Raw genomic sequence first — 144,179 nt, 5'->3', positions numbered from 1 at the left:
AATCAGATGTGTCAAAGCTCGTCTCCGCGAGTTAGGGGTTAGTCTGTCAAGATCGAATCTGAAAACTTTTCGAGGCTCTCAAACTGTTCCATACTATTTTTCAGACAAGTAATTAAATCAAAATATTATATATAATGAATTTGTGCAAATGGTTTATGCTAGGATCTGAATTCCATGTGGCAAATTATGTGTAAATTAATTCTGCGGACAATATTCGCAGTATGTTCGTAATGGGAGTTTAGGTCCAAAACCGTGCTTACAACTTGGTGTCGGGGTGCGAGGGAAAACACAGCTGTGTGTGCAGTGCCCTGGTAAACGTTATATGGAACTGAAGCGTCATTATGATTAAAAAGATAATGACAGTGACAGAGCTATAAAGCGTGGAGGAGATTATCTAAATAGATTTTCAGACAAATTAGAATTTAGAAAAATACATTATATATAAATGGAGCAAGATGGATTTGTCGGACATCTCACCATTAAAAATTAAGAATCGTTTTGTGATGGCGTTGCTAGACACTATCAGAGGAAAATACCAGTTGGTGTTGTTAGTAATTCTGGTTATCTTATGTTTAACGTTAAGAATATAGGAGTGTGTTACAATCACAGGTTTGTATTTGAATGTTTCTTTGGAGAGATCAAAGATGGTCTTGTGATCGATCATATTGACGGAAATAAATTTGATAATAATTTATCTAACCTACAAGCTATCACACAACGCGAGAATGTTGCACGTGGAAATGCTGGGGGAGCAGAAAGCCTAAGGCGGTTCAATCTTATATTTCCAAAGACATATTAAAACTAGAAAGAATATTGTCAATCGACCGGCAAGTAGGGCCTAACCGGAAATCGCCTCAGACATTCGCCTCGGCCGAACATCCCGTTTTTCGGTACTATTCGGAAGTGTTGCATATAAAATAATCAAATTATCGTTTTCATACCGGTTTGGAAGCTGGATTTTGTTCTATTATGTATATACAGATAACGGAGATTACTCTGCCGCAATTGTTTAAAAGTCAATGATGGAATCCCCTCTCCTTGAGATTTCGCAACCCACGTCATTACCTTTTACAGGTAATATATTATCCAGAAAATAAATAAATTTCGAGTTGTATTATTTTTTTGCAATCAAAAACTTCTGGAACAGGGTTTTGTGGCGGACCGTCTATTGTATACACACTACAAGCCACAGTGTGTGAAGGTATACAATTCTCTGTGTTACCTGTAATATTAACACGGAGGCATACGATTACTTCCCGTAGATTTTATCAAGGACTGTCAGTACAGGTAGGTGTAATCCTTTATTTACGTTAAATAATATTTTTTTCACAGACAATATGCTTGTTTTATTAAATTCGTTTGGTTTCTTGGTTCGTCCGTATTTTTTCTGCTGCGGTAATTAATAAAACCAAAATAAAAAAACGAGTGTTTACACGGCTTCCCGAATTATTTTTGGGTATATATATTATCCAATCTGATTTATTGGGTACAAACTTGAATTTGTGTATTCAGAAATAAAATTCAGAATTAAAATTCAGCTGGGAGCTCAAAACGAAAATTCAGCTACAAATTGTTAACTATCTGTAAACGGTTAATTATATAATAATTTTTAAATCCGGTATCATTATATTGGAATGTTTCGCATTGGTAGAGCGGCTGATTATCGTTCTGAAGTCAGTTGTTCGAATCTCGTAATAGGCATATTGTCGATGATACCGATAGTAGGATTTTTCTATATAATTGGTGGCGCCAGCAAGCCCAAAGTCATTTCATGTACGTCTCTCATCACATCACTCCCAAAATAAACCGTAGCGTGGATGTATAAGCTCTAAATCACCTGGGTATTCCACAGAAAAAACATTAAGAAAGAATGTGGCCAAAAGAAACGGTCATCTGATGCCGAGAAGATCAAATGAAAGGTCTCAAATAAAGACTAAGTCTCAAACAAACAAAGGATCCCATTGAAAGACTCACGTGTTAGTGAAGAAATAATCTGTGAATGATAACCGCTCATCATACTACTGTTTATTTTTGGTCTCTTTGCTGTTTGTATAATAGTTTGATTAGTGGTCTCCATGTCAGGTACAATCTGATAAATATGTCACAAAAAAACATTTCCTGTTTGTTTATTCGACCAATATTTCGGTTTATTTAAACACCCAATCAATCCATTCATCACGGCCTACACCTTTAACATGTTCGGTTTTATAAAACCTGCTTTTGAATTATAACTTTTAGCAGCAAACATACCAAACTCGATTATTTCATTAGGTTTCATCGGCTGAATTCTTTTTATTATTTATATACCTTTTTCAGTAAATTTATCCCTAAAATCAGTTTCTATTCTTTTTTACCAACAGCACCTTCAAGTATATTTTCGCCTTCATCTTCAAATTAGGCTGAGCCGCAGCTATTGTTCAGCAGTCTTATTTAGCACTTGAAGAAGAATCCCTTTTTCTTTATCCGGCTCTTTTTTCAGGTCCCTTACTAGCAGTTAAGTCTTTTCCAGTAACCGCAATGACGGGTTTAAATAACTGTTCCGTTTCCGCTGCGTACTCAACTTCCACTTCCTGTCGCGCTTGTAATTTTTTTCTAAATTCGTCTAATACAGGAACAAATGTTTTTATTGCTTCTAGTCGCTCTCTAGCTAATCTAGCTGTGTAAGATTCCGGATGTACCATATTATCATATAATAATTTTTAATTAATAGAAGCAGAGAGGGTGGACTCTCAACTTGGCACCGACACAATTTGAGATTTTTGTCGCTGGTCGCGATAACCATTAAGTCAAGTTGGAGTCTATTAGTTCGGTCAACATGTCAAAAAGAGAAAATATCGAAATTTGTTTTTGAATTTTTCAGGAAGGCTTATTTTTATAATCTGAAGTCGAACCATTTAGAGCTTTTCCACCCTCTCTGCTATTTTGTGATACATTAATGAGCAGCAGAGAGGGCAGGCTTTTAACTTGGGACCGACGCGATCGCTTATTTTCCTGAGATTATTTTCGCTGGTAATCGCGATAAACAGTAAGTCAAGTTGGAGTCTATTAAGTTCAGTGAATAGGGCTGTCTCATGTCGGATATTGAGAAAAAATCGCAAGTTTTTGCTCTTCCCCAGGAAGGCTTATTTTGCGAAATGAACCATTTAGAGCTTGTCCACCCTCTCCGCTGCTCACAAAATCTATTGCTTTCTAGGTCAATTGAAATTCATATGTAAAGAGGCTAGGTGAATCAATATTCTTTCTAGTTTTAATATGTCATTGGAAATATATGAACAGAGGTTATAGTTTGTTCAGATATAATTTCAGATCGATCATTAATTATACTATTCATTGGAATTACAAAGTGCTCATTGCCTTTCGGGACTAAACCACTAATTTGGAATTCTATTGAACTAATTCAAAGATATTTTGGATTTTATCATTGATACTTCAAGACTTTCAAGACTACTGGAATTCATTTTGAATATTTCATTTTTTGGATTTGAGATATAAATGTTAGGATTAGTTGGCATTTAATTCACAATAGTGTAAGTACGTTTCAGATTTTCACTTTGCAACTTAAAATAATTAATTATTTGTTGCGTTTTCTATGCTTGGTGTTGCTTCTTTTTGTTACAGAGTGTAAGAACATAGTGTCACAATTTAGATAGATAGATATAAGGATATATAGATATATAAATAAATTGATATACACTAACAACATATATATGATTTCGCACCAGTCCATGTAATCGAATATATCCATGAACTTCTCTTCTTTTTCAGGCTTACGTTCGGTCTGAACAGAAAGCTGATGTCAGTAAAGACATTATTGTGGAAGACGGAAAGAAGATTTATGCCGACATGATATTTGATTCAAACAAAAAGCACCTGTATGCACTTACGGATACAAAGGTGAATATTATGTGTATGATGCGTTGAATTGATGTTGAGAATATATTTGTAGCTGGGGGTCAATAAGTAATAAGGTTGATCTCTATACTTATCTTGAATTAGCATTTGCAAGTTGGCATACATTGCCACATGAGCTTGACTGGAGTCTAAGATAAGGACGCCAAATATTTACACCTGCGACAAGTATTACATTTCGCAGTGCAGTACAATGTTATGAACGCTTAGGACGCTACTTGACGCTATTATAATTTGCAGTGCAGTAGACTGTAATCTATGCAATACAGGCTGTGTAAGAAATGGTAAATTTCACATACCCATATTTCCACAATGACGTTAATGACATTAGTATTAATTCTGATACCAGGATATAATGTATGGGGCTTTTAATCCATTGTTGTCAGCATATCCAATTAAAAGGTAAATTATGACCTTCATTCCTGATGATTGTTCTTTACAAAGTTTACTGTAGCAAGAAAATTATATGTCAGTATTGGGGTGGGGTTATTAATATATATTCAGTCCTTTATAAAGACTGTACAAATAAATGTTTCTATTAGTTGCGCTATAAAACGTGTTGCTACCTCCATTCAGAATGAAACATGAATAAACATTTATATATATATATATATATATATATATATATATATATATATATATATATATACTTACTCCTGTGCTTCCAAATAGTCCTAGCGATGCAATATTAAGGAAACTGAAAAAATGGAATTGATAAAGGTTATATTTGACTCATTTACATATATCTATTTGCGGAAGTCATTGACAGCATGAAAACATGAATCAGATACAAATGTTTTTTTTGCAGCATTTCAGGATAATATTTTGATAGAATTTTGCTTATTTATTGCATGATATTTATATCGAAAATTCATTCGACAGTTCTGAATGAAACTGGATGGAGACCACAAGCAGGAACTACATCTAAATAATTCTGAGGTCAGAATAAGCACAGTCATTCACTTATTTGTAAGGCAATATCGTTCAATAAAGATGCTGGTCAGTCTGATGACTAAAGTGTAAGTCAATATCGTATAATAAAGATACTGGACAGTTTGATGACTAATGTGAAAGGTGATATCATATAATACAGATGCTGGACAGTCTGATGACTAATGTGTAAGGGAATATCGTATAATAGAGATGCTGGACAGTTTGATGATTAATGTGTGAAAGGTGATATGGTATGATACAGATTCTAGACAGGTTGGTGTCTAATATGTATATTGTATAATAAATATGTTGGAAAGCTTGATGTCCAATGTGTAAGGTAATATCGCATGATAATTTAAAGACCGGAATTACAAATGCATTAATAAATGATTATATTAAGAATAGGGTGGACAAATTTACAGACCGGAATTACAAATTCATTAATAATGTATAAAGTATATCAGGAATTATGGTACTGAGACAATAAAAAACTTGTGACTGGACCGTTTTTCATAAATCAAGCTGATTATGCAAGTGTGTTCAGGTTATTTACTTTTGTCAACTTCAGATATATAGATGGCATTCAAGCTGGTTAAAATAGTGCGTTCAGATTATTTGCTTGTGTATAATGCTTATGCAACTGTGACAGTGAAAACCCGATATTAATTATATTTCATTTTGGAGTGTTCAGTTTATGTTACTCCATTTACCTGCCTTAAATACTACACGTATATCTGCAGTTCATTGGCTAGCTGCAAAAGTTCACTATCTTAAGTGTAGCTCATTTGCTATTGCACGCGCACAATTAATGCCACTTTTGTAACTCTCTAGAAAGTTATACCTTGATTGGTATATGCAGCTCCATAGCTAGTTGCACTGGTGCAGATACGTAGCCAATTGCACCATATTTACTGTACTTTCCTTAGTCCATTTGCATCTTGCATTTTCGCTCTTTGTTTACAGGTTTGCATATTACACTGGTCAACAGTGAAATCATTACTGACTTGAAAAGGCCCTAATCTGTAGTATTTTGGTGTGCCGAACACGAATATAACCGTGAAAAATTTGTATTGGCTCTCGTTTTGAAGATATTCATATACCTCATTTTCTATGTTTCACTGTGTAAATTTCTCCAGTAGGACTGCAGCAACATCCGGAATAATGATGTAACATTGCATAATACCATCATGCTCACATCATCCACAGTTGATTGCATCATTTTCTGATGCAATGCAATACTAATGCCATGCGGCTGCTGAAGTAAGTTGACGTCAGCAGTGTACTATACATGTGTAGGCCTATTATACTAATGCCAGGCGGCTGCTGAAGCTGACGTAAGCAGTGTACTATATAAAGCCCAATCAGATAGGTTCAGCATTTAAAATATTTTAGACGTTGTGCGAGACAGTTCAAGCTACTGTTACATAAAACTTATTATTTTATCCATTTACGTACAATAAAGAACAGTAATGCCTCGAAAGTGTGTTAATACCGCGGACAATTTTTGCTATATTTGTGGGGAAGTGACATTTGCCAACCAGAAGAAAAGTATCAATTCTCAAGTGAAGAAGGCATATCATCTTTACTTCGGATGCAAGGTTGGTGACCAAGACAAGCCTTGGGCTCCGCATATATGCTGTGCTACATGTACAACACAGCTTTCACAGTGGTTGAATTGCAAAAGGTCATCAATGCCGTTTGCAGTCCCAATGGTGTGGAGAGAGCCAAGCAACCACTTAAATGACTGTTACTTCTGCTTGGTTCCTCCTCTTTCCGGCGGAATAACGAAGCGAAAGAAGTCGAGAATAGTCCACCCAAACATTCCGTCTGCATTGAGACCAGTTCCACATGGTGAGGGACTTCCTATTCCAGAACCTCCAGCAGAATATTCTCTTGATTCATCTGACGAAGACAAAGGTGAGTCGACCTGTTCTTCTCCTGGTCCATCAGCATGCAGTGATCCAGATTTTCACTGTGGTGCATCATCAACCCCACACAGAATAACACAGGAAGAACTAAATGACCTGATTCGTGATTTGGACTTATCAAAGAACAAGGCAGAATTGCTAGGATCAAGACTCCAACAATGGAATCTTCTAGAAGAAGATGTCACAATTACTGCATATCGAAAGCGCCACCAGCAATTGGAGCCTTTCTTCAGAAAGGAAAGTAATCTGATATTCTGTTCCGATATTGAGGACCTCATGGATGCTTTAAAAATCACTCATGACCCACAAGAATGGAGACTATTTGTGGACTCTTCGAAACTGAGTCTCAAGGCTGTGCTTTTGCACAATGGAAACATTCTTCCATCTATTCCAGTAGCGTATGCTGTCCACATGAAAGAGACATACGATAACTTAAGGCAGCTACTGAATTCCATTGAGTATAACAAGTACAGCTGACACCTCTGTGGTGATTTGAAGGTAGTTGCCCTTTTAATGGGACTGCAGCAAGGATATACAAAATACATGTGTTTCTTATGCGAGTGGGATAGCCGAGCAAGGGAAATGCACTACATGAGGAAGGAATGGACTCACAGGCAGAATGTAGCCATTGGAGAGAAGAATATCCAACACCCAGCTCTGGTTGAGGCTCAGAAAATCTTGCTACCACCCCTTCACATCAAACTAGGTTTGATGAAGAACTTCGTGAAAGCCATTGACCGGACTTTGCCAGCATTCCGATACCTGCATGAAAAATTCCCTCGACTCAGCGAAGCAAAGATTAAAGAGGGAGTTTTTGTGGGTCCTCAGATTCGAGAGCTTTTCAAAGATGACCGGTTCAACAACTTGCTGGAAGGTGACGCGAAACAAGCATGGAATGCTTTTCGCCTAGTTTCTACAAACTTCCTCGGAAATGTTAGGGCAGAAAACTATAAGGAACTAGTAGAAGACATGTTGATGAAGTATAAGAAACTTGGCTGCAATATGTCTCTAAAGATTCACTTCCTTCATTCCCATTTGGATTTCTTTCCTAGCAACTGTGGCATTGTTAGTGATGAACACGGCGAACGTTTTCATCAAGATATCGCAACAATGGAACAAAGATACCAGGGAAAATGGTCCACTACAATGCTGGCTGACTACTGCTGCACACTCCTCAGAGATGCTCCCGAACAGCTGTACAACAGACAGGCGAAGAAATCTAAGATGTAGTCAATGACTTGATTTTTTATAGGTAGGCTATTACAGTTGACCTTTTACTATTGGAATGCATTTCGTTATGTAAACATTAATTTCTTGCAGATTACAAAAAAACTAGAGCCAATTTTGCAATTTGACTGTCATATTCGTGTTCAGCACATAAAAATTGATAAGAATTGACTAATTTTATTTCAGCAACATGACTTTTGTAAAAATGTGTTGTCCAGTGTTATATGCTTCTAATTTGCTGATTGTGTTCCACAGAGTTGCCCCCAACAGTTGCCAGAGTTGCAAATAAGATGTAATTATTATTATTATATCTGAATAAATATAAAGTTTAGCTTTCATTTCTTTGCATTGTGCATTGTCCACAATTAATAAAAATGGTAAATATTTGTATCATCATCGTCATCGTCAATCCTTTAACCGAAGAGGTCGTTGAGACACCACTGATGACAACCAGTTTTCTCAATATCTCCCTGTTCTCTACTGCCCTCTGAGAATCCTCAAATTCCATGACTGTCCACTCCTTAATGTTGTCTTCCCACCGCTTTTCTCTGTATGCCTCTTCTTCTGCACCCTCGCACTGTGCCTTGCAAGATTGTTTTTTGCCAGTCCAGATGATCTTGAGACATGACGGTATCACTTCAATTTGAGTTTTTTATCTGTGGTCCAGAGGTCTTAGTAGGGTCCGATGCCTCGTTGGGTCCTTTTGTGAACCTCATTGTTGTTTGTATGGTCAATGTCTGAGTTACCCAAAATCTTGCGGTAGCATCTCATTTCGATGGTTTGAATCATTCTTGGTAGATCTGATGTGGGTGTCCATGTTTCACTAGCACGTAGAAAAATGGATTTGACAATCAAGCGCATCAGCCTTGATTTGGTGCCAATCTTGGTATCTTTCCATAGTGGTCTCAACCTTGTTATTGCAGCTGTTGTGTGGGCAATCCTGCAAAGTAGTTCTGGTTTGGAGCCCTCATCTGTGATAGTTGATCCCAAGTACTTGAAGCTTGTGATTTGTTCCAGTTTCTGTCCACTGACCTTTATTTCTGTACTGATGCCATTGGAGTTATTTGTCATCAGTGTGGTTATTTCGGTGTTAATCTCTATCCCGTATGCTGTGGAGGTTGTGTCGAGGCGCTCAACCATGTTAGCCTGGCAATAACTGAAGATCATGAAATATGCCTACTTCTTTTGTCCTTTAGTATCCACAGTTCATTGGTTGTTATTAACATAATTTTAACTTTTACTTGTGAATATATTACCGCTATAAATTCGCTTTTATTTTTGTTACAGAAGAATTGTGTGGCGTTTTCTCTGCCATATTCTATATGGATTAAGCAATACAAATATTTTGTGCCAAATATATTACATCTTAATCCTATCAAACAGGTAAAAATAATGTTTGTCTACATTTTTCTCATTTTTCTTTCAGATTTTCAAAATAAATGTTGAAATATGCAAACATTACACCACATGTGCGTCTTGTATGGCTGATCCTGACTGTTGGTGGAAGGATTCTAGAAGACCGTGAGTATCATTCCAAATTTGTTCAAATTCAGGTGTAATTTTAGATCAAGTGGTCGTCGACTACAAGAGCATGTGGGTGGCCTATGTCATTCATCCATCATCCTACCGTTCGTCTGTTAGTACAGGTTGTTATTGACACTCCGTCTAAACTACTTGGAGAATTGTCGTAAATATTTACAAGCACATTCATCCCAAGGTCTAGGTGGTCTCCAAGGAAAAGACGAATGCCAGTTTTAGTTTATCCTAAATTTGTTTTCTTTATTTTCTCTCAATGTTTGATTCGATAATTAGTAGTTTTATTTATCTATCATATATTATCATGTAGGGCTAATTTAATTACAATATTGTAAGATTCAGTCAAATTTGAGTACAACAACCATTCAGAGAACTACACATAAACAGTCGTTTGAAGAGGTTATTGTACAATTCTATTCTAAAGTTAAACTGCCCAGTCTGTATAGGGAATGTGATTTTCGACCTAATCAAGCTAATCCTGAGAGTCGTTTAATATAGCCCTCGCAATATAAGGACACCAACAGCAGGCTGCTGCAGATTGAGACGTTTTATGTATATCTCGACCTGACTGAAGAAGATACCTCTACGAGATGGGCAAATGAACCCGGAAGCACACACTCTAGTTCACGGCCAACAGCAAGATTGGAGAAGAGTTTAAAGATCGATGCTCCGGCCAGACAACTTATTAATTTGCTGACCTCTGCTCCAAGATGTTAAGCATTATGAAGACTGACAGTTTGGAGATTGGCAAGGCCACAAGCATTTCGTGGATGTTACTAAAAGCCGACCTCTGATGACGACCAAGCAACCGCATAGTGAGGTACTCAGCAAGCAGGGCAGAGCATTGATCTTGACATGTGTCCTCTTTCGAGGCCACGTTTATTAAATATATCTGGTACAAGATGTAGTTTGCGTCATTGATTACGATGGCGTTAAGACTTGCACCGTCAACTACTATTGCAACCCCATTCGTGACGATATTAGCAGGAACAATTCCTTGCTTAACTAACATGACTTGTGTCCAAAGGATTTCTGCTGTGATGGCAACTGCCTTCGCTGCGTCCCCAAACTTGAGACTTTCGAGGTTGGCAGGTTTCATTCTGAACAAGCGTGTGTCAAAGTTCAAGTAATACGGAAGTGAGGTGTTTGCCTCATTCGATACCCTTTGGGTCCCCTGACACCAGTTCTCGTTGCTAACCTCTACGACAAGTTGTCCTCCTCGCGATCTATAAATATCTGGTTACCTCTTTGTCAAGGGCCGCTCGATATGTAAACACGCACGTGAGGCAAGTGTGTCAGTCGTCGGGGTTAGATACTTTCGCAGCTGACCGGTTGCCCATAGCGTATCGAATAAGGTCAATCAGCACGTACATACTACTCTAGTCTGCAGTGATTCTTGAAAGGAAAACAGCGCACAGAGAGAGAGAGAGGTGGAGAGAGAGAGAGAATGAGAGAGAGAATGAGAGAGAGAGAGAAAGATTTACTAAAACAGGCAAGCCTATGGTAGCGATATATATGCACTGGATGAATATTGTGTTTTTGTTAGAATTTTCCTGTCTGTTAGTCGTCAACCACACGATTTCTTATGTATGCTTGTAGCTGTCTGTGATCTTCCATTTCTGCCAGCATAGCTTCGATTTTGTCATGACGGTAGGACTGAAGGTCTGTAATAATTCTTATATTATTAATACAATCACCTATTTTATTTGAAAGACAGACAGATCTTGTTCGGTCTCATCATCACGTCAGGTGCAATATGTAGGCTCAGTTCTAGGCAGTTATTCTATTTGACTGACATAATGGTCATACAGTTATCAAAATCCTCAGCCTTGGGAATAATTAATTCTCTGGCATTTGTACCTTCTGATAGATTTTCACCCTTTTCATACAAAAACGCAACGATTACGCCAGCACCTTTGTCATCGTACGATCATATTTTCCCAATATCTGTCACTCGACCAAGTGCGTCCTTATTGCATAACATACGAGACCTTTCTTTTCTTTTCTCCGTTGAGTCAAAGTTATTTATAATATTCAGTGTTATGGTTGATACATCGGTGAATGCTACTTCGCAAATGTAAAAACAATCCTTGTGTGATTTTGCATCTGGTGCTTGAGTTAATTCTTCGGCGTTCGCACGTGCACGTGCAATTTATTCCAAGCTGGCCTCGATTTGCTTGTGGTACATCAGCGTGATTACAAATGGCAATTTCTACTTGACCCTTGACAAAATTATTTGACAATTCATACGAGGGTTTGGTATCACCATCCTCAAACTCACCATTCTGAAGCAGATATTTGCCGAGAAATGGAGCAGAATTGTTATCGTTGGGTTAGCATCCGCTGCCAGCTAGTTCAGAACCTCGTCAGTAAATCCAGCAAGTTCATCATCACAGTCTGAATGAATTACTAATACATACGGATACAATCTAATCTTGACCACAAACACCAACGACGATTAAGAGCCTCTCAGCATAGGCTTTGAGTGCTTCAGACTGAATTTCATCTCCTGTGACCAGTGATGCAGGCAACTCAACTTTCCAAAACTTGATAAACTTACTGTCCGGCATGATAATTCGTGATGCTAATAGTGCATGATCAAAACCAAGATACTGTTTATCATATGTCAGTATCCCTATTCCAACCCAACCATCATCACTTTCAGTTATGATAAACAAATATGATCCAGACTAGCGCACCTGCACTTTCAGTAAGAGAAGTTAAAATAAGTCGGCCATTTGCTAAGGCTACGGTATGTATTCTTCTCCTTCATTGACTAACAGTCCTGCAATTGCGCTCCATGAAATTACTATACGTGGTGGTGTGCACGTGAGCGATTTATTTTTGCATGTACTGACATATTGCAATATTGTATATGTCAACATAGATTTTGGTAGGTACAACCGACACGCCCATGTCTCTGATTCCACCGATGTCAGTAAACTCAACCAGATACTTTGCCACAAAGTCTCCTTTCAAGTTGACATTAATATCTTGAGTGTCCATGGTTGTTGTATTCAGTTTGCCATATTGATCTTCAAAAATCACAAGTTCACCTGGATCAACACCAACAACAACACCTGTTCTCGTCACAAGATGTGGACTAATGTAGAATCGTCCACCCTCGTATCGCCCATGCTGTTCAACCCGGACTATCCCATGTGTGTTAAATCATCATGGGCTATCACCCACATCACGGATACGGCCCTTTGTTTACGAAGAATGTATGTGGAGAGACAATGCTCTCTGAAGAGAGTCTTAATCTAGGGTCCAGAGGTCAGACGAAGTTTAAGGAAGAGAAGATGATCCGTGCGATACCCTCTTTGTTAACTGATTGTTGTTAACAAAAAAGGCCCTTTTCAGGGCCACCACATTGTTAATTTTATTTTGTGTGATAGATTTTGTTCATAAATCTATGATTTTTTGGGTGATAGATTTATGTTCATAAATCTATGATTTTTTGGGTGATAGAGTTATGTTCATAAATAAATGTTTGTGTAATATATCTATGTCTCTGTTTATGTCTAAACCTGACTTTAACCACGTCTTTAAGCATATATTCTCTATTGTGCCTAGTGTAACGAGTAGTCAGGTCAGCCCCTTACAATACTCTTCCGTTCGAATGAGGTCAGCCCCTTGCAACATTCTTGCCATTATTTCCCCAGTGTCCAGTAACGTGGTCACCCCCTGTTCAATGTTTGTTTGTATGCATGTGTGCGCGCGTACATTTGTGTGTGTATATGTATGTGTGCGCAGGTACTTTTGTATGTGTGTGTTTGTGTGTGTGTGTGTTTGTATGTGTGCGCACCTACGTTTGTGTGTGGATGTATTTGTTTTTTCCTTAACAAATAAATCTTATCACTAACCTCAAAAATAGTGTTTGTGTATGTGTGCATGTGCGCGCGCGTACGCTTAAGTGTTAATGTGTATGTGTGAGCACGTACGTTTGTGTGTGCATGTGTATGTGTGTGTATTTGTATGTGTGCGCGTGAACGTTTGTGCATGTATTTGTGTTTTCCCTTAGCAAAAAAACACTTATCACTGAACACAAAATGTTGGTTTTAGCGTGTTGGTTTGTGGAAATTTTATTTTTGGTTAGCTCACGTCTCAATGGGGATGTTGGATATATGATATGGGTAATTGGTGAGAGTCATGTTTTCCTTCACGTCCGTGTTTGAGGTATATAAAGTATATCGTTCTTCATTCGTGTCATGGGGGAGGCGGCACTTTACGTCGCCCTAGGGAAAATTAAAAAGCGAGCTGTGGTGGCATTACCCAGTGGTAAATGTCCAACTGGACGCACATCACTCACCTATTCTTACTGCTAACCTCATCATACTGGGTGCCCCGAGTGGACGAGTCTTCTACAGCGCTCTCCGTTACGGATCACTGTCATCTCACCTGTGTCTGCGTGGGTTCGAGTCTAGGATTCGGCCAATGCGGGTATGTGACAAAGCTTGCCAGTAGCTTCTCGTGGGTCGGTGGTTCCTCCCGGGGTTTTACCGGGCTCTTCCTCCACCATTAATACTGGCCGCCATGTATAGCCTATCGTGTGCTGAAACATGACGCTAAACCCAACAACAACAACAACAACAACAACAACAACAACTCGTCTCCACTTCCGGTGCACCCCAATTCATCGTCTTCGTAGTTTCCGTCATGTTCTAACTCTGTCGCATTTATTCACTGCGTACATAAGTTAACTCCCCTATATAGTGAATGTGACGGCACAGGTAGCTCTGTTCGAATTGGAAGACAAACTCCGCACTGTGACTGAATTTTATAACGCGTGTTATGATTGGTGAAAGAAAATCTGTTTCGATCCGCTCTTCCACTGAAATAACCGCGGTTCACTTCATTCCATTCACCTGTTCTCGTCACAAGATGTGGACTAACGTATAATCGTCCATCCTCGTATCATCGATGATGTTCAACACAGAATATCCCGTGTGTGTTAAATCGTCATGGGCTTTCACCCAGATCACGGATACGGCCCTTTGGAAACGAAGAATCTATATGAAAGACAATGCTGTCTAAAGAGAGTCTTCATCTAGGGTCCAGAGGTCAGACGAAGTTTGAAGAAGAGATGATCCGAGCGATGCTCTCTATCTTAACTGATTGGTGTTAACAAAAAGGGCCCTTTTCAGGGCCACTCCATTGTCGATTTTTGTGCGTGATAGATTTATGTTAATAAATCTATGATTTTTTGTGTCATAGATTTATGTTCATAAATCGATGATGTTTTGTGTGATAGATTTATGTTGATAAATCTATTTTTGTGCAATATGTCTACGTCTTTAACCCTGTCTTTAAGTCTATACCTCTATTGTGCCTAGAGTAACAAGTAGTCAGGTCAGCTCCTTACCCTACTCTTCCGTTCGATTGAGGTCGGCCACTTGCAACAGTCTTGCATTATTTCCCCAGTGTCCAGTAACGTGATGTCACCCCCTGTTCAATGTTTGTTTGTAAGTATGTGCGCGCGTACGTTTGTCTGTGTATATGCATGTGTGCGCACGTACGTGTGTATGTGTGCGTGTTTGTGTGTTTGCATGTGTGCGCACCTACGTTTGTGTGTGTATGTATTTGATTTTTCTTTTACAAAAAAATCTTATCACTAACCACATAAAAAGTATTTGTGTGTGTAGGGGCGCGCGCGTACGCTTGTGTATGTATTTGTGTTTTCCCTTAACACTTATCCCTAAACACAAAATGCTGGTTTTAGTGTATTGGTTTGCAGAAATTAACTTAGGTTAGTTCACATCAATGTGGGGATGTTGGATATGTGATATGGGTAATTGGCGAGAGGGGATGTTTTCATGCACGTCCGTGTTTGAGGTATATAAAGTGTATCGTTCTTCATTCGTTTCATTTAACACTGAATAAATGAAGATGGCTTGTAACCATATTGATAAAATGAATACACTGGAAGGGGTAGTGGATGACCAGGACATAGTCGAGGAGATGATTGTGAACTTGGGCTATGGTGCCTCTAGCCCTCACCGTATAAAAATGGAGATAAATAATTTGAAGAAGGATAAGGAAAAGATGAGAGAGCCCATTAAACAGGATATGAGGAGAAGGAGGACAAAGAGGACAAAGAGCAAGTGAAAACGTGGAATGAGAAAATGATGAAAGAAGAGGAAATGAGAAAAGGAAAAAAGAGAAGTAAGTGGAAAAGGAGGAGAAAGAGAAGAAAATGAAGTTGGTGGAGGAGAAGAGGAGAGGATAGAAAATAGAAGAACAATAAGAAGAAGAAACCCAAATGCTCTTTTCAGGCTCATTCCAGTGCCTCCAAAATATATGTATTCTGTCTTTGCCATATTGATGTATTTGTGTGATATCTCTATGTATATGTCTCAAACCTGTCTATATAGCTATGTCTCTATTGGCTCTGGAGTAACACATATTCAGGTCATCCCCTTGCCACACTGTTCCGCCCGATTGAGATCAGCCCCTTGCAACATTGTTGCCAGTGTCCAGTATTATTACCTTACCCCTGTTCAATTCCTATTTCTCTAGACAGTCCTAATCCACTGTCCATAGACAGTCCCAATACATTGTCCATAGACAGTCCCAACCTATGTTCAATTTCCCTTGTCCCGATATAGCCCCAGCCTATGTTAAACTTTTCCTTGGCCCTTATAGTCCCATCCATGTTAAATATCCCCATGTTAAATTCCTATATTGCCCTATTGTGATATCCCGATTTTCCTCATATTAACCATAATGCCCTATTCTATCCCCACTCAATACTGCCGAAATAAAAGTCGTGACTGGTGATTAGTTCTTTAGTGTTAAATATATGCATGCAAGTCGGCATAAATATTTGTATGCACGTGCTTATTGTGTCGGTATTTATCCATATATAGTGCGAGACCGATTCGGCGTCATTCGTTTCACTTAGCCGCAAAAAGTCAATTAGGGTTCGGTCATTGTGTACATACTGGCAGTGGAAACATTTCCTATACCCTTTTATACAGAGTTAATCTTCTCTTTTCCATTTGTAGACACCCCAGATGTCTGCATCGTTAATGCAAGTCAGTCAATATCCTTCAAGATTTATATTACGGTGCAACTAAAAATGTTGCGATCGTGTGGTTGGCGTCTGCCCTTTCAACTGCCACTCCTTTAAAGCAATTATGAATGCCAACTTAGCTGTGCCTGGCACAATGACGTCGTTTTCGTTGGGCTTTCTGATTTGCTGGTCTCTGATGTTTAACAAATTAGTTAACACAACGGTTATGATGATTCCCTTTACACCAAGCACGCACTGGAAGGAACGCAATGAGTAGATTATATTCATATATTGGGTGACACCCAGTCTTTAATATTGGGGCATAGCTACATCACTGTTCCTATAGACTGCTCTGATATTGATATTGGCGAGTTTAGACATAATGAATACAATCTATCCGATGGAGAATAAACAGATTTAGATAGCCTTGCATATGTTATCATCAACAAATACTGGTATTGGAAACGGCCTGGAAAACCTTCGTGTCGACGACCAGCTGTCAGCTCAAATAGAACGCACAATAAAAAGGTGTATGCCTTCTTTAACACCAATGACATTAAAGACAGTTTTGTCTAAGCTGATTATGTTGTTGAAAATGTGCTAAGAGTAACAAATATAGCATAATATCATGAATGCACAGGGGGAGATGGTGTTAGGCCATACAATATTTTCCATCTGGGACGTAAACATAGAAAAAGCATATACTACAAATTATAAATACAACAACCACCACAAATAAGCGAAAATACATTTCAAACATTGTTAAATGTACAAAACGAAGTCAAATCTGAAACTACTTTTGGCGCGCTTACAGATCATGAGCTACTCGTTATAGAGTAATCACAGGACACACCGCTCTAGGATGCTGCAGTACGCGATCCTTACAGACTGCCAATATGAAGGATAATTGGTACCAAATCATTTATATCTAAAATATTTAGCGATTTAATAAATAATGTATCAAAACATTCAGAGCTCGACAATCACATCATTGTTGGCAAAATAGCTGACACAGATGGAAATGACGAGAACGAATACAACGAAGAACTAGACGGTAAACCAGTAGATGCTTGATCGCTTTTAAAACCGCAATCTCAATAAAGAATCTTGTCGTTAATAATTAAGGTATAGCATCAAGAGAATAGCCTAAAAGAATGCAAACCTAGTCCAGAGGCTGAAAACACTATCCGCGAACAGGACCCTACAGCCTCAATTCGCAGCGTGCTTCGGTTCATCTAGTTTCAGCATCTGAACCAGAATCTGACGGCACAAAACAATGGATAAATAATGCACTTACAAATAGCTTGCTGGGATGATGAAAACGCTGGCAGTACAAGTAGCAGCATTTCTGTCCAGAATTGTCGGGCCAATAGTATAGTGCCTACTGATGATCGCCTGCAAATCTAGCGAAGCTTGTTATCATGATAGCTGTAGCATTATTTGTTGTTCTGGGTGTAGCATGAAGTGACTGTCAGGAGAGTCTTTCTGAGTCCCTAATACTCCAGAGAACCTGCAAATACTGACAACCATTCATTATGAAGAACAAGGTGTCAGTCAAAGACCTAAGACAGACCTTAGAAAGTGCCACAAATGAAATCAACATGTGCGTGTACATATACTCTCACATCTCCTGCATCCATATGCCTTGATGGAATGGAATGTATAGACCAAACGAAATACTGAACTGTTATCAAAAGAGTTCAGGTACAATGATTTGTCAACATGCACATCTGATGATGACGAATAAGATCTGTACCAAGTTTCACAGCAACCCAATACAACTTGCACATGTAGTTGCATTCATACAAATCTGTCATACACTATATTCAGCTTGAAATCCAAAAAGGTCACCAATTTGCATAAAAACTTGATAGAGAATAACAATTCATTTATGCTCATCTTTTGACAGTGACCATAATATGTACAAGTTTGGAACATAATCGTAAAAAATACTTGCTGCAAACCACTAATAAAATTGTGTCACACAATGTTGGCAGACAACAACAAAAAAATGGCTAGCAACTCCCACAAAAATTACGGGAGCAACGTCACGTGTTTTTTGAAGGATTCCAATATAAGCCCATTTATTGTTTCATCTGTCTCTATAATGTAGCTAAGTTTCATTTAAACATTAATTATACCAAGGGGAGGCATTTGATTAAAAATATGTTCATAATATTTTTATAATAAACTTCTAAATTGCATCTATGAGTTAGTACCCCACACTAGATGTGCTTTCCCTAGGTCCCATGTATGTTTTACAGGAACAGCACTAATGACTGAGTATTGTAATTATATCTGATGTTGTTAACAAAGTGCAACATACCAAATTTGGTGATCTAAATGTTTTCTGATAATTCCAAGTTTACATGTTCAAATTTAAACCTGTAAGTGAAGAACAAAATTCTTTGATCATTAAACTTCTGATGCATAAATGTAAGGATATAACACCTTGGTTCAATCCTTTCATTAAGCACCAACCAAACACCACAAAAAGTATTACTAAAACCAAAGTTTCAACAGGATCAGCTATTCTTGAAAAGCAGAGATAAAATGAATTTCAAGATGGCCAACATAACATCCCTTCTGCATTTCCAATGGGCACCATTTTCATTTCAAATCAAAAATATATAATAAGAAGTATTTCAGTGAGAAAAAAGACCACATGTTGATGTGGGAATCCATTAATGAGGAAATACAATTTTTTTAGGATGAACACTATGCCAGCTGGAATATTTATAGTATTCCCTATTGATGAGATGGTGGCATTTACTCTTGATTTGTGCCTTTGACCGCCTCTGTAGGTATTTTTTCTTATCCTGCAGGCTCTCTATTTGGCGGAAGAAGTCCTTTCATGAGCAGGTGGCAAAATGCTGTTTTTATAATGGATACTTCTTCTTCAGTTCATTTAATTTTTCCTGAAACAGATTGTTGTATAACTGCATTTTGAAATTTCAATGTGCAATAACTTTCATCTGCTGTCTCTTAAGTCCTAGAATACGATAAAGATATGATATGTACATATTTAGTTATTATCTCTGAAGTTCACATATGACGATAACAGTGTTAATACAAATTTTTCAGCCTTTTTTGGTATAAAAGGAAAGAGTAAGTCACCTTCTTTCCTCAAGAAAAAATTGGGGTGTGGAGGGGATGGGGTTTTGGGGTTCTTCTACAGGCATTATATTCCTGGAATATCATGAATATAAATGGCCAGTTGTGTGAAGGGAGGTTCATATTGAATTAAGATTGATATGATTTGCTTCTACACCCATGTGGAACTGAAGGTGAATACTTGAATATGTCTACTACCAGCCAAATAGAGAAAGATTTTTAGTTATACATATGTATCATGAATATACAATATACATGATGTGAATTTGGCAAAATAATGACAGTTGTTTAACTGGAAATAGGATTCTTGCTTTATGCATCTTCTTGCAAATTACTCTTAAGTTCAGTAATTTTACTTCAGTACTTTGAATACCTATTATAGGTGCAATTCAGCAATTTGTATAAAATTTTCATTCATAAATTGTTACCAATGTCTGTTTCGTGGGACTAGTGGCTAGAGAGTCCTCCTTGGATGTGGGAGGTTGTGGGTTCGATCCCCGGCCAGGTCAAATCAAAGACTTATACAAATGGTACTAACAGTAGCCTCGCTTCGCGCTTGGCACTAAGAGGTTAATGTTAGGACTGGTCGGCCTGGTGTCAGGATAATGTGACTGGGTGGGACATCATGATACATGTTTGCGACATGATGCCCCAGTGCTAGACATCACTATAAACTGCTACACTGCAAACATTGTAGCGATATAACTGAAAAAAAGTGTTAAAGCTACGTTCAAAATCCAAATCACACACACACGCACACACACATTCAGTCTACCTCTAATAGCTAGCTTATTCAAGTTGAATACGTTTGGAAACGGTTCGTTATTGTTGATATACAATTTTCCACAGCTCATATGGATTGTCTCAAAATATCTCTGATCCCAAATACAAACCTTTACTAACACTAGCTCTGCAAACTGTTCACTGTCATCAATCAGTGTTTTGCTGACTCCTGTTCTAGGGTTATTATCTGTTCCATAGATGATAGTACTGTATTAGGGTTTCAAGTCCATCACTGCCATTGCTATATTGTCCAGACTGAAGCATTTACATCAAATAAAATATCCTTTCGTTTTCATTTAATTTAGATTTAGATTTTTACTTATTCAACGTATCTTAACCCTTCGAGTACTTTATACAGTTTTGTAGGAAGATGCCCGAATGCTGAATTGTTTCAGAACAAGAGACCATTCTACAATTTGAAATTGCTTGTATCTTAATCAGGCTTGTTAATCTGCATTTTTAAATTTGATTTGAAATTACCGCTGATTGGCATGCCGTCTGATTCTGTCCAATTTTCAAGAACATCATAATTGCAGCTAACACCACTTAAAATCACCGACATTATCAGTAAACTATTTTCAGCTCCCACATTCTGATATACTTAAAAATGGTTATATATCAACAACTTGCATTTCCTGAATGAAATCATCTGAAAATGAACCATGTTAGGATTCATCCATTTTTGGTTTTCTGCACAACACATATTTTAAACCTGCTTTTGTAAAACATCCTTGATAAATGCAATGTTATGACTACCACAGAATGAGGGCATAATGTGTCAATCAAATTTACTTTCACAACCATTTATGTCAAGACAATGACCTCAGTCCTGTAAACAGTTGCCTACTTAAAGAAAGATGCAGGTCAATACATGTGCTATAAGACCTCTACCAGTAGTATAATTTTCGTCGTGACAAACACTTTAGTTAAATAGAAATGTTATAGTGCAAAAAGAACATTATGCATGACTTGAACTAATTTGCACATGTCCTTATGCACAGCTGCTCTCCAAGCCATAATATTCATTAAAAACAAACCATGATTCAAGCCTTCATGCACCCTGCCAGAATCCTAGAAAGATATTTATGTTTTAGACTGAAAGTTTACTGAAGCTTCCGAAAATAATTTTTTATACATTTATTGTAGTAGCAAATACACACAAAAATCGTAGGCACTCTGTTCCACGTCACAGACACCACAACATACCTGACTCTGTTTTGGGCATGTATGGATTTTTTAATTGACTTTCAACATAGAATCTTAAAAAATGTTGGTATATTAGGACTAGTCTGGAAAAAGTAGGAAAAGAAAGGGACTCTGATCATAAAGGATGAAAAACTAGGGCTGCTTGAATTACATCATGAATGCCCACCTCAGATTAAATACATATTTTCAAGACACTTCATACCCTTATCTAGATTTTGTACAACTTACTTCTTTCACATGTTCTCCTCTGTGTCGGTGATTCTGTGTCCGAATCTGCAAGAAGAATAAAAACTATTAGCAAAGGTTAAAGACATCTTCCATGATGGGTTTTGGCCCTATTCGACAACATAATTCACTTGAAGGATAATTTAATATTTGTCACTAAAATGTGCTGCCCTTATATTTGCACAATTATCTGTGGAAAAGTAATACACAAACCCGTTATATACCCATGTCATAGGTTATTTTACGTGCAAAAAATAAATTAGGAATTTCCCTAGTATGGCAACTACAGATGTATTCCAAGAATACAAATGCTCCACCACAGAACAAGGAACTGAATTTCCTCCCACAAACTATTTTGACAGGTGCAACTGTAATATTCTCTTTGAGATGTAGTAGGTACAATGCTGGGCTTGCCACTCAAATCCGCCTTGATCTTCCTTTTCTTGTCCATTTATTTCTTTGCAAAAGTACGAGATATGCTCACTAAAAGTCATGTTTAATTTGATACAGTGATGCAATGCTTTTGTCAGTTAGGCCTACCTTATCATGCTCATGAATCATATGTGAAACATTCGCACTACACTGATTTATATGATCATGTTACATAATTAGTGTATGTGTGATTTGGATTTTGAACGTAGCTTTAACAATGTTTCAGTCATATCGCTGTCTGCCGTGTGACAGTTTATAGTGATGTCTGGCACTGGGGCATCATGCCGCATATATGTAGCACAATTTCCCACCCTATCATATTATTCTGATACGAGGCCAACCAATCATAACACTAACCTATAAATGCTGAGCACCAAGCAAGGTATCTGTTACCACGATTTTGTGTAAGTCTTTGGTATGTCTCGGCCAGCGATTGAACCCACTACCTCCCGCATCCATTTTGGATGCTCTAACCACTAGGCTACCGAAGCGGTCTACATAATTAGTACATATTTTATTGTTTTAGCTTGATTGAAACATACTTTTCACCCTATTATTTAAATCTTGTATTGCATGGCACATCTGCCAGCTCTGAGGAGTCAGTCTCAGTAAGGCAGTTGATTTTTTCCGTAAGTTTGACCAGTTTTTAGTAATGTGTAACAACATAACATAAACTCGTGCTGACACTGGCACTTCACTTTTCCGGTGTTTTGCACATTTACAGTTTGTTTTAAGGGCACTCTCACCCATAGCCGCGATGTCTATAACTTTGTTGCACACACAACACGAAGCTTTATGTCTGTCCTGGGTCTCCTTACCCACTTATATGAGCCTTTCCATTCACAATTAAAAACACACTTCCCTAGCAGCATTTCCATGTAGAAACCAAGACCACGATGTGCAATGTAAGAAATAGAAAGCTGCCATATTGACATTCCCACAACGCTGCTAAACGGAAATCTCGAGTAATATCCCGTTCCTTAGCTACCAACCAAGTCACAGAAAGTAAGAGGCATATAGTTGATTGGACTTTGTCTGCAATTTTTCCGAGGTTTCTTTTTTTTAAATAAAAAATTTGGTCTTTTATTTTCTTAAAATTCAAGCACGTTTGAAGGATTTTTGCTCATTTTCAAGTAGGTTTAATGCTCTTTTTCCAGTGACATTAAAATGAGCTCTTTGCTAGAGCTTTTCAAAAATAAGCACTTTTCATCCAGCAGTTGAAAATTCAAGTACATGTGAACCCTGTATTATTTGTTGTTTATGAAAGACAGCCAGGTCAAATAGAATTGAACTGATTTTCTGAAAAATGTCAAATCCAGTAAATAAAGTTCAATAAAATAGCAGGTAATTGAATTTATTTATTTTTTAAATTGATATGTGCATAAAGAATATAAGCAACAGGTCAAATACAATTTGCAAATAATTGAACATTATTTCTGAAATAAAACTTTGTTGTATAATTCCTCACTTTAATTTCACATGCAGAACGTACTTTTCTCATCAACCATTGAATCATAATGACAGCATAAAAAAACTGTTGACCATTTTATTGTTTAGTGCTTGAAGCCAAGAATCATTCTCTTTATATCGAGTATCAAACACTGGCGCAATAATTCCCTTCTAAATCTACGATCACAAAATTCTGAAGCATGCATCATTCAGACACTTTTGGAATTGCACGATTATTCAACAATAACCATGTTATTGTCAAGCACTCTGAGTCACTGCATATACTCTGAATAATTATTTTGGTTGTTAAACAATAAATGCAAAATATTCTTGATCAGCTAGGCCCAGGTGAAGACACTATTTCAAGAGGTTTTGTGGCTCGTAGTCTAAGTTCACTTCTATTGTCAAAATTTCATTTATTTTATGATGTTCACTCTTATTATGAGTTTCAAACAACGCTTTAACTTTTGAATGTAACTGAGGTTACTAAAGCTCCACAAGCAAAGTAAATGCTTTGGTTTATTACTACAATGAAGACTTCATCTTTTCTCATATGCCTTAGTACTGGTGAGGTCAGTGACGCTTGAAGGTTGAATGAATGTAGAGTCTTTTAGCTGGTCCACCTAATAACAAATGTCTCGATTTTGCCAATACAGATGACCTTGCATTTATATATTTCTCTTCTTCTGTAGAATACTGATGTTTTATCGAAAGAACGGCTTAAAAGTTATAAAAAGAAAAAGGCAAGTATTCATCGTATCTGGAAGAATGTGTAAATCTTCTTATCACTATCAGCTTTGCTTACCACTGTTCAAGCACTTCAATATTATGTTTGAAGTTTCCCTTATGTTTTATGATCTGAAATCCTTTATTTTGTTCTATGTTACTGCATGCAAGAAGGGATGCAACTTCCTCCTCCTCTGAGTTGCTAGGTGATTTTTGAGACGATGCTTTAGCAGTTTTCCACAATAAAGGCAAACGAATTCCTTATTATATATCCTCTATCCGTCATCTTTGTTATTAACTCCTGGTACAAACACTGAAATGAAAAAAACAATGTTGAATACAGCTGCACTGAGCATTATGACTTGAAATTTACAGTAAAATCCAGTTAAGTAAAAACATTAACAAAGACTTGCCACAAGAGAGGAATGCTGGATGCTAAAAATTAGGCGCAATACACAAACGTGTGGCCCAAGTAGGCATGATACTATTTGTGTGACTTACATACCTAAACACATGGTTTGTAAAACCTTTATAAAGGACTTTTGAACATGTTTCCAAGGATTGCCTTAAGTTTTCAAGGTATATTTTTTTCTCATGGAAATTATTTGCTGTCTTTATCAATGTTGACAGACCACATGTAAAAGTAAAACAAAAATGTATAGCTATTTAGTATGCTATTAAAATAAAGACCACAACCACATCTGATAACTATGTCTCGTGTCATTCGATCCATCCAAATGTACCAAAATGTATGCATCTTTTTATACTTTTTTGCACAATAATTACACATTTTGATATAGAAAGTGATGTATGGAGTTTTCGAGGCAAGCCCCGTATTCAAGGATTCCTCAAAGTTGAATGAATCATGTAAACAGATGACATTTTCAATCAGCAGGTTTGTGTGGTATTTTAAGAACAATTACCCTAGAAAGTAACTCCGAAACTTTAAATAGTTTATTTTACAAAATAAACTATATTTTGTCAAAACATAAAGTTATAATTAATATCAACAGTATCTTCCTCATAATCTAAGTCATTCAATATCAACATACAAACTCTTTCACAACGTTTGGTATAAATTGAAAACGAAACTGTTCTATTACTATCGAATCACTAAGGATAGTTTCCTTGATATTTTTTCAAAATGGTTGCATGTCACAATTTTGATATTAGATGATAAATTACAATTTATCAAATCACAATTTATCTATCTGGCATTTTGCGCAGGCATCTCACTGCTGTGTTCACTTTGTCACTCTTCACTTTGTACTGTCTGTAGGCAACATGACTGCATGGTGAAATTTCAAAATTGCTCTCTAGGCAATTTATCCTTTATTTCTAATTCATTTATTCAGGCTGACAGTCAGTGTCTCTTACTTATTTTACTCCTATATTTTATTGGCATGGAAATCTATCTTGATAAATTGTCACGAGATCCTAGTGGCTATTTCTCAGGTAAAATGTTTTTAAAAAAGAACATGACTAAAGAGTACATCACACATCACATTCTACACCAGACTTTCTCTAATAATGACCTTGACCTATACCTTACATACCTGAGTATGTTACATGAAAACTGTCATGTAGTGGTGTATATTTGGATAACACTTGCCAAAAAATACTTATGGATTAAAGTGATATCATCTATGTGGAAACAGATCACAAGAGACACATTTTCCCTCCGTTACCTTAACCTTAGACATAAATACCTGGTTACGGTACATGATAAACATGTTGGTACATTTTCAACAAAATATAACCAATGATTGCACAATTATGGGCCTGACAATAACAATGTCATAGATGAACTGAGAGACAGATGCACAGTCAATGCCACAATATAATACAAGAATCTAGAGATGTACTATATCCAAATCAATCTTTTATCTTAAAACGCAAGATGATAGTATATAATGCAAATGCCCCCAAAAAGATTATAATTTTAATATGGAAAATTTAATATTTAACTTTCAACGTGGATCACAAAATCTGTTCTTGAATTACATTACTTGTCACTTGCCTTATATATATGAAGCCATGTGATGTAAACCCCATGAACTTTAGAAACCCCCACAAATAAGAAAGATTACCTAAATATATGGGTTGTTTGTATGTAGAGTTTATCTTTTCATGTACCGATGCAGAGCTCACCGATGCTACCTTCAAAGTTTTTTTGCCATCAGTATTGCTGCGAAATGCTCTGATTAATGCTGAGAACATATATACTGTACGAATTCAGGTTTCTTTTTAGACTTTTGAATGATTTGCAGTTTGAAAACTACTCCCTGCTTCCTTGTAGATTACATACCTGGCCAACCTGCCTATTTTTCAACATTATAGGGCTATTGAAGACAACTTTGGCAATATAAAAATTGTAAAGCAATGATACAATAATGTAAGCGTATATAATTATTTACTGATAGTTTTCTAGACAGACATAATTACCATTCTTCAAAAATATGCAAACAGAACAACCAGACTCTTCGTAGGATGTACTTCAGCAATTTTTTTTTAATCCATTTAATTATTATTTTTGGTGAAGACACGCAGGAAAAACCTGGAATATGTAATGACTAAAGATAAAAACATGTATGCATAAAACAGGACATTTTGAAAGTAAATAATGTTTCTCCGAGAATACTTACCCAATCACATTACTATAAGGGATGTTTGTCTACAACGTCATGAATGCAGCCTAACTTGAAAGATGAAAATGTTTCGCCTTTCTGAAAATAGCTGAGCAAAAGGGATACAACCCCATAGCTAGTTATCTATAGCTATTTATCTCCCCTTCCCCACCCACCAGGATATCGCATGAATGTTCGCATACCTGGGAGGATGGGGCGGTCTCATTGTGATGTGATTGGGTAAGTATTCTCTGAGAAACATAATTCACTTAGAAAATGTGCTTTCTCCTTTGAATACATTCCCCAATCACATTACTATATGGACGTAAGAGGTGGTGGGAATGCTGAGCATCTGCTCCCCCCCCCCCCCATTGATTATCCATCTAGGGAAAGATGATTTCTCTCCCTTTGCGAATGATCTCTTGATCTCCCAAAAGCGTAATCAACACAACATAATGTCATAAATATGACATGTATGAGGCATATACCAACATAATAGCATGAACTCTTTGTATTCCAAAATGTTATCGGGAGCGTCCAGCGAGGCATGTGTTCTGTTGATTACTTGAACTATGTTGGTCTAGTAGCCATTTGTGCAGCTGCTATCAGACCAACCATATTTATAAGTTTTGTATCTGCAGAGAAAGGTCACTGAGATAAAAGTGGGAAAAAGTCGATTTTGCATGCCAGCCCACAGCTTGAATAATGTCTCGTAGCAATCTATTGCATTAAAAGGCCAGTCTGATCTCAATAACTCTGATCTCATGGGCACGTATAACCCATTTTAGCAAGGATGCTAGGGCTTGAGCTGTAATATCTTCTCGTCCATCCCGCAATGGTAGGAAGAGTCTTTTACGGTTGCCTCTAATCGGTTTCGTACGACTCAGATAAAGTCTGAGAGCACGAACCTGATCTTGTTTATCGTTGCTGATGACTTATTGATAGCTGTTAGCGATCTTATAAGAATACATTGGTTACCCACTTAGGGCAACCTAATTTTGGTGATGAAACCAGATTAGTTTTTAGAGAGAATAAAACATTTAGTCTGTTAAGTTAGACTGGATTAATTATGTAGTGGGCAAACATCCCCTAGAACAATGTGATTGGGGAAATGCATTCAAAGGAGACTGATGAAATTTCTTAAGAGTTCACAAAAAAGTATGGACTGCTGCGTGGCACGATGATCCATTGTCTCTCTTTATCTGAACATAAACTGTAGCATGCAATATTGATCCAATCATCACATTAAATATTATATAAAGTATGCAGGCAATAAAAAGCAGTTACATTTCATGACCCATTTACATGGCAAATGCAAATATATTTTAAGGACCTCTGATATAAAAGAAATTTGGAAATATCAATCCAAAAATCTGGAAATATTACATAACTCTCTCGAATACCAAACTGGAATGAAAGAAAATACATCTTCTTTAACTTTATGATGCTACCATGCACAGAATTTGTCAATATATGTACAGAAAGTACCTTTTAGGAAACATTAAACATTTCTTTGTAACATTGTATGTGATGAAGGCATCAAACTAAACTAAAATGAGAAACACATATTAACTAGAGCCTTACTTGGACCTCAAACACTTCTAACATATTGAAATCTGAAGAGGCATACAAAATATCAGTACTCTGCACCAGCTTATGTATAATGTCTGAAAATAAAAACACAATATATAATGAACTAACCAAAAAGCAGCCTATCAGCAATTGTTGTCGTACAAAAATGCATCAAGCTAACAGGACCTTGATATCTGGACCACTAATATAAATGAACTTTCACCGAGGTAGACTTCATGTACACATTCAATTAACTCTAGACATAATGTGAAGGAAAATTTCTGTTCTTCTTTCTTCAAAATAAAAATACATTCAAGTCCAAGCTCCAAGCTGAAATTTAGGTTTCACTAAGATACCTTTCTGATATGGATGTAGTACCCCTGGATATGTACTCACGTTTACGGTTAATGAAAAGCATATGAGAAATGGCCATAAATCCTCAAATTCAACTGATATGACCCAATGGTCTCAATCTGAGTAACAGAACAAATACCCAACCACTTTAAGTAAAATTCAAGTAAGTTTTTTTTCCCAAGAGTACATAATGAAAATTTAAAAGAAACTTCACATTGTTAAGTCACTAATAGTCCTAAAAATGCTATCGTTATTCCAAACATATAGTGTTGTGAACAAATTCCTGTATTTAGTGTGCTGATGTGCCAAACAGTCTTGGACAAGTTCATGTGCCAACAGTCTTGATGTCTACCTTCATTATGCTTCACAACTCTTCATGTAATGGTATGAAGTCATATTCTTTCCAGAAACATATTAGAATATGCCTAATTGTTCCCCCACCCATACCCATGCACATAAACTATTACAAATGTAAAATGGATGTAATTCGTGACCTTGGCGTTTGATCTCTATTGAAAAATGTACAGACACTCCCTTTCATAAATGTAATACAACAATGAAGTTTATCAAAATTAAATTTTCTTGGTTTGAGCTAAATACATTTGTCATCATGTGCATTCAAGTTCGTTTAAGGTGACTATGATCTCTGACCAGTCCACTGTTTAATGAATATGTAAGGATGAATCGGGGGGGGGGGGAGAAAATTCCCACTAAATTTCCACTTGTAGAAAAAATCCAGAGACAGCGGATACATTTTAAATTTTATTATAATATTTAGAAAATGCTTGCCCTATGAACAAGGCAGAAATGATAACGTAACAAAATATTCATGAAATATTTTAACAAGTAGAGAACACTCAAGATTCATGACATGCAAATCAAACTACGCAAATTACAAATATCTTGACATTTCTCTTTTCCAACATCGGCACTCTCTGAGACACATTTCCTTTCCTTGTCCATGTATAAACAAGCAACGCTTTTCATTACACATTATTTGCAATTAGGAGAAATTAATCCTCCAGTGTTATATAGATTGAAATATGTTTCACCTTCTTGGCAAAATTTAATTTTCAGTTGTACAAAAGATCCACGACTACAGGAAGACTGTTAGCTTTACTTCGAAGTTGAAAAACTTAACAGGTGGAGCAGACTCGCGAGTCATGGCATGTAGTACATCATTACATCTCTTACCTAGAGATGTATGCTCCATCAGTAGGGAAGATGATGCAGAAAAATCCTGTAATCTGCTGTTGGAAGGTGTGTGGTCATTGGTGCACATATAGTCTCACGAGCAGGTTGTGCAGAGAGAGAGATGCAGGTTCTGTACTGCGAATTTACTATTGTGCTGGGGTCTTTTGTTGGCGACAATGAAAAATCATGATAAGTTATAGTCCAGGCGGGAGAGTACACTAAAAATCGTGAATATCAAGCCTGAATCGGATGGGTTGGCTGCTCTATCATTCCCATTCAACTAATTAGTATGGTGACTTTAATTTGCGTGGTTTTGATGCTTAATAACTCTTCAGATCAGATTTGGATGTAAAACGTCTGGTTTGTAACGAAGTGTATAATTACAATAATTTCTGATATGTGGTTATTGTCTTTCTGTGAAATTGAACAAGCAATGGCCACGAATCATAACTGAATGCAACATATTTCACTGCATAAAACCTTAACCGTAATATTCAATACAACAACACTAGATGTGAAGAAACGTTGAAACTTCACATAAAATGGTTATTAACTAACCAGTAAAGGAATGAAATCATATATAGGAAACAAATTTTGAATGTCATCTTTATTCTGATATGTTGTCAGTGGCTGATCATGGAGATGGAATAAAATAAGCAGCATGAAATTGGCGAGGGGGTTGGGGCAGATTTAAAAGCATGTTACTCACCTTGCATTTGCTAATTTGGAGAAGTCGAGAGGGTCCTTGCAATTATTGGTTCTTCATAGTGACACCTGCTACCAATGGCTGTCTGATATGATATCTCAGTTCAAAGAATAAAAGGTCTAATGACAAATATTAGTCATGACTGCTGAAGATTGTAGCAACTTGTATAGAGCAAGTAGAGAATCTTCATATCTTAATCAATATCGAAAACTATGGACATATCGATACATGGATTATTCGGTTAATCCCAAGTTATAAATATGAAGAAAAAAAAAGTCGATCAATAAACGTAACAAAATATAACAAGAAAGCATTTATATATGCAAATGATCGGCACCTCTTGAACACTTTAATATGTTCAATTTGTTGAGGACGAGGGTGACACAATAGTAATCTTCAGATTTAACATTTTGAATATGGCAAATAATACAGCACCAAATATAAGGAATATGCTTGTCTTTCAAGATGAATTTGATTTTGCATTATTTTTTTAGTTTTGCACCCTCGCCTAATTTAAAACAGCTTTATCACATCCAGAAATATATTTGCATATATAATTCAGGAAAAACTTCAAATACTTCACAACTCTGTCAACAGCTCACACAGTATATCATAAACGTCATATATCAATGTTTTTGAATGTCGTCTTAGTGTCTTGTCAAAACGTTTCCCCCATGTAAGGTGTCACTCTATTGGCTTTAGTCTTTTTTAGGTCCGAACATGGCATCGTGTAATTGATTCCTATTCAAATCCAGCATTAACATGGTACATAAATCTTTTTTGAAGCAAAACCAACAACTCTCATTGCTATAACAACTAGCATATGCAACTTGCAGTCACTGTACTTTTTTTTCTTTTTATAATTTACTTCAAAAGTGATTTTATTTAGGTGTCCGTCTCTCCAGTAATATCTGACCTAGTTGTTACAGAATCATTGCTTTGTATCCTTGTCAGTAGTGTATAGGAGTATATGCTGCACGTATGTACAGGAGGGATCATTTCAATGGTAGGCAGGGATACTTCAAACAGTTACATAGTCATGTGTTTATGATAGTCTGATGCAGTAAATTCACTTTCTTGTACAAGTTCAAACTTTGCAGTGTTGACAGCAAGACTCATCACATCTGGGACAATGTAAAAAATGATGAATTGCAAACTTTAATGACATTCAAAAGGAAAAGGAAATGTATTGTGCGCAGATACTTACACATATAATATCAACCAAACTGGTACTAGACCTTGGATACACTAAATGGATTGTCTGAAGATAATGGGATATGAGAGGAATCAACCAGACTATGTATTTAAATGAACAATGAAACAAAATCCTTCTTACCTACTAACACATTGGTTTCAATGACATTTACTTGCTTTAAAATGGCCATATTTTTTAAAAACAAAAATATCACATTAAGTCATTTTGCACTTTCAAGTAAATCTTACACTAAAGACAGGAATATAAAATGATGCACAATACACGGTACAAGTAAAGAATTACACCACTCAGTCAAATGAATTGATACTCTACAAGCAGGAGCCTCAAACACGTGGCCCATTACGTTATTTGGAGAACAATGCCTGATTATGGCTCTGGAATTTTTCACATGTCTGACGATAAATGAAACATAATAAATAATTAGAAAATTACCTTGTTTATTTGTTCCTCCTGGATTGCTAACCGAACCCGGTGAATCCTACAAATCAAAAAAAGTTTAAAGATATATAAACAGGTCATAATACAATCAAAATAAATAGTAGGATTCCAAAACAAGTATGTTTGTTTCTGCTTAATTATAACTAAGCAACATCAGTATGTTAACAGTGATAATAATGAGAATGGAATTATTTTGTACTGAATTCCCAAGAAATGTGTCAAAAGCACTAGTGCTACTATTAGTACATGGAATAAATGGTATTGGGTATTTCCTTCATAGCATTAAAATTGGGTGAAATTATATTACTTTTAAGTTTCAAGTGAAGATTACTGTAAATTGAAAAATACATATCAAATTTTGTTTATGTTCTAAAACAAGATCAAGATCTTCACATTCATATTATCCTTCAGGACTCTTTCTCTCTCTTTCTTTCTCTCTCTCTCTCTCTCTCTCTTTGCCAAGCACGTCTGTACACTTGACGTACCTGCATTCACCAGCCCTAATATATTTCACCTTGCATCTGGTAGTATGCATACATCTCATCCTTCTTTGCTTTATCACTTACATAAATTACTTCGAATCATCTCCACATATTACATTTTTTACTGTCATTGAATGGAAGAAAACCTTACAGTTGTTGAATAGTAAAACAGACTTTGAGGCTTGGCAGATTATCTCCTCCGTTTCCATACATTTTAGTGACAGTATGGTAGAATATAAAGGCTTGATTTTATGCAAGAAACAGACATAGCACCATGTAAATTGCACAAAGAAATGTGACTGGTTTAGCATGCTTTTGTACATTCTACACATATGCTAGTTTAGTTTTGCTTAGCAAAAGTGCAAGTGGCACATACAATAATATCAGACCGGATGGTAAAATTGGGTGCCTGTTTACATAAATAGATGCACTGAAACATTGATCTTTCAAGTGAAAAAAAAAGATGCTTTAAGAAAAGTAAATGGTTATTTAACTATTTTAATTTAGTGGAATATGTGGATGGAGCATAAGTGCAGAATGAAAACGATACATATAATAATATATTTAATTTGCCACAAATAGGTACTTTACATATTTTATCATTCAAAGAAACCATCTTGAGAGATCTTGACTTTTCTTCTTCTCAGATCTACCCCCACAAATTCCCCTTTTTCCAAGTAATCCCTTTCCTTTCCTTGGGCCCACATTGGTGTCCAATGGGTGGGAAGAGGCACTCTGTGACATTCTTCTCATTTTTGTTGAAAAAAATATTTCTTGAGATATACAAATGAAGCTAGCATACACTGAATAATCTACAACTAAAAATACTTTCATGATAGTCATACACACAAACACATCAACACATCTTATAGTACAGAATACTTTGGCCGTTTGGGAGATTAACATGGAAGGGGGTGAAGTGGACAAGCATGTCCACTAATCATAATTAAGAGCATTGGATAACAATGGAAATTAAAACATTCAATGTTTGTGCTAGATGTCCCAGCTGCATTTTAAAGTCAGTCACAGTTGATATTATTAAGCACCTTTCAGGTTAAAGTTACACCTATCCCTAATCCCTTTTCTCCCCGGTTGCCTTAAGAAAAACGGAAATGGCATTCATCCACAGGCACTATCTTTTATGCAATCAAATATCCTTTCATTTCAAAAGACAATTCATTCATACAAAATGGGTATTTATTTATAAATAAACGGTGGTTCTTTTCGCATAATCGTCCCTAATTTGTCATTCTTGAGAAGCTGAAAAAAGCATAGTTGAAGTAGATTTAATCAATTAGACTTGGAATAGATAATAAACTTGTGAAAGAGAATGCAAGCTTGTCATATCAAATATTTCCCAGTATCAAATTATGTCAAAAGAGAAAATTACATTACACATGATCCAATTTTTATCTTCAATGTAAATAAAACAACACGTGTTTACTTCATCTAATATGTAAAAAAGATAACCATTCAATGTTACATGTCAATTATTTCTAGGCCTGGATTATGACATTTTGAACAAGACATGATAAAAAAAATTGCCTGCTTCTTACTTCCGTCAAGGAAAATCAAATTATTCTCCTTTATTAGACAAGGGTAAAAATATTTTCCCCACTTTCCAAATGCCATCCGAAGATGAAATTACAAAATACAGCTTTTTTAGTCTTTCTTTTTAAAGACTGCAGCACAGTATATGTAGAATACATCCAAAACGTCCCGAAAATCTCTTCCTAACATTCCACTTGGTAAGGTCATTACAAACTTGAATGAGAAATTAATGAAACAGAAAAGAGCTCTCCTCAACAGTCCATACCCTATGCAAATATGGAAAACAATTTTCTGACATGGAAATAGCCATGGAGCTAAAGGTGAAGAACAGTATTAACCTCCATATTAATTATAAGAATAGATGCAGGCAATAGACTTTACTCTGTCTGTTGATAAAGTCTTGAGAGACTTGATTAAGCTAGGCAAAGTTTTAATTGCAGTAAATTAATTTCCATTCTTGCTGATGAAAGTATGGATGCTATCATATGATGATTTAAGCACAAAGTAGAACAGAAATAAAAAGGTACATATTATTTGAAACTGTACATATATATATATATATATATATATATATATATATATATATATATATATATATATATGTGTGTTTGTGGGAATATAGTATTTGTAAGAGAAGCATAACTGACACGTAACCTTAAGAATAAACCAAAGATGGGGATGGCTTTGTGGCACCCGAATAATGAATATATACTTTGGATTAATGCATTCAGTATCCAGGTGTCAACAATCCATTCACAGTCATCATTTCAGATTACATTTCAACTGTAGGTCTCTTACAATTGTAAATGATCTATGTATTACTTATAACACCTTGTAATTCACGCATTTTTATATATTCAGGTGTTACTGATCATTTAAATGTATTTCTGTTTGGATATCGGACTTTCTTGCAAGATCTTAATCTTTAATCATTAATGTATATGCATATTTGCTAGATATGCCTATAAATATATGTATAATTCAAAATGTATATGATCATTGCTTGACATTACAGTTATTGTTTGTTTGGGCATTTGATAGATACCCATGTATGGCTATACTTGCATTAATGAAAGTTCCCTAGACAACCAGAATTGCACATGGAAGCTGTCAGCATGCATGTACATTTATAATAAACAATAGCATAATAATTGGGGTTAATGGGCAATATGCTATTTATGTATATAGGTTTGTTGGAATTTAGTCTTAAGAGAAAGTAAAGCTGGCTTGTAACCTCAAGAATAAACTAAATATGGGAATGGTTTGTGGGCACATTAACAATGAATATATACTTTGGATAAATGTATTTATGATCCAGTTGCCCACAAACGATTCTGTGGCTTTTTTTCAGGTTGCGTTTCAACGGTATATCCCGTACATGATCTATGTATTACTCGTAAAACCCTGTGATGCCTGCATCGTTAAATGGTCCGATATTACTGATTATGAATATGCGATTCTGTGGTGACATGCACCTTCCTTTCAAGCATTTAATCTTTAATCATCCTTGTATATACACATGCCTGGAAAATACCTATAAACATATTTATAATTCCAAATATCCATGTTCATTTTTTGACATTACAGTTATTGGTTATTGGGGCATTTGACATATATGCATGGATAATGCTTGAACAAAAGTGTCAATCACACATTTGCATTTATAGTGGAAGATGTACACACTGCTATGTACTATTTATATACAGGTTCCTGACAGACATTTAGAAAAAAATTTAAGACCTTTTCTAGACCAAAACATATTTCCAGACCTAATAAGATGACATTTTTTATCTGCATAGCCGACATTATGCCTTAGTCGTAAGTTTAGAAGGTCCTATTCAGGCTTTGAAGTACTCAGCTTCTTCCTAAAAAGGGTTATAAACACTAAGTCGAAGCAGTTTTTACATATCATGTCCACACAGGCATACAACAAGATTGGTACAAGAATATCAAATCAAATAAAATCCAGTGAAATTAAAATGACACACAACACAAAATTTAATTAATGAAATAATCCATGAAACTGGGTTGATACAGAGCAGGAGAGCTGCAATTCAATGACTTTTCAATGACCAGCTTTCAGTGACTAACGGTATCAAGTGTTTTGCTTCAGTTACTAATTTAAATACAAGAAACCAAAACAAAACCAATACAGAATTAAATAAATGTGATCTGAAAGGGAAATGATATTTAAAAAGAAAATCATTGTAACCCAAATGTTAACCATTGTCATTTAGCTTCTATGCTTTCTTCTCCAGCAGCAACGCCAGTGCTTGGACTTCAGAGATGCTACCAGGATGTTATCTTATTACGGGGGTTCCCTACCTGTCACAAACATAATAAAGGGAGGGGTAGAACAAAAAGGATGGAAAGGAGGAAATGGCCATAGTTCACTATAGACCTAACACTACAATATCCATCTATCTTTCTTCCAGCTACACTCTGTTAGAATCATAATAAAATCAATTTTTTAAAACGATTTTACCTTTAGTTGTATACGCATTAATCTGTTGAGTTATCTATACTAATCTGTTCCTCACCATTGTATACATATTATTATATGCTGAGATGCCCCTGCTGATGGGGAATATACTTAGCTAGTTTAGCCAGCTGGAATAAAATTGGGAACTGCTCCGTGTTTATTAGGTACATTTTTTCACTGCTCATGGGTAATGTCTTTTTGATACTTTAGCTCCAAATTAAGATATTGAACTAACATAACATGTGCTTAATTTCACTTCCTTAAATCACTTGTTCTGATAGTGGTGTTTTGATCAAATAAATATATTTATTTCATAATTTTATTTTTAGATTATTTATTAAATTGATCTGAAAACTTAAAAGGCCATATGTAGCTATGCTATGGCAATTTGAATCACGTATTGTTAAGGAGAACTGTTTACTTTATTGGATTTACCCTCATTATTACATATTTATGTTTTTGTTTTATTTTTCCCACGCATAATCCTTACGATATTACGCCAAAAGCTTATTACAAAATTAAATCACAATTTGCTGGACTTTGAGAAATTGCAAACTTGTAAAAATGTAAATACTTTTTATAATACACTAAATTTGTGATATCCCTACATTTCTTCAAGTAATTTCAGAAGACAGTCAAACATGTATTCACATGTTTTTCATAACAGGGATAATTTGGCCGTACATCGTCCCTGACCGTACACTACAATTCACCTTGTACTGATTTACTCCGATTTTTTATATAAACTAAAACGGAGTTATCCAGTGTTTATAAGTCCAATGATTTTGTATAACAATCGACAAATGCTGGTGAGCAGACCTATTATAATTATGTATCCAGTGTTTGAAAAGCTATGACTTTGTTACATGGTGTTCTGAATTTGGTCAAAATGTTTCAAATAAAGTTGTGCATATTTGGAAGTCATTTCAGCAGTGTGTATTCAATGCAAAAAATTGTTTACCATTTATATTGCTGCTTTTAGTTTTAACGTGATTCTTCAACACATGATAAGACTGTGTGTCATGGCCAGCATAATTGGAGGAATAAACTGGCAAGAACCAATTACCAACTGGTCACTTCTGACAAGCTTTCTCATGAACCACGTAAGCTGAGACGAGAATCGATATCGCACATAGATGAGATGACTTGTGAGTAATCTATAAAGACGAGCGCCTTACAACACCCTGCAACCCGAGGCCCCGTGAACCAATTAAAGTAACGTATAAATATATTTCAAATATACAACCTACATTAAAATAAATTTAATTACTTACCAACGACTTAAAGTTGCGTTCTTTTGCGCCTTTTCACAACTTCAAGGTCTCACGGAAAAAGTCGAGGACCTTCCATTTGTTTTTGCGCCAAAACTAATCGAATCTCCTCTGAACTTTGCGCTACCATCGTATCCAATGAACGATAACGCCCGTCATGTTACGAACGAAGAACAAAATTGAACTACGCATGACTAATGACCTTTGCCAAAACACCTTGCTTGGTCCACGGGAGATAACTGCATATTTGCAAAGAAGTTTGTGGGCATATGGCGTTCGGGTGTTATAAATTAAAATCACAGTCAACGAGGTCGTTTGAAGCAACGTTGTTTAAAAATCCCATAAAAACCCCATAAACCCGTCAGATGCCCATACCCCTTTAAAAAAAAACATGAAATGGCCTATATACCACCTAAAGGAACTATATATATATATATATATATATATATATATATATATATATATATATATATATACTATTTTTATGTTTACACATTTCTAGACTAGTTCGTCTATACCTAAACAATGCGCATAATTCTGATTGGCAAAGTTTACAATAATAAATACTAAATTATTTTGCAAGCTGATGTGTACTAAGAATAGCAATGATGTATTGTATGCACGCACGCACACACACACATGCACACACACACATATATATCACACACATATATATACACTATTGTTTAAGTTTACACATTTCTAGACTTGTTACCATTCGTTCTCATTAGTAAAGTGAGTCCTGTATCCACAATGAATGTTCTTCGCAAACCTATCGATGGTAGAACAATGCACAAGCAAACAGTGCGCATTATTCTGATTGGCAAAGATTACATTAATGAATACTTCAGTTTTCTATCAGAAAATTATAACGTTTAAAATAAATCCATCTAATTAAGAGTTACATTACTTGCTATTGCCAATTATCTCTCTTCAAATTAAAATTGAAATATATTATCAGTCTTGTCAAATTATATAATGAATAAATAAAAGGTCAAAGTGAGCATCTACATGTACATGTACTACTTGAGAAAGAGATAGCAATTGCAGACATTACTTCATATTACTCTATAACACTTACATTTAAAATGAATGTAAGATAAGCATACTCCAGTTAAAACACAAACGATCATGTTCCAAAACATTTACTACATGAAATGGGTGAGGCACATAACACGAGGGTCTATCAGCACTGAATTTAGTGATAGAGACCTAAGGGATACTAGCTGACACTTAAAATTTCAAAACACAGATAGGAAATATCGACTTCGTGACCATAATTGCTCTTTAAATGGTGAAATGTCTGAAATTTATATATTTGATAGCATGCATATTAACCATTGTGCAAACCACTCCACATTGCATAGTAAAATATACACACTCGAGCCACTCATGTCCCTTTCATAGCAACAGATTCCATATCTGAAAGTGTACTTAATATCCAAAGAAATACACTATGAGGTAGATAAAAGGTATCCATTCTGCACGTTATTTACAAATACTCCCAGAATGATGACCTCTGTAATCTTAACATTTGTTTGTACAATATGTTTTGTCCGCACCAGGTATTCCAGGTAGTTCACATTTGTATGTGTTATGAAGTCCCAAATCAAAGCAGCCAGTTATAAATGACACTACAGACATTAAAATAGTTTATCCTTCAAGGACAGCGACAAATATAATGTAAATGTTCTTTAAGAACAGGTGTCTGTCACATAGACACGTCAGCAAAGACAGTACAATGGATGAAGATTCTACAACACATAGAATAGTTTCAAATACCTCAATATAAAACAAATACTTGATTATGCAAATAACTCACACAAGCCTCCGGATGTGCTTTGTCACAAAGGTCACGAGATCTGACCTGAATGTTTTATATTCTTAGATATAGGTGCAAGGTGAGAATGGAGTATCAACGGTTTCAACTTCACCCGATATGCGAATCTCCCGTTCATGTTTTTCCAGACAATATGCAAAAGGGACGTCAGAAAACCATACAGGTAATGCCTACAAACGCTATTGACTCCTGCTAGAAACTTATGGAATAATCATGCACAATTTGTGCATCTTGGTAGTCCAGATTTAATCTCTGCTTTCAGCATTTGCAAGGATAATATTATGCTTGTAATTGTTCGTTCCCATACATTTAAACATTTATTTAATTTATATGTAAAATATATTATTATTATTATGGATTACTGACCCTCCACATAAGATAAGGGGATCAGAATGGAGAAAAGGTTCACATGACACACGATACTTAACGATATGATGGTACTAACGTAAATAAACTTCACCTATACATACTTGGATCCTAATGTGGTCAAACTATTTAGATTTAAATTAACCTAATTTGTTTCAAATCCCTGGAGTTACCACACCAGCCTAACTTTACTGGAAATTATTGGACGGTAAGCAGATTTGGCATGCGCTTTATATTGATGAAACATTAAAAGGGTTTGATTTCTAGCCACTTATGTACTTTTAAAAGTTTTTAAAGAAGTAATGGTCCATGCTTTGTCCCTCCTTCTAATATTAATTTCCACATCATAACTTTACCAAGGATTGTTGGATTTTAACCAACTGATTTAAGCAGCTCTAGCCGAGGAGACGATTTTCTGTGTTCCACAACTTCATAAGCCGGTGTTATACTGCCTGACTGTCCGTCCTCCATCATATTAAAATCGATGCCATTTGGTATTTTAGGAAACGGTTTAAAACCCGACCCTCTGCTCTATATATGATGTAAGATCTGGGTCTCTGCTAATTGCAGGTGGGTCATGAGCAACACATATATAATTGGGCCTACATATAGATGGTGGAGACTATGTGCGGATGATGGGATTACATATGGATAATGGGGGTACATACGGATGCATATAGCTTTGATATTAATAATAAATATAATGTTTGTTTTCACTTCGGTTAGTACAGATTGTAACTTCTGTCTTTATCAAACACTCCAAAAATTTCAAATTAAACACACAGTGTGACATCTAACTATAATGTCCCATAGCAAATGTGGTAGGGACATCTCTAGGTTAAAGTCTTTTTCTTGCAACATGGTGGGACATTAGGCCTAACGGCAAATGGAACAGGAACACGTCTCTCCTGCCATGGTCTCGTTTTAGTGCATTTTGTGGCGTGAGTGACAATGCTATTTGTTTCCAAGTACATATGTTTTGGTCAGATGTGTTTGAAAATCTTATAACAACTTCAATCACATCAACATAGTGTTTTTGCGTCGGTACTTCATTGGATGTCTACTAGGTTCTAAATTAGAATCTTGTAAATATAAAACTCACTCAGACCAACATAGCAGTCTTGGTCAAAATGCATCCCTGCGTCTGCTAAATCGAAAGTCATATTGACATGGCTTTATACCAGAAGACGTTTTAAAATAACTAGTTGGTCCTACAATAAGAACCATGCCAATCTGACATACATTATGGCCACTACGTCAGATAACTTGAAAATTGTGTTACTGCAAATTTTACACGGATGGTCATATTGACATCGATATACATTAACAGTCTTTTTCTCATTGCTATGTTGTGTGAAATGAAACTAATGTCAGTATTGCATCCAGCATAGTCATGACAGTAGCCATGTTGACAATTTGTATTTGGCTAAAGAATATCAAAGAGGGTTTTAACACCAAGAATGTATCAGACTTATTTTGAATTCATCGAGACTATATTTGTATCAATACATCACTGTTGTTTGTCATTAATAATAGTTGTTAATTGGTGGATATCCGACGTTTACTGGTATGCTAATATTCAATGATTGTATTTTCAGTTGGACACAATCAATTATAAATGGTGCTATGACTTGCAGTGTCAATGTGTGTTCAGCAGTAGAAATGTCACTACCAAGACAGAAGCAACGATACTAACTGGCCCGAACATCACATGTGATACCCCGACTTCCAAACAACTGCCACCAATCCAAACAGGGGAAGGTTGGTACTGATAATCCTACTGTGAATGTTTTAACAGAGTCGAACCTTGACTTTCGTTTTTATATTTGTTCTTGAGGCAATTTATTGGCAATTAAATTTCAAGAACTTAATGAATTCATGCCAGCATTTATTGAAACAAATGGTAACATTTCTTGAGAAAATGTTGCCCAAATTGTAGTCTTTATGCTTTTGGTTGGCTGATTGGGCAGCAATTTCAGACATCGCTGAGGCAACTGAATAGTTGTAGGGAATCAATTTTATACACCACTGATGTAACTGTATTGCAGCTCTGGCAGCATCATCAACAGTTTGTCAAGATTCTTGATAAAATAAATTCACTTCCGTACAACCCATAGAGCCACATCATGTTTATCTTGGTGTCATCGTCAACAGTTTGTTAAGCTTCTTGATTTTGACTTCAGTTTATTTCCAAAAGATACTTGGCTTGACTTATAATGACGAAATTACAGTTCATTCTACACCATGCTTGCTCCCTCCATTGTCCTTTGGGCCATCGTCATAGAAAATTTGTGTTACAGTTTGGTTAAAGATTGGTCATTAGCTTTGAGTAAAAATGTTAGTGTTGTCGGTCATAAATAAAAATATAGTCTTTACAAATTATAACGTAAATATATATTTTAAACGTGACAGTTCATGCTAAAAGGAAAATAAAACATTCATAGGGAATGAGAGAATCACTTGAATAACAAGAGGCACCTGCTTTTAAACGTAAGAATAACTGACAAAGAAAATATGTGTTTTTTCCAAATGAGCCACGAAATTGATAATTGATGATTTTCAAGTTCTAGTGAAAATTCATAAAATGCTTGAAAATCATGTTCTCGCTGTACCTTCTGCATGGATGGTTATATCATCATGAGATGTTTAGTAAAAGATGTATTGTTGGTGCTAAATACAATTTTACCGATGAGATCTCCAATAAGACCACCATGGCAGCTATCTTGACAATCTTATCGCTACTCCTCCTGAATGCATGTGTCACGTTTGCCTGCCCGAGATTACGTAAGTCAGGAACAAAGGAATGGGTTAGCGCCATGAGTATGTCGACCCGGAACTGTTGTGGCGGTTTGCGTTTCTACAAGACCCGCTCCGTTCGATGTTAAAACTCGCATGTAGACGTTGGAAGTTTTGTGCTGGAACAAAGGACCCTTGTTGCTGTTGTAAATCTCCCCGCGTTGACAGGTGGCCTGAGGCTCGTCTGTTAATCTGGACCGACAGGGGTAGAATTGATATCCAATCAGACCTGAGAAAGGGTGGCGCCATCAATTCGAGCCAGAATTTAACAGTCATTTGGGCTGGGAACGAATTAGTCATTGTGAAGCTTCGTGCTGACAAGTTGTAGCAATAACTCCGGCAGCCACTCGTGATTTTGCGAGAAAATCCTTCGTACATTCAACGACAGAAAGCTTCGTAAAGGAAGCTTTTGGGGACAGAACTACCGGGTAGTCAAGTCCCTAGTCTCAGAGAGACAGGATATAACAAGGCAGTAGGCCGAGAACAAGCCAAGTTGCTGGAGGAAGAGAGAGAGAAGGAGGAGGAGAAAGGAGACAAAAGGAGAAGAGGATATGAAGTATCGGAGTACGGAGAACGCCGGAAGGAGGAAAGGAATTGCGGAGTATACACAGATGAGTAGAAACCAAGTACAGGGGAAAGCCATCTCACACTATAATCACGTGATGAAATAGGTTGTTACATGGTCGAGAGGAAGAAGATTGGTTGAGAAATTAATATCGTTTAATTTGTATTAATTTTTTTTTTTAAAATTCACCTTGTATAGCCTATCGTGTGCTGAGAAATTGCGTTAAACTCCACAACAGCAACAACAACAACAATTTCTTATTTATGTGGAAACAGATACAATGAATTAAAATGATGTATTAGTAGCATATGATAAATTCATCATTATTATCCCTCAGTACTGTATTAGTATATGATGAATTACTCAATATGGTCACTAAGGGCTGTGTATTAGTATTAGATGAATTACTCAATATGGTCACTAAGGACTGTGTATTAGTATATGATGAATTACTCAATATGGTCACTAAGGGCGGTGTATTAGTATTAGATGAATAACTAAATATGGTCAATAAGGACTGGTTTTTTTCTTCGATATGATGACTTTTTTAGTATCATCCCTCGTGACTGTGTATTAGTTTATCATGAGTTCCTCAATATGGTTACTCAGGACTGTGTATTAGTATATAATGAATTCTTCAGTATTATCACCATAGATTGTATTAGTAGATGATGAATTCCACAATATGGCCTCTAAGGACTGTGAATGAGTATGCGATGACTTCCTCAAAATGGTCACTAAGGACGGTGCATTAGTAAATGACAAGTTCCTCAAAATGGTCACTAAGGACTGTATATTAGTATATGACGAAATCCTCAATATGGTGACGTAGGACTCTGTATTAGTTGATAACGAATGCCTCAATATAGTCACTAAGGAGTGTGTATTATTGTATGATGAATGCGCCAATATGGCATCTAGGGACTGTGTCTTAGTTCAATGTGAAATCCTCAATCTGGTAATTAATGTCTGTATTAGTACTATATATGATCAATTCCTCAGTATGGTCACAAAGGAATTTATATATATATATATATATATATATATATATATATATATATATATATATATATATATATATATATATATATATATATATATATATATATATATATATATGAAGAGAGTTGAGAAGGTGGCTGACTGTCTTTTGTTCTCTTTAGTTTTCCTTAGTACCACAAATGCCAGCCATACATAACATTCATCCTAGGATCTTATTCTAGCACACAAGTTATTATGCAAAGTCATTTTGTGTCTTTAAGCCACAATACCATTGACCTTTTTACACCTGAATATATAAGTCTCTTCCATACCTAAGAGCAAATCCTCCACATTTGTTGTTGAAAGTATGTGGTCTAACACTTAAGTTTTAAACAAAAACTATTTATATTTTTTCATATTGACATTGATCATAAAACAAATATGTCTCGTTCTTACCAAACATCATTCACAAAAAGTGGTGAAAATGCACAGAGAACTTAAAGTTTTTTGCTGAAGCCATTTATATTCTTTCGAGCACAGTGACCTTGACTTTGATCTTTTGACACCAGCATCAATAGGATTCTTCTTTAATGCAAGTCGGGTCTATGAGGTAAAACTAGTGTCATGGGTTGGAAACCAGTTTTCAGTCAGTGACCCTTACCTTTCAACGGAAATTTCAATAGGCCTTTTCCTGATCTCAAGAACAAACAACCCATAATGTCGCCATATACATTGTATATAAGGCGAGAATGAAGCAATCAGATTCGTTTTCGATTTCGGAGTCATTCACATTTCTTGTAATTACATTGTTTATTATGTTTTACAAGACTTGTTTGTTTTGTTTTTCACTATTGTTTTGTTGGTGACCATAGATTGGTAAGAATACATAGGTACGACAGTAGAAGCACATGCAAACTCTTTAGCAAGATACTAGAGCAAAAGGGGAATTGCTCTGTTTGGTAACTACACGCACTGTATTTCATTTGAATCCATTCTGATCCCATTTTACTTATTTCCTCAATATTTTTAACTGCTGCTTGTTGAAACCATATCTGATATTATTGTATAATAACAATATTTTCAAATTTGTTACTGCGTTTCAAGATGGCCAGTGTCGTCTCGTTGTTGGATATCAAATCAGCACCATTTTCATTTAGGACCAGCGATACATAATAGAACGTCTTTTAGTAAATTCTCATTTTGATATGACCATCCACAATGTTTTCAAACTGTATCCCATGACGGCCATATTTGACAACAGATCAGTATCTGTTTCATTTTGGGAACAATTATACATTATAAGAAATCGTTTAGTGAACATCTCATGTTGATATGAGGATAAATACAATTTCGTTTAGTCGACCGAGCCTATTTTGCCTGTCGACTCTACATTTGTTTTGGAAAATAAAACAAATTAGAGTTTTATAAACAAAAACAAGTTCAATAGAAAAGAGGATAATAGAGGGATATAACTATATAGGATGCAAGCGATGGTTATTTTGTAGCTGATGCTTCATATTGAATCTTCCAGACCAACAAAAAATCCAAGCAAACAATAAAAAACGTTTGTACAAACCGACCAATCGCGTTGTTTCAATGTTATCAGAACCATATATATTTTGTTTATTTGGCCATATATTCCTTTCAAGGGTAGTAATGATAACAAGAGTTAGGTACTGGTGAATGTGGAGGCCTTGTTGGATATCAGAACAGAACCGTTTACATTTAGGACTAAACATACATAGGAACTAAAACTGTGAGTCTGAAGATTGCCTTTCTAATATATTATTGCAAACTGGTAAAGTAATTTTTGAATGAAAGTAATCGATATTTATGTTTAAAATTGATACATTGTTCTTTATTTTGATCCCAAATTAATTTTAAATACGATACTTGTTATATTTGTTAGGGAAGGAAAGTTTATTGCAGTTAATACTCTCTGATGCATATGTACAAGTAGACGTGATCTTTTGAGCATGTGATTGGAAACATGCCATTGAACAATGAGACTGAGAACCATTTAGGAGATTTCTATTCACAGTGTACAGTGAGGGAAATAGGGATGGTCTTATGTTTACCAAACCAAAACAACTACTGAGAAAAATATTTTACGATGTTTTATTTACGTAATGCACAATTTACATTATACGACATTGACTATTAAAAGAGTATGTGACTGAGGTATACTTTTATGACATAAAAGCACTTGACCCATATCTGTAAAGAAAGCTGATCACGTGATCCCCTTATTATAAACGATAACTTATATATTACTTTGAAATAAGCATTACTTAAGTAAAATTCAGTCAGTAACATTGCTTTTTATTCAGAAAGATTATTCTTATTTTACTTGTCAAGGAATGCATAAGAAGAAGAAAACGATTGTTTGTTTGCAAGATATTAACGTTACGGGGACATTTGATGTGTGGTCAGACCTGTAACTCATCAGTAAAGGTTGATTCTCACAAAAATGTATCAGCTTGGACGTTTGAGAATTGACATAATAGGAATAATTAGACTCCCTACAAAGCTTTGTTTTGGTTTGAAGCAGGAGAGGCATGTTATGACTTTCCTTCTTGTGATCCCAAACGTAATTGACATTTTGTGTGAAATAATGCATTATCATCGTGTTCTATTCGGTCAATTTCACTATTGCTAACACGGTCATCTGAAAACATATCGGGTAAACGAGTTTCTTTCCATAAATACTTCAGTCTGTTAAGAAAGATTTTTGTTTGTTTGTTTGAAACACATGATTAATTAATGAAAAAAAAGTCTTAACTGGATATATTAAGTCTTAACTGAGTAAACCACTATAATTATTTTTTGATGTTAAATTATAGACGGAAACCAACTCACACGTTTGAAGAAACAAAACGAAAGCCACTATACAAAGATTCGTCGTGTTTTTCCAACAGTCCCTGTATTTAAACTTTGTTTTTGTTACCAGTATACGTTTATCAGGAGTTCACTCGAACTGTTGATAGATCATTATAGTTACTGCGTTCTCCTTGTGTCCGTCTCTCCAACAACACTTTAGTTTCTGCAACAATGCTTAGTGAGAATTGATTGATCTTATCCAAATGTGGCGTGCAAGTTTAAGTTATGAGACCTCAGAGTTTAATTTCCAGCTATTTGGGTCATCATTTACAGGAGTTATGATCTTGATTCCTTTTCCTAACTGTATACAGATCAGCTTTACCACAGATGCATCTTTGCACTGAAGAGACCATGAATGAGTTGGATTTTAAGCATTCTACAACATCATGTACAGGAAGTTTGCCTCCGATTACAAGTCTTCCTGATTTATCATTGCACACCTCTATATACATGATAATTCATATACAGGTAAACATTAATCATATTCTGTCAAAGCAGAAAGCATACATGAAACACTTATGAAAACGCGAGCAACAATGACAGCATTTATGAAAACCAGGTCAATAAGGAGAACATCTACGAAAACCTGGTCCAAACAGCAGCTTCTTTTGAAACCAGGTTTAAAGGACATTCATGAAAACTTGATAAAAAAGAAGGCATTTATAAACACATAGTTTAAGGATATTCACGAAAACCTTATTTAAAAGAGTGACATTATCAACACCTTGTTAAAAAGGACATATATCTGCTCCCAATCTTAATTAATATTTTGCCTGTCTGTAAAGAATACCTGTCCACAGGTTTTCAGTACTGGGATAATATTGTCTTAACCTTCAATTTTCCTTTATACACTTATTTAACGTTATAGTAAACATATCACTGTATTGAAAGCCAATATGACACGAAATGATTACATTCAATAATACTACTCCATTGAAAGCCATTATGCCATGATAGGACTACATTCAGTAATACTACTCCATTGAAAGTCATTATGACATGAGATGACTACATTCAATAATTGCTACTCCATTGAAAGCCATTATGACACGAGAGGATTACATTCAATAATACTGCTCCATTGAAAGCCATTATGCCATGATAGGACTACATTCAATAATACTACTCCATTGAAAGCCAATATGACACGTGATGACTACATTCAATAATACTACTCCATTGAAAGCCATTATGACACGAGAGGACTACATTCAACACTTGCTACTCCATTGAAAGCCATTATGACGTGAGAGGATTACATTCAATAATACTAATACTTTGAAAGCCATTACGCCACGAGAGGACTACCTTCGATAATACTTCTCTAATTGGTAGAAAGCGAGCCAGGTTTGAATCTACACTGTTTGTTCCAGACAACATGGTCGAGACGGTTGTCCCACTCAAAGGAGATAACATCATAAATAACATTGTTGATTATGATTTCCTCCATGAAAGAAGGAACAGTTGTATGAGTTTGTAAAACACACACGGGAAATCGTAATGCATGCATAGATGTTGCTGGTATTTAGAGTTGGACTTTTTCCTTAGATTGTAGGAGTTTTCATTGCTATCTTTGCTCAAATTTGATGATTACAATTTCTGCAGCTTTAATAGACAGGAAATCTTGAATTTGTCTAGAACTTGAATATTGGATGTTTCGGTTTGCATAATACATCAGTATTCTAGGATTCGGTTTAATAAGAGCTTTATTATTGGATGCTTACAACTGTATAGAGCTTTAGTATCAGCTGCTTCAGTTTTGTCTGATTCGGTTATTTGTTTCGCTGCATAATGGCCTCTCTTTTATCATTCAAAATATTATTTAGGCTAGGACTTATAATAATCAACTAGTAATAAATATGACATTGCCAATAGTCTGAATTAATTATTTTTTGGGGGGTGTGGTGGGGCAGTTTTTGATGATTTTACGGTTGTTCCAAACTTTAAATTTAAATACCCAATAAAATAAGTTAGTAACCGTACATAAATAGTCATGAATTTTAAATACACAATGCAATACAATTTTTAACCAGACATAAATAAACATACATTTAAATACCCTCAAAATAAATTAATAACCATACATAAACAACAATACATTTATATACCAAATCAATTAAATCAATTATCATACATGAATAACTATACATTTAAAATCCCCAATAAAATAAATAAATAAAATTATCCAGACAACAGGACTTTGCTCCCAATTTATGAATTTAAGTAGAGACAAACATCAAGTTCTTCACCAAACTACACAAATTGTTGGACAAGAAAATGCACGATTTAACACTAATTTACATAATGGTAACATGTTTTCTTGAGCATACTGTAAAGACTAATAGATCTGGTGATGTATAAATGCTGTATTAATTGTTTGTAAATATGAATATTATATTGCATAAGTGCCAGCATGTACATCAGAAAATTAAAGTTTTATTTGCACTAATAATGCAACATATTTTCTGCAGTTTGGCAAATTTGATTCTGGAGTATAGACTTGTGGGGTTGGGAAAATTACCTATTATTAAGGACTAAATTAAAAAAGAAAAAAGCTAGGGTACCAATTTTTCAGTTTGACATTGGAAAAGTATTTAATTAGTATTATTGAATATTAATCGAGCATGAAAAAGATTGGTAGCAATTTGAAAAAAAAAACAATTTCATTTACACCAATACAGTATATTTTTTGTACTTGCCATGATCTTCTCTAGAGAAGAAAACTGGAGGGATGAGGATCTTATCCCATGCACTAAAAACAAAGATGGAATTTTCTAACATAGAGGATTTAAGAAAATATTAAATTATAGATAACAATTTATCTGCATTGTTTTATTTATTAGTGTGATATTTGAGGAATTGATGTAAATCATGCAGTTGCATGTTCTAGAAAATGAACCCCGTGTAGAGAAAATTAAATCTGGTAAGTCCGCTTTAACTTTTTAACAGTATGCATCTCTCGGAGGGGTTAAATACGGAGTAAGATTTCGAACATACAAATCGGATGTTGTGTGCTGTTTCAACGGAGTAAGGGTCTCCATTATGCCTGCTTATAATACATGATGGAACTGGATACAGTCTTTTGTAATTGATCAATACCTCAGACTTGTGTGCTATCGCGTTTCTTTTTATAGCCTTTTCTTTCCTTTTTCTTTTCGTTCATGGGACATCTATAGTATAGTGGCAAACATTGTTATTTTACCCATGCATTCCCAGGTTGATATTTCTGGACACAGCACAGCCCCAATATACACTATAGTTTCCTTTTTCTGCTAAAAGAAATTTCTACAACTTGGATCCTACTGAGCCTGATTTCTAGGTAACTGCTCTTATATGTGGCTAGTTACAGGCAGTGACTAAGCAGAGGCCATCTATTTCTTTGGTTAGAATAAGGCTTATGAGACATATTATTTAATGTTATCTATCTAGGCAAAATAAGATTTATGAGACATAATATTCCCAGTTGCTCTCGTTTGAATAAGGCTTATAACTTATCTGATTTTTCTTCAGATCATATAGTGATGAAATTGTCTCTGATGATAGGCTGGATGAGGCTTGGGGACACTAACTTCAACGTCTTTGACTGCAGTGTCCACAAATCGTAAGTAGCTTTCTGTCAGCTGGTTTATTTTCTTTGACCACGTCACCTTAAAAACATATATGTGACATTTTACTAACCACAGTCCTGCTCAGCTGAGTAAATTGTTATATTAAGGGGCATAAACATAACATATAACCTGTTTCTTACAAGTGGATGCAAAAATATATAAGTCCTGGAGCGGCCATACACAAACAGAATGTAGCAGCGAGGATGTACACTCATACTGTTTGGCCAGTTTTAGTACTGCCAATTTTCCAACCCTGTTTATTTTGAAGGTGTCATTGCTAGTCCAATTGTCCGCTCACATGTGTAACATACCACATTATATTCCAGGTCTATTTCGACTGCCACGTGTGTTTAACTCGGCAGCCTTGTTTCTATATTTTTCCTACTAACAGTTGCACCACAAATAGCCCCAACTCCATTCTGATGGATCTATTTGAACTCAGATACCAATGTGCACATGATTGTATCGCACAGATTTAAGTCTCCAATGCAAAGCATATAGGAGTTATACAACATTATGCAAGACAACACGTGAATGTATTCATGAAAAGGATGACATAACGTTGTTTAAACCAATAGCATACACCTAAATATAAACATATTATGCAGTCAACTCAAACATGTATTCATGAATTGGATGACATAGCGTTGTTGAAACCAGCAACAGACACCTGTCAACATATAATGGATACAACTCATGCATGTATTCATACGGAGGATCATCTACCATTGAATAAACCAGTTATGCACACGCACCTTTCAAAATACCATGCAGACCATCCATGCATGCATTCATGTTTATGTGGGTCTAACGTAAACAGCACATAATAGGCTATACATAGTGGCAAATACGACTAGTGAAGGAAGAAGCTGGGGAAAACGATGTGAGAACTACCGACCCACACGAGGTTTCTGGAAAGCTTTCTCACATACCAACATTGCTGAATCCAAGACTCTAACCCACACAGACAGAGGTGAGATGACATTGATCAGCAAGAGCTTAAGACCACTCGGCCACATAGGGCCAGAATGCATTCATCAGCAGAATTATATGCATTGTATTCACCAGTAGGATGATATAACACTGTAAACAAGTCACACTCTCCTAACTGTGGACACATCATGCAGATGCACGTGCAGTGATTCGTGATCAGGGTCATACAGCATTGCGCTCGAAAGAAACGTACAACTAATTGTGAACATATTATACAGATAACCCATGCATGTATTCTTACGATTTTATGTCTTAAACTTAGCAACAGAAAAGATCGAATACAAACAAAGTCATGTAAAATTCAAGAAATATTTTTCCCCTAGAATACAAAGTGAAAATTTACAGTATTGCGAATTAAATCCCGAATATTCCTAAAAATTTTATCACAGGTCTAAACGTTAAGAGAGTTCTGAAATAATTCCAGTAGTATTCCAAATACATTCCAACCTTTAAAGTTTAGATGTCCCAGACAAAATAAACTGTCAATTACGCCAATCTTCTACCCTCAGTTTTGAACAAAATACAATTATGCTGTCCAAAATAAATTATCATAGCATATAACCATGGAAAATCTAGCACACAGCACCAATTAAATATACATAACAATATTCATGAGTAGGATAATACACCATTGTGTATACTACTAACACACAAATAAATGTGAACATAACACACAGATAACCCATGCATGTATTCACACTGTTGTAGGTTTAACGACATATTTTCAGCACATAATAGGGTTTACATGATAGCAACTATAACTGGTGGAGGAATTTCCTGGGGAAACACAGGTAAGAACCACTGACCTATATCAAGCTGCTTGGCAACCTTTCACACTTACCCACTTTGGCCGAGCCAGAGGTTTAAACGTAATTGGTTAGGCGAGATGACAGTGATCCGTAAAATTGAGGGCTTTAGTGCACTCAGCCCAGGGACCTGAATGTATGCATGAGTAAAATCATATATAATTGTGTATATCAGTAATACACACCTAACTGTGAAGATATGATATGATATATATATATATATATATATATATATATATATATATATATATATATATATATATATATATATATATACACACACATGCATTTCTTCACGAGTAGGGTCATATACCATTGTGTATACCTAGTAGTGATCATGTTATCATACGTTACCATATGCAAATACACACGCATGTATTCGTGAGTAGGGTCATATAACAGTGTTTATACCAATGTACACCAACGTAAGAACCCTATCAGTCCTTAAAGGTCCTATGTATATTTATGCATGAAAGGGATAGTCTTGTGTTAGAAAACGTAAAACTTAGGTGGCCTGAGAGGGGTTATATCAGCCATATAAAGTCGAGAACAGTTTAAGAATGTTTAATAATTGTAAAATAAGTAAATAAGAGCTACTGATATTGCCTGCAACTCGTTTTCTTTATCTCTAATAAAGTCAACTTGATTAAGCGAGGGTAAGCTGCCATGTGTGTCTTGATACAACTGTTACAATCCAGTTTTGAAATAAATATACCAGCCTTGTTTATTTGATATGATAATGTGCTATTTTTAAGGATTGACAATGTACTAACCTCACACTTTTGCTGTGTCACTTTGACGTTTGGCGCCAACACCTATTTATATTCGTCATGGACACTACGTGGCACAGATCAATCAATCGCTACAGGCACGGTATACCATGTAACCAATCAATGCCTTGTATGGTGTGTTGTGTATTCTATTGTAAACAGTACAGTTTGCATGGTGTACAATGACAACATATAAATACATACCAACAAGTACGTCCATCCTTAGGGCTTGTCTATGAAACGATTAAGAACATCTTATGACCTCAAACGTATTAAAAATGAACTATCTGATGATAATTTAAGTCTTAAATAATTGAATTGCTTAACATAGACGCCGGTTATGCACTTGATGCAGGTTACCGATATTGTTGCACCAAATGATGAATTTCATACATCTGCACAACCGTATTGCAATCATAGTATCACTACAACATGTACATTAATTACTTATCAGTTTCCTTTATCAGTAGCGAGAAGAATGCAAAGGCGAAAGTGCAGAGTCCCCAAATAAGAACCTTTCGTTCTAATCCGGATTGGCAAAGATAATGGTACAGTGATAATACATTGATGTTTCTTCTCGTGATTATGGATTTGTAGCAAGAAAGCTTATCAGTACATTCTGAAAATTTTATAACAAACATTTCATAGACGCTTTGCCAATGAATATATGAATCGAAAATAGGTTACGTATGTAACGATCGGTAGCCAGGATGTGTTGATAGTGTGTCAGTTGATACAAATTAGAGATAATTATAAATCCAATGAAATCTACAGACCTAAAGAATACAAATGCTTGCTCAATCTGCCAAGGTGTAGATAAGATTAACATATCGGAACCTTGGCAAACGAAAATGCATTACACCAGGAACACACACCTAACCGTGGACTTATGATGCACACAGATACACGCATGAGTAGGATCGTATAACGTTGTGTATAACAGTAACGCACAACTGTGAACAAGTCATTCAGATACACATGCATGTATTTATAAGAAGGATCGCATATCATTGTGCATACGTGTAACACACACGTAACTGTGAACATATTACACCTCTCTGTAGACAACTTATGTTCAACGGGATTCAGAAACATAGACCTCACTTTAAGTGAGGGTGTTCATTACCGAGACACCTCCGAAATATGAAGTAGGGATGTCATCCTGTTTAGATATCGAGAAGACCTTGTAAGGGGAGGTAGAAGCACTGTTTAATGTCTGAATATTTGATTGATACTTGATACTAGCGGACATGGAAAAATATTATATTATGAAATTGTTTGCTTTTCGATGTAAATTCCCTTTACTTTCAATATACCAAAATCTCCGAATGATCTTGAAAAACAACCTCCAATAGGATTTAACGCATCACGTACATGTATGCCTCATCATAAGCCTGCAGCTACATTATGCATTACGTCGCCTATTTTAGCCCACAAAATACATTAATTTTGTTCAGAAATTGGAGACAATTATTTCATGCAAAAATTGTTAATGACGAAAGCAGATTTTTAAAATTTGTTGCATGAGTGAAATTTTAAAACATGATTTTCTTGTCAGTGATATTGGAACTTCTGCTCATATTTGATCAATTCTCTCAGTGCCACTTCAGTAATTTATGTTTGGAACTTTCTTCTCCATAATAATCAGTATCTATCAAACACTACTTTTGATTGGTTGTCTTGCTATCTTTGAGCACAGGTATGAAGGACTACGATAATTTAAGGTAGTATAATTGTTATTTAAACAGAAATATGTATAACTGTATTAAAGTGCTAAATTGAAATGAGTTGACCTAACACATTACTGTGACCGCTAGGTCTTAAGCAGGTAGCATTTACACGAATTTTAACTTTTCTTTATTCCTTTCCCTTTATCTGACTCGAATAAAAAGGTACACTTACTATGATAAAACTGATAAAGGTATGCTTTTAGTTTACTATATACGTATAAAAAATACGTCCCTAAATTAGAGATCAAAACACGGTTGTCATTTAATTAGGCTCTCAAAATAATGGCGAACAGTGAGATGGAAGATTAACATGTTTCACCTTTGAATATAAGAGGGCATCTCACATTTAGGTTGATTACACTTAAATTCAAATATATGACTAAAACACAAATTTCACTTGACAAAATTATTTCATTGCTATTTATTTCTCAAAGTGTTGCCACTGATAGGAATCATGGAAATTGTTTTGGAATACAAAATTGAACAAAACACAGGACTTCTTGTCATGGTATGATAATTTCATGATATTGATTCAAATTTCCGGATAATAACCGTCATTTTCGATGATAACATGAACCTATCATGTCTTTTAACTAATTTTGATCATGAGTTTCTTCATATTCAATAAATAACACTCTATTCTGGTTTTGACCTTTGCTACAATGAAATGGGATCCACACTCGCCCAAATGTTCGAAGCGGGTTCAAGAGTCATCCTGGCACGAATTATCGGTAGTGTTAATGACATTTTTCATTGTATAATAGAGGCATGAATACAATTAATTAAAACGCTGGTATTTATATTGTGGGTGTGGATGCTTTTTAAATTTTGTCTTCTAAGACATTTTAAATTTCGCAAAACGAAATATAATGAGCTACAAAAGGAAGTGGTCGAACACATGTCACTGAAGACATGTTTTTTTAAGTACCATCTCTGCAAAGCAAACGGGGAAGGGGTTAGGGATTAAGAATTATTTATATTTATGTCATGGGATTCATTGCCATATGTCGGTTTATTAAGATAACAAATGATATATATATATATATATTTTTCCCAGATGTACAAGCTGCACACAGAGTTATTTTACATGTACCTGGTGCATCAACGACCACAAGTGCACCTTCGACATCAGTGTTTGCCCTGGCAACAAGCTGGTTTTGGGGAAGACGGTAAGTCAGTCTCCGGATTTGTATTAAGAGAGTCTGTAAGGGCTTTTATTTAGATATGAAATTTATCATAGTTATGTTATCGTATAACAAAGACTGACTAATCTGAGTTTAGACTACCATGAATTAATTTACTTTAATGACTAATCTGAGTATAGACTACCATGAATTCATTTATTTCATGAATAATCTGACCGTAGACTACCATGAATACATTTATTTTCATGACTAATCTGAGTGTAGACTACCATGAGTTCATTTATTTTCACGAATATCTATTTTCAGAACTTCATACTTGTTTAATTCTTGGAAAGATTAGTGTTGTTAAGGTATTTCAAGAAGTATTTTTATTTCCTCAAGACCTGGTACCCCAAGAAGGGTAGTGCTAACACGAATACTGATTTTATTATTCGAGTATTCGAAGCCGTTGCATATCGATGTTAGATATTCATTGTGATGTCAGCAGTATATATTTAATATTATCACTGCTGAGCAGGATTGCAACAGGAGCCATAAAGCCAGAATTTTAAAAACATGAAGTACACTTGTTTGACTTTTTTCTCCATGTTGCTGAATTACTAAGCCACATAATACGTCAGGGGTAAAAGAGAGCGGATGGCATAAACACCAAATATAATACAATTATTTTGCTGATATATAGACCCAATCAGTTATATGGAAACCGTCATTGTTGTAGGTACGTAATTAAGGACGTCAATAACACGGAAGTTTCAAGGGATAACAATCTGAAGGGAATACTAAAAAATTTTTTCATACATTAGTGAAATATACATAAATATCATCTAAAAGCATGGTCCTCGCTTAAACAAATCATCACAATTTGAGTATATATTAATCTGCCCGACGCATAATTTTATATCTGCATATAAGTGTATGACCAGCAAATTCCTGGACCATTATTTTGACTAATTTGCTGTTTGTAGTACTTTTATTGTAATTTCCAAGTCACGTTCATACTCAAAGCTAGGATGTTACGTGAGCGCTCTGACAGATCAGATGACATTTGTGAGTTGCACTACTCTTAAAATTAGGAATGTTTGTTGAACCATCTCAGACCTGGCTCTAAATTTTATATGATCACTCAAAATTAATGTTGTTGCTGTTGTTGTTGTAGAGTTTAACGCCATCATTTCAGCAGAAGATAGCTTATACATGGTGGCCAGTGTACACGGTGGAGTAAGAACCCTGGACAATCCTGAGAACAACCGATCAACCATAAGCTAATGGCAAGCTTTCTCACGTATCCACGTTAGCCGAGCCTGATACTCGAACCCACGCAGACAGAGGTGAAATGGTTGTGGCCCGGAACGGTGTCATCTTTAGAACACTCGGCCACTTTTACGAGTATGCACTGGGCTTAAAATTCAGTAAGTTTGTTCAACCACCTCAGAACTGGCTTTAATGTTCCAATGATCACTAAATAGTGCTGTAAACAGAAGGAAAACCGTGACAGTAAATTATGTGGGAATTGAAATTAATAACTAATTTGAAGCTTTACATATTTCCAAGATGCTAGAACAAGCAGGGGCGTTAATGTGTCATATTGTGTGTGTATGTGATAGTTATCACAACGTTTGCATTGTACCGTTTTTCTCCCTGAGCCCTGAGAAAACAAATCAAAACCTTTACACACAGCACTGACTACTTGTCCATTGCTGCTATTGGGTAGCCTGCTTTACAGGAACACAGTGTATATGTACATGGTATGGTCATTAAGTGACACTACATATCCATGGGTGCTGTCAGGTAACCGGCTTTAGAGGAAACAGTGTATATGTAAATGTTATGATCACTAAGTGATACAGCATATCACCTGGGCTGTCTGAGAGTTTTAGTAAACCACAAGTCACATTACACGTGGACATCATTAAAAATAATACTATGAAAATTTGAATGCTAATATCTGATTTAAAGACATTTTCGAAAAAGTGTTTTTCTTCGAAAATTCATTTCAGTACTAGAGACAAATACTTCTTTCACAATATTATTGATCCATATTGATTTTTACCTGTAGAACGTAGCCATAAATATCGTTCCATGTTGAATTTAGCTATATAACTTAGTACATTGTATCCTTGTTAAGCCATATTTACTATAGTACAGTAAAAGATTTTGCGCCATTCCGGGAAGTCCGATTAATCCTATCAACTATTTAAATTAGCAAACTTATGCTTTAAAAGAAATAATCTACATTTGGAGGCCAGTTTTCTCAAATCTCAACATCCACTATACCAAATTAATTTGATTGCATTTTGTCAGAATAACATGCTCCAGCATTGTCGCAGAAAAGAAACCGAGTGGGTTTTTGGACTAAATGAATAAGACAAACACAATGTGAGAAAGATGGAATTTTATACAATGAGTTAATAAAGAAAAATATATGATGTAAAAATACAATGATTCGTTCACGCTCGCAACATACGATTGACTCAAATCACTCTACACAACATTCACACATTGAAAATAAACCAAAATATTAAATCAATATGAAGTACAGATCCAAGAAACCTCATGGACTGCAGATTCGCTTTAAACAGTGTTTTACACAACAAGAGAGATTCACATAATGTTGAATATGAGCTCTATTAAGATTCAAACTAATCTTATGAACACAACTAAGATTCAAAATAATCTTATGAACACAACTAAGGTTGAAAATAATCTTATGAACACAACGGATATTCAAAATAATCTTACGAATATAACAATGCAATTGGAACAACAATTAATCGAAACGTATGCTTCTAGACCCCTTGTACAGTCGCACGACTCCTTGGGTTGGCCCACACTCTTATCGGCCGCTCGCACCCTTTATGGATCCACCACATGTAGAGTCATATGTATACACACGTACAGACAGCATACAGTACCCTTTTTAATTTGCTACGTCTACGTCCATGGCACAGACATACGTACATATATACATACGTATCGACACCACGCAGCCTTAAATACTCTGGAAACTCCAGACAGCTCTAAACAACTTTAGACAGCTTAAGACAACTTCAGACAGCTCTAGTCATATTCAAAATCACAATCACAGTGACAGTCACAATCAGAATCATGGCCACAATCACAGCGACAGACACAATCAGCTACAATAAAGCCAAATCGGTCATAATAATAGTTTCTGTATAATCTCTAGATATGATAATACTTTAACCTCTAATAGTGACTTGTAATTCAAACGCATTATTACGCGATAAGACATTACAAACCGAATAAGCTTCGCATATCAAATGAAAATGTAAATTTAAAACTTACCCCTATGGCTGGGGAACAATGGAGAGCGTACACTCCTTGACGTGATCCAAAAAGACCAGTGTCGGTTTTAGAAATTGATTTTGCTTAAATCCATAGGAGAGTGAGCAAAAGTCAGGGTAAAATACCCGTGCATATCATGTTAGTAAAGTTACTTCGTCACAAGTAATTTCTGGCTAGGTAAATGCTAATACAGTCGCTTACCTGGAAAAACACGAATTCGCCAAAGATAACGTTGTACGCATGTACAACGAGAAATAGTCAAAGAGTTCTAAGGCAAAACCAAGTTATTTCTTTGCCTAATTCTGTGACAAGCATATAAATGCATTTTTGTGTGAAAGCAAAAGTTTGAGCGATTTTATTGTTGTGTCAATTCCTCTTGCAAAACAATGTTTCTTACAGCAAATATATTATTATTTGGAGTTACTATAAATGCACTATATTATGTAGCTATATACATTTGTAGATTTTACAGTTAATAATCAAAACATTTGAAGACCCATCATCAGTTTCTGAAAATAATAGCAACTCCAACGAAAACATGATTTTGAAGTCAAAATGAAAGTTAATTCAGGAAAAAAAAAAGAAATAATGCGCAGAAATGAAAATTAAAGGCTTTTTTCATTTAAAAATCTGAATTTTCTTTGAGATTTGAAGCTTTTTGTACAAAGTTTGTATTTAAGATTTTTAAATTAAAACAACAAAATCATTCCATTTCAGGTGGAGCAAAAAGGTCTTTCGAATCATAATAAAGGACACCAGTCATGTCCTCGCATCCAATCAAATGAAACAGAGATACTTGTTCCATCTGGCATGGACACGAAAATTGTGGTGACAGCATTAAACCTAATGGTAAGACTGCGCATTTTCATTCTGTATCATCATAACCTGTTATTATTTAATAGAGGTAAGATGCACATTTTCATTCCGCATTGAAACCTGTTATCATTTGATAGCTTCATCGAAAAAGTGACAGTTTCAATTTTCAGCAGGGTACCATTGATATCGACAATAACTTGGAACACAGGAATAACAAAATGATCTACTACTGCCACCTATACAGTTGTTTCACCAAATAAGATCCCTTGTGGCCAACAACCATTTAAATATGTGCAGACAATTACTCTGAATCAGATTTTGAACAAATCTACTTCCACGTGTATGTTTTCTTGCCCTTACACACTCAGGTATTCTCCATTTAAAACACTCAAATCCATATAAATTAATCAGGCCATTTACTGACCTTATAAATTACTCAAGTCAGGAATTGTCCATATATATTGCCCAGGTCAGGTAATATCTATATACATTACTCAGGTAATGGATGATCCATATAAATAACTTAGGTCAGAGATTGTCCATATACATTGCTCAGGTCCTTTGTAAATTCTTTAACCATACGTCTATGTTTCCCTACACCCCGGTCATAACTGCTATAGTCAGCAAGTACTCTTTTGAAGCTCATCGTCAAAACATTGGGTGTGTTGTCTCCATCTTGGCAACACACGACTCCTTTTTGAGAAAACGGTAAATTATCCCTCATTATATCGTACTTCCTTCTAATGCAGTTCCAGATAAAGTATATTACGGCTACATACCCTGCGATCAGAAGTATGAAAATTATGAGAATGTAAAATATATATAAAAAAATTTTTAACATTCTTTAGCTGAAATATTTACATGAAAAGCATCATAAGTGAATTTGTCTGTCTAATGTAGGACAAAATGGGTTGAAGAAAACAACAATAAATATTGTAGCATGTTTTTATTTACGTTTTGAGCATTTCTAAAACACATATTTAATTTACATCTTTTTAAATCATTGCTATACGTACGACTGATGTTTTGTTCACTGCAACATAACTGCCCCTCCTGACATACACTTTTTAATCAAGCCTTTAACTAGTACCAATTGGTATATAATGATCTACAGCTTAGGCCTGAGTCTTGATTCCTGTTTCCCTGACCCCACTTGGCATATATCGCCGACCGTCCTAACTTCGAACAAGTCTTTGGTCCGCGTTCCAAGTTTCTCGCGACCTTATGCCTCTATTTCGAGATCCTGGTATCATCAAATGGTTCAACATCTTTCTTTGACGGTTACAGTAGGTGATTAAATGAAAGAAAACTAAATTGAAATGTCACATTTAAATAATGTCATATATGCCACAAAGTGTGTGGCCCTGAAGTGAGTGTTGAGCTGTTCAAGTCCGGAAAGTTGTTCACATGTTGGTTTTCTTTCCCTTCTTTTAGCAGGAAAACCTCAGATTAGGTTTTTGTGATGGCAATGGCAAAAATGCAAAAACCAGATTAATAAAACATGCACTTCTTATATAATGTAAGGAGTAATGAATCTAATGAAAATTTATTTAAACGAAACTTTTCGTTCTAATATTCTAATATAAGGAAGAAATTATAATATAGCAAGAACAAATATATTAAAAATTCACTACACGTATAAAAATGAAATATATAAAGTTGAAAGAAAAATATAAAAGGCGCATACTAGTTTCTCTTTGACATTTTTGTCATCATTACTTAAAAGTGTTTAATTGCAGCTAATATGCACTTGAAAGAAATCAAATATAGGACAGATGCAAATATTATTAACACAGGGACATCATAACATATTAATTTATTTACCTTGACCTAATTGTCCGTATTCCAATTGTACGTCACGTGACATTTATTCCAGCGGCGTGAACCAGTGACTTACACCCGGAAACAGATATATTTTGGCACGCTTAGAAAGATAGTTGCTGGAAAAGAACTGTGGATAGTGTTTAAACCATTTTCAGCTAATGATAAACCAAACGGATATAGATTTACATTTTCTATGGCGATTTTAATAGTTTCCCGAAATATTATAATATGAGTCATAATTCGTTTTAAGTGCACGAACCATGGCAGGTCGACGATACTGTTCTGGACACCAACTATCGTGTTATAAAGAGGAAAGTGTTGTAATTAAATTCATACATTGTTTTGTTCCATCGTTTAATGCATTCATTGTTACCTCTACTTTGTACCTTTTACATAAGTTTTATAGTGAAACTCCTAATTTGTTCACATTACACAATTATGATCTTTTTCTGTGTTAATTTAAGGATTTTCAAACCTCTCTTCACTGTTTCTTTGATCTGAACAATGGCATACAAGTCAATGCCAACGTGACAAGACTTCCCAGTGGAGAAAGCATCATTGAATGTGAACTCGTTCATGTAAGTACAATAAATAAACGTGACATTTCTTGCAACTTGATGTCTACATGAGCAGAAAGAAGATTATTAGAATGAATGAATGAATGAATGAATGAATGAATGAATGAAATAATTAATTAGTTAATATATTAATTAATTAATTATGACATCGCGTACAAAATTATATCATGCTGAGACAGTGGGGCTAAAATACTGTCCCCAGATATACCGTTTCGCTGCGAACCAGGCATGGTCTGTCCAGGAATAAAACCTTGCAATATTGAAGTATTGATCCCAGATATCTAACCACTGAGCTACTGCAGCTCAGAGGAAGAAGTACTTCATTTAGAAAAAATAATTTATTTTGTTAAAATAATTGTTAACAGACGTCTTTAATGGACATTCGAGGAAACAACTTTTCTTCTTTACAGACATGCGCTCTTAGCATATTGGCTGATAAATAAATGAAGAAGACGTTAAATATTGTTTTTTATGTTTATTTTATAGTAAAGTCGCAAATGATAATAAAATGAACAAATTCGGACTAAAATATTGTACTTGATGGAAAAGTATCGTCCATATAAAATTTGATAATTGTAATGAAATGAAAAAACTCAACAAAAGCTATTGTTCTTTATGGATATGTGTCATTCATATCATGTCTTGATAACGAACTGAAGACAGTGCCTTAAAATACCGTCGTTTCTGGACAAGACAGGTGACCTTCCTATCCAGATTAAACTGATAGTAAAATTAAAATGATTTTAACTTCTGTCCTTCATGAACAAGTTCGATAAGGATAATCAAAGAAAGAAAAAAGGCTTAAACTACTGTCCGTTATGGATAGGTGTCTCTTGCATGCAGGTATCTGTTGAAGCGTATATGTAACATATACCGGAATAACTAGGGCCAATCACTAAGATCGCTTGATATATGCTATAGCTGCCATAGCTCTGCAAACCTTACACATGACTGGATGCATATGTGCTAGGTGACAGGATCATTTTGACATTTATGTTCCTTTTTTAATCAGACTATAGTTATTAGGCCCCTTTGCTATTTGCCTATTATTAATTGATCGCGTCGTGAACATGTAAAATCGATTATACACTGACCTCACTATTAGGCCTACCTAATATATTTGGAAATTAGACTAACATAAAATTGATTATATATGGTATGTTTGCCTATTGCCTTCAACCTGTAGATAATAAATCCCTTGACTAAATTAAATACAAAACATACTATTTATTGAAATAAGTGTGTGTTGGTAAATGAGAAAAATGGAAGCATTTGAGTTTGAAATGCTCTGAACACAATAATACCCCCGAATAAGATAAAGAATTGCTGAAAATGTCCAATGTTTAATTTCAGTTCTCTTTTGTGGGAAATGCAAGTGACATGAATGTGCCATTCTATATTTCCTGGGCACTCAAAAAGAGTCTCGACAACCCATATAATATAAAAGGTAACAATTATTCTGTTCATTAAGGATCCATTCACATTATGTTTGTTATACTCATTAATCACAGTAGATCATAATTAAGCTCTCCAGTTTTGGAACTTATTAGACGTGCTTTGGAATATCTTGATTGCTGTACTATTTTGTGTCTTTCATATAGGACAGACATATGCATATCATTCTAAAGGGTAACTGCTAACCAAATCACCTACTTTGTCAGTTCCCAATGACAGGGGAGAATTCTTTTTAAGTGTATCCAAGTCCTCTCTATGGGAAAAAGGATCTATTATTATTATTATTATTATTATTATTATTATTATTATTATTATTATTATTATTATTATTATTATTATTAGTCAAGTATTAAATAAGAAGCCTTATGTTGGTACACTGCCAGAAAACACTTGGCCATTTAATATAATCAACATTAAACTTATATTTTAATAACAATAATACCATAACTCACCAGTGTACATTGCTTGCCTTTTAGCAGGAGCCTTGTCCACAGTCCAAGCTCAATATGCCCGTTTCTAATTACTAACTGAAGAATCAGAATCTAAATAACTCAGTATAACTCTAGTCTAGTGCGTGAGTCATATCCAACATAGAGAATATATTCATCTTTTTTGTGGAGATTATACGGTACATATACGCATGTCAAATGCTTAATGATTCATCGTCTTTGAAGCTGTCTTCTGGCTTATTTTCAAATCTTTTGATTTGCTTTGTTTTCATTTTCTGTAGTCTTTTCTCTTATCTTGTAAATCTAATTAGCAGCAGGGAAGTTTAACAGACATTCGTTTCCAGCCAAAATAAACCTTCCTACGAGAACTTTCTCCGTAGAAGCCTCAGAATTAAAAAATAAAGCCTTCTACGGGAGCTAATTTTCATGCATTTCAGACCGGGTGCATCGGTTGGTCGCGCCGGGTGTGTTAGTAAATATAGCGTTCGAGACAGGAAAAATAAAAGTCAGGGAATAATTTTTGTGTTATTTTTTTTTGTTGCAACGTGGGGCTGCTTTCTCATGAATAAATTTGATCAAGACCAATTCGATACCGACTGCGTGGATCGTGAAGATTTATCGTGATGAAACCATGCGGCGTTGCCTGAGCGCGGCTGAACAAATTTTTAAATTTATTTATATCCATGTCGCCGTTGCACCAGGTCTGATGGATATTTCTCAACGCGTGTGTGTCCACGCCATTGAATACCGATAAAATGTTGCAATTGTCCCTAATCACCTTTTGAATCTGCGTATATCTCTGTGTCACGTAAATAACATCGGTGTTCTTGTGTCTGCCACGCGAGAATATTCTGGCCGGGTTAGTTTGTTTATCTAGCATAACGTCATCGAAAACAACAAGATTATTAATATCACCGTCCAAATTCTCCACGGATGGAGCTTCATTGATGTCTGTGATGAATTCGATTGTGCCTTCGTCGGTATTGTCGCTAAATTCCTTTAACACTCGATAACAACGTTGATCGTCCACGGATGGTGCAACCAAATACAACTTGTCCCATTTTAGCCATCGCATGATCAAATTCAGTAACAATTGCGTTTTACCAGATCCTGACGGGCCGATGATTATCATTCTAATCGAATTCGGTAATACCGCATGGTGTTTTATCTGCTCGCGTCGTTTCGTGGCTGAAAATCAATTACATTCATGTTACTAGAATACATGGATCTATATTGTGTTAAGTGTCGCACACACACAGCTACGATAAATCCAACCGAAATCGTTACACGCAATAACAGAAACGCAATTGCAGGAGAATGCGAAGTTTGTAAGACACGCAAGTTCAGATTTGTAAAAAAAAAAATAGAAGAACCGGAGGAGATATCGCAGCCTCTTTGACAAATCTACCTGGGACCCCTTGGGCAAAATATCCCGGAGAAAAGCATCTGCCAGGGTATAATTATTGTGGACCCGGAACGAGGCTCGATATCAGACTCGACGATAATGATCAACCAAAGCAAGGTGAAGATCCGGTAAACGCAATCGATAAAGCTTGTTACTACCACGACCTCGCATATCGCAGCGGAGATTTACAACAAAGACATCTCGCTGATATCAAGCTAATTCACGCATTAGACGCGATTCCTAATAAAAGTTTCAAAGAGAAATTGGCAACTTGGCTGGTAAAAGGCGCGATGAAAGGCAAATTAGTATTCGGTGCTGGTAAATAATATGGAGCAGATATATTATTCTCCGCGAGGATTCTGGCGAGGAAAATCAGCGATCGCCAAACTTGCTAAAGCCGCTAAAGTAAAACAGTCCGTCGCTGAATCGTGGTTATCGAAACAGGCAATTTGGCAAATATATCTTCCTCCGCCTAAAAAAATACCATACGCGAGTTTCACTGTCAGTGTCCCTAATGAGGTTCATCAAGCGGATCTTATGTTTCTTCCTCGTGATACCGTTGACGGCGTCACATACAAATATGTCCTGACCATCGTTGATATCGCTAGCAGGTATAAAGAAGCCGAGCCATTATCGAATAAAACAGCAACGGAAATTGCTAAGGCATTTAATGAAATTTATTCACGATCCCCGTTGACATGGCCGAATCTTCTCCAGGTTGATCCGGGTCGAGAATTTCTTGGCGCGGTTACTTCATTGATGAAAAAAAATAATGTGAAAATTCGTCGTGGTATCGTAGGTGTTCATCACAATCAAGCTATCGTCGAAAGATTCAACAAAACGCTCGCAGAACGATTATTCGGATACCAATACGCGCGCGAGTTTATTCAAGATAATCGATCTCACGATTGGGTATTAAGATTGCCTCATGTAATTAACGCGCTGAATAATGAGACGACTCGAACAATAGCAATGAAACCCGCAATTGCAATCACAAAATCGAATATACCCCTAAAACGAGATTCCACAATTCAGCCTGTACTAGGTAGAGTCACAGTCAGGTATTTATATAAAGAAGGTGAGGCCGAAGGAGGCAGAAAAAGAGCGACCGACCCAACCTGGAGCGTCACAACACATAAAATATCCGCCGTAACAAGATCGTCAGGAAGACCAGCGATTTATATCCTAGATTCGTTAGCGCCACAACGCGGATTTACCAAAGAAGAATTACAAATAGTACCCGAAGATAATCAACTACCGCCAGCGTCACTAATGTAGTTTACTCGAATTCGTCCTAGTTGAGATAATTTTCTTACTCTCGACACGGCTAAATATACCAAATTTGACCAAGAAATTCTGTCATCGACGATCCAAACTTGGCAATCTACGGTCAATCCTTGCGACGAGTGTATCGTTGTTGCGTAACCTAATTTCCACGGTGATTTTTCTGCACTTATCGCGTCATTAACAAGATTAATATCAACAAAGATAATATCGTTCAGGACCAAGTTTTTTTCCCTTCCACATGGCAGAGTAACGTTGATATTTTGTCGCCTAGTATTAGCGGGCCTATAGCATAACGGTACCTGCAGCGTTGGAAATTTCTCACAATGCAGCTTGAATAACATTTCCTGAATAATATCACGAATAATTTTTCTACTAGCAACGATCAGATGATCAGGACGCCACCAATTTAGAAAATCGTTCATCGGAGTCTCGTCGATTATTTTTCTCATGACGTCGCACTGAATCTTGTTTGGTTGTAATCGAATCAATTTTTTAAATTCGGTCAACAAAATATCCGTCGATCTATAATCAGCGTCGATTTCCTCGTAATAATCAACAAAGTTTCTGAGCCATTCGTGAGGCGATTCACCATCGATAGGATTAGGTTGGCCATGATCGCCGCACATTATTACGGCGGTATTTTTCCCTCCCAGCCAAGCTAATATCGATTTTAATATATCTAAATTCACCGTGCAAATCTCATCAAATATTATGATCTTGTTGATATATTTATCGCCCATGCGTGCCGAGTCCCATGATCCACCGCTGTATTTGAAATAGCTATGGTACGTGCAAAAATTAACACCGCGCTGCTTTATTTCTCGCGCTAATCTATGTGTCGGAGTCAATACGATCATATCGGAGTTCGCAAATAAGTTTATTACTCGCGTTGTTTTACCGCTACCTCCAGGCCCATTTAGGTAAACAAATTTGCTGCGTGAAATTGGATCGAACGCAGATGCGGCCGCCGAAGATTCTCCAAATTTACCTTGATGAAATTCATCGCAATCTTCGACATCGGCGTCTTCACAATAATCTAGGATATCCTCGTTTTTTATCCTCCAGGTTCCCCATGAGCTACCATCGGTGATTAAATTTTCCAACTTATCTTGGTATTTTTTATCGATATAAAACGAATCCGTCGCGACCCTTACTGCGATATCAGAAAATTTATTTATCATCGAGAGTAAATTTATGCTTACATAGGCGAGCATCGACGACCGCAAATGCGTATATTGCGCTGATTCTCCGTCAAGGTAGCTAATGACGGTACCTAATTTTGCTCTATCAATGATAATATTCTCTCTGTTGCAAAATATTCCTCGTGATACCGTATCGGCGATTATAAAATCCATCTCGGCGTCGTTGATAAATAATCTAGCGTGTCGATGTTTGTGATCAACGGATCCACCTTGAGTAAATTTACCGATTATTTTTCTTCCTATATCTTTCGCGTTGTCACAGTCGGCAGCCACACATCTGTTTGTTTTCTGTAGGATATAATCGCCTCACTCACCGTCAACGACACTAACATCGATTAATCCAGCATATATCTCAATAATACCGTAGGAACCCAACGACGTTGAGATAAATGCCTGCAAACCAAATATAACAAATTTTATGTAAATTTTCAGCAAACTCGAATGACGTAACACAAGCGAATCCGGTCATGACAAAATCAGGCAACGGTCCGTTAATTGCTACTCTTGTCATCTCGCTGGTAGGATGGCCGAATTTAGCAAAATAATCTGCACAATCGCCATATACAAGGAAACTTCCACGATAACACGCGCTCATGTCAACGGAAATCATATCTTCGAAATCGTACTTGGTATTCCACAATCCGCCATGGCCGTATTCGATACAGCTAAGTTGAATATCAGCAAGATATTCGTTTCTTGTTGGCCTCCACGAGTTTTTCTCTCTAGCGGCATGAGCGGCCACAGACGAAATTGTGAAACAATTCGTTAATAATTGATCGGGATTCGACGAATATTTCACCGCGAGTTTTCTCATCGACTCGTGTTGTATTTCGTCCCTGTAAATATCGCCACATTGCAGGATAAATTGATCGTATCTTTCCTCGCTAGAAAATAACCATATCGATATCGGATCAGATGCGCTTAATTTTTTGATAAATCTGAACATGGCATCGGAATTATTATTCTCCGCAGCATCCGCGAAATTCGCGGTGTCAACGGAATAAAATTTAACCACACGATCCCGCGGAAATATCATTACCGATTGCGACCACGCATGGGAATTGTGATCGACAATCTCGATTGGTGCTCCTCGGGATCTATACGGCGACGAGTATAATATTTCTCCCGATAACGTTTTCACCGTGATTGGAAATTTAAGTTTTTTACTCAACGCAGCTACATCGTCCACCGATGCACCACCAGCGACAGTCTTCGTCCACGCGTTAATTTTATCTAGCCTCAACTGGGTCAAACCAGATCCACGTTGAGCGTTTTTCATATGTTCGATTACGCGCTCAGCCACGCAATTTATCATCGGTGATTCTTTCATCGCAGGTAGGTTTTTTACGTCCGGATTGTTATTCAGCCGATAAATTCCATAAACAACAGCGCTGGCTGGATAGGATCTAGCATAATAAGGGCCATCCATTCCCAGTAACAATCCGGGTTTAGAATTTTTATCAAAAACAACGTTTTTCTTACCACCACGCACAGGATCTCGCTTATCGCGAATAATCCAGGTATCATCAGGCATTTGTGCGATAAATTTTATTCCAAAGATAAATCGCTCTTCTTTGTGTTCGGTTTTTATATGCTCGATTATTTTCTTAGCTCGCTCCAGGTTCATCGTAGCATCGATAGAATTTGTTTTCCAAGTCGACCAAGTGTGAACAGCTCCATCATCGAAGAACTCTTTCTTGGCTCGATCAACCTCAGGAATAATATATTCTTCCTCATCAAGATCAAATGCGTCCATGATTATATTTTAGACATATGTTTAAATTATATGCATTGCAAATGGATACTAATCGGCTCAACAAATAATTGTGACAAATCTTGCAGAGGCGATTATTGCGGCGCTCATATACATGCGATTCGGCGTGGCAGTAAAGGACCACAACGTTGCTTAATTTGTCAAGTTGGCACGCGAGGGAAAACTCGATTGTGTTTGGCATGTGGAGGAAAGAATTATCGGGAATTGCGGAGATATTACGAAAAAAGATCTTCGTCGGTGATAACATGCGAAGAAGATTATATTAATCGATTCAAAGCAAATAACGATTTAGACATATAGATTATCATATATGAATCCAAAATCAACGATTCCAGAAACAACAATGACATGCGAGTTTAAATCTCATCCAACGATCACGGAATACGAGTCGTCGTCCGATGGTATCGTTAGGAATATCAAGACGAAGAATCGGATCGGTAGGGTTTGTAATTCAGGTTATCTTGTTTTTACCATCAACAAAAACAAAAAACGAAGATGCGCAAGTTATTTTTGTCATAAGTTTGTATTCGAATGTTCCAACGGACCAATAAAAGTCGGTCTTGTTATCGACCACATCGACGGAGATAAACTTAACAACAAACTGTCAAATCTTCGGGTGGTAACTCCGAGTGAAAATTCCAAATTTGGTAATGCCGGTGGCGTACGGCGACCAGCTAAGGCAGTTAAATCAGTAAATCGAGAAACAAATGAGGAAATTGTATTCACATCGATGAATGCCGCTGCAAGATATTTTAGTATTAATCCAGCATCGGTGCAACGTGTGACAGAAAAAATAATCAACGCGACATTCTCCTACAAACTCGGCTCATGGATCGAATTTTATTATATTCCAATAATATCCGATTCGGAAAGTGAAATCGAAGATTTTTGAAATTGAAGATTACAAATATAAATATAAATGAACGAGGAAAACGTAAACAACATCATCGAAGCTATCGAGGATCTGAAAAACAGAAACATAAATTTATCTTCGGATTTGGACGCAGGTAAAATCCGGTCCGAATTTGAGACGATCGTCCAAGGAAACTCGAATATAGGTACACGCTACCATCCGAATATAAGTTTATAAATTAAATCCAGATTGCCATGTACCAATCGCTTGCGTCTGTCAGCGATGATCAAATCGAGGATTTCGTTAAATTATCGACGCTGGTAGAAAAAGTAAGGTCGAGTTTATCAGACGAGTACGAGTCCAGAAAAATTACCAGCTCGCGCGTCAGGCAGCTAAAAAAGCTGGTTGATGAGAGTAAAATTAGAATCGAAGATTCTTAAAAATTTCTATCAACAAAAAAAAAACAACAAAATTTCAAGAATCTCCGATTCTAATTTTTATTATTTTTTTTTTATTCATTTTACTGAAATTGTACAATTTTCTTATTTCTGACTACCATTTACCCCATCAAATTTACGAAATTATATAAATTACTCAATTTGACGGGTATTTACCCCAGCAGATTCACGAAATTATATAAATTACACAATTTGTTGGGTATTTACCCCATCAAAAACATAAAATTACACTAATTTCTTAATTTCCCTGATTTTTATTATTTTTTTTATTATTTACTAAATTAATTTATTTACTGAAATTGTACAATTTTCTTAATTTTGACGGGTATTTACCCCATCAAAAACATAAAATTATATAAATTACTCAATTTGACGGGTATTTACCCCAACAGATTTACGAAATTATATAAATTATTCAATTTGACTGGTATATTTACCCCATCAAAATTAAGAAATTTACTAATTTTGAAAAATTTCCTGGTTTTTATTTATTTTTTTGGTTATTTTTCTCTGGCGGGCAGATTTTTTACGATCTCACCAGCAAGTTGATACTCAGTGTTTCCCCGCGTATATCAAGCAAATTTCCATTCTGGTCCGTCAGTTTGAAATTTATCTTCGATAATAATCGATTGTGGCATCGCAGGTAAAACGGATTTACTGGCTCTTTTATCATCAAAAAACCCGGAGAGGCGCTAGGTGAAAACGAATATAAGATAAATCCCTGCTGCGCCTGCTCTGACACAGACGAGTCCACGTTGTAGCTACCTTCAACGACGTCCGCGTGAAGATAAATCGCGATAACCTCCGTTATATTGACGATACCCGGCGAGATATGCCGTCCACCTTCCGTTTGATCATCATTGTGTTTGAGAATTGATTCTGATTGTATTTTTTTAGTCCACGCGGCATGTAATTTCGGAAATAACTCATCGATGGTATCAGTGACGGATTTTCTCATTTTATCAACATCATAATCGGGAAATTTGAAATTTGGTAGCGTTTCCTTGGTTAATCCAAATATTCTCATGAATTTTTGTTTTTCTCCTGAATTTCTGATCAACTCGAATTTGCTAATAGGAAGAACATAATCGGCAATTGATATATCGTCGATTATCGCCCGAATGAACATGTTGTGATAATATTCAACATCATTCGCGAGTTGATTTAAAATCTTCACGCGTTCGATAATTTCGCTACATGAACCTGATTTATTTAAGATGCATTCATGAAAGGATTCCCGCAATAAATTTAAATGTACTTTATGTTCTTGATTAAATTCGTTGATGGTTCTTCTTATCGAGATGCCTTCTATGGGGAATATTTGCCTGTTAATGTTGGTAGCGTCGAAGATTTTCACGCCGGGGGGAATTTTGGGAAGAACCAACCACGAGAGAATTTTTTCGTCCCTAAAAGTAAAAGCAAACATCAACATGTTAAATTTGTGGATGTTCACGAGGCCGATGGCAGTGAGGATTAGAGACTTGTGTTTGATATCTTCGTACCATCCCTCATCAGTAGTAAAATCAGATTTTTTTGGTTCCGGTTGCTCTGGAGGAGCTTCCTCGTGCCAACCTGGAATAAAAACATCTGGTTTTTCTGGTTTTTCCAGAGGTGGGATTTCAGGCCAACCTAGCACTGTCCTAATCGATGATTGGTAAATATCGACGATATATGGCGATTTTACCTCGATTATCGATGACAGCGTTGGTTCGTGTGCTAATATTTTTATTCCTGGATTAGCATCGCCGGTTATATTTGATATCCTACTGGTAAGTTCCTTATCGATTTGCTCAATTTCGTAACTGCCTGTTGGTATACCAACGACGTTCCAATCAGGAGTTCCATCAGGTTTGTTTTTATTGGCAAAAACAAGCGAATTATTTGACAATAATTTACCGAATGGTTTTGATCTAACATTGGGCCAGCTATTATACACGCGTAACTGTGACAGCGCAATTTCCTTGACGCTAATTGGTATTGGAAAATCGATACTAAATTCTGGCCTGGTTGAGCTTGCCGATATCAGCATTGTTATCGGCGGTGTCGTGTTTGTCACGATTTGAGTTAGTTCCGACATTATTGATATTCATTTGTTCAATCTCAGAATAGATATTTACCATCACGGAAAATTCTAGATCGGATATAACGCCGTCGTTGAGACTCTCAGAAAGCAGCGATGATAATTTCGAATACGCTTCGTTGACCTGGGATAGTTTACTCGTGTACAGGGACAATTTTTCATTTGTGCATGAGGATATTTTTTTTTGCGATAATGTTGAGAACACCAGCGATCGTTGTTGTTGATGAGATTATTATCGTTGCTACGATCGGCGCGATTGTTGTTACCGCGGGTAAGATTATTCCTGCACCGGCGATTACTGCGCTTACCGCGTACACAGCAACATCGATGGCAACTAATCTGCGCTGATATTTTTTTATTTTTGTTTGATATTCGTCGAGAAGTTTTTTTAACGAATCCTGCCATGAACGCGCCTGATTGTATCGGTAATCCGATGCAGTCATTTATTAGTTAACTTGCCCAATCAACTGATTGTGGAAGTTCGGATAAATATTCGAAAATTACAATATATTCAACTGTCATCTGAAACGTTCTATCTGGCGGTTCTAATGTAAACGTTTCTGTATAGTTTTCGTATATCGGAAGAATTAAAAACCCGGGATGATACTCATAAGAGTCACGAATTTTGGGTTTTACTTTGAATTTTACCGGGGAGATAAAATATATTCTATATACACCAGCAATCGAAAAAGTAAAACTAAATGTGTTATTCTCGGGAAACCATCTGTTTTTTTGTTTCATTAACACAAATGGCACATAACAATCAATTTTTTCTGTTTCTACCTCCGATGGTATAATAATACGCGCTAGTTTTTTAAGATTCATTGACGATATTTTTGCGCTAATATCGTTAATTTTTGTAGTTGCGTCAAGAAGTTTCGTGTTAAAATCTCGAATTTCTCCGTCGTACAATGATATATCTATCTTTTGACGCGCCAAATCACGTATCGTGGAAATTTCCTCGTTAATTTTAGCAATATCCTCGTTGATTTTTCTCACATTCTCGCTGAGATCGTCATGTGATGTTTTATCGCTTTTCTGACTCATTACGGTATTTATTTCGGTAACATCGGTGAAAAGTTTAGTAATATCTTCGCTGATTGTTCTTACTTTATCGCTAAGATCATCGTGCGATGCTTGATCGACTTTTTTCTTTGCTAGCTCGTTTGCGGTGGTGGAGATATTATCGCCGGATGTTTTTATATCTTCCTCGATTTTTTTACTAAATTTAGTTAAAGTATCGTCGAGTTTTTTAAGATCGTTATTTAGCCTGTTAAGTCTTTTTGTCACTCTGTCCTGAAGATCGTCGTATATTGTTTTATCAGCCTTTAGAAGCAACGTTGCTGATAGCTCGTTGTCCTTTTTTTCCACATCCGCGATATTAGCCTTCAGGGGTAACTTCGCTATAATATCGGCGATATCAGCGATGGATTTTGATACCGAATCTGACAGGCTAGTAAATTGATTAATGCGATCGTTATATTCGTCTCGCTTGATTATATCTGTTATTTTCACGTTGCTGGTTTGTAATTTTCCTTCGCGGCTCTGAAAAACAGCAACTTCGCCAGGATCTACTTCTGACAGCGACAAAAGATTATTAATATCATCCCTCGTGGCGAACTTTGATAGATCGGCGTCAGCTACTTCCTTCTTCCTGTACAGGAACCTTCCGTAAATATCAACCATGATACTTATCTGCGGCGTATTCAAATACGATTATATGATACGGACCGGATGATTTTGAAATTGCATCAAGGACATTAATTGATTCAGGACCGCATATCGGTGGATCCATTAACGTCTGCGTCGGAAGTGTCGAATACCAAATTGGAATATTTAACTTTGACACGTAATCGATAAATTCTTTTGGTGGAGCTAGTCCGTACGAGTCAAAATAAACAACTTCGCGAGGATTAATCGCGTAGGCGACCCAGTGTGTGCCAGGGCCGGTATTTGAATCGAGATTTATTATTCCTGTCTCGGTGGAATTTGTTTTTTCTGGTAGTTGATCCCACATAAATACGCCTCTGAAAAAAATTTTTTTTTTCTTTGCTTCGCTGAATAAATCTAAATTTGAATAGGGCGCGCTAATCTTAGGCCGAATCCGTACGGGGGGCGTCTTAGATAAAGGCCGCTTCCCTTTTTTTTACCATATCGCCCTCCCATTACTTTGTGTACTAGTTTGTCGCCTACAGCTCCGGCCGCACCTAATCCTATCGCTTTTGCAATTGCCGGAAGAGCCCCGGATAATAATCCAGGAATAGCAGCTAGGAAAGGGAAAATTCCGCCCGTTTTGACCATGTCTCTGATGGCACCTATACTAAGATTCACATGAACGCCGGAATTCGCTGATTTGGCTTTGGTGAAACGTTCACGTTGACCCCTAGTTAGCGACAGTTTGTTAGGACCGCCCTGAATTTGATCATTTTTCAGGGTTAATTTCACACCGCATCGCTTTGCTGTTGCTGTTTGGAGTTTTTTCATCTGACCCGGGGTCAGAGTTACGCTGACGTGTTCGTATGGCATATTAATAATCGTTTAATCTAAATTTAGAAATTCTTCGATTTTGTTACATTTTCTCGACAGGAGCGTCGATGACTCTCATTCTACCACTAATTCCCTCCAAGATCATTGTTCTATCGCTGAGAATCACCGCAACTGCTTTATGTAAAACACCTCCCGTGTTAATTCTAGCCTTGAAATGGATATCAACGACGGATTGTTTTACCAAATCGAGATGCTCCAGAGAAAAATAGTAGATAGGATAAAATTTATTAAAATCCAGCTGCGATATTTGCAATCCGGTATCGATATTTTGATCACGACCCATGAAACTTAACAATCGATGATACGCGCGGGCCGTAGAGTAGTTGGCAAAATCAATCGATATTTCCTCTGATGGTTCTTGTTGCCCGTTTATTCTCAACGATACGTTTGTTGCGCCGATACTATCAAATATCATGTGGCTGTACATTTGATGATATCTACTGGTACGCAAAAAAGCGATAAAGATATGCCTAGGCGCAGATGTACCTTGCTGCGATGCAATACGCCAGGTAAAATCACCATTAATATTGGTGTTTATGGAATCTGTTGTTGTTGTCAGCCATGACATGACAGATTTACCGCCTTGGTTCATAAATAACAATAATTTTTCTTCTTCGATCATTGATGGGGTTATCGCTGGCATCCACAAGGTAAATTTGAGTAACTTTACCTGGCCGCCATTATTCGCGGCATCATTGGCATGTGGCAAACCAGTAGCGGCATCAATAGTACCTTCTCGCCAGATAGCATCGTCGCTATTCCCCTTTCTGACGAATATAACGGTATGTTTTGCTCCGTAGATAATTTTCCTGAAATGCCTGCAAAATCCGAATATATGGGATAACGGAATAGCACAAGAGAATCTTTTGCGACTTCCTTCTAGCATAAGTTTTCGCGTGGCAAATCCGAGGTTGTAGTTGCGATTGGTGTTAATTATCATATCTATGATGTCAACAGGAGCAGCGGGATTGGCACGATGAACCGGTCTCCTGACGATATACTGGGTATGATCAGCATGGTCGGAATTATCTTTGGCGAACATCATACTAGGGCCAGCTGATCTAGTCAAATCATCCGAGTATCTAGCTAGGCCTATTATCGTCGTTGCCAAATCAACATCATTAGTAATTGACTCAATCTCTCTTCCGTCGATCATGTAAGTGGCGTTTTTGAATAATGCCATAATGCCGTTGTTAACAAATCCGACCCTAAAATCTGCTGCATAGGCGGTATTATCCGTTTTAAGAATTTCCCCAACAACTTCGATATACGCCTCAGATGGAAGAAAATATCTTGTTGTATCGTGAACTTGAATTTCCAAGCGATTAGATGTGTTTGGTTCAACCGCGTCGTACGAGAAATATTGGAAATCACGCACGGATGTGTCTCTACCTACAGGCTCGTCCATGTCGAACACTTCGTTTGACACTTGTGCGAACATTTATTATTAAGAATTTCATCTAAAACGAAGACCGCTGCCTATGAAACTTGTGTTTGCTACTTCCTTTGCTACTTCCTTTGCGAGATTTGTGTTAGCAACTTCCTGTGCTAGGTCATTTATCTTTTTATTTGCTGCGTCGTTTATAGCTTTACTGACCTCGGAAGGCATTTCGCTGGTGCTAGGTAATTTGATAGGCTGCTTTTTTTTGCGCATTAAATTCGATATTTTACCTTTGACAACATCGAAGCCTTTACTGGCCAAATTACCAACGCCAGAAATAACAGTCTCGCCGATCTTTCCTATTGCTTTTGATGCGATTTGCTTAGCTACAGGTCCGATTTTAGGGACTATCCTTGTAACAAAACTTTTAACGATATCGCCTAATCCATTGCCGTGAATATATTTGTACACGGGCAATCGAGAGTTAACTACACGGACCTGTCTAGGTCTGCGTTGATGTTTGTGAACAATCATGTTAGTTCAATTGTGTTGTTTTAATCGATGAGTTCGTCAACGAGCTCTTTGTAAATGTAAGAATCGATGACACTGCCGCGAAACAATCGCTGACAAATATCTGAGGCCTCGTTGATTATTTCAGAAGAATTGTTTCCGGCTCGTTTTCCTCCGATTAATATTTCGAGGCGAGATACGTCGTTGACAACGCTGTCAGGGCAAATGGTATATCCGCTTCCTGTTTTTGGTTCTGGAGATGAATCACCAAGCAACGATGCTAATATGTCTTCCTCTTCCGGCTCTTCTGGTTCCTTCGGTTTTCCTGTTTCTTTTATTTTTTCCACAAAATTTTGGTAACCCGGATCATCAAGATTGATGGGTTTTTTCTTTGGAGCAAAATATACCGCGGGAATCCATTCATCTTTGGTATATCTATCAAAATGTCTGGGAAACAAATATTTTCCTCTTTCTTCGAAACCAAATTTGGCAACGTTAATTAAATTATCCTCGCTCTCTTTGAGGTGTTCAATAGCATCATTGGTAAAATGTATATAAGACGTCGTAATTTTTTTAATTTCGGGCTTCTTCCCTGTGGGAGAAAATACCGAAGATGTATCGGTGGATATTTGTTTTGGTCTTGCCCCCAATTCCTGCGGTTTTGGTCCTATCGATTTTCTTATGTTGTATAAATGCCTCGCATTTGCGGCTTCTAAAAAACGAGAATAAATAGGATCCGATTTCATCGCCCGGGGTGAATTAACTCTAGCTCGGTATATATTATTATACCAAATGTCTCGCGATTTAATTTTTTTCAATCCGTCTTCTGTTAAAAAACTCGCCCTACTGTTAAAAGAATCTTCCGCAAACGCACCAAGTGCGTCAATATTATCACCAAACAAATCAAATTGTTTCGTCATTGTGCTCCAACCACCATCAGTAAATTTTTATTTTATTACATCTCGAGGTTCTCTCCCCTGACTATCCTCCTCTTCTTCTTCTTCTACTTGCTGTGGTTGTTCTTGTGGCGCTTGTGCTTGTGCTTGTGCTTGCTGCAATTGATCTTGCCGCGCTTGTGCTTGTGCTTGTGCTTGGCGAATTTGGTCCAGTCGATCTGGCACTATTCGAGTGTGTTCCTCAATGTTTCTCAACACAGGAAGAATTCCACGTTTCTTGATATCCGGATCTTTCACATCACCAAGAAAAACTCGCTCGGTTGTTTCGGTAACTGGCTTTAACCATTTTGACGATAAATCGGTAATTTCATATTTCATGTCTTCGTGTGCTCGGACCTTTTCCTTAAATAATTATTTTGCTGGAATAAGTTTCTTTATTGCCGCTAATTGTTCTCGCGCTAATCTGGCAGAATGAGGCTCTCCAACTGTGCTAGTTTTCCGACTCATATTATTTTCAAGTATATTATTTTAATGCGACGTAAAATTGGCCAAAGCAGCCCCACGTTGCAACAAAAAAAAATAACACAAAAATTATTCCCTGACTTTTATTTTTCCTGTCTCGAACGCTTTATTTACTAACACACCCGGCGCGACCAACCGATGCACCCGGTCTGAAATGCATGAAAATTAGCTCCCGTAGAAGGCTTTATTTTTGAATTCTGAGGCTTCTACGGAGAAAGTTCTCGTAGGAAGGTTTATTTTGGCTGGAAACGAAGGTCTGTTAAACTTCCCTGCTGCTTCTAATTTCATTTCAATTTTATTTTGAAGGAATTTCTTACACCTTGCATAGTGAAGTTGTGCTTCAGTATATATACATCTTATCTGAGTAACCAATGTTAGGTCAAATATATCCTACTCATGATTGATAATATTTATGGTGTTATTATGTTTCGTGTGTTCTTTTTCAATTGATATTATATTCGAAGGTGTGAGTAAATAGCACACATATAACATATTCATCATGACCAAATGTGTATGCACTGTTGTTATCTGATGTGTCGTCTTTGGGATGATGCATTGTGGAATTAAGCTGAACGTCGTCGCACTTATAACGAAGCAAGAATGATCCTGCTACATCCTCCTTGTCACAACGTAATCCCCTCTGATCCTATGAGGGACCTAACACAGTTCATATTGTAGGGATGTAGCCACCTGAAGCAAAAAGGAAATCCGTAGCTTCTTCATATTTGTTTAGAAGTTGGCAGCTCTAGGATATCTGACTCTTGATCCAAAGATGTCAGAGTCGGTTAATGAGAAATCCATAGTATTCCCCACTTGTTAGTGCAGGGCAAGGGTGGTGGAGTTTATATTACCTGACAAAAAGTTAGTCAAGCCATCCCAAACGTAGATGAGAGCAGCGTTCTGGCTTCAATGGACCTCTGGATAATACATCTTCTTTGTCAGTTGAGAAACCTTTACTGAATCGTAGTTCCTCAAAATAGAGATTATTCTCCCAGATTGTCAGCGCTGAACCGGTCCAAGTCTATTGATTAAGCACTAGATGTCAGCCACCAGGCACCAATAACCGGTCACTGGGCAGTGCTCTTCGAATCACCATATCATGACCCTCAGTCTTAAAGAGAGGGATCTGGTTGATACCCCCTCATTGATTTGTTATTTGAACTGTAAGCAAAATTGGAGTTGTGCTTTGCTCGCCTGCTTTGTGAAAAAGAATGTCAATTTGTTAGCCTCCCTTTTGGTTGATATGAAATATGAAATATCTTGTAGTGAGTCATCTCTCGCTCCCACGAGTTCATGGGTGTATTTTCCTTGGATCCAGGGTATGCCAGATACGTGAATTCTTCCCTCTCTGCACCAGCCTTACATACAGCCTCCACTATCCTCATTGACTGTCGAGAAGGGATCATATACTATAATCTCCAAGAACGGGCCATCTTAGGCTGGTTACTTTTCTCCCACGTCTCCATGTGTGAGGACAGGATGATGGACCTGCTTTCATGACGTATCCTTCCTAAGAAATGGAGATCAGAAGGGAAAGTTAAGTTACGCTGCCACTACCGTTCAGATCTAATTGACTCAAATGAGTTTCCAGATGTTATATCTTCTCTCCCTTTAGGGTTCTCTTCGTTCCACCTTATGAGTTAGATGATGGACGAAGAGGAAATACTTGTTCATTCTCATGTCCAAAAAGCGTTGTTTCGAGAGATGCGTACACCTGGATTCTTTATTATTTCGGGAGATTTTCTGGGGTACATTCTATATCACACCTTTTTATTGTGCCCCCATTATTGACATGCGTTCATGACCCCTGGAGGACATCAGACGGACACAGTTGTTACCTGAAACACCTTACACAATTATACCTGTTATTTCGTGATCAAGTTATATGATTGTACATGTTCTTTAGAGTGTTTGTATTATTTGCATTCCCATGAATTATTAAATTCTAAATATACTCGCCCGTGCTCTTATTTCTCAGGAAAGATTCAATTCTACAGGTCCTTCACACTGCGTGTAATCCTTGTATTCCCCAGGAATGATTAAATTATGTGTGTTACGACTGTACGGTCATAAACTAAGTTACAGAAAGATGCAAAATCAATAAGATTGTTAAACGTAACAATTTAATTATCTATGATGTAAATGAAAATTTAAGAGAAATTGTACTGAACAATAATAATAAATACCATTAAATTCTAAAACAATGATATGTCCGTTATAAATAACAGACACCAAAAATTCTAGTTGTCTAAGAATTGTAATGCTGACAAAATGGCATTGTCCAGAACGCCTTGGAATACTTCACAACAGTTCCAGAAGATAACTATCGGCCAATGAGTACTTTATCTTTCCAATGAACAATCCAAACAATTTTATTTTACCTCTCAAATAATATATAAATGCAAAATAGTCTGTCTCTTGAATGGATGTTAAAACAAGAAGACAAGAAATAAGAATGATCAAATTGTCTTGTCTGATTTATTTATCTGCAGACGAAAAGCTAAAACACCCATACTATCATTAATGCTTACGTGTCAAATCGAAAATTTCCAACACCGTAAAATAACTCACATGATTTAACCCACCCAATGGAACCTATCTGAAGCCTTCTTAGACACCACCTGTCCGACGTGTCTGGTGGGAAAAAGGCCAAATCTTGTCAACATATTTACTAATAATTTTATTATCAGTGACTGTCAAGAAATACATAAATATCTATGTATATAGATTATGCACATTTACGTTTTTTAAAGTCTTAAAATATAACATATGCATATACACCAAATATAGATAATCAATACAATTTACAGCCATGAACACAAATTTCAAAAATGATAGACATAGCTACCACACGTTGACTAGAGTGCATTTACTCCGTGTTTTCTCCAGGAATGATTACATTTTACACGTTCTACTAAAGGCTTGAATTCCATGTATTCCCCAGTAATTAACAAATTCTACCTGTTCTCTAGAGCGCTTGTATTATTTGTATTCCCCACGGTTTAACACATTATACATACTCTCGAGTCTCGAGAACCCTTTCATTCAGCAGGAATTATTAAACTATACATGTTCTAAAAAGTTCACGTATTTCATGAATTCCACAGAAATGATTCAATGTAACGTGTTCTCTAGAATGCAATCATTCCATATGTTCCCCAGGAATAATTAAATTCTACACATTATTTACAGTGCTTGTATTACATGTTTACACAACGATTATTCAAATCTATGTTTTCTTTGGAGCTCTTGTGTTCCTTGCATGCTCCTGGAATTATAAAGTTCAACATGATCTCAATAGTGTTCTATTACTTGACTTCCCCAGCCTTTGGGTGTTGCGTGTACGCGGAGTTTCTCTTTCTTGGGGAAACATTCTTAGGTACAGTTTAGTTCAGACCTTATGCTGTGCCCACATTCAGGACTCATTGGGAGCCTACTGAGATGTTTACTGGATCCAAAGAGGCCGTAAGACAGAAAAAGGTATTGCCTGACTCCTCTTCAACAATTTGACATCTTACATCCGCATCTAGTTATATGACCCATCTGACTCTTTGGCGCTTTAAGTTCCTGTCCTGGGTTCAGGGGCTTCATTTGATGATATCAGCTAGAACCAACGATCATCTCTACGTCAGATGTATAGTATAATCATAGTTACAATAGCGTCAAATGCCAATATATGGTCAACTTCCTCCTTTGGCTGCTTCCTTCATTTTTTTTAAGAATGAGTACTTGTCCCCAGTAAATCTAACTGGACTGGCATAGGCTCTTTTTCAAATTTAATGATATTGCCTTTTGATGTACATGACACTGTATACAAGGATTTTGCCATTTGGTGGATGGTTGTTATTCTAGCGGCTCTTTCATCATAATATTAGAAATATACCCCTGAGAGATTAGGTGGTATAAAAACCCCAACGTTTTGGATAACGAGTCGAAAGGTCCAGCAACTAAGCATCCATGGCTCCCATCGCATAATACATTCAGCAGACTAGCATGCATACTGTTTGCTTGAGTCATTAGTACAACAATGCCATATATCTAGACTAATGGTACCTCATACCATGGCATATCTAGGTCTGCATACGATGTAGACACGCGTTGTATACTGGAAATATGGATGATGTCAACCAGCATTTCACAGGACAACGACGCACTCAAATTTGAATATGTCTAATACGAAATGTCAATCCCTTTACATTTCATGTTATGGTCAATACATTTATAACGGTAGGAAAGATTTTATTCAATTTTGTCAAATTATACATCATGACGAGAACATATATCATGTACCTTAGCCATGCCCCATATATCAAGGTCATGGTCACAGCAAGATAAAATTGAATTCCCTAACTTTAAACCTTGTCCATAGTTTATCATTGGACCGTAAAACATATTTTAATGAAACTTTATGACATCGCGTCAATTATATACCATGTATTGATGATATATCTAGTATGTCAAATTCGTAAGCTACACAAAATGCCTCAGAATTACGGTCATGACAAGGGAAAATGTAATTATCTGACTTGTATCCGTTACAGGAATATAACGTTTTAACCGCGGATAATATCTTAATGTATCGATTATCAGATATATATGTTATACTGATGGTAAATGTAACTCAGGCTTGTATCTTTTTCTGTATAATATATTATATAATGACTAGACAGTGTGTCGCATACAATTGCTTTACTCCTGATGCCAGACCAAATCACAGCAATATAAATTATAAATAATTGACCTCAGTCCGTATACTGGTGGAGCTTTTTACTGAATGCTTATAATATGATAGTGTATTATAAATTCAGTCAGATCGCCTTCCTCAACGTTGTTGTCTTAACAGGTGATCGTGCTAGTCTTTGGCCTGGTTGTTTATGGATGACATTAGTTTTAACCCTTACAGGTATTTTGATGAAACTTAAGCTAGGGCCACATAGTATGTTAGCTCAAAAGTCAACGTCAATTGTACGAAAACACATGAAACCGGGATTCATATGTTGTTTGCATTATATTTATTTTACACTTTTAGCACCTGATTTCTTCTGTTGAAATAATTTTTGTCTGTATATATATGCATAGAGGTTAATAGCATTTTAAGCATATCGGTGCAATCTTGCTATTAATGCCGATTCAAAGTTAAAATTTAAATATGTGCTAATCAAAGATAAGGAAATTATATTAATCTATTACAGATAGAAAATCATTCCTTACAATGATTATATTGTACGTGTTCTCTATACTGTTTGTATTATTTGTATTCACCAAATACTTATAAACTCTCCTTGGCCTCTAAAGTGATTGTACTTCATGTATTCACAAGGACTGATTAAACTATACATGTTCTCTAGAATGCTTGTTACTCCTGTATTCCTTGGATTCCGATTTTGCATGTTATTTAAATTGCATATATTCCTTTTATGTCAAAGGAATTGTTCAGTTCTACATGTTCTCTAAAGTGCACTCATTTCATGGATTCCTCTGGAACGATTAAAGCCTGTATGTTATCTAGAGAATCTTTTTTCCATATGTTCCCAAGGATTGATTCAATTCTACGTTTTCTTTAGGGAGATTGTAATCCATCCGTTTATTCCCTTCGCATATGAATTTCTATATATTCTCTGAAGAGCTTATATTCACCCGAAATGATTTAATTCGACACCTTCTCGTGAATGCTGAAAGGCTAAAACGAAAATATCGTCACAATTACTTAAGTGACAATCCGAAAAGTTCCAACAGCATAAAATAACTCACATGCATTAACCCGTCAAATGGGAAGTTACTTAATTCTTTTTAGATAACACATAAAAAAAATGGTCCAATGGGGAAATTACCGAATCTTGTCAAATATTCACTAATGTATTCTTAATAATGACCAACACATACGTATGCATCTATGTATAGGTCCTATGCAATTGTACCTTCTGTAACATCTTAAAATAGACATTATGCACGTACAACAAAGCCAACTTTAGATAATCAGTACAATTTACAACCATTAATGCAAATTATGAACATGATACATATACATAACACATGTTTACTTGAGCGCATTCATTCCATGTTTTCTCCTGTAATGATTAATTCCATGTTCTCGTAAATGCTTGTATTCCATGTATTACCCAGGAATGATCACATTATAGTTGTTCTCTTGAGCGCTTGTATTCTTTTTATTCCCCATCATCTATCAAATTATTCGTACTCAAAAGAGTGCTTGCATTTAGCAGGAATGGTTCAATTATATATGTTCTGCCAAGTGCTTATATTATATATATTTCCCAGGAATGATCAAATGCTACCTCGTCTCTAGAATGATTTTATTCCTTTTATTTCCATGAACTAACAAATAATAAGAACTCTAAAGGGTGCTAGTATTCAGCAGGAATGATTAAATTATATACGTTCTACTAAGTGCTTTTATTCCATGTATTTCCCATAAATTATTCAATTATACATGTTCTCTATATTACCTGTATTTCACGGATACCACGAGAATGGTTCAATTCAATATGTTCTATAAAGTACTTCAATTCCATATGTCCCCACCCCCATCCCCCGGAATGATTACATTCTACATCATTAATGAGATTGTATTCCGAGTATTCCCTTCGCATATTATCTTCTACATATTATCTATTCACCAGATATGATTCAATTCTACATCTTCTTTTGAATGCTGAAAAGCTAAAACACGAATATCTTCACCATTGCTTAAATGACAAACGGAACATTCCCAACATCAAATAACTAAAATACGTTAACCCATTAAATGGGAACTAACTTAATTATTTTAAGATAACATATCAAAACTGGTCCAACGGGGAAATGACCGAATCTTGTCAAAATAGTTACTAATAATTGTATTCTTAATAACTATCAACACATACGTACACATCTATGTATAGATCCTATGCAACTGTACTTCCCATTAACATCTTAGAATAGGCCATATGCAATAAATCAAGCTATAGATAATCACTGAAAATTACAGCCCAGAATACAAAAATTATAAGCCTGATGAATATACATAACACATGTTGACTAGAGCGCTTTCATTCCATGTTATCTCCATGAATGTTCTCGTAAATGCTTGTATTCCATGTATTCCACAGGAATGGTCAAATTCTGATCGTTCTCTAGAGTGCATTTATTCCCCATTATCTATCAAATTATACATACCCTAAAGAGTGCTTGCATTCAGCAGGAATGATTATATTATATATGTTCTACTAAGAGCTTGTATTATATATATTTCCCAGGAATGATCAAATTCTACTTTGTCTCCAGAGTGTTTTTAGTCTTTTATTCCCATGAACTGAAAAAGTATACGTACCCTAAAGAGTCCTTGTATTCAGCAGGAAGGATTAAATTATATATGTTCTACTACGTTCTTTCATTCCATATATTTCCCAGGAATGATTTAATTCTGCATGTTCTCTAAACTGCCTGTATTTCATGACTACCCCGAGAATGATTCAATACAATATGTTATATAAAGTGCTTTAATTCCATATGCTCCCCAGGAATAATTCAGTTCTTCATATTATCTAGAGTGCTTGTATTCCATGTATATACAACAATGATTAAATTCTGCATATTTTCTAGAGTGCTTGTATTTTATGTATTTACCTGGAATGATACAATTTTATATGTTCTACCAAGTACTTGTATTCCTTGTGTTGCTGAGGTATGATTAGATTCTGAATGTTCACTACAGTGTTTTATTCCCTGTATTCCCCATGAATGATTGAATTTTACGTGTTCTCTAGAGTGCTTGTATTCTTTGCATTATTTCCTACGAATCAAAATGTTATATGTGTTCTCTGGAACGCTTGTATTCCATACATTATCCAGGAATAATTGAATTATACATGTTCTCTAAAGTGCTCTTATTCCTTGTATTATTTCTTACTAATGAGTATAATTATACACGTTCTCTGGAATACTTGTATTCAATATATTATCCAGGAATGATTCAATTCTACGTGCAGTCTAGAGTTAATGTGTATCATGTATTCTCATGGCAAAATTGAATTCAGCAAGGTTTCCTATGTGCTTATATTAGTTTTATTCCCCTGGAATGATTACATTCCACGTGTTCAGTAGAGTGACCTTTATATATTTGTTTCAGTAATCATGTACAAGTGTGAGATGGCATTCTCATGTGTTGGATGCCTGACTCTCAAGAATCAGTACAAATGTGGATGGTGTGAGAAATACTGTGCCATCGAGAGCCGATGTTCCTCCGCGTGGCTTTCCACAGCTGAGACCTGCCCCAATCCTGAGATCATAAATGTAAGATCATTGACATTATAATCATGTTATTGGAGTCTATAATGGAAAGACCAATATACAATGAATGATATGATGTGTAATCGACAGATAAACATGCAATGAGTGAGGTAATGTATAATCGAAAGGCCAGTATACAATGAATGATGTGGTGTGTAATCGACAGGTAAGTATGCAATGTGTGAGGTAATGTATAATGAACGTGCCATTATATGATGCATCGCTTCTTTTCTTTCAGTCATTCTAAATCTAAATATTCACATCAAAGAGGTTAGCAGAAAACAGTTTAAATCCCTTCTTGTTTGAGTATGTTCGGCTTGTTAAAGAGTTTCAAAAAGAACCATTTTCGTCCTTAACATTGTACCATTCAATCTCCACAATTAGAGTAATCACATCCTGGACATAAAAGATTTAACCAAAAGGTAAAGATAATAACAGAAAATAATTTAAGTGCTCAATATTCCAAATAAATTGGAGAAAATATAAGATATGTCCCTGTAAAATTGGAGAAAAAAAACAGGTGTTGGCATTACGCTTGTGGTCGCGTTAGCCGATGCAAAGTTGGAGAAAAATAAAGGTGTTAGCATTGTAGCATATGGTTATAAGTTTGCTGATATAAAATTAGAGGAACTACAAGAATTAACTTCAATTTCTGTAGTCACATTTTTGCCAAAGTGAAAGTTATCTACAAACACAAGCTAGTGTAGCAAAGCATCACCAGAGCAGTAATATCTCATAACAATTGCTTTAAAATAAGAACTTTTCTTTAAAGAAACACAATTCTTGTCGAGCATAATATGTATAAGTAACTTTATGCAGAACAAGGCATATATCAAAGAAAACCAATAATGTTTCAGATCAAACCCACCTCAGGGCCAATGAATGGAGGTACCTATCTCACTATCAAAGGAATTAACCTTGGAAAAAGTGTTGAGGACATCAATATTATTGTCTATATTGAAAATCGTATCCAGGTCCAGTGCACTCCTGTGAAAGATCTGTACATTGCCTCTGAGCAGTAAGTATCGTTAAAAAAGATCAAGTTCATTTTAAGGGTCAATAACATGCTGAACAGTAGTACATCATGGATAAAATTCAATGACACTGACAAATGTTTGATCTATCTTCACTACAGATAAAAAACAATTGAGAATACAAATTGCTTATATATGTTGCTACCTATGTCCAAAATATATTTCAAGATCTGAACATAATTTGTAGTCAGAACCTATCCCCGTTGATCCTATTACTGATATTTCCAGTATGTTACTACTTTATGGTCTTGAACTTAGTCACATACAAGAAAGAAAACCAACAAGTTTGTAAACTTCAACAAGTTATTCGTTTTCCATAGAATGCAAAGTGAAACGCTAGAATGAACTTACATAACTGCGATATGAATCACAAACAGTCCTATACGTTTCATCACAGGTCCAAATATGTAGAGCTTCAATTGAATTTCATTCGTAATCCAAATAAATTCCAATATTGAATATATTGATGTCCCTGTATTCATGAATAGGCTAATGTGCAAATAGCATGGGATGTGGCGATGTTGCACGTCTGTTGGTGTATAACAAAAATACAGTCCAAATTGTCCTTCGCTGAATTTACTGTAATTCCGAATTATTAATTTAGTTGAAGAAGTATTTTGTAATTCACATGAAAAATTATTTTAAAAAACAACAACATAATAGATCCATGATATAGGTCAGTCTCCTTTCTAATGCATTCCAACTTCTGAACACGTTTAGTAATTTTCAATTGCAGAAACAAATGGCCTAAACTATAATTGAAATAAGCATGTTTAAGTCGGAGTATAGTGATCGAAATAGTTAATATATAATTATATGAGAGTATTCGCTATGTACTACATTGTTTACAAACTTAAGGCAGGTCGTTAACTTGATTCTGGACAAAGGTTAATTTATATATATACACCAATACAAATAAAATATACATAAATTGTAATCTAAGAAACAGAGACGACAAGATATTTACCTCAGTGTATATGTCCTTCTAAAGGTGTTGCTATGACCGCAGTGAACATTAAACGGAGAGTCCCATTTACGTTTATTGGTATTTATGCTATATTTTTGTATCGGCCCTAAAAACATACCACCTTAATTTTACCGTAGCCACATCAAACCTATATCTTAACCACCTCTGCCTTATGACTTAGCCACCTTTTGCTCCGTAACTTAATACACTTGGACCCATACTTTAAAAATTTCAGCCCAATAACTTAAGCACTTGAGACCTTTACCTTCACTATGTCAACCCTTTCACCATTTATTGATGTACGTGAGAACATTTAATAACTAAAGTTTTAATTGTAAGATATTTCTTTAAGTGTTGTACATTTCAGGATTGTGTGTGTCACTGGAGAAGGTTCCATCATTGGTATTGGCAAAATAGTTGTCACAATCGACAACCAGTATAATGCCACGGCCGATAATATTACATTTTCCTATGTGGTAAGTTTTATACGCAATTCCATATTACTATATAAATCAGACCTCTTATTATTAATAAAACTTGGAAATTGTCTGGAATGGGAGGAAGGTTTCATAGGATACTTTACAATTGGGGATTTTGCCTTTAGATGTAATATGGGCATGGATATTTTTAAATTTCTTCTTCAGATACGTTTCCTAATCATCGTACCTCAGGAGAACTGCGACTAACTCGCAATTGCTTTATGTACGTACAAGTATATAAAACGTATAAAAACTCCTAATATAGGTGTGATGCCTTTACTTACGGTTACATATTGCTGAGTTTCCATACCAAGGTCTACTCATAATTATTAATCCAACTTCAGTAATTTTACTTGTACAGGCGCTCTGTGGGCATTGTTCCTGCAAGTAATGTTGGATATTATCGCACCTACTTTGCATCTATAATGGTGCCTCTGTTCCTCTTAAGAGAAGCATACTGTGTGTAATATATAATTTTGTGTACATTTGCATAATTCATCCGCTCTAGTCGGACAATGACAGGTAACATTTAACATGGTTTGCTCCGTAGGGTCTCGTGTATGCCTGTTTCTATAGCCGATACTTGAATCATAATTATCTGCATAAGCATTCCATCATATTTCAAGACAACTTAGTCATTCGTACGATTGGCCTATGCGACATCACATAACAGGTTTGGGCGCGATGTTTATATGTGTGCAGGTCTTTATGCCCTTCAGGAACTTCTTACATAATTTTCGCTTGCTTAGCCTTGGAACGCCAAGCTTCAATTAGTATACGGTACATACCGTTCATACCTTCTCTACAGAAATTATTCACATTATTCAGGTAACCATTATATGTTATAGATATGTTCCCACATTGCATTACTTGTGCAGGCCCACATATGTATAATACACCTTACAGGTGGTACTAACATTATAGTTTACCATTATGCTTCATTGACTTTCTGTTATCAATTTATGCGTCAACTGTTTAAGATTTATCTCTGCACGGACATTGCGTTCCACAAGGCAAGTGCCGGGCTTCAGTTTTATACGTTTTTGTCAATTTGTCTTAGCGATTAAAACTAAGGGCGTGACGTACAACACGCAGCTCAGAACAAATATGTCCTCTGTATGTATACCGGCCTTTCTTCAATATGACATTTCTGGTGGACAATGGAAGTAAATCAACTTACCTTTCAGCTACGAAGCGCAGTACACTGACACACACTGAATGTGCGTCAGCACCCAGGTTACCGTCAAAATGCTCAGCCTGTTTTACTACTCTCACGACCTTGCATCCTCGGGGTTGGACTTGATTCCTACCGGGTAACAGCGAAGGACGGAGCAGACGAATAGCCAAGTTCCCTTTATCTCAACAGATATACTAAGGTTTCGATGTTGGATTTTCGTTTGTGTGGCTTTTTCCCAACAAACGGTTCATGGTTTATCTTCCCACTTCTACTAACACAGGGCATGCACACGACTCGGTCTCAAGAATGGCCCGAGTCCAATGAAGTAATCGCAGCCACAAATTTAGAATCGGTGGAAAGCGACTTAGTGATATCTGCCTATACTTTCCTGAAGGACCACCATAAGACCTAGCAAAGAGTTCAGCCATTATCCTCTAACCTAAATATCTTCAGTCATGTGCTCAAGAGATTAGGCAGTCGACGTTCTATCGGTAATGCAGAAACGGTCAAGATCCATAAGCCTACCTTCCAAAAGTGATACAGAAATCAAGATAATCAATGTGTCGTCTTATCCTCAGTGCACCACTCGGATGGGTAAAAAAAGTAGATCAACGACATCAATAATCTCACAACGTTAACTCCACGGAGAATTCGGATTTTCCCTCTTCAACAAATACAACCACGACGGCAGTTGTTTTATTCCTACTCAGAGCTACGGAACCTGCAATCTGGATCGTATGAAATAGGCCTTCAGAAATGCACACACTTCTCGGAACCAGTCGTAGATAAAATTGCTCAAGCAAGACGGTCCTCTATCTATCCAGGCATTTCTACTGCAAATAGCTAACCTCCTCTGGTCCTTCGTAGAGAGAAAGTTCGCACAGACTACGGTTTAAAGGTTACAGCTAGCGCGATCGATGACATCTTTCGTCATGACAGAAGAGATGATATCGGACAAAACAAGGACTTATACGACCAATTCTCCAACTTTGAGTATTCAACACCATAAACGTTAGCCCAATGTGGAACAAGTCTTGTGTATTAAATGGCTGACCAAGACATATTTGAACCAATTGGAAAGGCATCTTTGGCGTACCTGTTATACCAGACCAGTTTCATCATGGCGTAAGTGATAACAGACATAATTAGCGAAATACACGCCCAATCAACAGACACGAACTTCATGCAGTTCCGACAAGACGGGTCAGTCTTACAGCAATAGAGGTGGTGAACAGATGGATATGGCGGAAGAGCGGCTATTTTCCTTGTGAAACAAAATACACTTGGCTTCTTTTGTGTGACCGGCCCTTGTAACAAAACCCTAATTCTCAATTATGATGCCTCTAAGAAATTGTGTTGTTTCAATGAAGTACTATTTTATTTAACGCACATTACCCAATCCGAGCATAAAAACATTGATTTAGTGAGAGGGTAAACAGAGGTCAGACTGGGTGAATATGAGCACAATACTGTTGTGGCAATATTTTTCCATGTATGTACGACAATTTACCGTGGACAGAGGTGATATTAGTCTCGGCCACAAGCGCAAAAAATGTTGCTCTGACATGTCTTGAATGTAACATAGATCGAAGCACTTCACTACACCCTCGCTAGAGTCTCCGACGCCGGATCCAACTTGGTGGCAGTTGGGTATCTTCAGGAATTACCTGTAATTGTTCACGGACAAATCCGTCTTGAGGAGCTGTTGAATCTTGTATGTAGATTGTAGGCTGCACTGTATATTTCACCAGGTTGAAAATTGTATGTTTGGTTACACTCCAGATGGGATCAGTTGCTCTTGCTGCACTACCCTCAAGTTCATCAGGTCGATATAAAGATCTGACTGTCACATTACTGACCAGCACTTGTTTGTACGCAATTGCCTCGAGCGACTTCCAAGTTTAACGCGGTCACCATGTGAGGTAGTCTTGCAACCCATTCAGGAGATATGTCGTTGCTCAGAAATTCCGGCGTGTAATGATGTCAAAATAGTCGCTGTGCAAGTTTTTGATTAAATAGCTCAAAGATTTCCTGATCACGATGTAGAGCGGTGTGTCCACGTCTGATTTTAACCTTATGTTATTCCAATTGCAATGTTACCTAAATGAGGATAAGCCTTTAGCAACTGTGGCCGTTGCAGGCCGCCACGTTGATAAATTCATTGAAATGCTGCTACGACTTCAGTTGCTGTTTTAGTCGATAGCGGCTATGCTTGATTGTATCTACTTGCAACGGCTATGACAGTCAAGACTTATTTGTATGCGCGCCGTTTGCGTGATGTGCCAATGACGTCGTGTAGCAAAAACAAAATATCTACCTAATGAACTGTTTTGGCTTGCTGACATCAAACTGTCCATGCTGAATTGTTTTGGTAGGTACATTTGCAATATTGCCTGATGTGGCAACCAGTCTGCCGCAGCAGCACGTGTCACACCTGCTGTATCGCTCAGTTTTCTGATTGCTGATTTATCTCTCTAGTAACCTATTGAGCTATAACAAATCGACTTCATTATGTAGTTTTTGGAAAATGAATTGCCTTGAACCTATTCCTAGTTTGCCACTCATCGCCAGTCTTATCACCCAGCTGGCGAGTGATTATCCCATGTTTATATTCTTTATCGACTTCAACGTGTGAATTAACTTGGCGTCCTCGATATATCATTGTTGCAGATTAATCGCAGTTACCGGAAGTTTGCCTGGTTTAGGTTGATCTTTTTCGTCAAGTCTAAATTCAGTTGTTTTTAACCTGATAATGAGGTTGCTCGAATGGTACAAACTTTATTTAGTGGCACCATCCGCAGATGACCAACGATGCTATAATCTTCTTAAGGAATTTAATGAAAATTCAGCGGCTGAATATGATGTTATTGATTTTATCATTGACATAGATGATGCGCCTTCCGTCGAGGATCTTAAAGAGGATATACATATTCTAGCAGTTTGCGATGATGTCAGAATTGACAAACAAACAAATTCGGCCAGAATATTTTCACGAGGCACGCATAGAAAAAACACAGATCTCATTTTTATTACACAGAGGTACACTCAAATGCCCCAAAGTCATCAGAGATAACTGCAACGTTTTGGTTATTTTTAACGGTTTTGACTCAACTACACTGTTAAATATTCATCTGACATGGTGTTCCAGCGACATGGACATAAATACGTTCAAAACCTTCTTTGTATATGCTCAGAGAACCCCATATGGATTCGTCACAATAAATATACGCTATCCAGCAACACGCTATCGAATTGGTCTTGATAAAATCTTTTATTGTAGAAATAAATTTGTTGTATAATGAACCAGGAAAATGTGAATGAAAGTATCAACTTAATATTGTAAAAATTACCGATGATTTTGAGATGATAAAGCAGCGACGTAAATAGGGCAGATATACACTAGCAGCAGAGTATAGATTTATTCAATTACCTCATCGCAAAATGGAATTGTCGTTGGCGGATTGACACAAACAACACGAGAGATCTAAATTTGATCCACTGGCAAGCGCCATTCCGAAAATAGCATCAGTGTTGCCTCGACAATATGAAATTCGAGCATATGTAAGTGCGCGTGCGAGACAGCTAAAACACCTTGTGTTGGAATCCGTTAGGATTGCCGAACCTGAACCCGCTACGGTGGAATAGCACCGGTACCCAAAGAAAGCTATAAAAACCTGATATGTTATATATTGTGTCGTCCATGTTTTCTATTATCGATGGAATGTGATATTGTGCCGTTACGGTCTGTCACGTACATATAAATTAACAATTAATTCTTCACCGCACGTGTCCAATAAATTAACGTCAATGTTGGTTAGACGAAAACTTTTTCGTGGCAGCTATGGTTTACAGCATTGTAAATAAACAGTTGGCATCGACAATATCAAATCACCTGGCGGGACATCTGGAGAAAAGTTGTAAAGACCATAACCCTGCTGGGCACAGACTAGATTTACAGAAATCACCGACGTGATATTGACAATGCCCAGTGATACATGACAACCACCACCTGCTGGATCGTTGTTACATTGGAGAATATCTGGAGGGCCTCTTATTTTCCCCCATTCGAGATCAATCTTTGGAAAATATTCATCAGGCATATTATTGAGATACCGCTGAAATTTATCGATATCCAACCCGATTAGTTAGAACGTAATCAATTAGTATTCAGTGATCTTAAAATGATCACGAAATTCTACTGCCCTTCTTACTATCCTAACATCATCCCGGTGAATTACTCTTTCTGCCAGAGATTTCTGAAAGAATTCAACATCAGATTTTCATCAGGTTAAGATGTTTTACAATCACCATGAATCTGAGTTTAATATCATCATTCGGAAAATCAAGTATATACTGCTCAAGCAGCTTTCTCAGATCATCTTGTGTATTTGTATGCCCATGAGGTATTTTATAAATAAGTGTTTCATTAGGAACCTCCCCGTGTGTGCGTTTCCTCTAGTTTTTGTCGTCACAATCTGTTATCCCAGAGTGTCCAATTTTTTTCTGGTAGGACCTATGTCCGCAGCTCAATAAGTCACCCTTTCAGCTCGATCGATAGCTTCTTAAGACGAGGCCTTACGACTTCCGCTCGATTTGCGGGGGAAGCTGTTTCCCGATTTGAATGCGCTCCTCGATGGAGTCCCCTCCAGTCATATTACCTGGAAGGTGTCTCACATGCAATAGGGTGCCGGAGATGGTTTATCCAGGGTAAGCGGATATACATCTCTCCATTTCATACATATTCTCCTAAGGTATTATGACTGGGTAACCTTTGTGAAGAAAAAATAAATTTTACTAGTACAATATGGGTCTTCGAGAATACTTACCCAATTATAATATACCTACACCTTTCCAGCCTTTCGGCAGTTCCATCTATTCCGCTCCAGTAGTAACTGATGTTTCTTAAGATTTGCCGCCAATTATTATATATTAGAGGAGATAACCCTACCCGACAACCGCATAGGTCGACAGACATCCCTTTAACTTAAATAGTATCTTTGAGGGCTGGATTTGCGAGGTAGTAGTAGTTGTCCTAAGGTATTATGGTTGGATATGTAGTCTCGAAGAAACAGTTTTGAAATGCTTTCAACTCCTCATTATATTCTGTCTGTGCAAATGCTTGATCTCAGTTGTTCTGCAGGCTGATAGTATAATGTGCAAAACTTATGATTAACGTAGCTATTATCTTTATCAGAATCTAGGGACATTGTCCTCAAGAAAATGACTCCAAGAACATAATTGTGATATTTAGAAAAGTTATGCTTACTTCAGTCAAGAAGGACATATGTACTGGGTCATCTAGTTCACAAATTAATTGAAGTTCATATGCATAAACATTTATATCTGTAAAAAATGAAGTAGTTGTCTGATCCTTGTATGAAGGAAAAAATAACTACCATGCATTACAACCTACATAAAACATGTACAGATGATGACAAACGTGTTCAAATTGCTACAGATATAAAATATGTCACCTTGTCGTGAGATGCCAAAAGTGTGATTGTTTTATGTGAAAATCTTTTCATCCTGTACCTACAATACAGATACACGAAGATTGTTACATGCTACGTATTGTAAAGTCATTATTTATAAATCACTTCTAGAGCTTGACCTCATAACAAAAGGAAAACAAAAAAACATGAAACTTCTTTCTAAAATGTTGGGTCGTGATTGTCCTGTGAAATAAAATGTAAGAAAAAAATTGAAATTTTGTAATATTTGTATTTGAAAATCATATTTTTAGTCATTTATACAAACTCAGTCTACATACTGGAAGTCATGACAATATGTAACATCGTTACCGCGCAAAATACATACTTGATGGCATAACCTATCGGTAATGTATTTTTTAATTTGTATTGTTTTACCTTTGTCTATAGTTGTGGGTAGGGGTTGGGCCGACCTGACTAATATTGTTTTGTAAGCAGCATATTACATAGCTATCTTTTGTCTTTGACTGTAGATTGGATATTAAGATTGCTATGTTTTGCAGGTAAACAAATTTATCTTAATCTGTGTTCAGGACATTGGTATTCGCTGCAAAAAAACTAGTGTACCATATGTTTTGCATGTTCTTTACTAAATCGTCAATAAGAGATCTGACCTTGATTACATCTAAGAATGATTTTAAAATGAATTTGATATGAAAATGACCTCATCCCTTTGTCATTATTGTGTCTTCGTTGTTTATATAAGAGATAAGTAAAGATAAATTATTAATTCCTATCTTAACATTTAATTAGTGGAATCATTCTTTTAGCTGTATTCAGTTCTTAATGTGAGATGACTTGTTTATTTAAATTATTAACTGCAATTACACGGTCTTATGTAAAATTTGTGAATCATTCACTCTTTTGGAATTATGGTGGCTTCATTCAACGGCAATTTGCATTATATCATCATGATATATCAATACTGCTAGAACATCAACCCTATTCTAGGTCATTGATACATCTGAGCATACAAAATCGGAATTTATTCGGAATACCACTAAAATTATTTCGGAATATGATATACCTTTGGATTTTGATAGAACTATTAATGTAAGTCCGTTTTAAATTATTTTCGTTGGAAACTAAATTTTATGTTGAATTGCACAAAACTTGTTAGTTTTCAGTCTTTTCTGTTAGCTTAAGAGCATAAATTTATAACATAATCATAATTTAGAAAAAGAATCTTTTGGATATTGTCATCCTCTTAATGAAACTCTCTCCATTGTTTCCATGCTGTTATGCGTATCAAAATCTAGGATGTCACTGAGTTTGCTACATACTGAAGAACTATTGCTCATATAAAAATAATAGCTAGTTACACAGAAGTGTTTATTTAAGGAGGAAAATATCTAGAGTTGTGCAGATGAACTGGTATTTGGTTCAATGAGGGATGGGATTTGTGAGCTTGAAGAGTTATCTACCCCTTTTTAATAGCTCGTTACAGTGTGTGTATGCGTGTGTATATAAAGCTAATATAAGCTACATATGTGCCATGCTGAATACTGCATATGCAAAGAATAATCTGTCAAGTGCATATCATATATTTATTTCCTTTATTGCGTCATGGATTTCCTATATTTACTACTTCCATAACCTAATAGTACAAGTCACAACCAGCGCATTTATATAATTAACAAAATTCCTTGGGTTTTGGGGGTTATTTGGGCAAATTAAGGACAAAATATGTGTTATAAATATATAAATTTAACAATGACAACAAGCTTCACAAAAATTGCACAGATTTCAAACTTCTTAATAGATCGAACTAAAAGACACAAAAGATTTAGCTCAGATATTGGCAGTTAACCGTTCTTTAATATGACTGGTTATTGTGAAATCACATTTTTGGTATAGAAATCAGACAAAGTGGGGATGCCATACCTAATACATGGATATCAGGCCATTGGCTTTAATATCGACTAGGAATTTTGATTTTAATTTGATTGGTATGACGTAATTTTGATATAATGATGAGTTGTTCCCATGGTATCCGAAGAATATAAAGATGGATTGCGATGGACAAACATATACAGGGAGAAACAAACAATTTAAAAACATAAATCTATATATTTTCTTAAGACACTCGTGAAAGTTGCACGATTTCAACGCTCCAAAATTGTTGTTTGTTTTCAGCTTTTAACAATGTGTCAGTTATAAATGCAGAAGATTACTTTAATGAATTTTCTAATAAAAATTTAATTGGCACTTGTCAGTATTGATAACCTTGACATGGTCATCCATTTGTTTCACGTGGTGCTTCATGTTGATACGGTGTTATGTGTGTTTGTGTCACTACTTTTCATATTGTATTATTGGAGATTATGGTTTATTTTAAAGTTATGTTGATAATGAAGGGTAAATGTAATAGAAAGAAATGGACCTGATATTTAATATTTATTTCCAAAACTTTCCAATGGAGCATAATGTGTTGTATGCATATATTATTGCTCTGTTACGCAGAGGTTTAGAAATGTAGCTCATTAGGCTATGGACCAGAAGACTTTATGAGATGTTATGTTGTAAATTGTTTGAGTCCGTCCGTTACCACGAATTTGATATCAATTTTTAACATTGTTCCTCCGAAACTGCTTTAATGGTCACCATGAAACATTATGTAAACATTCGTTCCATGGTCTGTTTGCCCCTAAATGAAAATAATAGAGCCGAGAATTTGAACATGGCCTTCACGTTGTCCGTCTTTAACATCTTGTTATTGTCCTTCTGAATGGATGTTCAGATCAATATGGGGATTTCACTAAGAGGCGTATTTTGCCTGCTTAATCCTAAACGAATATGGGGCCAATTTGATTTCCAATAAGACTGCCACAGTGGTTATCTGTAACGCTTGTTGCAACTCGCAGTTTTTCCTATACAGTTTGTCATATTATCATTGTGCTTTCACCAAGAATCATTTGTGTATGTCTAGTTGTTACTAAATATAAATAATGTCAGTCTAATCTTGAACAGGATCACCGTGATATCCATCTTCAAAATCTTGTTATCATTTCTCCTCCAAAATGAAAAGTCTTATCAATATAAGGTCTCCATCAGAAGACCTATATGATGATATGTTGGTTCTAGATGAAATTGGCGCCAAGTTGCCATCCAATAACTCCATCATAGCAACTTATTTGAAAATACTATCCTCGCTGATGAATAGCAAAGATGGTTTCAACACACCGCAGTTAAACGAAAACAAAAGAATGGTTTTGTCTTGAACGTTGTGGAAATACATTCTTTTCAGCCAGTAGAGGATCAGGGATTCATATTTATTCTGTAGGACTGGCATCTCAGGAGATCACCGTCTTATATAATTTGCATGACAGTTTTTGAATGAAAAAGTCACTAGATATTATTTTCCTAATTCAGTAATATATTTTCCTTATACTTCTCATGACACATTATTTATATTATGACATATTCGCCTTGCAAGTCAATGTTTGTCATAGAAACTTTGTCAGTTAGTTTTAAATTTATTTATATACTCTAAACACATTGATAGATTTTCTTCATACTTGAAATGAATGATTAGAAAGCCTCAAACACTTGATGTCACTCTTACGCCTTTTTAACAATACTTAGATCATGAGCTCCAAATAAGGGCCCTGGCAACCCTGGTTTGGTTTGTGTCAAATTTGAACCTTTCCAGACAGAAATCATTGAAAATAACATTCCTTGTTTTGACATTCCGTTATCAATCTAGACCGTTTCGCTTATAATACATTTGACATGCCTACATCAATCTACTAAAATTCTTATTTCAGAATCCTGTCCTTGATACGATCAGCCCCTCCCGAGGTCCTAAGTCAGGAGGGACTCTTTTGACCCTCAATGGGATTTATCTGAATGCAGGAACCAATAGAAGAATCTGGATTGGGAATCACAGTTGTGAACTCAAAAGGTAAAATGCACAACCCTAACCCCACCCACACTCATCTCTCTTTTGTCACCTCCAGCTTTCACCCCTAGCCCCTAGTCATACTTCGACTGGAATGATTTTGCCTTTATTAGTTATGTTTGTTCAAATTTAGGTTAGGTGCTTTACAGAACAGAAAACTCATATAGGTTATCGAGTGCCAAGGCAATTGGTGTAAAGTACATAGCCCAAGGACACAGCATGGTAGCTGATCTAGGATGATCCGATGGTAGAATTCTAACTTGTACCCTTTCCGTTGTGAGTCCAGTATGCTAACTGCTGCGCCAACACAATCAACATTTGTAAGCTGTAATTACATTTACTTAAGCGCAAGTGTGGAGAGATCATATTTGATTATGATAACAGCCATTGGTGGTTTTCTCATGATGCCTATTCTATCTACACTTATGCTTCACCTTCTTACATAGCCGAGACAGATCCACTTATATAAAGTGTGTATGTGCTGAAAGAAACGTCAAACTCGACCAACCAGCAGGTTGGGTACAAGCTTCAAAACCCATGACTTGCTGCACAACTTTGTTTTGAAACTGTATTGGTTATAAACCCAAAGATTACCGTGAACCTTTACAAACACATTCACGCCATTGTGTAGTTGGTTGGACCTAAACATCGTGAAACTCTGATATTTATTATGAGCCGCCAAAACAGATCAATTGAAATGTGTGTTATTGTAACCTCTACTAAATAGATGGCCATATATGTATCAGCATAAGATTATTACTAAAAGATGTATTTTTATGTGTATTTGTTCCTAAATAAAAATGGTGCTAATCTGACATCCAACCTGGCCACAAAAGCCATCATGAAATATTATGTTATCGCTACTTCTCTGAACAATGTCATAATAACATGTTTTTTTCGTCTTCACAAGACGATTTCTTATAATGTCCAATTCGTCGTGAATCAAAAGTTCTGTACGGTGTTTTTAATGAAAGACTTGTTGTTTTTTTTTTTTTGTTTAGCTGGGAGTAAATGAAAATGGCACCGATTTTACCCTCATTATCGCCACCGCCATCTTGAAAACCTTATTATCACTCTTCTCCTAGATGACTGGTCATATGAAAGTATGTTTTCACCAGAAATTTTTTTAATGATAGCTAGTGGATGTTAAATATTGTTGTACGAATTAACACCATTTCTCAACACCGGATAGACTATACATGGTGACCGGTACACAGGCAAATTGACCCTCAATATTGCCATCACGGTACCATTGTGAGAACATTATTATATCGTTTCCTACAATATTGATGGTATACCAACTTCGGGATTTGACCAACTGACATGTTATCATATCTAGTTGTTTCTAAATAAACTAGTGCCATTCAGTCATTAAATATGGATGTCATGATGGGAGTCTTAGAAATGTTGTTTTTCTATTCCCCTAAATTAAGTGTCTTATTTAAATCCCGTTCTCATTAAAATATCTATAATGTAATTACTTGTTCCTAAATGAAAATAATGCAAATCTGACATCCAGTATGTTCAACAGATCAGCTAATGTATTACTGTTGCTGACGAATATCAGCTAGCGTTTCGACACTGTGCAGCTGAAAGGCAGAAATGGTCTTGCCTTGAATTCATCGAAATTATTTTCCCCCAGTAGAGCAATAATCCCTTCAAGATACCCTTGTTCTTTTTAATTGGTTATCTTTACATATAGCGGAATTTCGACTAATATTGTCCAACATATGGTCTGAAGCACCTTCAGCATTAGCTTTTTAAAAATTTAAAAAATGACCTTCTATATAAAAAAACTCTAATTATTTCTTCTTTATGCCTCTCTTTCCTGCTAGTGTTTACCTGAAGAAATTTTTCTGTCAGCCTTGACTGTGTTTTAACTATCTGTGCATGAATTCATTTCAGTTTCAATAGCGCAATGCTCACATGTGTCACCAGCAAATCATCTGACACGATGGTGAAGAAACTCAACGTGCAGTTTGACAAGCAGATGGTTACAAGCGGCTTAACTTACAAGTATACCCGCAACCCTACCATTATTAACATTAAACCAAAAGTAGCTATTGTCAGGTAATTGACATCAACCTTTTTGTCCATTTTCCCTTTTTTCTATTGCTCTCTTGCTGTCATGAGCATCTTTAGAAAAGTCTTATATTTAATGCCCAATGCAATCTCTTCATCATATAACACTGTAATGGGAGAACCAAAACATAACTACCAGGCATCAGGATAGTAGTAGTTGTATGTGGACAATGATAATTAACATTAGCCCATAAGTATATAGTCTTGGTCGCAATTAGGGACAAGTGGAAATACTATGTTAAAATTGTTCATAGGTGTACAAGGGAATATATTTTGTTAAAATTGTCATCTTCTGGTGTTTATACATGTTTGCACGAGGGTGAGTGAGTGGTTATGGTTGCATTTACCAACATAAACATAAACTTTTGCCGACGAACACACATTTTGTAATGGAATAAGATTTGAAAGCTATTGATGGGTAACGGCAAAGACGAAAACAATACATACTTAAACATACATGAACGCAAATTGTGTGACACTTATTAGAATGTATCCGTTCTAGAGACGAGAGTTGCCCTGTAAGGGGCCATTTTGATCTAGATTGATATGTATGTGAGAGATAGTGTAAATACAATATGTCTTTAACCAATAAGCAGGAACGTGTAGCCATTGTGTTTTTACAATTAACATTTTTTAATAATAAGAGGCTTCTCTAACTCAAAACCCAAGAGTTTGGGTATGGTTAGACATGGGTTAGTTTAACTTAACCTTACCGTAACCCTCTCCCCAGCCAAAGACTAATACGATTTTAAACATGAACATATTTGCAAGCTAACAATGTTGGGGAGTCACAGTTGACTTCCAATTATCTAAGGCACTGTCATTTTGCTATTGATAACAATATGTTTCCGATGTTAGAAAATACTTATCCATAATATTCGCAAAACCATCTTTTTTTACTTAGTCATTGCTTCTAGAGTAATGACGATCAAAACAAGTTACTAAATATTCCGAAATTGCATTGATGAAGAAAATATACAAAGTATTATCCATGCACCTTGGAATATAATTTTCCTTCTTCTTTCCGGAATCTTTTTCCTGAAGATGTTAATGAGCTCGGAAGGGACTTCGACGTATCATTCTGCTTCGTCCTAGCAGTCTCTCGTAAGTTGAATTGATACCATGGCTAGAAGTGTGAACCAAATTTATAGCGATATTTTACCGAGGTCAAAGGTTTTGTCCAGTTTGAAGCAAAGACAATATTTTTATGTTTTCATGAAGGCTTCATTTCTACATTGCTTGTCAATGAGAACATTTGAAGAAAGTATTGTCCTTGCGTCAAAGCTGCATCATTTAAAGCATGTAATTCTCGAATCACTATCAGTTTTAAGATGGCTGTTCAGTACGAAAACCTGATTGAGCATATCTCCTGAACTATGACCTCGTTGTATAGTGACTCCTTGGTACACAAGATAAATTCGATTTTACAATTCACTTGCTAATCGCTTCCCAAAAATTAGTTTCAATATGACATTTCCTGCAGAGAAAAGTTTCCTGAAGATAAGGAGAATGTACAAATGCACGATGAACATGTTACACGTTTCCAGCTTCATGGCATGCATCAATGGTAGAATTTATTTTGACGTGAATTGCTCCGATTACGGAGTGGTTGTGTTTCCTACCACGTTGTACTTGACAACATCCGAATACACAAACAATACATTCGTCCTTCATTAAATTCAACATGTTACAATAGATCATTGTTGTGAATATCGTTCATGGGAGTGAAAGTAGTATATCCACCAAGAATAGAAAACGAAACAGGCGAAAAGGAATGAGAATTATTATGCTATCAGAAAATGCATTGTACGACGACGCAGTTACAATTTCGGGGCTCTTAGTGAAAGACACGTCCGTCTAGCCAGGTATACAGCTTCATCTCTTTACAATTATGGAAAACTTACAGAGAGAGTTTCTGTCCAAACATGCCTACGGCTGCATACAATTACCATCACAGACCTTAGTGATATATTAGTCCGAATCTCCAGGTATAAGACTATCCAGCACATTATGACGGGGAATTTAATGATAGAACTGTCAGTCCAGCCATGCCTACGGTACGGCTGCTAACAGCACCAACCAGGCCTCCATCCCTAGGAGTAGTATCAGTGCCGGGTATATTCCTGGATAACCAGCCGTCTGTACCGGTATGACAAAATCGTCGGAATTCCTCTTTAATCGCTGCTTACCGCAGGGTTTGGGCCTTAAATTTATATAGAAACGATGGCATTGGGTCATGGGTGCCAATAGGGGTGGTTTATCAGTAAAAGGAAGTAATCCATTAACAGTATGGTACAAGGCACATTCCACCGCCATTCAAGATAAACTCCATGCATTAGAAACAAAACAAATCATTTTGTCGAAGCATATTCGGAACATTGTCCCCACATCAGTGGTGTTAGATTTGTACTCAGTGGCTATGTTTGACGGCTGAGAGACACAGACAACCAAATTGCCTGGGAGGCGATGGCCCAAATCGCTCAGGTAATGAACAGAGTTGCTCGTTATTGAATGGAGAACTGGAGATTCTGTATGTCAATTTTAACTTGCTAATAATGTTTGTGCTCCAAGAACATTTATGAAAAAACTCATTACAATCTGTCTTTAAGCATGATTCCGTTTATTTAATCATTGCTGTTTTAACTTGATAATACTGTTTGTGTTCCACGACATTTGAAAAAAAAAAAAAACATTGCGCTCTTTCTTTAATCCTGACTCAGTTTGGCTAGCCATTGTTGTTTAAAGACGGATTTGAAGAAGTTCGGAGGCAGGCAGCTCAGGGACTATCCGTCCAACTTACCGTTCCACCAGCAGCCATTGCTGTAGAAACCAGCCGTCCCAGTCACATGGGACGTAAGAAAGCGAGGGAATGTTGTTCTTATACGATCCAAGTGTCATTCAAATCTCAACCTTACGCGAACAGACGACAGCCGAAAAGTCTAGTTGGCAGCCTTACATTGTAGCAAAGAGACAAAGTTTCTTCACCCGCAATAACACTGAAACATCTAATTGCTGCGAAACAAATGTGTTTTCTGAAAGATGTGGGATGAACTTTGGATTTTGTATCTTCCATCCCCTCTTTCTTCCTCTCTAGTTCTAACTGATACTCCGTCAAATCTGGAGGACAACAATTCTTTTGCAGCGATCATCCACAAAAGGGTAGTGAAGATTGTATGAAATCCACAATTTCCGGGTTCTATTCATGGCTGTTTCGTTAATAACAAAGCCATTTGCAAGTTGAGGTCGATAGACTTCAGTTCCCTCTACAAATGTATTCTTACGCTAACGTTCAATATAGACATCTCAAGATTCGAAGAGACAAGTATGCCATCCGCTGTTATAGATGCCAACTGTTATTTTCTTATTAATCTGGCTTCGCTATGGTTTCTTAGCTTTGCTTAACTCGACGAGTTTACCAATTCTGAGTCCCTTCTTTCAGTCTAGATATCAACTCCAAGGCCTGGACCAATTTATTGACGTCATCAACGGCAAGGGCGACATATCTGGAAGGTTTTCCTCGAAAGGTTATGGTACGTTTTCTTCCATGGTGGATGAAGCAATTGAATCATCTCGGGTTTCTCGTGATTTAGGAAAAATCCAGCTTACACCCATCCCAGTGTTTTGTCCACCTGGGTACTTAAGTTATTACCAGTTTCAATCCTGCACTTCTCCCTAATATCTGCGTCATGTGGATTGTCGAACGGATGCAGTTGTTTTTAACAATACACGAATGACAGCAATGCAATATTTTAACTCCTCAGGTTATTCAATGTAGCACCAAATTTGTTCCTGTTGTGCTTTTTTATATACTGCGGTTGCAAATGACTGCCCTTTTTGTAGTCCAATGAATCAAAACGTCTGCATCAGGAATTACTCTGGATAAGCCCAAAACGGAAGTGACGTTATATACAGATGCCAGTATATACAGATGGGGACCCCAATTGTTGCTTGGCTTCAAATATGATGAACAGAAAGTAGAACAAGTGTAACTGCCTCAACGCATCAACCTTCATATGACAGCTGTTATTACTGACTTTCAGTTTTTGAAGTATGGACTGTGATAAACGTCAGTCCTGATTATGTCATATAATTCCGTTGTGGCGAATTACCTCCACAAACAAAGGAAAACAAATCTTCTGATCTATGCATGCTGGTATGGCACTTTCTTCGTCAGTGCTGCCAACTTCAAATCAACATAATAATCAGACATATTTCCAGCAGACTGGGTGTCCAGGCTGACGTCCTCCCTAGATTGGGTCAGGTTATCCTTACGGAATGATTCCTTTATCGATCATTTTGGGGGTTTCTGATGACCGCCCTTTTGCAACAAGGTGAAACTCCAAATGGACAACTTTGCCTCGCGGATTCTAGACCATAAATCTTGCATCAGCTGGGTAGGGTTATATAATTTGTCTTCCCCCTTAAGTGTTAGTATTAAATATAAATCAGGTAATCACTTGCCATGCCAGACCTTCGTGGCTTAAGAAGATTGTGTGTATGTCATAATATGACGTTTCAAATGATCAGAGACACCTCATGACAATTTCAACTCATGAAATAGAAGCGTTCTCTGACAGCCTCACATTTGCACACAACGCTTCGATTCAATACATCGTAGACGCTGTTGGCGAGCTTGCATGATCAACTAGAATTTATATCGGGAAACTGCAATACCCTGGATGCGACCAAGACGACTACTAGACCCAATTAAGCCAACACAGCCTCTTATCTTTGTTGTATTCCACAGAGAAATGTGATGGTAAGAAGGTTTCAGTTATTGTCTTCTTAACCTAAATGCACGGTCACGGTTCAAGTGACCATATGCAGAGTTGCTTGAACTAGGAGAGCGGGTTATCATTCAATGGAAAATCCAAACTTTATTCCGTAGAAAGATACTTGCGGTATAGGTAAGATAGACAGTTTTCCCTCCTCATAATACCAGTTATCTTAATGATAATGTATCTAGGAATGTATTTGAAGGATAAAGCAAATTTTTCATTACATTATGTTTCTTCAAGAATACTTACCCGATCACATTACTTAAAAACTCTTGCAACTAACCCGCCATTCAAACAGCCTCATTGGTATATCGCTCATCGTAACAACTAGCGAAAACTGGTAATGGAAAGTGTAGGTAATTGGCAAGAGTCATTGTGAGAGATAGAGTAGACGATTTTTTTGTCTTTTAAGCAGGGCTGGGTTCGGGAGGTAGGAGTCTTATATATCTAAAATCAATGTGATCAGATGAGTATTCTTGGAGAAACAAAATTAACTTAAGAAATTGTTTTCCTAATCGTTGTTTCCAAATCTTGACATAATTAGCATTCCTTTTAAATAAACCAACAACATTCCCACGCGATATTGAGTTTTTTTTGGGGTGCTTTTTCAATGCTGTTTTTCTTCTTTCGAATGGAAGGATTGCATTAAGTCGGTAGTGCCAAAACTTTCCAATGTTTAGCTAATAAAGGAGGTAGTCCCAATTTTCCCTTTCTTGTGGAAACGTTGTGTCTTGGGACGGTAAATAAAGAGTGTAGGTGTGTACTTCTTACAGACTTTGTTGTTTGTTTTCAGAAGCAAAACACTGAAGAGAATATTTTATCACACTATTTTTATACTGGAATTCACCGCCACTGATTTTTAGCACATCTTGTAAACTTCACTTTTGGGAGCACTCGTTAATGAGGTGTTTCAACGGATTAAGCCCAGCAGAATTTGTCATACTTGTTCATATAATTTTATCTTGAGAGAGGCCAGCAGCAGTTGCTGAAGCAGTAGAAGACTACACCGCTACTGTGGAAATAAAAGTTCATTTGGAAGTTAGTTTCCATTGTTTCCTCAAATTAGGAAACACTGTTCTTAAATCAGGTTTCTCATGCATCAATGTGAATGGCAACGAAGTGGATATGCTCTACCAGTCACACATGCTTCCATCATCTTTTCGAGGAAAACCTCCACGATACGAAATAGATTCCCCTTGACTGTCTTCATGTCATATGCAAGCACATTGCCACTCTCTCACTGTAACCCCTCGCGATATTTTGGGATGGATGATCTAAATAATGTAATTTCTGCTTAATTAAACATTGGACAGATTTGAATTTTGCCTGAACAACTTGGTCCAGCAATCAACATGTTAATAAAGATACAATACCTCCAAGCTTTCATGATCTCACTTCCTGTCAATCACTTTGAGATTGGAGGAGAATGGTATTGACAATTATGAGATTATCCTCAAAGTAACAAGGCATTTAACAAAAATTAATTCGAGTAGATTGCTTTCCAAAAGGCTAATATAAAGATCATGTTTACGTTTAAGTATAAACGAATAAAAGCAACATACATTTTGAATTTGGATTTATATGTAAGCCATATTTCAAAATTGTTTGGAAGTCACTTCGTACATCTCGGAATGTACAAATAATCTCCAAGTGCTACTGGAAAACACCTACACATCAATAAATTTGAGACGGCAAGAGCAATATAAGATTTCATGTCAATGAAAACATTCAATAAAACAAAACGAAATAGACATACAGTAAAAGAAAGAAGAAAATGGATCGTTCCAACGTGTTTTTAAATTTCACTGATATTGATTCAAAGATAATATACCAAAGTAAGAAACATATCTCCGTGTCTTAAATTATTTTGATAGTATGGATATGACACTTGATTTTACATTAATTGAATACAATCTCTTTTATAAGAGATATATGTTTGACGGAAAGTAACATTGGTGTTTTTATGAATCATAGCCAACTTATGGACTTGACTTCGTCCGATTTAATGGCTTATTCCTTCTCTATAACCAAGACCTAGTCTGCAATTTGCTGCTTCTGTTGTTGATTCGGTAGTGGTAGTAACTGCTGTTGCTGGCAACTCGGTGACGGAGAGAATAGATATTGTGACGGAAGGATTAGTAATCTTGGCATGTAAGGTTCAGTTTCATTTCGGTTGAGCTAAATATTAATAATATATTTTTTCTCAAATATTTAAACTCCTTCAAAATGTTTTGTAACAAACTTACCGTTTCATTTTCACTACCTTCTCTTCACAACATAAAGTTTTCCCCTTTTCTTCTTCTCGTATTCTTTGTTTATTTTCTCGTTATTGTTGAGTAAATGTTTCTTATGCTTCTCTCTGTTGTTGCAACCAATTTTCGAATTATCTCCTCTTTTTCGTTCTTAAATCAGAAACTTGTAGTGCATTCCTCTATGATATGTCCAGTTCTCAAGACAGCTAAACAATATATGGGTAAAACTAGTCTCATCAACCATTATTTCCAACATGCCCTTAAACTTAGACTATGTAGCCCATGTGAAAAAATCATGGACCATCATCAGAGCTACTGACATGACTACTTTTAAAAGAAGAGTAAATGCAGAAAATCAGGAATGTCTGAAGAGAATATTGTTTTTAAGACTGTCAGTGCAAAGACGTTTGGAAAGTAGAACGGTGAAGATATGTGGTATGTGTTGATCCCCTTATTTTGTTACCAAACGTCAGTGGCCCTTGCCAATTATTAAGCGGCAGTGGCCCCTTTTAGGTCGCACAAATCACTAGAAAATATAGATATTCATCATATTTGCCAAAACTTTGCCATTGGTCTGGTGTACATTTAGGATATATGTGTTGTGCATGTTTTTGCATTTCCCAAAACATAAACTTAAAATCCCTTTTGCTTTATATTATACGTGTATGTGCGTAAGTGTTAAGTCGTGTCTACAAACACTTCCTACCCTTGTGCGTGATTCAGTGTAGTATGCTTTTTTGAGTGTATCTCTTTTTCATCTCCTTGTTTTACGTCATGCCACTCTTTCGTGATAGTTAATTTGTATGCATGTCAGGGCAGCTTAATGGTATATACATTCCTGCCATTTTAGGTGAATGGCAGATTGTGTATATGTGTTGTAATCGAATATCGGTTTCTGTATAGTACGGTGTGTGATTGTAAATGGATAATAGGGAGTATATCTGAACTATAATAAAAAGCTGGTGTTGGATTGTAGGGTGTACATTTGGATTGTAATCAACATAGCTAAATAGTATAACTGGTGTGTTGAATTGTAATCAGAAAGTGGTTGCTGGATCGTAAAGGTGTTGGTTTGATTGTTGAGAAGCTTGCTGGGTTGAAGATGACAATTTTAACATTGCAATGTTTCCTCCGTTTAAAAGGCAGCAGCAGGGGGGGGGGGGCGAATCCGACATTTTGTCCAATCGTCATTTGGCTTAATTAGTACTTTCTGCACTCAGCGGATCCGGTGTCGTCAGCGCCTGGTAAAAACAAAACGACGTCGTCGTCGTTGTCATCGTCGAGGGGCCAAATCGACAATTGTCCGGACGTCATTTGGTTTAATTAATGCCTTCTGCGCGCCGATCCCAGCGTCGTCAGCGTCCGGTAAACACAGCGACGACCGCGTCGATGTCATCGCCCCCCCCCCCTGCTGCTATGATCTTACAAACAGAGTGATCACTAACTCCTCCTCTTGTAAATCAATTAGGTTATTTGACTGATCGGTAAGTCTGAAATTAATTCTCGTTAAAAGCCGATTATGGCATCGCATATAGACCGGATTAATCGGACTCTCAATGATTAAAAATCCCGGAGGGGCTGTTGGTGAAAACGAATAAAGGATATACCCCTGTTGAGCTTGATTTGATTGCTTGGTATCCACCTGGTAACTCCCTTCGATAACATCACACACTAGATTAATCGCTATCACCGATGCGATATTTACGTTGTATGGAGCAATATGCCTACCACCATCTCCGTTATCGTGTTTGAGGATATAAGTTGATGGACCGAGAAAATCATTAAGAGACTTTCTTAGTTCTGTCGCGTTGTATCCTGGAAACTTGAAATCGGATAAATCGGCTTCTGCGATATTATACTCGGTTAGGAATTTTTGTTTACTACCATCGCTGTTATCGGATATCATTTTAACGACTCGTTCATTGATATATTCCATGTCTGATATAAGTTGATTTAACACCTCAACGTGTTTTCGTTCTTTTGTTTCCCGTAGCTGTTCTAGTTGTAATTGGTAATAATGATTAATCTCGGCAAACATATCAGTGATATCACTTAAAATAAATGTTAATATGGCGACCGATTCAGTAGTTTTCTTATACTGAAAATACCACTGCATGATATTCCTGTGTTGAAATAAAAACCAACTGGGTGATAACGTGCTTTTTATAATAGATAAATTATTTCGATACCGGGGGGTAATTTCATGATACGATTGCTTGTCCTCGGGGGTTTCACGAGGTGGATTCTCGGGCCAACCTAGTATGGTTCTTATTGAACTGTTATAAATATCAACCATATACCCCGGTGTGCTTATTTCAATCGTCGACGATAACGTCGGTTCATGAACCGTAATAGCGATTTTTGATTCCTTTCCTGTGATCGATTTTATCCTGCGTTGAAATTCTCCATTGATTTGTTCTATTTGGTATGACCCAGTTGGTATTGTAACCTCATTCCAGTCTGGGGTCCCATCGGGCTTATTTGTCCACGCAAAAACCAGCGAGTTATTAGGTTGTTGTCCGTTAAATGCGTCCGCTCGGATATTAGGCCAACTGTGATATACTCGCAATTTTGCCAGCGCTATTTCCTTCACTGGAACCGGTGATGGGAAGTTCACACTAAATTCGGGTTTCGTTGACGTTATCGATATCATACTTGTTTGTACCGGAGTGGTGTTTTCCGCGATCCGCTGAAGTAATTGAGACCCTTCGGGGTTCAGCGACATTATTATTATTCGTTGTCTTTAGTGTCTAATTTCAACAACCAGGTGGTTCCGGCTTCCAGTTGAAAATCCTCGATTTTTGACATCGCGGAGCTATACAACTGGACCATCGTGGAGAATTCAACATCGGATATGAACAAATTATCAATCGATAACGAGATCAACCCGGATAAATTCGAGTACGCGTCGGATACGATTTGATGTTTTACTGTATACTCGTCGAGTTTTTTTCTGAAAACACAATGATATCTTTTTAGTGATTGCGTTGGCGACTCCAGCAATTGTTGTCATCGCGGAGATAGCGATTGGAACAGCGATCGTGGTTACCGTGGATAAAATAACACCGGTACCGGCTACTATACCCGACACCGAGTACACGACCGCGTCGATGGTGGTTATTTTTCTGCGGTATTTTTTTATTTTTGCGCGGTATTGTTCGGAAAGCGTTTTCAAATTCGCGGAGAATTCTTTTGCGGTATCGAATCGATATTGATGTGACGTCGGTGATATCTCTGATTCAATTACCCTGGTGGTCATTTTTATTTTAAAAGAGCTAGTGTTTTCAATTAATTAGATTCGCCACAAATTCCACATACCATGTAATGTTTGCCCGGGCTAGATTTCCATCAACGGCATAAATTGTAAACCGTTCAGTTGCGTTCCTGTCTATAATTGTTGATATTGTATTGTTAAACCCGGATGAACTCGACGATAATATATTAAACTGCATCATTGAAACCAGTGTCAATCGATAAATGCCCTTAACAGTTGCGGTAATATTTACTGTATTCTGTGTAGGAGTCCAATCGAATGATCCATGCCGAATTGTGTATACTGTGTTGATGATGTTCTCATGAGGGATTTTTATTTTTTCGAATTGCTCTGCTACTCTCGGTAGTCCGTCTTTAATCGCTTCAACATCAGTTCCGATTATTTCTATTCTCCGCAAATTTGCGTCTATATTATTCTTGTTCGCTGCAACATTAGTTTTGATTGTTTCTATTTCCCGTGTATTCTCGGTCATACTTTTTTTGTTCGCTGCAACATCAAGTTTGATTGTTCCTATTTCATATGTATGCACGTCTATACCTTTTTTGTTCGCTGCAACATCAGTTTTGATTATTCCTATTCCCCGCCAATACGCGTCTATATTTTTTTTGTTCGCTTCAATATCAGTTTTGATTGTTCCTATTTCCTGTGTATGCGCGTCTACACTCTTTTTGTTCGCTTCAATATCAGTTTTGATTGTTCCTATTTCCTGTGTATGCGCGTCTGCACCCTTTTTTTTTCGCTTCAATATCAGTTTTGATTGTTCTTATTTCCTGTGTATGCGCGCTCATATTATTTATGATCATTGTAACATCAGTTTTGATTGTTTCTATTTTCCGTCCATGCGAGTCTACATTATTTATGATCGTTGCAACATCAGCGCCGATTATTTCTATTTCCCGCTCATGTACTACTACACCATTTCTGTTCTTTTCAACATCAGCTTTGATTGTTTTTATTTCCTGTCCATACGCAGTGATATCATTTATAGTTGTTGTAATCTCATCCGGTTTGGCATTTTTTTTACCAAGGAATTTATCAACAGCGCTATCAACCCTGTTAAAATTGTTTCGTAACGTGTAAAATTGGCCCGACAGCGTTGCAAAATCCAAAATAGTATTCCTTATTGTTGCAAGATTCGGTTCGGTTACCGTCGGGGTCCCGAAAAAACTAGCGGTAGTGAGTTGTATATCGGTGATAGATTTTTTCACCTCGGTGGTAGATTTTTTCACCTGCGAGTCAAGTTCGGTCACCGATCTATCCAACCTTATAAAACCGTTTTTGACTAATGTTACCGCCGATATATGTTCACCCGGTTTGATTCGTCCGTCGCCGGTATACAACGCGATAGTGTCCTCGGCGGCGTCACGCTGTCGTATTAAAACATCATCCAGCGACACATTACTGGATTTCAATTTACCCTGGCGGTCTTGAAATACGACTATTTCGCCCCGGTCAACACTGGTTAAGTTCAACGTATCAGCGATTTCATCCTCGATTAGTTTTTTTATGTCATCGGTGGCGGGCGTTTCCGTGGGCTTTTTCAGCGCCGAAACCGGTCGTCCCCAGATATCAATCATCGTTATTGTAAAAAAAAACGGCGTTTCTAATTAACCCGCCGGGCCTCTACGACCCCACTAGTGTATTCGTTTACAACCACATGAGGTGGTTTCCGCGATGATGAAATCTCCGCGAGTACGTTCAATACCTCACGGCCGCATATCGGCGGGTCGCTTAACTGCTGTGTTGGCAGCGTGGAATAAAACGCCCGGGCTGAACACGCCCGGATATACCGCATGAACTCCTTCGGCGGAGCTAACCCGTATGAATCAAAATAGACGATCGCACGCGGATCAATCGCGTACGCAACCCAATGAGTTCCCGCTCCGGAGGACCCATCGAGGTTAATTATGCCTGTTTCAATATTTCTTGGCGCCGCCGGTAATTGATCCCTCATAAAAACACCTCTGAAGTTTTTTATCGCTAGCGCGTTTGCGGCGTCTATTAAATCAAAATTAGACATAGGAGTTAATAAACGGTTCCCGGTAGTCTTAGACCCTTTCCCGAGTACCATGAATACGGGGTTCCCGGTAGTCTTAGACCCTTTCCGGCTACGGGTCGTTTTTTTTATAGCCTTTCCCGGTTGCCTTCTTCAATGCCATCCCCGCCGCGGTACCAACGGCCCCCAACGCCGCCGCTTTCGCCACTGCTGGTGCGGCCGCGGCAATCAACGCTGGAATCGCAGCTAACAGCGGAAATATCCCACCGGTCTTTTCCATGTTTTTGATCGCTGCGGCCGAAAAATCTATTTGAACACCCTTTTTATTCTCCATCGCATTATTGAAATGTTTTATTTGACGCGCCGTCAACGATATCTTGTGATTACCACCCGCCATCTGCGACGGCTTCAGCGTTATTGTGGTCCCGCATTGTTTAGCCGACTTTGATCGTAATTTCTTGACTTGACCATCAGTCAGTGTAACGCCGACAACACTATACGACATTTTATTGTAAACGCGTTTGTGTTTTCAATTACATGTTTTCCACTGGCGCATCAACGATTCTCATTCGTCCACCAACACCTTCTAGCAGCATTGATTTATCGCTGAGAATGACAGCAACCGCTCTATATTCGGCAATACCACCAGGACGTTGCACACGAGCTCGGAAGTGTATATCAACGACGGATTGTCTCGTTAAATCGAGATGTTCCAACGAAAAATAATAAATCGGATACAGGTTTTTAAAATCAAGTTGTGATATTTGCAAACCAGTGTCGACGTTTTGATCACGACCCATATATGACAGGAATCGATGATGCACACGTGCGATATGGTTGTCACCGTAATTGAGTTGTATATCCTCGGATGGTTCCTGCTGTCCGTTTATTCTCAACGAGACCTCATTGACACCGATTTGATCAAATATCATATGGCTGCGTTCTTGGGAGCCTAATCGCGCCTTATTCTGTAGCGCTACAAATATATGACGCGGGGCTGAAACACCCTGTTTGGATGCCAGGTGCCATGTAAATATACCATCCATATTATCCTCTTTAGCATCAGTGGTTACTGTGAGCCAACTCAACAGTGATTTACCACCTGTCTCCATGAATGAGAGTAATCGCTGTTCTGCGGTGATTGATGGGGTCATTACTGGCATCCACAATACTATATTCTTTATATTGACCTTACCGTCGGCAACACCAGCATCATGCCAGATTGCATCATTATCATTGCCCTTTCGCACGAGTACTACTGTATGCTTAGCCCCATAGATGACTTTTCTGACGTTTCTGCAGAATCCGAATATATGATGCAGTGGAATCGCGCATGAAAACTGTCGGCGTTGTCCTTGCAACATCCCTGCTCGTGTTGCAAACCCTAGATTGTAATTAGTAATAACATTTATGACATCGAAGCTCCCAGCTGGTCTTACATACCCGGCCGGTGCTGGATCAACCGCGGTGTCATGTGTTGCCTTTACCCTGGAAAACTGATTGTGTTCAGCGTTATCGGTAGTATCCTTCGCAAACATCATAGACGGACCAGCCGACCTTGTATAATCATCTGAGTATCTCGCTAGCCCGATTATCGTCGTTGCAACATCAACATCGCGTTCTACTGATTCAATTTCTCGCCCGTCAATGAGATATTTTGCGCTCTCAAATAACGCCATTACGCCGTTGTTGACAAAACCAACTCGGATAGTCGGGTTGTTGTCGTATGGTGCATTATCGGCAGCATTTGTCACGAGTTCCCCCTCAATTTCGATAAACGCTTCACACGGTAGAAAGTATTTACTGGTATCTTGAACTTGAAGTTCAATTCGCGATCGTAGATTCGGTTGCGTTGCATAATAAGAATAATATTGATAATCACGGACAGAATCATCCCTGCGCACTGGGGCATCCATATCAAACGCGGGATCAGCGGTTCGCGCAAACATTTCTATTATTTATCATGTTGATATTTTCAATTGCGATTTTTTCGTCGTAGACCACTTCCCGCTATCGCGTTCATGAGCGCGTTAGTGGATGACTCAGCCGCCAACGACTCTAGTTTTTCTTCCACGGCGTTATTTATTACTTTACTGACATTTGCAGGCATTACTGTCGTTGATGGCATCATCGGTGGTTTCTGTTTTTTTCTTCTCACCAACGACATTAGTTTATCTCGTGCGGCTGAAAGCGCCTTTCCGGCAACATCAATACCCTTATCACGAATAACATCAATAGCCTTCATTCCTAATTGTTTGGCTAACGGCGCTACTTTTGGAGCCATTCTTGTAAATAACCCCGCAATGGTGCTACCGAGACCATCTCCATAGTACGCGCGGTAAACAGGCAATCGCGAGTTTACCACGTAGACGAGTACTGGTTTATCGTGGTTGTAGTGTATGATCATCTTTATTATAAAAACACCGGTTTTTCAATTAGTGATTGTGATCACCACCCCCTCCCCCACCGCCGTGTGGAAAACCGGAATAAATTTTATCAAAATTTCCTTGGGTTTTTGCCCTCGATAAAAATCCGGTTTTTTTCCGGTTTTTTCTTGATTTTTAGTCATTTTTGGTCGTGTTTTGTTGCCTATAGTCGTTTTTTTTCGATTTTTCAGCAAAAACATCGATTTTCTCTAAATGATTTCCTGGGGTTTTTGCCCTCAAAAAATTACCAAAAACGGTCAAAAACCAACCAAAAACGGTCAAAAAATGGCAAAAAATGGCAAAAAACGGCCAGAATTAACAAAAACGATAATTTTTTTAATCATCCACGAGTTCGTCTATGAGCGTTCGATACGCACCAATGTCCATGATACCGCCCGTAAATAACCGCTTGCAAATATCAGCTGCCTCATTGATTATTTCCGGGGAATTATTTCCGGCTCGTTTTCCTCCGATTAGTACCTCTAGCCGTGATATATCACTGAGAACACTGTTAGGACAGGTAACGCCGTAGGATTCTTTACCAACAGAGTATCCTTTTCCTTTTTTTTTGTTTTACCCTTTTTTCAACTTCCTTGTGGAATGCGTCGTAATCGGGATTACCACGATGTGATAATGCATTCTCGTGTTTACTCGCTAAATACACCATTCTTGTCCAATCCCTTAACGACTTTATATTTTTCTCGTAGCAGCTATTGATATGCTCCTTATCTCGCATGCTCTTAGCAAAATTGGAGGCAGTAAAATCAATTAATTCTTCCCTCCCGCCGCTGAGGCCTCTAATTTGATCTATTGTGCTCTTCTTGAGTATATTACGGGGTATATTCCTCTCTCTCTCTTTTTCTTCCGATGTTTCTTCCGATGTTTCTTCCGGTATTTCTTCTTCTGGTTCTCTTGCGGTGGCGCCTGGTTCTTCCTCGTCGGCCATTGTAACATAAGGTTCTTGTGGTTCGGTTATAGCGAGTGGTGGTGACCTCCGTGTTGTGGCAGCCGCTATTTTTGCAGGGAGTGTTTCTAAAGACCTTTTTGTTTGTTCGGTTTGAGCCGCTATCTTTTCAAGCGCATCGAGGACGGGCACAGTTGCCGCCGTAACATCTTTGGTCGCTTTAGTTACCGGGGCAAAGAGTTGTTCGCTTCCAACAGCAAAATCAGTTTGCATTTGTTGTCGCGTTTGAAGTTGTTCTCGGACCCTGTCTCGTAACGGTATAAACCTTCTAAGCGCCGCTAGCCGTTCTCTGGCTAGCCGAGTAGTAAGTGATTCGCCTACCATTATTGCAATTGCAAAGCAATTTCTAATTTCTCGCCGGAGTTTTCGTCTATAATCCTTCTAATGTTTTTGATCTTACTAGAAATCTCCCGGCGTCGTTCATAAACACGTCCGAGTTTTTTTCGTATTATTTCAACGGCAGTAAATAGTCCAATGAATGCATTTGCGTCATTGTGGTACAAGTTTTCATTAATCGTATGTTGTAATCGTTTTATAAAAAAGTACTCGCGGGCCAGGGTAAAACGCCCCCGTTTTGATTGCTCGTTAATAATCTCATAATCGGATAATATTTTTTCACTGTCGAGACCATCAGATAATTCAATTCCTTGATTTTTTAATTTTGAAATCTCGGCTAATATATTATTGATGTCTTCGATATTCATTATTCTTATAAAACATCTTGTTTTTAAATAAAAAAAAATGAAACCCCGCGTATCAATCCCGAGGTGTTTAATAATTCGTTTTCTTCCGGAACAGACGTGACCTTGTTACGGTGACTTCGTATCTATATACGAAAATCGAATTCTGTGTCCGGTCTTTTTTGAGATCGCTGTTTGATATACTCGTTCTGCAACAAATCGTACTGCGGGCATACAAATATCAAAATATTTTCCTGCCGCATTCATGGAGTGAAATGTTTTTTTCCTCGTGCGTTGTTGTATCAAACGATTTGACGCTCTTTGCTTTTTTTGCGTGCTTCCCTGTTTTACCTTTTTTGGTGTTTTCACTCTGAGAGATAGCTTGCAAATTACACAGTCTGTTATTTTGAGGGTATCCATCAATGTGATCAATAACGAGACTATCTTTGATTAATCCGTGGAAACATTCATAGATGATTCTGTGACAGAGATATTTTTTTTTTTCCGACACCAAACATTAAATACCCGTGATTGTTTTTCCATCCAACCGGCTTCTTCAGTTTGCGGTTTCTGACAATGCCGTCGCGAGATGCCTCGTAATTAACGAGCACAGGATGCGGCTGAAATTCTTGGTCCATTTATATAATAATACTACTTGTCTAATTTATTATTTGGTTTAATTATAAATCTTTCAACGTAGTCTTGGGGGGTTTTGATGACGAAGTCAGCGGTGGGGTCAATGACGGCGTTTTTTATTCGTTTGTCATAATAACGTTTTAACTCTCTGTATCGCTTTCCGCCACAATTAATACACAACTGCGATTTTCCTCTTACACCGACGTGGCAAACCAAGCACGGGAGGGGGCCAAGAGAACCATTACGAACGCTTTGTAAATGGTACCCGCAGAATTCACCTCTACATGATTTATTGCACGGGGTTATCGACCCAATCATCAACCATTTGCAGTGATTCATTATACTATATTCTTTCATTTAAATACTTGTTTTAATTATATGGATGAGTTCGAGAGATTAGCAGCAATTAAGCCCTGGAAAAATATTAAGTTCAATCTCGATAGAGTCCTCAGGGACACACCAAAAGCGTTAATAAACGATAAAACCCTGTTGAATAAAATACGCGATTGTATCAATGAATTCAAGCGTGATGGTGCATCTCATAGTTGGTCAACATTTCGAATTGATGGTGTTGTTGATGCTACCATGAACGACAAACGCGCGGCAACGATAATATCACAACTTGGTTCCAGCAAGTATTTCTTCAGAGTAAAATTCATTGTCCGGGTGGAATCAGGTGATTGGATCATACGTGATAAATTTGAACCAGTTCTCAGCGACAAGAAAACAGTCATTGTCAGCCGCGACTCCAAGCCGGGGCTGTTAACCGGAGTTGACAGACCATACTATGAACGAGCGTATCCTGAAACAGCAGTTGTTTATGGAATATACCCGTTAAATAAGAAACCTGATATCCGAAAACTGAGACCGATGAAACAGTCAACGGGGATAAATTGTGTAGCAGAACGAATAATAGAGCATTTTACAAATGCGTGTCGAGGAAACAAATTGACTGATTCACGACGTAGCAAAATCAACCAGTGGGAACTAACGGTGCGCGAGCGTGGAGCAACCATCAGCGACATAGCGAGATTGGAAACGTCGCTGAGATTCCCAATAACCGTTACAACGATAACCGGTGAAGTATTACACGAATCAAAGTATAAATCAAATGGGGCCCCAATCAAAATTATTGATCATAACGAACACGCATGGACGTCCGCGGTCACAATATTTCCACGGGACAGAACAGTAAAGTATATCCCGGGGGAATTTTTGGGAGAGGACGGTTTTCTCGCGGAGAGGAAACTATTTGATGCTATTGCTTGTTTGTGTAAAAACGACCCTGTATCAGTGTGGTTACTTCGCAGCGCTGATACCTTTGATCAGTTTGTAAGACCAAACGGTGAATTATACCGCACTGAAGCGTTTCACAACAGGATGACAAAAACCGCCACAGAATTTGAGGAGCATGATGAACAACTGCTAACAAATTGTTTTACGATTTCATCGGTTGCGGCTCATGTTGCAGCAAGGAAAAATGCGTGGAGCCCAACGCGCAAGGAATTTCTGCCGGATGTACAATCCAGTTGTTTGGAATATTATCACGGTGGACTATGGAACACTGAATACAACCGCGACGCTATGATTTCCGTTGATATGGTTGCCTGTTATCCAGCAAGTTTTCTCGGGTATGGATTCGCCGCTGAGTATTTCAAACGATTTGGACACCCCAGACACCCCAGACATGAAATGACTCGTGTTGCTATTAATGGACCACTGCCTGATTTTGATTTAACTGGATTCGCTCGCATAGTATCATTTGAATTCGCGGCAGGACTTCATCGCTGTTGCTATATTTGGATCGATAGGCACATGACTGAAAAGAAGTGGCTGCCAATAGCGCTGCTACGGTATATGATTGATTGTGGCATGCTTGTATCGTTGATTGTCAGTGACGCGATTATATCATACCGGGCGCAGACTGAAGTCTGGTTACCAGAACCGGAGTGTCTAGATAGTATAATTGACGAGGAATATATCATCGAATGGTCCAGGAGGGTATTCAACCAACGAAACAGAGAGGCAAAAGATCTTGGTAGAAGAATAATCGGTAAGTTCACACAAGGTGGAAAAAACTACGACTACAAACGATATTGCTCACGGCTGATTATAGATGACGCAGAATATGATTTCGTAATCAAGGACGCAGTAGCGAAAAATAAATACGTGAACTGTGAAACAGCTTTCTTGTCCAATGGAACAAAGTTGGGCACAGTTGTTACCTACAGCGACGGAGACAGCCCGGCATATCCACATTTGAGGGCATCTATGCTGGGTTATGCCGCTATTAATTTATTCTCGATGATAAATAGATTTCCCGACACCGCGGTTAGAGTAGCCGTTGATTCATTTTATATTGACGCGAGGTATAGGGGAAACATAGCTGAGTTTACTAGTCCGGACGAGAGTTGGGGTACATGGAGAATTAAAAATGAAATACGACGCGATTATTCCCCGTCAGCAGATGTCACCGTTGAAAACAACTACTTACGCGGTGATAAATTGTCAGAATGGCCTAATGCACCACCGTGTTCTGATCCAATTTGTAGACATAAAACAGTTTATTTAAGCGGCTGTGGCGGGTCAGGAAAGACGACTCGGGCAATTGAATTATTTCGAACGCGGGCAAGTATAATCGTGCTTACACCGACCCATAGACTTGCGCGAAAGATAAAACAACGAAATGTTGACGCCGTTACTTATCACAGCTTTTTTCGATACAGCGGCGGTGAGTGGACTCCTGATCGAATGGGTGAAAAATTTATTCCCGAGGTTATCATCTGGGATGAAATATGTACTGTTTCGTTAGATGTTTTACAAATGTTTCTTGATTGGTTGCTGCGCGCGAATACAGCGGTGATCATGTGTGGCGACCATGGCCAACCACCACCATTTGTCGGCGAGGGTCCACATGATTGGTTGAGCGGGTTCGTGGACTATTATGAAGAAACCGATACTGATTACCGGGCACTTGATGAACAACTGCGCGAGGTTAAAAAACTAATCAGATTACAGCCGGATAGAGTTCAGTGTGAAATAATCCGCGAGGTGATTCCGGAAACGCCGTTAAATGAATTCTGGGAAACATGGAGACCAAACGATTTGATTGTAGCGAGTAGAAAGATAGTCAGGGACACATTTCAGCGGAAGTTGTTTACGTTGCATAAGGAAAAGTTTCGAACGCGTCCAGTGCCGTTATGTTATAGACCCGCGGATACACGGCGGCAGAACATTGAAGTTGAAATCCCGGGCCCAACAGCGTCAGGGACAAAAAACAAGTTCTCGTGCTGAATGATATTGTGCTCGTTGATATCAGCGTCGTCGAGGACGCGCTACGTGCTGATAAATCCCCGTGGACGCTAGGATACGCAACAACAATACATTCCTCGCAGGGACTGACTATCACGGATACAATTGTTTGGATAGTTGATAATCGCATCGAATGGTCAAATCTAGTCCATCTTGCAGTGTCCCGAGTACGGAGGATAAATCAGCTTCGAAGAATTGTTATTGACGAAGCCACCGACGAAGCCGGCGACAAAGTCGCTATCGATGCAAGCGTCATTGATAGAAAACTCTCGGGTTACCGCCAACAGGATAAAAAAAAAAACAGCGGCGTTTTGATATTGATGCCGAATTAATAATTGCGTTACGACAACAACAGAATAATCACTGCGCGAGTTGCAATTGTATAATGAGTTGGCGCTATTCGGATAAAGACGCTCGCCAATTTACCGTGGACAGGATCGATAACAGTCTCGGTCATCTTAAAAACAATGTGAGGTTGACCTGTCTTGAGTGCAATAGACGCAACGGCGCTAGTTAAGACCACGCGGGGGTAATTGAGTATCGTCAGGTATCACTTGTAGTTGCTCGCGTGTAAATCCGCGCTGAGGAGCAGTTGAATCCAGTCTATAGATCGGTGGTCTACCAGTTGATCGTGTTATCGTTGATATGTTATGTGTGGTAACACTCCAAATAGGATCAGTATCTCTTTTTTTACCGCCTTCAAGCTCTCCTGGTTCATATAGATATCTAACAGTAACATCGCCGAGAATCGGCTTGGAAACGCTATTTATTGTTGATCCTCCGGGTATATACTCGTATTTAATCGCGTCGCTGGGCTTCATGTTGATTGCTCGGGTAATCTCGTTATTTAACGCGGCAATTACGCCTGGTAACCTTTTGACCCATTCACGAGATCGTTTTTCTTGGATGAATTCCTTCTCGTATTGATATCCAAATAACCGTTCAGCAAGAGTCCGATTGAATCGTTCAACAATTGCCTGATCACGATGTAGCGCAGTATGACCTCGTCGTACCGCGACGCTATGATGTTTCAGCGTTGATAAAACAGCGCCGCGAAATTCACTACCAGGATCAACTTGTAATAGATTTGGCCAGCGCAGAGGACCTCTTCGATAAATCCGCTCAAACGCATCGGCTACTTCAGTTGCCGACTTTGTTTTTAACGGCTCCGCTTGTTTGTATCGACTCGCAACATCAACTACGGTTAGCGCGTATTTGTAACCGTTGTCATGCGGCAGAAATAGTATATCAGCCTGATGAACTTCATTAGGTACGCTGACATCAAAGCGCGAGAAGTTGATTTGTTTAGGCGGTGGTAGATAGATTTGCCATATAGCCTGTTTGGATAACCAATTAGCCGCAGTGGCCTTTGTTACCTTTGCAGCGCTTGCAAGCTTACCAATTGCGGCCTTCCCCTTCCAGTATCCTCTTGGAGAATAATAGATGGATTCCATGTTGTTATTAATTACCAGCGCCAATCATTAATTTACCTTTCATAGCCGATTTTACCAACCATGAGGCCAATTTTTCTTTGACGGATTTATCAGGAATAGCATTTAATGCGTGAATTAATTTTACATCCGCGATATGACGCTGTTGCAGATCGCTACTTTTGTAAGCAACATCATGAGCATGACACGCCTTATCGATAGCGTTTATTGGATACTCACCGGGTTTGGGCTGATTTTGATCATCGAGTCTGATATCAAGTCTGGTTCCGGGGCCACAGTAGCTATATCCTGGGAGGTGTTTTTCTCCTGGATACTTTGCCCACGGTGTTCCGGGGAGTTTTGATAACTTGGCTGCGATGTCACCTCCTCGCTTTTTTTTAAAACATCTCCGGGTCTAATAGAAATAAATCTAAATTTCTTTGTACCGCATTGTGCACACTTACCAGTAAGCGCCGATCTATTATTTCTTGTTGTAACGGTTGTCATATCATTTGTGCCAGTGCGCACTTTACACTTCACACAATATAGATCCATAATTTATGTATAGAGATATGAATATAATTGATTTTTCGGCGACTAAAACAAGAGAACCAGTTAAGCATGTTGCAGCGTTACCAAACTCGATCCGGATGATTATCATCGGACCATCTGGATCCGGCAAGACGCAATTGCTACTCAATTTAATAATGAGATGGATGAAGTGGGATAAGTTGTATTTGGTTGCTCCTAGTGTAGATGATCAACGATGCTACGAGGTGTTGAAAGATTTCAACGAGAATGCATCAGCGATCGCTAAAAAAAATGTTATTGAGTTTATTACGGATATCAATGATGCACCGGGTATTGATGATATTGATGGCGACGTTAACAATCTAGTCGTGTATGATGATGTTATGTTGGACAATCAAAAGAACCCAGCTAGGATATTTTCCAGAGGCAGGCATAAAAACACTGACGTGATATATGTCACTCAACGATACACTCAGATTCCAAAAGTAATCAGAGACAACTGCAATATTCTTGCTGTATTCAACGGCGTTGATACACACACGCTACGAAATATTTGGCAGACATGGTGCGGCGGTGACATGGACTTTAATATTTTTCGAAACTTTTTTAGTCATGCTCAGTCGACCCCACATGGATTTGTAACGATAAATTTACATGATCCTCGGACACGATATCGTATCGGACTCGACCAAATATTCGGTTAGTTGTAAATAATTTTCATTGTAAATAGCCACTTAGCAGCGGGGGGGGGGGGGGGGGCGATGACATCGACGCGGTCGTCGCTGTGTTTACCGGACGCTGACGACGCTGGGATCGGCGCGCAGAAGGCATTAATTAAACCAAATGACGTCCGGACAATTGTCGATTTGGCCCCTCGACGATGACAACGACGACGACGTCGTTTTTTTTTTACCAGGCGCTGACGACATCGGATCCGCTGAGTGCAGAAAGTACTAATTAAGCCAAATGACGATTGGACAAAATGTCGGATTCGCCCCCCCTGCTGCTAAGGCGGTCAATGGACAGTATACATTATATGAGACATTCCATGTCCCAGAATGTCCCAACTGACCCAGAATTTCCCCGAGACAACGTACGTCCTATGTTAAATGCCCTTGTCCAAATATTGACCCATCTGACAAACAAATGTGATTACGTCAAGTATTACAACAGAAAATTACACACTCATTCCTCATCAAGGTGTCTAATTAAATGTAAATTATTTTTTAACAACCCATTAGTTTCAAAAACACCTCCATTAAATATGAACATTTCTTATTCGTGTAGAAGTGATGTTTTCTTTAAATTTGTTTTCATTTGACACTTGTTTTGTTGTTGTGATTTTGATTTGTAACGTAACTTTAACAATTGTTAAGTCATATCGCTACGATGTCTGCACTGTGGCAGTTTATAGTGATGTCTAGCATTGGGGCATCAAGCCACCGACATGTATCATGATGTCCCACCCAGTCACATTATCCTAACACCAAGCCGACCAGTTCGAATGCTAACCACTTAATGCTGAATTCCATGCGAGGCAGCTGTTAGTACCAATTTTGTATATCTTTGTTATGAGTCGGCCGGGGATCGAACCCACGACCTCCTGCATCCGATGCGGGCGCTCTAACCACTAAACCACCGGAGCGGTTTCATTCGACAGCATATGTCCAATGCATTAGTGATCTAAAAATAAATGCTACCTGACAAGTAGCTAATTGTTAGCGTTAATATCAAGGAAGTTGTCACACACTAGCAATTGTCATATTATTATTACCCATTGTGAAGAATGCTGCAGTATACCTTTTACATTGAAAATGGGATACACATCTTTCAACATGGAATGGTTATGAAATTCCATAGGTCATCAAAGTTCCTATACATTGTATGTACATTAAATTGAAGGTTTTTATGTTATGACGTCATCATTAAATACAAATCTGAATGTCATGTTTTAGTGAACGGGTTTTGAGTTTACGGTTGATTTTATCTCAATTTTGAAATATATGTGACAAAACTTCAATCCCAAGTTGACGTTTTATAAAGTTTGAAACAGGACAATATTGTACATTGCTCCTTATACCTGTGCATATAATGGAATTGTTAATTATTTTGTCGTAAAATTGTATCTGCAATTACTGCAGGTGTATATACACATTGAAAATATTTAGTCTTGCAATATTCATTCCAGCACATATAAATGTGCAAAAGGATGTGGTGGAATTTTCCTGATTGATATTCTTGGAACATATTCATATATCTCTAGTGCAGCATTTAAATAAAAATAGTACAAATTAAGGCTTGTGTGTATATTACAGAGGCGGAACGTCGATTGATGTGACAGGTACACAACTGGACACAATTCAGGAGCCAAAATTGGTTCTCTGGTATGGTGACACAAAAATTGTAGGGGTAAGTAATATTAATGAACCAGTCTAGAGTACAAAATGGTGACACCTGTCCATTGAAAATAAACAGTTCATTAACTTTACCGGTTATAGACCAGAATAGATTATGTGAAAATCTGTTGTCTGTCCTCTGCCATGTCACATGCAACAATTTGTTAGCACACGCAGTTTAATGCTAGTACTAAACTATTTGAATAATTGCGATAAAAATGAACGCACACCATTATGTTAAAGTTATCTTGGTCCTAAGTGAAAATGGTGGTGCTGAGACATTCACTATGGCCACATAGCTCATTTACAAAATGTTAGTGTTATTCCCTGTGAATGAATAATCATATCAACATAGGTTTACATAAAAAATGAATATTTAAGATGTCTTGATTGTTATGGTTGGATATGCTGTCCAATAAAATGTATCCAATATTGTTGTTGCTGTAAAGAAAGTCATATCGTTCATGAGATTTCGCCCGGATTTCTATAAACTTTAGTTGGCCCTAAATGAAAATGGTGCTATTATGACATCAAATATGGCTACCACAGGTGCCATTTTGAAGGTCTTATTTTCATTGCTCCACCTGAATGGATGGTCAAGTTGACATGGAATTTTCGCTAGAATGCTTATCACTATGACAGTGATGAAAATTTGACCTTAAAGATGTCCACCCCATAAGTCATCTTGAAAGTTTTGTTGTTGCTATTCAAACTGAACCAAAGTCAAATTGCATGCGGTTTTTCCTGGAAGACGTCTAGTCCTATCTAGCTGGCCATAAATCAGACAATCGGTATAGCTGTCACAGTGCCCTTCTTAACAGTTTTGTTTTAATTATTAGGCCAGATGGAAAGCTATACCAATATAGCATGTTCTAACTGGTCCTAAATGTATATGGTGTCAACCATACACCAAATATGGCTACCATTTCAATGGGATTGAAAATCTTGTTACTACTACTCCTCCTGAATAAAAAGTCGCATCATCAAGGACTTTTAACCAGAATGCCTCTTGTGTAATGTGCTGTCTAGTTGGTCCTGAATGACGATGATGTCAATGTAATGTCTAGTATGTTTAACATTGTAGCCTTTTATAAAATATTTATCACAATTGATGGTAGAGTTGTTTACAACGAGCAAATTTTGTACCGCGGTATAAAGAGATATATATGAGCACCTCGCGATACGTACCATTGTATGCGTCACTTCTATTAAGGTCCAACAATTCAATGTTATGGGGATAACACTTTGTTTACTTTCCGTTAGTCAATATCTGAACAAAGTATATTGCATACAAACACCATTTTATATCCATTATACTATAGCAAACAAACACCATGCAATATCCATTAATCTATAGCAAATAAGCACAATGCTATATCTATTAATCTATAGCAAATAAGCACCATGATAGTTCCATTATACTATAGTAAAAACACCATTCTATACGCATTATTCATTATATTCATTATACTACACCAAATAAACACCATGCTATATCAATTAGACTTTTTGGTTAAAAAAAGTATCAATAATCTTGAGATAAAGGAACAGAACATATCTCAGCTCAACGGATAATCACAACGACAATCCACCCCGGTAATACAATGTGAGTAGCTTATGGTAGATGAATTTGATACATGTATGTTGATTGTAGTACAAATTGCAATCTAAGGCCGTGAAAGACATCATGCTAGCATTAGAGAGCCTATTCATAAGAATAATAAATAATCAATTTGATATGATCAATTTATGAAATAACAGAGGACGCCCGTATAATGCAAGGAGAATTTTAAATTTATTGAGCGATGAGAGCATAGCAATTGAACATAATGCATCGGATCAGGTGAACTAAAAAATATAACAAACGTTTAAGGCAGTTAAATAAAGCAGCCAAATGTATTCAGTCGTTAAAACAACAACAAAGGTGAATTGAGGCCGCCGCCGACTCTTTTGACCACAGTGCCAATCACAGCATCAGGATCGCCGCCCTAATTGACTAGGACAAACGCATTTAACACATAGTCTTATTTTTGTCTGTCTTCGATAATGGATTTTTCCTCTGTATTCTAGCCCTAATGCTATTGTTAATAGGAAACATTAAAATCTTACTATATTGGTGAACATACAACCCTTTAATCTCGTGAGGATTTTATACCAAGTTTGTCATCCGTACTTTTTTCTGTTCGCTGGAATATATTCTACATGTTATCTTTGTGGTAAAAAGGGAATCTCAAGTGATCATAACTCTCATGACATTGGCAAAACGGTTACACGGTCAATGAATCTAAACAATTGTTTCTTCATTAGCATGGTAACTAGATGGCGCGACAGAAATCGCCGGTTCATTTAACACCTTATAACTTCAGTTATATCATTTTGTCTCACGTGACAACCGTTTTTATATTTTGCACTACTGGGAAAATAAACGTAACCCCCACCGCCTTACAATGCAGGAAAGCCTTCCGTTCGTTTCATAAGGTTAATAATTCGCCTATCGTGTTTTGCACAGTTCTCAATATTGTTTTCGCATGGGTGTTGTATGTATGTGTGCCTCTTTGCATTTTCTGTTGCAACGTTGTTCCATTTTATGTTACTTTAGCCAGGCTTATTTTTTGTTTGCTTCATTTCAATATTTATTTCTTTTTGCACTTGCTTGTTTTATTTGTGTTATGTTTGTTTATTTTGTGATTTGTCTGTTTAGTTTGTGCCTCCTTTGTTTTACACGAGTATTTATATTTTTATTTTAGATATTGTTGTTTCGTTTGTGTTTATCATTGCTTCACTTGCGTTTTTTTTTTACATTAACCTGTTTCTTCTGTACATCATTTGTTTTAGCTTGGTTATTATTGATTTTATTGTCTGAATGTTAATAGGTTTTATTTATTTTAGAAACTTATTTGTTCTACGTTAGTTTTTTACGTTTTTGGTTTTAATTTCATACTTTTGGCGGAGATTGCCTTTCATACTACAATGGCAGCATATATGATCGTTGTCAGACATGTGATTAAAGTATCATAAATGTAATTATATTTGTAATAGTCCACATAATTTGTAACATGAAAACCGTGTTGTATAAAATGCTTCTATTTTGAACTAATCAGGCAATAATAATGAAAACACACTTAATATCGTTGAAGTCGTGAGAAGATTCCTCGTGAATATCGATACATTATTTAGGAACATACAACATACAACATGCCGGTGCAGTGAGAAAGTATCATGGGTCGCACGAACGGAATAATATATCACAGTAAACCGTTTATACCAGAAATACCTCGCAGCTCTAATTGATGGTACTATAGAAAAAGAATTTTCACCAACAGGCTTCATAGACTGTTTATTTTGTCCTAAACGAAAATTGTACCAATATTACCTCCAATATGATCAATTGCTAACTTGCTAATTTGAAAATCATAATGTCTAGAATATCAGATATGATTCCAGTGATCAGCATTTAAAGAAAAGAAATGGTCACATCTGTGACTCCTGGAAAGTCCTTTCAGAAAGTAGCGCAACTGTACCTTCGAGCGATTCTTGATTTCCATAATACGCAAAATATACTTCGTGTCATTTAGGTTTCCACAATTATCTAACATAATCATTAACCATGAGAATATATGAATGTAGAAATAAAGAAACACAAAATCATTTCTTAAGGCTAGTGATGTCAAGCATTTAAATAAAATGTGAAGAAATTGTCCGCCACTTGGAAAGTTTCAGAGTTTGTCTTCCGATTTCTGATCATGAAATATAATCAACAAGCAGCTAAGATATCAAGACGAGGTACATGCGATAGTGACCAATTAATATGAGTGGTTAAAAATTACGAACACATTTCTGAACGTATGTTTCTTCTTTACAATTGTTTTTCTTAGTCCCTTGAGCTTTGTTATTTATGAATATCTCTGAACTTCTGCCTGTTTAGATGTTGATGATTTTTGGAGTCTCTTGGAAGTTTGTTAAAAGTCATATTTATTATATTTTGCCTGATTACGTGCTCATGAATTTGTTTTTACTTCAGCAGAAAAATTATGAAACGAATCCGAGCAAAAACGTCCGACATATATATTGTATTATAGATAGCTTCACAAATAAAAATAAAAGTGTGCCATGAACCTTTTTTTATTGGTGTCACAGGACTGTAAGACTAAGAATGCAACTTTGATGCGTTGCTATTCTCCGCAAATGGAGGCCGTTAAAAAAAGAGACAACACCAGCCTAACCATGAAGGAATTGTACAGCTACGGATTTATTTTGGACAATGTCAAAGAAGTTTTAAATCTGACAGGGAAAAACAAAAATCAATTTGGAACCTTCCGTATCATACCTAACCCAATTTTTTAATCACTTACGAGCAATTTGGACAATATCTACCAGTATGAATCAAACAATGTCTTAATAATCAAGGTAAGTATATTTTGATCATTTTTTGCTTCACCACAAATGATGTAGAGATTTATAGCGTCACCCTTGTGTGTCCATCCATGTGTATTTAATCCTTTTAAAGTTTATTTGATGTTGGCTTCTAATATCTATGTACTTCATTATTTGGTGTGATTGGTAATGTTCATGTGTTTGTGTTTTAAATGGTGATGGGTAACAATTGTGTTTGTTTATTTCATGCTGATTTGTAATAATTGTTTATTTTATGTTGGCTGTAACTATTTATTTGATTTGTGGTAATATTTATAAGTTTGATTATTTGATGCTAGTTGGTAATATTTCTGTATTCGCTTATTTTTTATCGATTGGTAATAATTGGTGTTTGTTGTTAATATGCAAGCTATGAAATTATGTTAGTTATAAACCAATTACAATGGAACTCCCTTCTAAGAATCGTTTTTGAAATTTGCTTTGTTTTCAGATGGCTAAAATATATATCATCTTTAAGTCCATACAATATTCATTTCCTTGATTTATCATTGGAAAACATAAATAGGAGAATAATACTGATAAAGCAACAAACTTGGCACCTACAATAATATGCTAGCACTATGGTAAAAGAAGCAAATTTACTATATTTGTATGAACTGTAATCAATAAAACTGTAATAAATAAAGAACAAACAAGGCTTATGTGATTGTCGTATTTGTACATATCAATCCACCTGCAAAATGCAGCCATACCTGCATTAAAGATATGATTGTATGTGCTTGAGTCGTCATCTTAATAATATCCAATTAGCATCAGCTATACAAGTTTCGTTCGTGAAAGTATACAATACAGAAGAACTTAGATTTCATCATTGTGTATGAAAGTAGAGAAAGCATAGTCAAAAATATGTTATTGTATGAATGTCATTATCTGGTGCCTTGGCTCACATTATTGTGATTCATAGCATTATATGAAAGTCATTGCCTAATGTTTTGTTCACCCGATTGTGATTCAAATAATCATGTGAATATTATAATTTTGTGTCATGATTCACACTATTGTGATTCATAGTCTCATGTGTTTGGCATTCATGATACAGCCTTACTGTGGTTCAAGTCCTACTTGGTCAACAGGACACAAATTGTATCTGCAAACTGAATACACTCCAGCCCAGTTGAGCTATGTTGTGCTGTTCCGCAGGGGTCTGTTATTGGACCTGTTCTCTTCATTATGTACATTCAGCCGCTCTTAAGTGTCTTAGATCATTATTCAGTGCCTCACCAATTTTATGCTGATAACACCCACATATACAAATCTAGCGACCCAACTGAAGTTGATGCTAACATCCAAGGTGTTGAGAGGTGCATTTTTCTGATGTGAAATCATGGATGACATGTAACAAACTGCAGATGAATGATGATAAAATTGAGGCCATTCTGAGCACAACACAAAGACTTCTCATTCACATACCTTACCTCAAACAATGAATATCAGCAAACCAACATTAAATTCATACAATCAGTAAGAAACCTAGGTGTTACTCTAGACAGTGCACTCACATTGCACCAACATGTCATGAACATATGAAGGCTGCATATCTTGAGCTGGGACGCATCAGCTCAATTCGCAAATATATTTCAGGTAATGCCACTAAAACACTTGTGTGTTCATTTGTACTTTCAAGACTGGACTATTGTAACTCAATTCTGTCTGGTTCATCTCAATATTTGTTGCAGAAACTTCAAAAGTTCAAAACACAGCTGCTCGGATCATGCTTAGAGTACCACGATAAGAGCACACCTCCCCGCTGCTCTGTATGCTACACTTTCTATTCATTCGATCCAGAATCAAACACAACATTTGTTATCTGTGCTACGTTTGACTGTCGGACTCTAGTCCAACATACTTATCCGACTTCACCCATGTGTACACACCAATTAGAATCAAAGTGTATTATCAAACTATGACAGTCTTTAAAATCCATCGTCCATTTGTAAAACTATTCCCTACAGTATTAAGCTACGTGTGCTTCCCCACACAACGTACCTACACATTTTAGTTTTGCTAGTGTAAAACCAGTGTAACATATTTACGTCTCTAGCAGAATCACTCCCAAATAGCACATATGATATGGGAATATTCATATTGCAAAGATTTATAGGTTACTGCATTTGTATGGGAAAATGTTGATGAGTATTTTGGATGGGATACTGCACAACCTAGGGAGTGCAGGATATCCATCCGACAAAACGATTTCATATTTTCCTCTATAAATGCAGTAACGTTTTTAGATTATGGTCATTGTCTTATTCTACCTAAGGATTACTTATAATAACGAAATACACTACAGGAAACAACGTAAATGAATGTATGCCCTACTCCAAATTGAATACACAAGCAAAAAGATTCATCATTACCCAAAAACATTATTAATGCGCACGTAACACCGCCCAGATACATCTGAACTTAGTAGTGCGCTCGACACAACTCTGGATAGAAAATGACGTGTCTAGTTAAAATTGAAATTTGCAGTCATATAGTGAATACATGCGCATCACAACAACTTTTCCATTAGATCTGGAACGGATAGATTTTGGTATTTTGTTTCGAATGTACGAAACTTCGTGACTTTGGACTGAATTCATCTGTGCAAATTGTCCATTATATATATCGGACTGAAGAAGTGTGTTTGTTCTGTCATTAACTATTTCCAGTCATAATGTGGGAAAAATACGAAGTATTTCAATTACAGTTATCAAAAAGGCGATATTGAGTTTAATGATTATTTCATTTTGAGTGCAGTAAGAGAGATGTAATTGCACTTGGAATAAAGTCGAAATTACAGTACAATTTCGAAATGTGTAATCAAGCTTGAGAACCCATGACATGGCTCATGTAAGTCGGATTTGCAGAACTAAGAAAGTACATTTTTGAGGAAATTGTGGATGTAAAACTAAGTATATTTGTTTGCCATTCTTATTACCAGCTAAAGGAGACAGTTTATATCTGTATAGATTTCATGTTATTTGTAGGTACCAAGCAATTTTATTAAATATGGTGTCTATCGCAAAATCTGAATGTGTCATAAACTTAACGTGGAATGTAGCAAAGCAGTTGGTATGTTGCAGTTCACGAAACATCTGCTTTAGTTCATTCAGAAACAAATTTAGTCAACCAAAAGGTATTGCGAATACTATGCTAATGTTCATGATTTGTTTACAAAGTAGTTCCTAATACACTATTGGACACATGTGTCCTGCGTGTGGGTGCAATATGAAGGTGTGCACTGTCGTAAAATATAGAACGATTCTGATAATGTAAAGTTAACTGAGAAAAAAATGAGCTTATACTAATATAGTATTTTTCCTTTAAGTGTGGATATATCATGTGTCTAATTCTAAGACATAAATGGCATTGTGCAGAAACCGTTAGGATAACAACGTCAGCATTTCTGCGATTGGTGACCGTAACAAGTATGCTAAGTTGACAATAAACATAATCCCAGATGCGAAAAGGTGCTGCAAATCCCTAAAGGTTTTGTTATCAGAATAATCTCATTTTAACAAATTTATTATTTTACAAGTTTATGAAGGGGGTCAACTTCTCAGTTTTCTGGGAATTTTAATTCTGTACAATTTCATTAGTTGCACACAGGGATTGGAATGCAAGATTTATCAAAATTGCCAAGGATTTAGAAATGGGCTGCCCTTTTGGGGGACATTTAATTCTGCAACTGACATGCTACGACGATTGCTGCTACAAGGACCATTGGGTTCTGGTCATAAGCCATCAAACAATGGCTAATTTATGTTACCACTCAAAAATCGTTGCTTAATTGGTCTGCTTTTGGTCAATGTAGATATAATTCATTTTCAACATATATATGTATTTTTGATACTTTCACTAAATACACCATCATTGACTTGCTTATTAGCCATATCTGGAGGCATTTCATGCAAGCCAAATTATTCTTCCTAGTCTTAATATCCGCACAGACACCGTGGTATAAGTCGATGAGACTGGATTTGATCGATTGTCGACTGTATGGCATTTGTTCTCCTTTGGCTGCCATAGGATACTTCCATTTTACTGACTTTGCATCCTTCGTCTCAGTGGTCTTCAATTTGATGTATTTATTTCTTTGTTGTTTCGGCCTCTTAACTCCTTTCACCTTGAACAAAGGTGCTTCAGAATCGCTAAAATAATCTATTCCTTATGGAATATTCCATTGCAAATACACAAAACGAAAATACGGTGTGTAACGACTGTAATTTGGACATCATCTAAAGCACGCTGAAACAACACCACATTACGGAAAACCAATGCCTACCAGTTAAATATCTTACCGTTCATATGCATCACCAGAATAAATATTAAACACATGCTTCAGGTGCCTAGTTTATACATCACACAGCATGTACTATTACGAAATTACCTTTTCTTTGAAGAGTACCTGCTTTTTGCAATGACATAATAACATAATATATATATATATATATATATATATATATATATATATATATATATACGTGAGGAGGATGACATTAAGAAAATAATGTATTTCTTAATACTATTAAGTGCGTATTCACAACACGTGAGGATGATGACTTTAGGAAAATAATGTATTTCTTAAGACTATTAAGTGCGTATTCACAACTCATTAAATTATACTTGATCAATGTCTAATTGTCAGTAAACAACTGAAATATGTGCTAGCAAATGAGAGACAAGGTCACCTAAGTTTATGTCCATATATAGATATGTTCAAAAACTAAGGTATTGTAAAACATATTCTACAATGTTCAAGCATTAAACTATAATTTGGCAATTTGTGATGTTGCAATACATATATAAAAATGTGATTATTCGTGTTTTGCGCTGAAATTATATCGGAAATATATATATATATATATATATATATATATATATATATATATATATATATATATATATATGTGTGTGTGTGTGTGTGTGTGTGTGTGTGTGTGTGTGTGTGTGTGTGTGTGTGTGTGTGTACTACACACATCAAAGTTATACAATCATTTTCTACATTAAACGAAAGAAAATCTTAGCATTTTTTCAGACATTACTTACGCACTTCATTTCAAAGGATTCGTTTATATTTAAGTGATTGCCTGACTACTGTGACACATGAAACCAAGGGCATATTAATGACAATCTACTACCAAAATAAAAAGGGTGAACTGAAAAGAGATACAGACTCCTAGTAACCATTATGAATTTCCATAGTTCCATTTTACTTCAGAAAAGGATGAGAAGTGTTCTGAGTGGATTATGTCTATTGAATGAAAACATAACCAGAGTCTCAACGTACCTACATACATAATGTTGTACCTACTTCTTGTGGTTAATCAGATTTCGTGCACCTTCCTCTGTGTAAATGTGAACAAAATTTGGATACTTGTATGATACATGTCAATGATTATCACAAAAATCCTTTTAAAGTGAAAAACCAGATATATCAAAGAAAGGCTTTGTATTATTTCATCAAAATTACGATTTGCACAAGTGATGAGGTTCTTACATTAACATCAGCCAAAGTAGAAGACGTGACATGTTGTTGTTGTTGTTGTTGTTGTTGTGGGGTTTAACGCCATTTTTAAGCACACGATAGGTTATACATGGCGGCCAGTATTAATGGTGGTGGAAGAACCCGGGAAAATCCCGGAAAGAACCACCGACCCACGAGAAGCTACTGGCAATCTTTCTCACATGCCCACATTGGCTGAATCTTAGACTCGAACCGCAGCAGACAGAGGTGAGATGGCAATGATCCGTAACGAAAAGCGCTTTAGACCACTCGGCCACTCGAGACGTGACATGCGTAACCACATCAAGCTGTGAAGACACATTATTAAATATCGTTAACACCACACCAAAACTAAAAATGTTACTAGTGATCACAAGATGTTTATAAACTCCTAATTTTGAACTGATTCCTAAAAAGATTTTATTATATATTGTCATCCTGAAAATTAGAAATGTTGGTCCAAAATTATATATTTGGCTCCCAAATTACAGGCTGTTTGCTTGTTATTTCAGGTTTTTTCACTGACACTTGCAAACTAATATGCATGTTTTTAAAACTGAAATATGTACACGGTCAATTAATTTTTTTTAGCGAAAAACATGGCTGACATGGATCTCTTGTTGCGTGAAGATCAGCTTATTTCTTAAAATAAATCGTGCATTTCAGGCCCAGTCTCCGAGTGTAGTGCCAAAACGAGATGTGACAGTCAAGATTGGGAATGGGTCATGTACTGAAATATCTGTGGCAACAAACATAGTCATTTGTAAACCACCAAAAGATCAGCCCAACTCACTACAGGGGAATGCCTATCCAGAAGTGATCGTAAGTTTTTAATCGAAATGGTAGTCTGTATAGATTCCAATCTCATTTAGTGGAAATTATTCTGGTTAACCACTTATATAGCTTCAGGTTCAAATTTTTCTGACAACATAACATGTAAGTATGTGTTGTTGTTGGGATCCAGTGTCAGTGTCGTGTTCCTTAGATCATCTGCTTTCCTCATCTTAAAGGTACCTTATTATTAAACCACACAATTTTGAAGGAATACTTAACCTTAGAGGCAATAACTTGTTATGTATGCAGTAAATAAATATCGTAATAACACCACTGTGTAAATCTAATATGAGATCATATATGTTGTTCTGCATACCTGTAGCTTCAAGACATTCTAGCCACGGTAAACTGAACAAAAGTTTAATTGGTGCAGTATATGTGTAATGTGTATCATACGCTTTCATTTGAGATGATTCCTGATATTTTTATCCAGGTCTATGTTGGTCGTAATTTCTCGCAGCCGGTTGGATTTTTGCGTTATCAACAAGAGGTCCCGATCCCAACAATAACGGTCCCGATCCCAACAATAATGGTCACGATGCCAACAATAATGGTCCCGATCCAATCAATAATAGTCCCGATCCCAACAATAATTGGTGTGACAGTGGGTGTTGTGGTCCTAGTCATTATTTTCTGTGTGGTATTCCTAGTCATCAAGAAGCGTGAGAAGAATTCGAAGAAGATGTGGCAGATACAGATGGAAATTCTGGAATCAAAAGTCGCCAAGGATTGTAAAGAAGGTATTTACGATTGTATAGGTCACAAAAGGAATGTAACGAATTTATTTATGATATTCTAGGTCAAACATAAATTAACGAAAGTTGATCTTATTGTAGGTCGACAAGAAATTAGCGAAGGTATTAATTATATTCTAGTTCAATAAGGAATGTAAATTTGGTATTTATGCTATTATAGTTCAACAAGTAACTGACGAAGGTATTTGGGATATTCATGGTTGCACAAGAATGTAGATTTATTATCCTAGGTCAGCATGGAATAACAGAAGGTATATATTATATTCATGGTTGCCAAACAATGTAAAATATGTATTTATTCTATTCACGGTTGCCAAGCAATGTAATGAAGGTATTTATGATATTCCTTTGAGCAACAAGGGTTCAGTAGTTGGAATATACTGGACTAGTCAAAAGAAGGTTTTGGTCTCAAACTTGTCCAGGCCAAGCCGTGTCAGGCGCTGTCATGTATTTATGAGTAAGAATCCAGGCTATTCATACATTGATAAATAGTAGAGTCTATGTATAATTGTCAATTCATGCTTGACTCTCCAGAAAGCCTCAGTGTCTGAAATAACACGTGTAAATTACGTCTTGTAAGGGATTTAGTTATTCATATTCCACATATCCATATGAAAAGGCCTGGAAACAATGACATCTGGTTAAACAGGGCTTTAGTGTATATGTTTATTCACAATAGCATCTACATCCATTGAAATTCTGTTTAAACAAACTTAAGTAAGTCAGTGAAATATCTGTTTTGTCAAGAATCGTGACCAAAATGATATGTGAGCATTATTTCCTTATCACGTCATTGTGTATAGATGCCACAGAGTATGCCAGCTTATGGTGAGAGTGCCTTATAATGAAATACATGATACAGTATTCCCTCACTATAGCACTATCAGTGGAATCCATCGGGTAAAAGGCACTTTAGTGAGACCCGCTTATAATGAAGTGCTCTATATAGTACTCTCTCAAAAATAACACTGACCATAGGATCCTTTTAGACTAATAATGTGGACTATGATACATTTCATTTTACTAGCATTCCATGACCATACTTACCTAATAACATAAGTTGTGTTATTAATGAAGAAGCTGATACAGACATTGAAATGTGTAAGTTTTTCAAACTATGCATTTCATCTGTATTACATTCACGTTTGCATTTCAACTCTCATCTTGATTGTTATTCATCACTTCCTTTCATTATTTCCTTTCAATTTTATTCAAATGCATTTACCAAAGTCTGGATTTCCGTATTAGCTTGTAGTCATGGATAGAAAATACTACTGCATTCATATCTTGTCTTATTAAAAGTGTGCTTAAGTAAAAATAGAAGTTGCATAAAATTTAAAGACAGCATTCAATGTATTAATTATAAATTATAATTGCAATAAATGCAAAATATAGTTGTGTAAAATGATTAACCAATTTTATTTCTTATCTCATTTCATTCAATTTGTATAGATAGTTACATGTGATGACATCAATCCAGTGATGTCAATACAAAATCGCAGTTTTTAGATAGTGAAAAATTGCATCTCTCTTTCAAGACGATCTCAAAGGTCAAGGGCACTGTAGCTAAAAATAGAAAATGTTTCTGCACAATATCTAGAGTGCTCCACAGCTCCCATGCTCTCTACAGGTAGCCTGCTCTTACAGTAAAAATGAACCCGATTTATGTTTTGTTGCTGAAGGTCAAGATACCTGACTGTAACAAGAAAAACTGTATGTGCCTCCTAACATAGGTTCTGCACCATCTTTGGTTTCTAAACTTTATGATTTCTTGAGTTTGCTACAAATAAAAACTGTATTGATTTGAGAGTAAACAGGTCAAAGGGTCAGATTCATGTAACTGAAAGAATAAACAAGTAGCTTATATGCAATAACGTTAGTTCTACATAAGCCTCCACCAGCGTCTATCACTGGCATGATCATAGGTCAAACTATCAAAGGTTAAGGCCACTGGTTGAAAGAAAAATTGATTTCCACACAACATCATTAGTTATATATCACAGACGAGACGTACCCATTGTGAATGACTTGCAATCATGATAAACTAAATCTATCAAGTTCAGGGTCAATGTTGTAGCCACTCTTATTTAATGAAGACATTGTTTATGTGCCAACATTGCAGCTTTATGCATAATGGTCTACTAATTGTCACAGGATGAAGCCGGGTGAGGACTGAATTAGGGAAGACACCAAAAGCAACTGCGTTTGCAAGATGTTTATTTATAAACGCAATTTAAATATTAACAAATCTGACACCATTATAAAGAAAAAGATAAGGAAAGTTATAAAGTTCCTAACATGGAACTATCAACAATTAACTCTAACGAGAAAAAACTCAAGCATGAAATTAACAAATGGAATTTCAAAACAAACGTGAATTCCTATCACCGATCAACAAAATAAAAGTGATCTACACCCAAATATAAAGAGTCTTGAATGTATCATTCAAATAACAATTTAGAAAAGAATGTAATTATGAATGTATCGTTCAAATAACGATTTAGAAAAAATGTAATGATGAATGTATCGTTCAAATCACGATTTAGAAAAGAATGTAATTATGAATGTACCGTTCAAATCACGATTTAGAAAAGAATGTAATTATGAATGTATCGTTCAAATAACGATTTAGATAAAAGTAATTATGAATGTATCGTTCAAATCACTAGTCAGAAAAGAATGTAATTATGAATGTATCGTTCAAATAACGATTTAGAAAAAAGTAATTATGAATGTATCGTTCAAATCACGATTTAGAAAACAATGTAATTATGAATGTATCGTTCAAATAACGATTTAGAAAAGCAGGTACATTTGAAAGTATCGTTCATAAAACAATATTGAAAAGCAATATAAATTACGAACCTATCGATCGTTCATATAACGATAGGAATGAATGAAATTACGAACATATCGATCGTTCACTTAACGATATAGCAATAGGGATGAATGAAATTATGAACCTATCGATCGTTCACATAACGATTTAGAAAAGCAGGTACATTTGAAAGTATCGTTCATAAAACAATATTGAAAAGCAATATAAATTACGAACCTATCGATCGTTCATATAACGATAGGAATGAATGAAATTACGAACATATCGATCGTTCACTTAACGATATAGCAATAGGGATGAATGAAATTATGAACCTATCGATCGTTCACATAACGATATAGCAATACGTGTAATTATGAACCTATCGATCGTAAACCGATATTGAAATAGGAATAGGAATTAATGAAATGATGAACCTATCGATCTTTCATATAACGACATAATAGGAATCAATGAAATTATGAACCTATCGATCGTTCATATAAAGATATAGCGATATGAATGAATGAATTTACGAACCTATCGATCGTTCATATAACGGCATAACAATAGGAATGAATTACATTATAAACCTATCGATCGTTCACATAACGATTTAGCAATAGGAATGAATGAAATTATGAACCTATCGATCGTTCATATAACGACATAACAATAGGAATGAATGACATTATGAACCTATCGATCGTTCATATAGCAACATAATAGGAATGGATAAAATTACGAACCTATCGATCTTTCCCATAACGATAGGAATGAATGAAATGATGAACCTATCGATCGTTCACATAACGATATAGCAAAAAATAGGGATGAATGAAATTATGAACCTATCGATCGTTCATATAACGATAGGAATGAATGAAATTATGAACCTATCGATCGTTCACATAACGATATAGCAATAGGAATAGGAATGAATGAAATTATGAAGTGCATTTGTGGAAATAATATGGAACACTATAACTATCGTGGCGCCCATTTGACGACCAAGATGTTAACTCCGGTTCCACGCGCTCTAGTAAATGGCCAGAGAAGCACCCACGCATGGTCCGCTCCTCTCAGTCTGCTGAAGGATCCCTTACATCACAGACCCGAAGGTCGAGAAGACCTGGTCCCTCGCATCGAGAAGACCAGTCCACTCTTCCGATCCAACGTGACCAAAACACAGCGTATACGTCACACGAAACCCCACAGAGTTATGTGACTCCACATCAAACGATGTATAAGGCATGACAGGCATGTATAAAGCAGCTCTACAGCTGGTGACTCCACATCAAACGATATACAAGGCATGGCATTTGGGCAGCTCTACAGGAGGAGATTTGCTTCTTTAAAGGGGTAAGCTTCCTGACAAGACTTGGCGTAATGTGAATTCGTTATAGAGAATTTGCTCTATTTGTACACTAGCTGTGACAGATATGCGCAGCTAGATACTTAGGTTTCCCGCTGTAGGCAATTTGTTCGTGCAGCATGGTCGGAGTTTCGCTCAGGATTTCGAAATAACTAAGCCGAAAATATATACTACCCTCGG

At 36.8% G+C, this 144,179-nt stretch overlaps 1 protein-coding gene across 1 annotated transcript; it reads left to right on the top strand.

Moving 5' to 3' along the window:
* The first annotated feature begins 56,165 nt into the window (after positions 1 to 56,165).
* On the top strand, positions 56,166 to 139,051 carry LOC149803960 (plexin-A1-like). The gene is made up of 11 exons (XM_089954028.1): positions 56,166 to 56,219; positions 60,880 to 61,011; positions 63,267 to 63,380; positions 64,734 to 64,827; positions 88,328 to 88,491; positions 89,346 to 89,506; positions 90,857 to 90,965; positions 101,402 to 101,538; positions 103,441 to 103,605; positions 128,212 to 128,305; positions 138,884 to 139,051. Exons 1-11 carry the CDS (start codon positions 56,166 to 56,168, stop codon positions 139,049 to 139,051), a joined length of 1,392 nt encoding a protein of 463 aa, XP_089810154.1.
* Positions 139,052 to 144,179: the final 5,128 nt, after the last annotated feature.

Source organism: Sinohyriopsis cumingii, chromosome 3 (genome assembly GCF_028554795.1).
Source record: "Sinohyriopsis cumingii isolate HCF-2022 chromosome 3, ASM2855479v2, whole genome shotgun sequence".
Taxonomy (NCBI): Eukaryota; Metazoa; Mollusca; class Bivalvia; order Unionida; family Unionidae; genus Sinohyriopsis; species Sinohyriopsis cumingii.
Note: the sequence above shows the minus strand (reverse complement) of the source record. Positions and strands in the feature narration are given on the sequence as shown.

Excerpts from the sequence above, each read along its gene's own strand:
- LOC149803960 (XM_089954028.1), top strand. The coding sequence starts at position 56,166 with ATGGAAATTGTTTTGGAATACAAAATTGAACAAAACACAGGACTTCTT. Across the intron at positions 56,220-60,879 it reads ACACAGGACTTCTTGTCATG|GTGGAGCAAAAAGGTCTTTC; the intron begins GTATGATAATTT and ends ATTCCATTTCAG. Across the intron at positions 128,306-138,883 it reads GTGACACAAAAATTGTAGGG|GCCCAGTCTCCGAGTGTAGT; the intron begins GTAAGTAATATT and ends CGTGCATTTCAG.